A 121,896-nucleotide genomic window follows, 5' to 3' on the forward strand; every position below is an offset into this window, starting at 1 on the left:
ACTTCCCAGAACTTCTGCTGCCAGTGTCCTTGTCCTCACTGTGAGACACAGCCACCCCCAGCCTCTGCAGGAGACCCTCCAACACTAGCAGGTAGGTCTGGTTCAGTCTCCTATGGGGTCACTGCTCCTTCCCCTGGGTCCCGATGAGTACACTACTTTGTGTGTGCCCTCCAAGAGTAGAGTCTCTGTTTCCCCCAGTCCGCTCGAAGTCCTGCAATCAAATCCCGCTAGCCTTCAAAGTCTGATTCTCTAGGAATTCCTCCTCCCATTGCCGGACCCCCAGGTTGGGAAGCCTGACGTGGGGCTCAGAACCTTCACTCCAGTGGGTGGGCTTCTGTGGTATAAATGTTCTCCAGTTTGAGAGTCACCCACTCAGCAGTTATGGGATTTGATTTTATCGTGATTGTGCCCCTCCTACCCTCTCATTGTGGCTTCTCCTTTGTCTTTGGATGTGGGGTATCTTTTTTGGTGAGTTCCAGCGTCTTCCTGTCAATGGTTGTTCAGCAGTTAGTTGTGACTCCGGTGCTCTCGCGAGAGGGAGTGAGAGCACATCCTTCTTCTCCACCATCTTGAACCAATCTCCCCCCATTCTATATATAATATTATAGTTTGCATCTGCTAACCCCAAACTCTCACTCCATCCCTCCCTCAGCCCCCTCCCCTTTGGTAACCACAAATCTGTTCTCTATATCTGTGAGTCTGTTTCTGTTTCATAGATAAGTTCATTTGTGTCATATTTTAGATTCCACATATAAGTGATATCATGGTATTTGTCTTTCTGACTTACTTCACTTAGTATGATAATCTGTAGGTCCATCCATATTGCTGCAAATATCGTTATTTGGTTCTTTTTCATGGCTGAGTAGTGTTCCATTGTATATTTATACCACATCTTCCCTTTTTTAAAAAAATTTATTTATTTTTTTGGCTGTGTTGGGTCTTCGCTGCTGCATGCAGGCTTTCTCTAGTTGTGGCGAGAGGGGGCTACTCTTTATTGCAGTGCGCGGACTTCTCATTGCGATGGCTTCTCTTGTTGCGGAGCATGGGCTCTAGGTGCACGGACTTCAGTAGTTGTGGCACGGGGGCTCAGTAGTTGTGGTTTTCAGGCTCTAGAGCACAGGCTCAGTAGTTGTGGTGCATGAGCTTAGTTGCTCTGCAGCATGTGGGATCTTCCTGGACCAGAGATTGAACCTGTGTCCCCTGCATCGGCAGGCGGATTTTTAATGACTGCACCACCAGGGAAGTCCCCACATCTTCCTTACCCATTCATCTGTTGACGGACACTTAGGTTGCTTCCACGTCTTGGCTATTGTGAATAGAGCTGCTATGAATATAGGGGTGCATATATCTTTTTTTTAAATAAATTTATTTATTTTTACTTATTTATTATTTTTGGCTGTGTTCGGTCTTTGTTGCTGTGCGCAGGCTTTCTCTAGTTGCAGCGAGCGGGGGTTACTCTTCGTTGTGGTGCGCGGGCTTCTCATTGCGGTGGCTTCTCTTGTTGCAGAGCACAGGCTCTAGAGTGCGTGGGCTTCAGTAGATGTGGTGCGTGGGCTCAGTAGTTGTGGCTCGTGGGCTCTAGAGCGCAGGCTCAGTAGTTGTGGCTCACGGGCTTAGTTGCTCCGCGGCATGTGGGATCTTCCCGGACCAGGGCTTGAACCCGTGTCCCCTGCATTGGCAGGCGGATTCTTAACCACTGCGCCACCAGGGAAGCCCTGCATGTATCTTTTTGAATTACAGTTTTATCCAAATATATGCCAGGAGTAGGATTGCTGGATCATATGGCAACTGTATTTTTAGTTTTTTGAGGAACCTCCGTACTGTTTTCCATAGTGGCTGCACAAACTTACATTCCCACCAACAGTGTAGGAGGGTTGGGAGGAATTTCTAAACAAATATTGTATGGTATTTCAGTCTGGTGGTAACTATCTCATGCAGTTTATGAGCCTGAATCATGTAAGTGTTATTCTGTATGTCATGTTTTAATTCAGGGGTGCAACGAGTGGCGTCTATAAATGCACAAAGCCTCTTTGCTGAATGGTGAACAAAATTAGACCTATAAGGTTAGAAGCAGAAAGTTAACTTTTGCCTGTAAATGTTACAAAGCCGTAGGGTTGAGTTTCCATTTCTTCCACCAGAAGTGCTTTCTACTGAACTTATCAGTGTGTTTGCTCTGAGGACAGAAATCAAGCACAATCTAATTCACCTCACCAGGTTTGGTCATCAGTTTCCACATCTCTTCTCCAGCTCCCTGAAGTTTGTGAATGTTTCTGGCCTGTCTAGAAGTGTCAGCCTTTACTACCTGTAAGGTTGTGACTCCATAAGCCATTTCCTTGAAGGGTGTTACAGCATCATTTCCATCTATAAAATGCAGTCCTTGTTTCCTATCCATGGGAAGGTTTAAAACTCATAAAAAGAAATTCATCTCTAAATATGACCCTCCTGGCTGGACTTGGTTACTCATTTGGATTTTCCAGTCATACTTTGGTGGGAAGGAGAACCAATTCTTATTGAACTTATGCCAATAACCTCCCTGGAAAGCAGGGGCCTTCCTGACCTCCATTATGGATAGTGCTACAGAGAAGGACATTTTATACCTCCTGGACTCTCATAGGGTATGACAATGTGGGCAGGTATTCTGAGGCATTTAGTCCCTGGCTTCGAAAAACTGGATGATCTGAAGTACACAATATTATTTCTTTCATGAATCTTGAGGGATCATCTGAAATAAAATACCAGCTAAAGGGAGGATGATTCACAAAGCTAATAATCAAGGAGATTTAGGGTAATAGTTCCTTTAACTATGCCTGTTAAGAGAGAGAGAGTTTCTTTCAGTTTGAAGAGTTAAAGCCTGCTAAACTGAAGGTTAGAGATGCAATAAAAAGGCCCTTAATCAATCATATGCCTAGCAGAATATAGAACAGTAGAAAAGTACCAAAAACATTCCAAGACAACGCAGTCTACATTCTGTCACTGGTTTCATTCAGTCCTACATGATGAATTCTCTGTAGGCAAATATTGGGTCAGCTGTCCGTGTTTAAAAATTTATCTGCTTCTAGATAAAGGAGTTCCAGAAATTCTGGGATTTAAGTGCTCTGGTACAGCCTGCCAGGCAAAGTCAATTCACACCAAAAGGCCAGAACTCATGAGTTAATTCCCTGAAGTATCAGGAAAGATTGCTGGCACGCTGTCATACACTGCTGGTGGGAATATAAAATGGTGCAGCCACTTTGGAAAACACCTTGACAGTTCTTCTAAAAGAAGAATGTGAAGTTACCATTTGACCCGGCAATTCCACTCCTAGGTCTATACCCAAGAAAATTGAAAACATATGTCCACACAAAACCTTGCACATGAATGTTCATAGCAGTATTATTCATAATAATTAACAAGTAGAAACAACCCAATGGCCCTCGACTGATGAATTGAATAAGCAATGGAATATTAATCAGCTATAAAAAGCAATGAAAGGCTTCCCTGGTGTCACAGTGGTTAAGAATCTGCAGTGCAAGGGACACGGGTTCGAGCCCTGGTTGGGGAAGATCCCACATGCCGCGGAGCAGCTAAGCCTGTGCGCCACAACTACTGAGCCTGCGCTCTAGAGCCCTCGAGCCACAACTACTAAGCCCGTGTGCCACAACTACTGAAGCCCTCGCGCCCGGGCCCGTGCTCCACAACAAGAGAAGCCACTGCAATGAGAAGCCCGTGTACAGCAACTAGAGAAAGCCCGCACAGCAACGAAGACCCAATGCAGCCAAAAATAAATAAATAAAAAATAAATTTATTTTTTTAAGTCTTATATAGAAAGATTTCTCAGGGCTAGTCTAATATCTATTTGGATATCTTTCATTTCCTATGTTGTCTTAGTAACCAGACACCTTTTTTTTTAAAATTAATTAATTTATTCATTTTTGGCTGGTTGGGTCTTTGTTGCTGTGCGCGGGCTTTCTCTAGTTGCTGTGAGTGGGGGCTACTTTTCGTTGTGGTGAGCGGGCTTCTCATTGCAGTGGCTTCTCTTGTTGCAGAGCACGGGCTCTAGGCACACGGGCTTCAGTAGTTGTGGTGCGTGGTCTCCGTAGTTGTGGCGCACGGGCTTAGTTGCTCCACGGCAGGTGGGATCTTCCCGGACCAGGGCTCGAACCCGTGTCCCCTGCACTGGCAGGCGGATTTTTAGCCACTACACCACTAGGGAAGTCCCAGACACCTTCTAGTAACTAAAATATATTGTTCTTTTTGGACACTTGTTTCTTTCTTCCTCCTTTTATTTTCCCAAGAGTTCTTGAAACCCTTGTTCTAAATTTATGTAAGTGATAACCAGCCTCTAGACTAGTCAAATTATGAGCTCCATTAAATGTGAGAGGCTTTACTATCTTGTCAATTTCCTTGTGGATAGGCAAAGGTAGTTTATAAAAAGAAATTGTACTCTCCCTTTGTTAATATAGCACAGCTCTTTTGCTTGGGGGGAAGGGGCTGAGAAACAACCGAAGATTTTATGATTTGATCTCTTTAAGCCTATTTTGATATTTCTCTTGCTTTACTAGGTTGACTATGGGCAGCAAAAAGAAACTTTCTTAACCCTTTCTCTTATCCCTAGACTGCTTCTCATTCCTATAATACCACATCTGGCTTCCCTTCCTGCGTCTCTGGCATCCTTCAGCTGTCATGTAACCTCTCCAGTCTCTCTCCTCAAGGACACCCAGTCCTGTGGGCCCACACTGCCTCTTAAGCTCTTCCCTGGGACGGAAAGGCATCCCAGGCCACCCTGGTGGGAGAGAGTCTGTTGCATAGAACTGCCTCTTTAACATTTGTGTATTATCTGTAAGAGCTGAGGCGGGTGTTAAGAGATGGGGGTGGCCAGCATGTCCCGGTCCTTCCCTAGCGGGTGGCCTTGCTGCTTTACAGAGCAGCTGGACAAATTAGGAAGTGATATCTACTGAGACCACAAAGGGCCCTAACAACACAGACAGTCAGACAGACAAACGGGAGTCAGAAGCTCTGAAGCGTGTCCACCACGCTGTGATGGGAAATTAGTGCGCAGCGCCCCCTTGTGGGCTTCTGATGCAACCACAGGCAGTAGATGGCCGTATATGGAACTTCGCACTAAGGGGCCGCATCCCAGAAGGCATCGCTGGCTTGCGTCCCTCCGTTCAGTTCCTGCCGCTGACATTGGCGCGATGCCTGTGTATGGCAACTCTCCCCCTGGTCACATGTGGCATTGCCTCCCAGGGCACATGCAGGAATTCTGTGGACTCAAGCATCAGCCACATACCAACCAGAATCCCCCCTGCCCTTTTTTGGCATCACCGTGCGGCATGTGGCACTTCCCCGACCAGGCATTAAACACTTGCCCCCCGCAGTGGAAGCGCAAGTCTTAAACACTGGACCATGGGGGAAGTCCTTCTGACCATTTTCCTCTCATGCCCCTGCTTCATCTTTCCCAGGGCTCCGGCTGCTCCCCTTTTTGACTCTCAACACCAACGGGCTAATTACACACACACACACACACACACTCTCTCTCTCTCTCTCTCTCTCTGTGGCAGATCTCCCGACTCCTCAGAAATCATACACACATAGGTTTAGGGTGGGATGATGGGGAATAGGGAGAGGGGATGTTTCCTGCTTCCTCACACTCCAGGATCAGCTCTCTCACCCGCCCTAGTCATGGAAGCCAGTCTCACATTCTAGATTTCTACCAAACATCTCCACTTGCTTGTCTCATCACTTCAGTTTCAAAGCAAAGCTGAAAGTCATCATGGTTACCACCAAGCAGTTCTTCCTCTCTGTCAATCTCTTGTCACCCAGACTCAGAAACTGGAGTAATTTCACTGATTCAAATGCACACATACTCCATTCATCAGGGGAGAGAAATTTCTGGAAACTGGAGCACCAGCCAAATTAGCATTATCTGGGTTCTATTATAGCCCAGTCCTCTTGGATGTGCTTTCTGGGCGTCTTAACTTCTTACCTAAAACTCCTTGCCGTTAGGAGCTAACGTCCTCATTTTCTCTGTGTGCTTTATAGTAGCTCCAGACGTGGATTTGTCTGGGCTTGGAAATGGACTCCCCCACCCCCAATACAAACCCAATTTACCACCAAGAGTTTCAGAAAGATTTCCATTTTAGCATCCTGGGAAAACTTAAGCCGTTACAATAAAATCATGTTCAGTTTTAAAAAAATAAGTTTACTAAAAATCAAAAGACCACCCACTAGAAAATTAGATGGCGGTAGGAGCCAACTCTATGGAGGAAAGAAAGCAGACTGGCGTTGGCCCTTCAGACTGAGCCGTCGGTATGTGCTCGGCAGAGGGCGCTGTGAGTGGCTCAAGGCAGCTCTGTGGGGCGGGGCTACCTGTGGAGAATTTGGGCTGCCAAAAATAAATTGTAGCATAATTCAGGCTCTCTAACTCAAGGAGAGAAATTACATAAAGACAAATACGAAGAGTCACTCTTTAGACAGCAGCCAGAGTCTAAGGCGAAAACCTAAATGAGTATTTGGGTTGTATTTATAGATCATGTTGTATGGGAAAAGACCATTTTAAAAATATTAGAATCATATTTCACTTACCCTAAGAGAGGATACTAGAAGAGAACTTGATTGTAGGAATAGAAGGTTGGGATCTCAGTTAGCTCCTCATCTCATATATGATCAGATGAACAGAATCACTGGAAATACACTCCCTCCCTTCCTCTTTGCCTCTCTCTTTTCTATTCAACACACAGGTGAAATTGTCAATGTCTATGCATACATTAGACAACTCCCTCAGTAATTCCAAATTGTGTGAGAAGCAGAGGTCCCCACAGAGCATTAAAAGGGCACATAGAGAAAGACATTAAGTCCATGCAAGCAAGAGCTCAAGTCTTCAGGAAGGATGTCTGACCTTGGCATTGAAGAATGGATAGCATTTAGAGAGGAAGAGAGGTGGGGAGGGCAGTAAAACTAGAAGAGAATCTGGTCTCCACTCAACAGCCAGGATGTGTGACCATCCTCAAGGAGAAGGCCACTGCATAGGCCTCAGGAATACAGAATCTAAGCACTAAAGATCTTTAGAGGTCTTCTGAGGACAGCTTCCCCTGCCCATTTTCCTTAAGAGTCTCTTCTATGATATCCCTCGGTGTGGGAGGGAACCCACGGGGTACGGGCAAGAGCAGGCCTTTGATTCACCAGAGTGACTACGAACAAGAATTAAGCCTCCGTTTCCTCAGGGGCAAAAAGGGGACATTGACTTCCCTAGTACATAGGATTGCTATGAAGGCCAAATGGTTAGGATCACAGAATTTGGAGCTACATGGGGCTAGCTGTGAGGATCCTACATAGGTAATTACCTTAATTTCACGGAGCCTCAGATCCTCTTCAGTAAAATGGTTGTAATAATATCTACCTGGTACAGTTGATATGAGGATTAACTAAACTAACAGATATATAAAATACTTAGCCAAAGCATGGCTTCTAGTAAATATTAGTTATAATGGCTGAGAAAATGATACAGAAATAAATAAATAAATGAGATTTCGTCGTCTGAAAACTCATATGATTTGTTCCAAAAGAGTTGTTTGGGGAGATTGGCTAAATCGTGCAAACAAATGCAACAAAAGTCACGGGGACACTTGAACCGGCAAATTCCTTCATCTGCCGCGCCTGCAATCAGGCAAGCCCCGCCCCAGTCGCTGAAAGACCTCGCCCATCGGGTTTCCTCCCCGGCCCCGCCCCTCCTGCCTAGCTCCTGCTCCGCCCACCACAACGCGCGTGCGCAGGGTCGGCCGCCCGCGGAGTCGATGAGGGTTCTGGTACGCTGCTGCTGGGGGCCCCTGCCAGGCGGCGGCGGCAGCACCGGCGGCGGCGGCGCGGGCAGGAGGCCGAGCCCTCAGTGGCGAACCCTGCTCGGCCTGAGCGGATCCTCTGGCGGGGAGGACGGCCGGGGCGCTCGAGTCCGCGAGAAGCCGCCTTGGCGGGTGCTCTTTTTCGGCACTGACCAGTTCGCCCGCGAAACGCTGCGGGCGCTGCAGGCCGCCAGGTACCGGGGCCAGGGATTGGGAGGCCCGGGGGTCGAGGACGCGGCTGTGGAGCCACTGCGGCCGGCCTCGAGGGTTTGGACTCCTAGTCGGGGAAAGCAGCTGCGCCGGAGGGGTGTGGGCCCAGATCTCGGCGTCTCCGGGCTCCCGGAAGGTGCTCGGTCAGCCCTTGGGCGCCCGCCTGGTCCTGTCCGGTCTACACGCCCGACTCCTTCCGCGCTCTGAGCGCCACCGGGCGCCCCGCGGTGCCAAGGCCGCGCTCGTTGCTTTACCTGCATCATCTCCGTCCAGTCCCACCACCTCCGTGCCCGTTTAGCATGTAAACCGTAGCCCAGAGAGGTTAAGAGATTGCCCAGGGTCATCAGCTGAGCAGGTTGGTACTAAAACGGGCTCTGACTTCAAAGACCTCCCCTTTCCACTTCTTCCTACTCACCTGATTTGTATCATCTAATCCTTTGGGCTTCTTCCCAGGCACAGGCATCCATCCCTCTGCACACGCTTGCCTCACGCCTTCGCTCCCCATCGCCTCCCTGTATACAACCGGATCCAGTTTTCTGAGACTGAAATGAAGACATAGTACAAAAACGAACTGTTTTGCTATGAATAAATTTATAAATCAGAACTCTTAGGTATACATTTAGTATTTCTAAAATTTAACAAATTGTGTTTCCTGGACAAAAATAATTGAGATCCAGCCTGTCCTGAAAGTCCATGGTATGTGGTGGCTATGCCCATATATCCTGCTCTGTCTCCTTTCCCCAGCCTCCATTTTTTATTTCCCCACTCCGTTTTTTCCTGATGCACCCTCACACTCATTTCTGTCATCTCCCTCCATCAAGTCTTCTCTACAAATACTTCCCAGCAGACCCTGATGTTGACTCATTCATGAATCCCCTTGTATTTCCCCCTTCACACACTCCCCTCTGTAACACACCCTGAAACACTTCCTTCACACATGTTCCCTTTGCACACCTCCGTAATACACTCTCTACATGCTACTTTCCGTGTATGGCCTCCTGCATCTCTCACTGCATGTATCCTGACGCTTCTGCTGATGCTTCACTTGGCAGCTCCAGTACTTCTGCACTTTTTCTTTTGGGCCCTCCTGTCTATTCCTTTTCTCATAAATCCTCAACATTTATGATGATGTACCTGCATGATGCAGTATCTGCTAAATAAATAAATAAACAGCCCCAGGCACTGGAATACTTTGCAGCAGGTTAAAAAAATGAGGTAGTGCTACATATAATGTCATGGAATGATGCCCATGGTGTGTGTGTGTATATATATATATATATATATACACACACACACACACATATATATGTATATATATATATTTTTAAGTATTGTTTGAATAACGTCGTTATAGTAAAAAATTCAAAAGATATAAAATGGAAAGTCAGTTCCTTCCATCTCTTTCTCCCAGTCCCCAGTTCTCTTCAAAGATAGCCACTGTTTTCAGTTTCCTGTTCTAGAAATGTTTGATCCATATACAAACAAATGTATATTTAACCCATTTTTTAAAAAGACTCACATAATAGCATACATAGTGTTAAGAGAAAAAAACAAAATGCAGGAGAGTATATATAATATTACAATTGTGTAAAATGTCTGTACTGTATATGTTTCTGCATGCACAGGAAATTTCTACAACCATAACAGTCCAAACAGTAGCCAGTAGCCACTTGTGGCTCTTTAAATTTAAAACAATTAAAATTAAATAAAAATAAAACTTTAGTCTCTCAGTTGCACTAGTTTTAATCATTTACCCTTAAATGCTTTCTTAATTTAATCATAAAAATGCCTTAGAAATGTGTGAAGTAGTTTAGCTTTCCGACATTTTCTTAACACTGTCACATTTTCTTCTAATCTTTCCATTTTAGGGAAAACAAAGGGGAAGAGTTAATTGAAAACTTGGAGGTGGTCACAGTTCCCTCCCCATCACCAAAAAGACTGCCGGTGAAGCAATATGCTATCCAATCTCAGCTTCCAGTGTATGAGTGGCCAGATGTGGGATCTGGAGAATATGATGTTGGAGTGGTAGCTTCATTTGGCCGGCTTTTGAGTGAGGCTCTTATTCTTAAATTTCCCTAGTAAGTTTTATTTGTAAGGAAAAACAGTGTAGAGACCTCGGTCTTTATATATGGATCTGGTATCTATAAAGTGCATTAACTTGAACTTAATTCTGCTTTCTTTAGTATTTTCTCTTAAAATAAAAGGTTTTATTAGTGGCATGAATTGTTAAAATGTGTGATACTCTTTATCACTATCTATGGGCTCTCACCCACCCTCATTTAAATTCCATATGTATGCTAATAACTGCCAGATGTGTCCCTCCAGTTCTCTCTCCCTGAACTCCAGGCCCCTGATACCCCCTGCCTCCTCCGCAGCTCTGCTTGGATGTCTGATAGGCACCTTACATGTAAGATGTCCAAAACAACATTCCTGAACTTTCACCCCAAAACCTGCTCCTTCCCAAAATCTTCATCTCAGTACATGGTAACTCCAGCCTTTAAGTTGCTCGGACCCAAAGCCTTGGCATTATTCTTAATTCCTTATCTCACACCACGCATCCAATCCATCAGGAAATCCTATTGGCTGTGCCTTTGAAATCTCTCTAGAATGTCTGATTCTCATCACTTCCTCTGCCACCACTCTTGGCTGTCATACTGCAGTAGCCTCCTAAGTGGTCTCGACTTTTGTCTTTGGCCCTCTCAGTCTTTTACCACCCAACACCAAAGTGATCCTTTTAAAACATAAGTCAGGTCATGTCACTCTGCTCAAAATTCTCTGGTGGTTTTCCATCTTGCTCAGAATACAAGTCAGGTCCTTATATTGGCCTGTGAGGGCAGAATTTTTTTTTTTTCTGTGTGGTTCACTGTTGCTTATATCCCCAGCACTTAGTGCCAGAACATGGATTGTGCTCAGTAAACATTTGTTGGAGGAATGAGACTGGGCTGAACAGTGGAATTTAGAATATATGTATACACATAGGCACTGTCAAGTGTATACTCATGCTGATGGAGACATTAAACTAATGACAGATGAGTAAATTATTAAAATTGCTCACTAATGGGTAAAAGGTGTATAGGGATAAACAGCAAAGGTGAATAAATCATTAGATGGGGATTTAAGAAGCTTGTCTTAGGAACTCTATATACAAACTAAGTGAAGTGAGGGTAATTATGTAACTAAGCTATACGTATAATTCACATCGTCCATGAGATGCTCGATTGGATTTGAGTGGTTTTTCTCATATAGTAAAAAACACATTTTTTATCTTTAAAAACTCCCAGACATTGCGAGCTATGTCTCAAATTGCGAAGCTGGAACATCTTCAGAACAATGAATAGTTGTTCCTGCTCTTTTTTTAATTGAGTTTCATTGGTCTCTTATGGTAAGAAAGTTGAACTTAGCTCTGACTCCTGCTTCAGTTGGTATGAGACTAGATTTAACTGTTTTTCAACATTTCTGGGCAAGTTTAATGATGAAAAGTGCATATTAGTTTAGGTAGCAGTAAATTAAATGGTAAAAAGCCCACTTGCATACTAATTTCCTGCCTTTTCTAACTCAGTGGCATCTTGAATGTCCATCCCAGTTGCCTCCCGAGGTGGCGTGGTCCAGCCCCTATAATCCATACGGTCTTGCACGGAGACACAGTTGCTGGAGTAACGATTATGCAAATTAGACCTAAAAGGTAGAGCATATTTTCTTGAGACTTTTTGTGATGTTGAATGTTGATGTCAGTCTGCCTGGGGGGAAGTGGAGGTGGATGAGTGGGTACTAATCACTCTAATTTATTACTAATTTCTAACTCCTAATTTCTAATCAGGAGTTAGAAATTAGTAATAAATTAGAGTGTACTAGAGTACTAATTTCTCTAACTCCTGGGTTTCTTCCTGGTTTCTAACATAAACCACATGTGTTTTGGCATTTACACAGTGTCTCTTTAAACTTGTTAATTGAAATAAATTATTAACAACTGGATTTCTATAAACGATGTTGTGTAGATGAGAGATGGATTTTTGTATATTAGTTATGAATCTCTGTTCTGCTGGCTTTGGTTTCTATGGTCAAAAATTTTTTGGAACCTGAAGTAAGAATACGTTGTATACCAATGTGTTATATAATTGTCTTAAATGTTTTTTAAAATTATACCTACAATCTAAGAAACAATTATTTTAAATTGTTTTAGGAGTGTATTATGCCTCTGCCTATTATCACCTAACGTCCCCATAGAGAAGAAAAATTCACAAGTTCACAAGACCAAGTCAATATCTGGGATTTGCTTTAACTTACTTAAAAAAAAAAAGGGGGGGGGCAGATGAAACAAGAGTGGCGAAACTTTGGTAATTCTCAAATCTGGGCGATGTGTATATGGCAATTCCTTAGACTGTTCATTCTGTTTTTGGAATGTTTGTAACTTTTCATAATAAGCATTTTATTAAAGCTCATAGGTTAAAAATAGAGTTAACAGAACACAAAGTTAAGTATTTAAAACAAAATATATTTCTAATAAAAGCTGATGGCCAATATTTGCAGAGCTTGATATAAAATATTGAATATAAGACTTATGGGAATGCAAATACCCTTGCACCTACTTATAATCACTATTGATTATAATTCAGGCAAAACTCTTGTCCTTTGAGAAAGGAAATACAGGAAGGAATGATTGTAAATTCCTAGTTGTACTTCCTTGGAAAACATATTCTTTGCTCTGTACTTTCATTATATAATTAGAGATTTTTTTTGTACTATTTACTACTAATGATAGAATTATTTGTAGTTGCAATTAAATCCCTGATATGCAACCTTTTTCCTTTGTGAAATAATAAACCTAAAATCTAAATATAGGCCAGATTTTGCTCTCCCTTCTTTCTTTTTTTTTAATTTTATGGATTTTAATTTTTAAAATTTTAATGGCTTAGTAAAATGACTGTATTAGAATTTAATTTTGTTAAGCTCAAGTATTGACTCCATAAATGACCAGAAAATGGTACTTGAGAATAAAGCAGATGAAAATGCAGAGAATGGTGAAAAGTTAATGCGCTTAAACTATCTAGTTGATAGACTAAAGTGATATTAGTAACATGCTAATGTTGCTCTCCCTTCTTTCAGACTTACATTTCTCCCTTGCCAATGGCTAATAGTCACATTCATGGCCACCGTTAAACTATCCTTGTGGGGGAATTTCCTGGCCTTCCAGTGGTTAGGACTCTGCACTTCCACTGCAGCGGGCCCGGGTTCGATCCCTGGTCAGGGAACTAAGATCCCATAAGCTGCACTGTGTGGCCTAAAAAAACAAAACAAAACAAAACCCACCTGAACGAACAAAAAAACTATCCTTGTGGTATATAAACATTCATGTAGACAAACATATTGACCTTAAGAAATAGTCAGTAATCATGTTATTATTTGCTTTTGATTTTTTGGTAGGTTTGATGTAGGCCCAATTCTCAAACAGGAAACGGTTCCTGTACCACCCAAGAGCACCACAAAGGATTTGGAAGCAGTGCTGTCAAGACTGGGTGCCAACATGGTACAGTTTTCCAATATCCCCCTGCTTATTTCCTAAGTGGTTATGATGAAAAGAACAATTTTATGATGTGTGATTCTAAGCTTCTCTTTAAAAAGTGGTTTCTATCCCTGGCTTCCTAAAAATTAGCATGGCTTTTGTGATCTTATGTTAGTCTTTGAGAATTTACACAGAGTATATACTTAATCAAAGCTTTTGAATGAAATATGTGATTTTATATGGTCTGTTACATTTCATGGTGAGGCTTTTAGACTATTCTTCCCATTTTCACTCTCCTTAGTCTCATAGACGTACCATTCACCCCTGTCGAACTGAACTAACATCATTTCCTAAGTCTCTGTTTTCCTCCCACTTCTGTCCCTGTGTTCCAGTCATTTGCATCTGTACCATTGGAATTCTGCTGACCCCCTAGCTGTGAATGAACTCTGAGACTTTTTTTTGAGTCTGCATACAATAGGGTGTGAATAAAGGTTTAATGACCCAATTAATGATTTTCATCTGAACTAAATTTTCTGTAGAGGAACCCCCCTCCACCCCACCCCACCCCCCGCTGTATAGATGATGCTTCCCATTCTAGGCACTCACCTCGGAAATTCTGTTATTATAGTGTCTGTCGTTTATTGAGCACTGGCTTGTGTGCCAAGACTGTTTTAGATACTTTCATAGACTTATTTTTTTTTTACCTTCTCAAGAAACCTTTGAGGTAGCTATTGCTTTCACCTGTTTTATAGATAATGACATTGAAGGCCACAGACAAGTAAAATAACTTTTCCACAGTGACACAGCTAGCAGGTGGTAGAACTGGGATTTGAACCCAGAACTATGTGACTCCAGAGTACGAAGTCCCCACTGCCTTCCTTCAGAGTGAGAGTGAGAGTGAGAGTGTGGATGGCCAAGCACCGGCTGTTCTGATAGCCAGTCGAGGCTCAGTATTCTCTGGAAGGAAATCAATGACCTGTACTCTACAGAGAGCAACATCTCCACTGAAACTCCACCAAGTAGATGGATCCTCACAGCTTAAGCCAATTTACTGCTTTACCCTGCCACACAGCTCTTAAAGCTGTAATTTCATGGTACTGAATTGTAACGTATTTCTGCTTTCGTTCTTTTCATCCTGAATATACTCTCTTTTTTTTTAAGCTTATTTCAGTTTTGAAAACTTTGCCTGAAAGTTTGAACAATGGAAGGCAGCAGCCAGCCGAGGGGGTGACACATGGTAAGTGCAGACGGCAGAGACTCTTACATGTTTCCTAAGGTTTTGTTTGTTGTGATGGCATCTGAACACTGTGGCTTCCTCACTTGCAAGTTTCCCTTAATTTTGACTAAAGATTCAATGTCCACTTGCATGTCCTTTTCCAGAGAATGATTGGTAAGGGGTCTCTCTCCCTCTTCACATTTAGCCTTATGAAAGATTAGAACCATTTTCTCTATTCTTTATATTGAAAAGTACCAAACACAAAGGTAAGTTGAAAGAGAGTGAATACCTGTTTAACCCAGAGTCAACAATTATTAATGTTTGGCCATATTTTCTTTATATATGTGTTTATGTAGCATATATATTTTAATTTTTGCTATACCATTTGGAAGTATGCATCATGACCTTTCATCCCTAAATATTTCAACATGCATCTCCTAGGAAAAATGAACAGTTCCCTAATAGCATCGAATAGCCAGTCCATATTTAAATTTTCCTGACACTCTAAAAACATATTGTATAGCTGTATATTTTTTCAAACTAGGATCCAATTATAATTAGTCGTATGTCTCTTTAGTCTCATTAGAGTAATTCCTCCACTATTTTTTTCCCTCCATGTCATTAACTTTTTGAAGAGACCAGGCCAATTGTCTCTTTCCTTCCAGTGTTGTTTAATGTATTTTTCTAGCCCTTAAAGTTCCTGTAAATCAGAAGTTCTAAAGGCTTGATGAGATTCGGGCTTAAAGTTTGTGGAAAGAGTATTTCATAGATGATACTGCGTTCCAGTGATATTTGTTTCAGTTTGTTTTTTAACCTTAAGGGTTGCTTTTTATTTTTATTTATGATGTAATTTTTTTTCTTGACTATGTAAGACATTTACACGACTCGAAAGTTAAAACTGTTTAAAGGATCTACTCGGAGAAGCCCCTGCCTCCGTCCCCTACAGTCTTAGGGAGTCATATCAGTAAGCCATAATACCAGGTTGCATCAAGGCTAGTGAAGCTAAATTTGATCACTTGGTGGAGGTGGTGACCACCAGATCTTTCCAGTGTAAAGATGTGTTTCTCCCTTTGCAAATGGCAGGTAATCCCTGCGGTAATACTTTGGCACCATGCAAATATCCGGTTCCCCACTAGCCTTTCACATAACAATTTTAGCATGGATTGATGCTCCTTCCCTGAATGAATTATTTCAATGAAACTCAAAATGGTGATTTTCCAATTCCTTTTATATTTAATAGTTGGCATTGTTCTGTAAAGAAGAGCTTTTCCTTATTAATTGCGGATGAATTTTAATTCATCCTAAAATGGCAGGATAAATGCTTAATTCTTTCTCTAATTATCAATTTTTAAAATAGGGAGTTGGTGCCATAGTCACCTTCAATTATGGTGGCGAGTGAGTTTTTTTAGTCATTTGACTTGTGGATTTTTATTTACTGTGTTTTATAGTTAATTACATTCATAATGCTTTGTGCTGTTCAAGTTGTCCCAAATTTAGCTAGAGGTAGCCTCTTTAAGTTGGCTTCTGAATCCTTTTGATATCCCTCCACCCCCAGCTAGTTTTTGAGCTCTTCCTTGTTTCTATCGCAAAATGTCCCAGGCTCACCTTGTAAATTCTCTGTCCCATGTTGGAATCAGCCACCTCTCCCTTGTTTATTTTAGTTGAGGGATAGTATTTAGAAACCGTCTAATACAATGATGTGTTCCAAAATGAAGTGTTAGTGGTGAAGGGTAGGCATTATATTTTTAAAAAATGTTTGAGTTCAGGGACTTCCCTGGCTGTCCAGTGGTTAAGACTTCACGTTCCAATGCAGAGGGTGCAGGTTCCATCCCTGGTTGGGGGATCCCACATGCCTCAGGGCCAAAAAAACAAAACATAAAACAGAAGCAGTATTGTAACAAATTCAGTAAAGCCTTTAAAAAAATATATTTGAGCTCATATTGTTTCTGATTCAAATTTTAAAGTACAGGGTTTTTCTGGTATTTTCTCTTACACAGAAAATCTTTTTTAAATCAATGCTGACCTGTTTTTTATTTGCTGTGCATAAAATAATTTTAAGATTACAACACCAATATCACTACAGAAAGTGTAACTACTAAGTGAGAGTTAAGATTTTTCTGCAGTTTTTTTTTTCCTGCAGTTTTTTAAAATATATTCTACGAAGGGTATATAGTCAGAGTACTGTGTTCAAAACTTACTGGAGATAATTATTTTTTCCATGTGGTTTTGTTATCTAGTTTGATATATAGTTAAGTTCCTTTGTTTCAGTTTGTTTTTAATTTTCAGGGTTGCATTTTCCTCTTTACAACTAATTATTATTATTATTATTTGCGGCACGCGGGCCTCTCACTGTTGTGGCCTCTCCCGTTGAGGAGCACAGGCTCAGCAGCCATGGCTCACGGGCGCAGCCACTCCGCAGCATGTGGAATCTTCCCGGACCAGGGCTCGAACCTGTGTCCCCTGCATCAGCAGGCGGACTCTCAACCACTGCGCCACCAGGAAAGCCCTGAAGAGCTTTTCATATGTTTAAGGACTATTTGCATTTCTTTTTTTCTGAGAAGGGTCTGTTATATCTTTTGCCCATTTTTCTATCTGGTTTTTGGTCTTTTCTGTCTCAGTTTTTAGGAGTACTTTGTGTAATAGATATAAATAAACCTATATAATAGATACAAAGTACTCCTAAATATAATATAAATATATATAACACATATATAGTAATTACATATAAATATTTATATTTATTATAGATATATCTCTCATGGAATATATATAAACAGATATAAAGTACTGTGATATAAGTTGCAAATAACTTGTTTGTCATTTGTTTTTTGGCTTGATTTATGACACTTCTTTTTGTCTTACAAAAGTTTAATTTTTTGTAGTCACATTTATCATTCTTTAATTGCTTCTGGATTTTGAGTCATAGAAGAACTTTTTCTATTCCTAGGTTATAAAGAAATTTACCCATGTTTTCTTCTAGTACTTTTATTTACTATGTATGTATGTGTATATCTTATATTATGGAAAATTTAAAACATGCAAAAGTTGAGAAAATAATATAATGAATTCTCTTGTATCTGTCATTCAGTATCAGTAATTACCAATTTATGGTCACTGATCTGATATTCATTCTTGCTATTGGCTTTATCTTATAGCCCCTAAGATTTCTGCTGCTACCAGCTGTATAAAATGGGAGGAACAAACTTCAGAGCAAATATTCAGACTTCATCGTGCCATTGGAAATATAGTAAGTTGGAAGTCAAATTGCAGTTTTACCTAATTGTGTGTGTGAGTGTGTGTGTGTGTGTGTGTGTGTGTGTGTGTAATTTACTTTTGAAATATTTTAATTTAGGAATAAATCTCATAAACAAAACCAAAGGATCCTGAAGTTCATTTATTTTTAAATAACTATTTTTTGGTTCTTTTGAACCTAGGGGCAGGACAGGAATAAAGACACAGTAGAGAATGGACTTGAGGACAAGGGGAGGGGGACAGGTAAGCTGGGATGAAGTGAGAGAGTAGCATTGACATATATACAACACCAAATGTAAAATAGATAGCTAGTGGGAAGCAGCTTCATGGCACAGGGAGATCTGCTCTGTGCTTTGCGACCACTAGGAGGGGTGGGATAAGGAGGGTGGGAGGGAGATGCAAGAGGGAGGTGATATGGGGATATACATGTGCATATAGCTGATTCATTTTGTTATGCAGCAGAAACTAACACAACATTGTAAAGCAATTATACTCCAATAAAGATGTTAAAAAAAGAAACTTTTTTATTGGGATAAAATATATATAACATAAAATTTACCATTTAAACCATTTTTAAGTGTATACTTCAGTGACATTAAGTACATTTACATTGTTATGCAACCATCACCAGTATCCATTTCCAGAACTTTTTCATCATCTCAAACTGAAACTCTATACCCATTAAATAACAACTCCTCATTCCCCCTGCCCCACAGTCCCTGGTAATCACTATTCTACTTCCTGTCTCTATGAATCTGCCTTTTATAGGTACCTCATATAAGTGGAATCATACAATATTTATCCTTCTGTGTCTGGCTTATCTCACCTAGCATAATGTTTTCAAGTTTCATTCATGTTGTACCATGTATCAGAATGTCATTCCTTTTTTAGTCTGAATAATATTCCATTGTATGTATGTAGCACATTTTGTTTATGCATTTGTCTATCAATGGACATTTGGGTTGTTTCTACCTTTTAGCTAATGTGAATAATGCTTCATGAACTTGGGTGTACACATATCTGTTTGAGTCCCTGTTTCAATTCTTTTGAATATATGACATTCATTTTTTAAATATTCTTTAAACTTCAAGTTTTCATAGAGGCCTTAGAATTCACAAGGTACTTTAAACTAGATATTTTGCCATCTCCCATAGCCAAATTTTATTATCCTGTTTCATAGATGAGGAGAATGAAAATGAAGTGACTAACTTCGGGTGCCCAGTCTCTGAATAATGAACCTAAATCTTCTAACTCCTAGTCCAATGCTTTTACTAGTATGTCTTTCTGCCTTTGGCCCATTTTTTACAACTGAATTCTTAAATCCTTGATTTTTACATATGGCATATAAAATCTAGTTGTAATAACTTGTTAAAATATCTGAATTAAATTCTCAGTTCTTTGACAAATTTATTGGGGTTTTTTTCCCTTCATTTTGATAGCATCTTATGTTGTTGGAACTCTGAGTCTACCAAGTGTGGGGTTTTTAATGGACCTCCTCTGTAGGTTAAAATGGAGAACTGCCATTGAATATCTGTAGCACGCCAGGTTCTTCGGTGAGGATTACAGCCTCCTGTTATGGGTATTATCCCATTTTAAGTTGATGAAATTGAGGCTTAAAGAAGATACTCAGTGAATGGCTGTTGAATGTTGCTCAAGGTCACATTGCTAGTTAGTGAGAGTCAGGTTTTGAACCAGATCTGCCTGACGTCAAACCCTGTACTTTTCCCACTGTAAGAGAACGGCATAGGGCAAGGAACATTGACTTTAGAGCCAGACGGAGCAGGGTTCCATCTTCTCTCTGCTACTTCCTAGCTTTGTAGACTTGAGAAGGTTATTTAATCTCTGAGCTTTAGTTAGTTCATTTGAAAATTAGAATGATATAATGTATATAAAGCATCTAGTACAGTATCTGAGTAGGTACTCATTAAATGATATCTACTCTTATTCATTCATTAAACAAAATATTTATTGAAAGCCTATTATATGTCAGGCATTGTTCTAGGTATTAGAGGTGATGTGAGAAGACAGAAACAAATAAATAAATAAGAAAAATATCAGATGGTGTGATAAGCTCTTTGATGAAAATTAAAATAATGTGATAGATTAACTGGTGGCTATTTTAGACTGGGTATCTAAATGGGGACGGCCACTTTGAACTGACGTTTAAGCTGAGGTCTGAAAGACAATAAGGAGCAAGTCATGCCAAGGTCAGGAAAAGACCATTCCAGGCAGAGGGAGCAGCTAGTACAAAAGTCAAGTAAGCTAAACCAGATAAAGATTTTACAAGAAAAGAAAACTACAAATCAATAGCCCTTATTAATATAGAGGCAAAAATCCTTAACAGAATTAGGAAAGTGAATCAAACAATATGTAGAAAAGGATTATACACTATGACCAAGTGGGATGTAGCCCAGGAATGTAAGGCTGGTTCAACATACAAAAATCAATCCACGTAATATACCATATTAATAGAATAAAGGACAAAAGCCACATAATTATCTCAGTAGGTTCAGAAACAGCATTTGAAAAATCCAGTACCTTTTCATGATAAAAATGTTCAACAAACTAAGAATAGATGGGAACTTCCTCAACCTGATGAAGAATATCTACAAAAAAATCCAAATCTAACATCATATTTGATGGCGAAAGATTGAAAGTGTTCCCTCTAAGATCAGGAACAAGACCAAGATGTCCACTCTCACCACTTCTATTCAACATTGTACTGGAGGTTATAGCCGGGGTGATTAGGCAAGAAAAAAGGAACAATGTAAAACTATATTTGCAGATGGTGTAATCTTATATGTAGAAAATTATAAATAATTCCACCCCCCAAAACTAATAGGGCTAATAAACAGTAAAGAAGACCTAAGTAAATGGAAGGGCCTCTGTTTATGGATTAGAAGACTTAATATTGTTAAGATGGCACTACTCCCCAAATTTCTCTACAGACTGAACACAATTCCTATAAAATTCCTAGTTGACTTCTTTGCAGAAATTGACAGGCTTATCCTAAAATTCATATGGAATCCCAAGAGGCCCAGAATAGACAGAAAATCTTGCAAAAGAAGAGTGAAGTTCCAATTTCAAAGTTCCTATGAAATCAGGACGCATAGTTCCTGTAATCAAGGCAGTGTGATACTGACAAAGACACAAAGCTCAATGGGATAGAATTCAGAGTCCAGAAATAAACCCATACATTTATGGTCACTTGATTTTTGATAAGGGTGCCAAGGCAATTTGATGGGGAAAGAATAATCTTTTTACCACATGGTGCTTGGACAACTGGATATCCACAATCAGAAGAAATGGATTTGGATCCCTACCTCATAACACATATAAAAATGAACTCTAAAAAAAAATAAAATTAAATAAAATTAAAAAAAAAAAAAAGAACTCTAAATGGATCAGAAACCTAAATGTAAGAGCTGAAACTATGAAAACTCTTGGAAGAAGATATAGGGGCATATCTTCATGACCTTGAAGTAGGCAGTGGTTCTTAGATATAATGCCTGAAGCATAAGCAACGAACTAAAAATAGAGAAATTGGACTTCAAAATTTAAAACCGTTGGGCTTCAAAGAACACTAACAAGAAAATGAAAAGACAACCTACATAATAAAAGAAGATATTTGCAAATCATATATCTGATGAGGGTCTAGTATCCAGAGTATATAAAGAACTTTTATAGCAAAAAGATAAATAACATGATTAGAAAATCAGCAAAGGATCTACATAGACATTTATCCTAAGAAAATATATAAATGGCCACTACGCATATGGTAAGATAATTTCATTAGTCATTAGGGAAATGCAAATCAAAACTATACTGAGATACCACTTCACACTCACTAGGATTACTGTAATTTTTAAAAACAGACAATAACAAGTGTTGACAGGGATATGGAGAAATTTGGAACCCTCATTCATTGTTGGTAGAAATGTAAAATGGGGCAGCTGCTTTAGAAAACAGTTTGACAGTTCCCCAAAAAGTTAAACACTGCCTAATAATTCTTATCTTCTGCAATTCACCTTTCCTCTCCACTGAGAAATTCTTGTGCTACAACAGAAGGAGTTCCTATCTTGGAGCCAGAAGGTGAAATTTGATTCCTAGAGTTGGCATGTATTAACCAAGAGCAAGATCCTTATCTTCTCTGAGCTTCCGCTTTTCTATCTCTAAAATGGGGTTAATGACCTGGTCCACAACTGTCAAGATCGAAGGAGATGAACTGTGAATTTAAATCCACGCCAACATATGATTTTGACAGTAATGACAGTGGGCACAGAAATGACTGTTTCCTTACCATCACTTTCCTTTCTTCAGTGCTCTGATGATAAGGTGAAGATGAGCTTTACCTCAAGAACAAGAAGGGGATATTCTGATTCTATACCTATCATATTTATAGTTCTCAGTAAATATAAACATTTTTCCAACAGTAATTATGTTTCAGAAGTATTTTGAGTTCTTTGAAAGAAAAAAGTTGCACACATGAAAGTCATTTCATAACTTTTATTAGAAGCAGATGAAAGAAAAACAAGCAAATTATAGAAGAGGGTATTTTACCAAAGTATGACATATATAAGTTGTGAATACTTTTCTTCAAATTTACTTAATTCTGATTTCTTTAATTCTCTGATTAATCGTTCACATCTTTGAAATAACCTAACTGTTCTGAAAGTAAAATGTCCTCTTTAGAGAATGTCATCAAAAGAGCACTGAGCTGAGAATGAGAAAGCATAGCTTCTGATCCTTGGCTCTGCCACTAACTAGCTGTGTCACCTTGGGAAAACAGCTGCATTTCTCTGGGCCTCACTATCCTCGTCTATGAAATAGAGGAGTGAACTGCAGTCTGAAAATCTGTTTCTTTACTTCAGAAATTTGAGAGAACTTATTTCCTGGTGTGTGTTAATTTCTGTTAGCCTATTTAAATCAAAATGTAATAAAGGCAGCATTTCACACTGAGGGGAAGGGTGAGATGGATTATTCAATAAATAGTGTTGGGACAGCTGGTCAGCCTTTAAAAGGGGGAACCCTCAAGTCTCACCTTTTCAAATCAAAATAAAATCTAGATGGATCAAGGATTTAAGTGTTTTCAAAAAATGAAACCACAAAGAACTGGGAAAAAGAACAGTTGAATAATTTTATAATATTTGATAAACGTGGATAGGCCTTTTTAAGCCTATGACATGAACCAATGAAGTCATGAGAGAAAAGAGTGATAAATATTACTCCATAAAATTAAAAAATTATGCATGGAAAAAAATTACCCAATATTTAAAGTCAACAAACTAGAAAAATATTCATAATACATCTGAGAACTAAAGGGCTAATTTCCTAAAAATATAAAAGCCTTTCACAAATTAATAAGAAAGAGATGAATAACTCAGATTTTGTTGTTGTTGTTTTTGTTGTTTTTTTTTTAATGGGCAAAGGGCATAAATAGGCCTAAGAAATAAATAAAATGTGCAGGTAGATATGGACTGCTCCTCAGCCTCACTCATAATAAACAGCAATAGACTGTCATTTTTCTTCTCTTATCAAGGCAGTTTAACAATAAAATGTTGATACTCTTTAACCCTGGTGGTCCACTTAAAAAACAACTATTCTCCAGAAATATAAAAGTCCTCAAAGATATATCTACCAGGCTATTTGTTATCACATTTAAAATTTTTCATAATTTTGTAATGTGTTATGAAATATCCATCATAAAGGCATTTGTTGCATAAATTATGGTACATTTTATAAAATGGAATACTGTGCAGCAGATTAAAGAGTGAAATAGATAAGTGTGTACTGATGAAAATTTGTCCACAGTTTATGGTTAAGTAAAAAAAGTTCCTTGTCAAACAGTATGTTCTAGATTTTTGTGATAATTATATTTGTAGGAAAAATACAAGGATATACACATTGAACTATTAGCAGTGGTTACCTTTGGGGATGGGAGTACAGAATACTTTCACATTCTAATTTTTTTTTAATATAGTTGTTGTAATGCTTGCATTTTTTAAAATGAGCATGATTTTTAACTAGAAGTATTAATGAAGATGTAAACATTGATTTTAAAATAGTGTTTAATTTTAAGATCTAATGAATCCTGGAGACTGATGTAGAGGGTCATGTTATGTTCTATTCTGTAAGGTTTAGAGACTGAGTTCCCAATTCCTCTGTAATTGGGAGAGAAGTCAGACCAGATTAACACAAAATAGTAGTTGAAAAGGGTTTCAGGGTTGAGTGTATTTATTTATCATCCTTCTTTCATTTTGTTTGCAGATTCCGTTGCAGACACTCTGGATGAATAGTACCATTAAACTCCTGGATGTGGTAGAAGTTAATAGTTCAGTCCTCACTGGTACTTATTTTTGAATAGCTGACATGGAAAATGTTTTCAGTATAGTCTATTTGAAAATGTGTCTGTTTTACCATAGGTCCCATTTAGTAAAAATAAGGATTCTTTTAGCTTGTTTCAGTTCAATAATGGTAATACTTTACATTCATTTATAGTCTTATTCTTTACAGTGTCCACTCACGTGTATTTTCTCTTCTGATCATCATAAGAACCTGAGAAGTAGGCAGATCAGTGTTACTATCCCATTTTAAGCTCTGTGATTCCCTATATTAAGGTTTTCAGGGAATGCAGAGTTCCTAGGTTGATTTCATTCTGGTGAATATCATAATGAAAATCTCTGGGCACCCCAGTGAGAATCTTAGGCCAGGGTGTAGCATTTCATGACCCTGGTCCATTCAGAGGCCCATCAGTGCCCTCCCATCCTGGTGGACTGAAGGAATGTGAGCCACAAAGGCAGAGAGTTCCCCAGAAATCTGGGAATTGGGACTTGTTTAGTCATGGATGGAAGGGCCAGCTTAGATCCTAAGTCTCCTGTATGTCTCTCCACTGGTAGCTAGTTATTTCCCCCAAATGCTCAAAACTTCTAGATTCAACATTTTAGCTTGATCTCTGGGACACTGGGTAAAGGACTCATAGCTTCTTGTGTGTATGGAAAGCTTCCCTTTGGGTTCAAGATACACACAGAGCACCACAGCTCTATCGTAAGTTTTAGATTACAAAGTCAGGGCATCAGCAGATGTGTACCCTCCGATATTAGTACCGTCTTGCAGAATGTTTTTTGATTTTTAAGAAGCATCGTGAAGTTGCATAATTATTTATTCTCTCTCTCATATCCCTCTTTTCCCCTCCCCTGTCTTTAGATCCAAAATTAACAGGACAGGCTGTTATTCCAGGATCAGTAATATACCACAGACAGTCACAAATACTGCTGGTTTGTTGCAAGGTACATTTTCCTTTAGTTTCACGTTATCACACTTGTTTTACTGAGTTTATAGTTGGTATCATTTGTCATTTTGAGCTGAGACTTCACTCAACTGCCTGCCCATCAGATTGAGCCAATGGACAGTTTAATTTTCTTAAGAAATAGTAGAATCTCTAGTATAATTTTTTTCAAGAGATGAAGTTTTACCAAGGTGTTATTATTACTCAGACCATGAAAGAAGATTCAGTAACTTTAGTTCTTTCTCAAAAGAAACTTGTATATTCTCAGTAATCCAATTTAATTAACAAGTCATCTTGTTAATAGGACTATCACAAAAATATAGTAATGTCAAAGTATCTCACTGAACTACAACAGTGCCTGTATCCTACTTGCTTCTACTGTTTAATGTGGCTAGAGAGGAGATTTCTTAACTATTTAAAATGACTTTGAAACCATTATCATTTTTAAGACAATGGCATTATCCTGAGAAGTGTTCCATGTTCCTTCCATTTCCTGAGTATTTTCCTTCATGTGGTATTTATGTGCAATGTTCCATGCTCAAGAAAGAGTATTTAAAATGTGTGATAGATTGATCTGACCTACACAAGACTGTAGATACAGAATGCCTACAGCAACCTCTCTTCAACTTATTCTGGAATAGCACTGGGTGCATACGTCTGGGTCTGTATACATCTATACTGCAAATCCATAGTTTGCTCTCATAGAAGAAGTGGGTTGTCTCAACATGTGAGTTTGAGTCCCACCAGTTATGTCACCTTGGACAAATCACTCACACTCTCTGGGCATCAGTTTTCTCTTGTAAAATCAGTTTTCTCTGGGGATAATATTGGATCTGCCTACTTTTTAGAGTGCTTGTATTTTGACAACCAGTAACAATAAGATACATGGACATACTCTGAAAACTGTCAAGCACCACACAAATACAACATACCTTTTTATTCTTCCCTGTCTATGTTTAAATAGATTTAAGTAGGTCTATACGTTTGTTATCACTCCTCGGTAATAAACTTTTAGAGTCAAAGAATCATATATGTTACTTAGTGCTATTTGTAGCCTGGCATTTAGTAAAGATTTGTTGGTTTATTTTTTTCATGATAAAAATTTTATAAACTAAAATTTACCACCAGTTTTGCCAGCACCGTGTATTCACTATTTGTCTTTTGCCCTTTAGGATGGCTGGATTGGTGTTCGATCAGTGATGCTCAAGAAAACACTAACAGCTACTGATTTCTACAATGGATATTTACATCCCTGGTACCAAAAAAATTCCCTGGCTCAACCAAGCCAGTGCAGATTTCAGACTCTCAGACTTCCACTGAAGAAGAAGCAGAAAAAAAAAATTGTTGCTATGCAATAGTGCACCAAGTAGGAAGAAGATGGACAAGTACCTACTACATACTTGTAATTTGTTAAAAGCCTTATTTACAAGGAATTACCTTGACTTTCAGAGAAGATGACACTGTTGGAAGGAAAGGTTATTGTCAAAAAGATGAATTACCTCACTTTCCACTTTTCATTTAACAGTAGTTAAAAACAGCTTTTTCTATTTCAATAACAAAAGAAACTTTAAATTAAATTTTTATTTATAATATCAGATTCATGGAGATTGTATCTTTCCCTAAGAGCAAGTACAACTAACTGTTATGTGTATATACTGAAGAGAGGTTCTTTTAAAAAGTGCATCTATTAAATTTTAAAAATCATGTGTCCCCATTGACTATGTTACCATTTCAGGAGTATTTAATCTGCATTTTGGATTTTCAACAAGGAGTAAAGTCAGCTCTTTAAATTTAGCTACCATCTAGTTCTCACCAAGTCATAAACATTCATAATGTGTAATAATCTGTGTCACATTGATCTGTCCAATAAATTCAGATTTTACATCTAGATTTTCTTAAAGTAGGAATACAGTAACATTCTTCAACATATTTGTGCAGTAAAGGTTATTGAGCATCTGGTCTGTGCAAACTCATCTCCGTCTCCAGGAGAGTCAGGCACTTCTGGAGGAGGAAGGAGGTGCAGTGGCCAGCTGTTGAATTTTTTAATATCTTTACATAATCAGCTTTTCCTGCCTAGATTCTATCAGTTAAAATCTTTCTGCAATCATTAATTCGTCCATTCAACAACATTTATTGATAGCGTGATCAGATAATTGGTCATCTAAATTAGGACATGTTCATGAGTAAAAAGAAGCAGGTTATATTAATTATTTCTGGACAACAGGCATAAACAGGACTCTCCCAGGCAAACCAGGTTGTGTAAACATCCTATTTATTGAACACTTGTAGTGTACCCAGACTTTATGCTGATTGCTGGAGATTCAGAGATTAAATAATATTTGGTGTGTTCAATCTCCTGGGGAGGCAAGCATAAGCAAATAGAATACTGTTATAAATGCCATAATGAAGGTATAGTGGAAGCAGTAAGTCACCCTCAAGGGAGTCATTAGAGGCTTCCCAGAGGAGGCAAAGCTGAATCTGAGGTTCCAAATGATGAGTTCATTATGCAGACTAAGGCCTGGAAGAAGATTCTAGCATGTGCAGAGGAACAGAGGCATACAAGAACACTATCCCGTAGGGGGTTGGTAACGTGGTTCTTAAACTGGGAACATGATTGCCTTTTATTATCATTCTTTAAACCATAAATCTGCTATGCCCTCCTCCGCGTATGAGCTAGTTATACACTTACGTAAGTGTATATGTAGATGGCTTGGAGAACGCTAACAGTGGATCATGGAAGAGAAACAAGTGGCATGTTAAACACAGGAAAAAAGAGCTGTGTTTTAAAGAAACTGGAAGAGTTGATAGAAATGGAGTAGGACGATGGAGATGAGTCTGGAAGACCAGATCATGGAGGGCTTGAAGACCATGAGAATTTGGACCTTTGTCTTGTAGTGCAATAGACAATCAAGGAAGTGACACGACTACAGATTTGCATTTTGGTAAGTTAACTCTGGTGGTGGAGTGGAAGGTAGATTGGAGGTAAAACCTGGGGCAGGAAGAACTGTTGGGAGGTTAGAAACATGAAGATATGAACTATGGCAGCAGTTAATGGGGGTGGGGGAAATGGTTTAAAAGATTTTGCTGTGGAAGTAAGAACTTGAGTTATCAGTTGGTTATTATATTCTTATGGAGAGTTTTGGCTTCACCACTGATTAGCTCTTTGATCTCTAACAAGTTACTAAACATCACTGAACTTTAGTTTCCTCATATGTGAAATGGGGCTGAAGATAAAAAAGAACACTCCCAAAATAGTTTTGAGAATCCATGACTGTGTGAAAGTGCCTTTTTGTTGTTGTTTTTCAGTTGATGTGTATTGAGCACTCGCTCCCCTCTCCAGGCACTAAGCTCACGTTATGGAATTCAGAGAGAACGAGAGTCAGTGTCGCCTGGGAGCTTACTGGTGATTTCTGCAGGGAATCTCGGGAGGTACCCACTCACACATTGCCACGGGGAGTGGGGAACCTTAGTGAGGGCACAGATTTCTGCTATAAGTTCTCATCTCTTACTACATGGTGGTAAATGGTCTCAGGTCTGCCTCCCTGCATTCTTGGTGGAGCCTATCTGATTGTTTAGCCTATTACCATTGCCCTTGCTGGGCAGAATCTTTTTGCCAGACCACCCCTAGCCCTTGGCCAGACAGTGAGTCAAGGCCTACCCCAGTCCAGTGATGCCACCTGCATAAACAATTCAGCCTAACGCCAAGTAGGGGGCTATGGGTGAGGCTGTGTGAGCTGGAAAGGGAAGCTGGTCATCATGATTGACGTGGTTGGTACACTTAGGACAACATGAAATACTGTTTATACGTATGAAATATTGAGTCAGGAGTGCAAGGCCCATCTCATAGAGGGCAGTTTCCCATCCAGGGAGCCTCAAGCCCATCATGGGACTGGAAGACAAACACCAGGTTTAGAATGCCATCTCTATGTTAACAGCCAATTCTTTGAAAAATTAAATGGTGCACATCCCAGATAGGCCTCAGGAAATGAGATGACCCACTCTTTCAGGCCCCCTATAGAGACCACAACCCAGTATGACTGAGCAGTTTCTCATCTGAACCAGAATCACCTGGAGTACTTGTTTAAAATGTAGATTCCTGGGCCCTACTCCAGCGGTTGAATCAGAATCTCTGGATATGGGAATCTGCATTTGATCACACTCAACAAATAATTTGTATGTTAAAGTAGTAACAGCTTTAACTAGCAAGAGGTACACATGGGGCCACATGTTGGGCCTTAGGTCCGGGGTCCTCCCAGAAAGGGTGGAACACAGCCTTTTCTGCACTCTGGCTGAAAGGATGGATTTGCAAACACATTGCTTCCTTGTACAAGATGCTTCTATTTTGATTCTTGTCATTGCTGAAAAAACATCAGACTCAAAACAGTTCAGTTACTCATGGCTAGTTGGGTGACCCAGGACAAATTTTAAAAAATTTAAATTCTGGGAATTCCCTGGTGGTCCAGTGGTTAGGACTCCGTGCTTCCACTGCAGGGGGCACGGGTTCAATCCCTGCTTGGGGAACTAAGATCTGCATGCCGTGTGTGGCACAACCAAAATAAAATTTTTTTAATTCTGATTTCTCAGTTTAAAAACAAGGGTAGAATGTAAAAGCATTCTATCTTGCAGAATAGAAATACATATAGAAGATGCCCAGGGAAGCACGGGGCAAACAGTAGACAATAAATGGTAGCTATTTTTGTCACCACAGTCTAACACTGCTATAATGACTTCTTTGGGCCTGCAACAATATTTTCTCCTCTGGATGGCAGCAGCAACTTGCTGAGATGCCTTTAGACTAACAGGAGGAAAAGAATTTTAGAGCGGGAAAGGCTCAATGATTTAGTACTCAAAATTTCAGTTTGGAGATGATGAAACGGGGGTCCAGCAACAGCTAGCTAGTGACAATGTTAGAACCCAAAGACTACCGTAGATTTTGTTTAAAAAAGATTTTATTCTTGGTTCGATTTGAGGGACAAAAGAAATGTTCCTGAGCATAAAATTGAGCTCTTGAAAAAGCCTGCTGAAAGAATGTTTATTGCTTTTAAACGTTGTGTTAAAGGAAGTACAACCTATTTTCACCATTTTTCTTTATATTTATCAAACAATTTCAAGGTAAAGAGATATGATTTTGAGAGGTAGAGTCTTAGATTCAACAAACATGGCATGAGCCCTGCCACTGACCTTAAGCTGAGGCTGATTACACACCCTCTCTGAATCTATTTCCTTATCTATGAAATGAAAATTGTACCTGCTTTGCAAGGATTCTCATGAGTAATAAAAATAGTATACGTAGTGTACCTAGCACAACGCCTGGAACACAGCAGGCTCTCAATACCATTATTATTAGCCAACATTTATTGATTGCTAGTCTCGTTGATAAGGACTCGACCTGAACTATCTCATTTTATATTTACGGTAACCCTATGAGTCAGGTAATGTTATTGATCCTCATTTTTCCAGACTGTTAGATAGCTAATAAGTGGTAGAGCTAGAATTCACACTCCAGTAGTCTGACACACTCCAGTAGTCTGTGGGCCTAACCACTTTGGTACCCTACCTCTATTGCAAATGTTTTTATCCTTGATCAAGGAATTTAATATATTAGGCTTTTGTGCTCAGAAATGTAGAAGTAGGAGCACATGTTAATTGAGTGCCCGTCATATGCATGCACTAGGCTAGACAATTTCAAAAAGATTTTCCCATTTTAGTTACTATTTAATCACTGTCTTTATTACCTCTAAGAATTCATAAAGTTTTCTAGAGCCCTACGGATAGAAGCTGCTTTATTTTATAGTATAATAGTGCAGCTCTTGTTTCCCAGGATTTTTAAATTGCAGCTCTTTTTCCGGAAGGTTATCGCATTGTTATTTATGGAAGAAACATTAATGAGATGCTGGGTTGGCAGATGGTACAAAAGATGTGGTACCTTTGCTTAGGAACTTTTATTTTACCAAGTTGATAATGGTCAGACATTAACTTATCGAAGAAGTCAAAATACTGTTTCCATAAGCAGGCATTTTTGTGTGCAGGATACTTTTTTTTTGCAGTACGTGGGCCTCTCACTGTTGTGGCCTCTCCCGCTGCAGAGCACAGGCTCCGGAGGTGCAGGCTCAGCAGCCATGGCTCACGGGCCTAGCTGCTCCGCGGCATGTGGGATCTTCCCGGACCAGGGCATGAACCCATGTCCCCTGCATCGGCAGGCAGACTCTCAACCACTGCGCCACCAGGGAAGCCCCAGGATACTTTTTTTTTTTAATATTTGTTTTATTTGTTTATTTATTTGGTTACGCCGGGTCTTAGTTGTGGCAGGCGAGCTCCTTAGTTGCAACTCACTGGCCAGGTTACTTTTTTTTTTTTAAGTTTGATTGGAAGGGAGTGACGGTGGGGGGATTATCAGAGAAGAACAGCTTTGAGGAAAGGCTGTTGTAAAGATTCTGTAATGTAGCTCTCAGAAGTACATAGAATCTAAAATCTTAGAATTGGAAAGAACTTAGAGATCATTTAGTCTAACTTTGGACTCATTTTACAGAAAAGAAAACCACACCTAGAGAGAGGAAATGTCTTGCCCAAGGAGAGAACTCAGGTTTCTTAACTCCCGAATGATAATAAATTATTAATTATAAATAACTGTATATAACTTGTTTGATAGGACCTTTAGGTAGCAAACTATAGAAGAGTCATGTCGGTATCCTTCTTGGGCAGTTTTAGAATCCCCACTCTGTGTCTGATCCCTCTAATCCAGTATAGTACGTGTATGTCACAGACTGGGTCTGGCAATGAGGAAACAGCATTCATTTTCAATCTTGGTTCTTAGCATAATTTGATATATAACACTACAGTCGATTGTACCCTGGAAAGCTTAAAAGGATGGTATTCCAAGAATTGGTATTAGTGTGAAAAACTAAGTGTTTTGCTCCTCTTTTACTTTTTCACACATGGTTCCTGGGAGCAAAATAGGGGATTCACTCTGGTGGAGGGGGGACACTCTGAGTGGAGGGAAGAGCATACACAAATGCCTAGAGGTTTGAGACCTCATAGGGTGTAATGGGCCCTTTGGGAGAGTCAGACCTGCTGTAGCCCATACACTTTGGACTTTAGCTTGAAGGCAATGGGGAGCTATTGAAGGATTTAGAGCAGGTTTACAGCAGCATTTAAAGCATGAATATAGTTGCTTTTAAGTAATTTTTTGTCACACAATAACATATGGATACATGCTTATATAAATTCAAATACTAACTCTAAAGCCAGCTTCTCCTTCAACACCCCTTCTATTCCCACTTTCCCCTCAGAGGTAACCACTACTCTGTTTGGTATGTATATGTGCATAAGAGAGATACCTAGGATTATTTTGCACATGTGTTTTTAAAACAAATATTATCCTGTCAAAAGATAAATTTGAGGAAAAGAGCTTGGGTTTGGGCAATTTTGAGAACCAGCTGGCCACCTGTTTACTTTGCTCGGTGTTCACAGAGTATTTTGTGAACATTCCAGTTTGTAAAGTGAGATTCTCACACAGGGACTGGTGCTGTGGGAACCATCTAGCAGACCCCAACCATGACAGCTGCAAACCCTCCCAGCCATATCCACCAGGTCTGCCTGCACTGTGGCCTGCCCTGGGTTAAAAGTTTGCTTCCTGCAGTTGTGCAATTACAGGACAGCTGGAATTCACAGATACTAAATGTTTCTTGTTCAGATTAGGGAATGGACAATGTGCTTGCTATGTGTTATGGACCAGCTGAAGATCCAAACATGACCATGGGTTCCTTTTCTAAGGGAAACAAAACATTCATTATTTTGGGTTTGATCTTTTAATAAAAGTATACATATAACAAAACATATCTACATAGTGAAATAGTTTTCCATTATCAACAGTCGTTAAAAATTATTATTACCAAACTAACAGAATAAGGACTTCTAATACATTTGGGCACATCCATAGTTCATGTCTCTTCACGGCTGATACTCAAGTGAGGTCTGGAAGTATGGGATATAAGGAATACAAGCAGATAAATTTCTTTATTTGCTAATTAGTTCATTCAGTACACATTTAGTACTTATTATGAACCAGGTCATAATAGCTAAGGCACTGGTTAAATCACTCCGTTCACTTTGCTCTAAATTAAAGCTCCCAGCCCACTGGGGGAGACAGATAAACAATGTAATGAGTACCCATAATGGATTTTACATAAATACAACCAGTGATTTGCCAGGTATTCCATTCATTAAACCTCTCCAAGTTTTTTAGAAAAAGTCCCAAAGTTAAAAATCTTCCACAAAAGCATTCCCTGTATAGCAGCTATGTGGTGCTTATAATAGAAGACCATTTTCTGTCACTGACTCAAAATTCCGAAAAGGTGATTTGGGGGAAAAAAAGGCAGATATGTTACTGTGCTCTTGGGAAATTCGTTTGGGATTTGTCCAAGTTCTAGACTGGGAACCAAGGCTCCTGAGCAGGAGGGCAGATGTCATGATTTAGGATGCAGTTTACTTGGATTCTCCCCTGACCTTAATCCCCAAAACAGTTGCCAGGGTAAAGGCAAAGGCCTTTAATAGGGTACACGTTTTCCCTAACACAGATTAGGTGAGAGGCATTTTCAGCAGGATCTTGTTGAAGGATCATTAAAAAACTTCCAACAAGGAGATTTACATGTTATTCAACCTTTTCATACCTCCAAATATTTTACTGAAAAGGAGAGTCGTGACCTCTGCAACATCTTAAGAAAAATGATTATAAATAGATTAATATTCTCTATTCCTTTAAGGGAAAGTGATGAAGGAGCTGGAGGCTCAGTGGGAGCTGTTCCCGGAAATCCCCAGGACCTCAGCACAAGTCAGGGAAGGGAGGTGGGGGCGTTACAGTGGAGGATTAGGGAGGGCGTCTGTAGCTGTGCCAAAGGAAAAAAATCTTGCCAAGAAAAGAGAGTATACAAAGCCCTGTTCATCAAAGCCTGTAACCCAAAGGGATCCCCTCAAAGCCTTTACACGGCGGAGAGAAAAGGTCGGCATCTGCTTCCTCCAAGAGGGCGCGAACTGCAGGCGGAGGCAGATCTCAAGGGTCAGGCGCCCCTTTCTTCCAGTCCCACGACCTCTCCCTAGGTGCTCACGTCACATGGGTGACCTAGAACTGACCCAGAGGCTCCTCGAACCTCCTCCCTGAGCCCGCCGCCACCGCCAGAGCCGATGCCGACTCCGCACCCGGCAGGATGTACAATAGAGCGCCGGAGTCTCACCCTGTGGTCCAACCCTCCCCGTCGCCATGGTGACCGCCGGAGTCACGCAGCTCCACCCCTTCCTCGCTGCGTGGCCCCGCCCCTCCGAACGCGGAAACGCGAGGCTTGAGCCAGGTGCGCGAATGATTCGGGAGGAGGGAGGGCGGTGGCCGAGGCTCGCTTGGCTGCGCTCCCCGCCCCTCGGAGGCCGGCCCTCCAGCGCGCCCCAAAGGTCCACAGCGCTTGCGGTTACTGAGCGCTCAAGCCGCCGGCCCCGACCCAGGCCCAGCAGCTTCCCAGGCCCGCACCCGTAGTGGAGGGAAGAGCCGCCTTGGGGAGGAGGGAAAGGGACCTGGGGGCGGCCACGGCAGGTGAGGGGTGAGCGAGGCCCTGGGAAGCGGGGGATGTGGGTGTGTGACGCGTTTGTGGCTGCAGGTGAGTATGGTTTGTAGTGTGCGCGGCTGCCTCTGTCGGTGTGACTTTGTGAGTGTGGCCCTGAGTGGGTCGGTTCATGTGACCATGCACGTGATTGCACGTCCCTGTGTGTGTCTGAGGTCGAGTCTGAGTTCATGGGGGTGATTGGTGTGCCTGTGCCCCTGCCTTTGTGTAGCTGTCATCAGTGGGACTGGGAGAAGGTGGAGGTCTGTGTGTGGGTCGCCTGGGGTGGGCAGTGGGGCGCTTGACCTGGGCATACAACTGTAATACCATTTTGGGGCTACAGTGCTGCAGCCCAGGAACATATTTTTCCTGTAAACTTTTAAGAACTCTGAGCAGACTAGTTATTTTGGAGATTGCACCTCAGCCTGAAAGTGATAAATGCCTTTGTCATTGCTGAGTACGGGCCAGGTGTGAGGCTTGTGAAGGAGGCATGAGGAAAGTAGCAGGGCTAGGCTGTCTCACTTTTCCTAGGGAGTCATAAGTTCTGCATTTATGCTGCTTCTTTGTCTCCACCTACAATGTTCCAGCTCCTGTTGGCACAAAGCTTCAAGAGACTGAGGGGTGATAGAATAGCTGTGTGCAAATTTTCAAAAGCTTTTATACTAAGACAGAGTACAAGATGAGGTGTCACCGTCAAAATGTCAAGTAGTCAGCTTTTCCTCCCATGAGGTTTAGAAGATAATGGAATAAGTTTCTGAAGAAAGGAGGGGTAAATCTTCCCCTGAGGAAACTTAAAAAAAGAATAGCTCTGTACTGGTGTGGTGAGGTATGGAGGCTTGCATTAAAAAGCCAATGGCATTGCCCAGAGACTCTCAGGTTCTAATATTTCGTTATTGCTGGTGTTAATAATAATCACAGATTATCCATACGAAGATCATATGATTGAGATAAAGGATAAGAAAACATCTGACTAGTTAAACTGGTTAGATGACTTACACATTTGTAAAGGCAATTTCACTGATTGTAAATTGGCAGGGCCTGTTGAAACCCTGAGGGATAAGTGGACTGTAAACTGGCTGGTTCTGCTGAAACCTTGAGGGATAAGTGCATGTAATTCTTGGTGCACACTCACAACTAGCAGTTTAATTGTCGAGCAGTACAAGGGCCAGAGAGGCCCCGGTGTCCAGAGCACTCCCTGAGGAGGGAGTTTTCTTAGGCAGGATTAAGGCAAAATTCCTGCAGCCCTTTTCCCAGCAACATGAACAGGTGCTTTTGTTTTTGTGAAGAATTGTGAGAGATCAAATCAGCATTGAGTTCGTGGTCCACATTCTTTCTTATTTAATACTGACCAGTTGAGTTACAGTCTCAGTGAACCTTTTTTTTTTTTTTTTTTTTTTGCCCTATGCAGAATGTTCCCCTTGTGACTTGGAAAAGTATTCCCCTGAAGTGGATGAAAGAGAGCTGGGAGAACAAACTTCCTTTTCATACCACTCACAGCTGCTTTCCCTTTGCAGCAGTTTTTTTTTTTTTTTTTTTGACTTAAACGTCAGTTGGTCAGATGCAACATTTGGTATCTATCTTAGCTTTCATGTACTGCCAAACTAGCACAAGTGTTAAAATCACTTGCCTCTACAAAAATTTAGTCACAGTTGGGTGGAATCTCTCCATCCAGCAAGATTAGTTATAAAATAATATTAGGTGGTAGTGGATAATACTGAGGACTGTGGTGAGGAACATCTTTCTACTTAACTGCTGAGGGAAGAAGTGGATGACAGTGAATGTGTGTGCCTGTGAATGATGTGTGTATATGTATTTGTATGGTAGTTTGGTTTGTAGATTGCAACTGATTCAAACTATGAATACTTTATTTTATCCCAAGTTTGGTGAATCTAGAAGCATACTTTCTGGCTTTAATTAGCTAAAGTGTTTTACAAAGCTGTTGAGTAGGTTTTTTTCTAAACGTGTTTTTTATATTTCCTCCTGTCGAATAGTGATTGTTTATAGTATTGCAATACTAGAAAATGTCTCCATTAGGCAATATTTAGATGATATAGAAATATTTCAAGTCTGTCTAGGTAGAAAATATTCTGGAATTAACTATATGGGCTAGTTGCATTCAATTAAAAGCAGTGACCAGCTCAGAGAAAGGCTGTAGTTCAAATGGCTTCAATTTTTAACATGTTAATATTTGTTAAGAGAAAATGAATATGCAAAGAATGATTTTCTTTATTTCAGTATGAATAAGAAATACATCTGTGCACACTGATTTTCAGCATAAGACTGGCTGATAATTTTCTTGATATTTTAGAGCCACTTAAGATTTTAATAAACTTTTCTAAGTACCATCCTAACCTTGAGAGAAGAGACCATTATTACAGTGTCAAGGTTGTAAACCTAGTTTAATATTGGATGTCTACATTTACCATCTCCTTGGGGTTCAGTTTAGTAACCCCCAAGGTTAGAGGTAGCAGTTGAGATTGCTCAGTGCCCTGCATACTTGAGGGAGAAGATTTGGAGGGCCAAGGAGGATTCGTTGGTTTTAGAATCCCCAGCTCCTGACCAGTCCAGAGAAGCAGCCCCTCTAAAATGGCAGTTCAGAGTCATCGCAGGAGTTAAGTCCTAGGGTCTCAAACTCATCCTAGCCCTGCTAGGAAAATCCAGGCTTGTGCTGGGGTAGAGGACATGATGCAAACAAGCATTTGAATCCTTCCAAACTGATGGGTGGAAGTTCTCCATTGGGCAATAAGAATCTGCAACAAGGAACTATAATTTTCAGGTTCCTGTTACAACACAACACAGATCCCTGAGCAAAGAGGGGTAGCCTTTAAGTTGAAGACACCCAGCTAATGGAAAGCTCGTAGGTACCCGGGTTAAAAGGGACTCTAGGATTGCCTAGTTTGGCCTGCTTAGGATGTAGTCATTTATTTAGTCAACAGATAATGCCTGCTGTGTACCAAGCACTGTCCAACGCTTTGGAGAGAGAGTGGTGAAATAGTCACAGATGAGAAAACAGCCCAAAAAGGGTCAGTGACTTTTCCAACGTCACAGAGCAATAAAAGCTGGAAATCACTAATCTCACAACAGAAGACCACACATTTTTTCTAAAGGCACATGTTTTGTTTTGTTGCTAGTTATTGTGCCTTCAGGTCTATTCTGGTATCTTATCATGGATCTTTCAGAGTACATTATATCACTTTTAACCACATCCATATGAACAGCAAGTTTTCCTGTATTTTGCATTAAAAACTATGTGTGAGTTTCTGAAGCTATGTTCCCCTAGAGTGAGATTTACGGCATTTTATGAATTTATGAGGAAGCAGGCTTACATTAACTCCATTTTCTAGTATGGACTGTTCTCTAGAATTTTATCAGACAGGAATATCTTTATTAGCATAGATTCTTAAGATCTTGTCAAAAGATAGGTTATGCTACTGCATTTGGAATCATTTAACTAGGACAGACAGTCAGGTGTCAGAAAAGGCTGTCCTGTGTCTGGTCCTGGTTTTGCAATAGCCGTGGGATCTTGGGTAAGTCATTAAAATTTTCTAGACCAGACTCTTCTTCTGGAGGAACTAAGAGGGTTGGAATAATTCTCTCTTGGGGCCCTTCCTGCTCCATGATTATAGGTTTTCACCAAATTGTTTTCTGTAGTTTAAGTATACGCCGACAAGGTGAAATAGCCCATTTCCTCAGTTTTATCCTTTAAAGTATTGTTGGTAGAGCTAGACCAGACTCTACATTTAGTGCTGATGTAAACATGAATTCTTGACATGAAACATCACATGCTTTTATTTCAGGGTTAACCTCCATTTCAGCTAATCATGGGAGAGATTAAAGTCTCTCCTGATTATAACTGGTTTAGAAGTACAGTCCCCCTTAAAAAGGTATGTATGGTTTTACTACACCTCTTATTTGCAAAATCTTGTAATTGTTTTTATGTGTGATTTAGGTGTTATGTCTTAGTAGTGTTCGAGAGTAAAGGTTATTGCCAAGTATTGTGACTGGGTTGGAGAGCCTAAAGTTCACCCCTTCCCTGTCAAGTACAATCAACTTTTGAGACTCATTCAAGAGTAAAAGTGAGAATAACTGTACTCATTATTTTATAATTGTTTTTACATATTCAAGCAAGCAGGAATATGTGTACCCCTCTGTATAGTTTAGTAGAAAGCTGACAGCAACTGCAACTGTACAGTAAGTGCAGTTAGATTCTATTAGAAAGCATTTTCCTGTTCCTCAGATTTAAGATTTACAGTGAGTCACATTATAGGTCCTCTGTTTGCCATGATATATACTCATTCTGCCATAGTCATCTTTTGGAAACTTTATATGCCTGGGATGTCTAAAAACGCTAAACACTTCTATTGAAGTTTGTTGACTCTGAGTCCCAAGTTAATCCCAAATGTTTGGGGATCACACTAGACAAAAGTTGTGTCAGAATAAAATCTTTGCTTATCCCCTTGCAGAAATATTAGAGTACTATGATCTGAAGAACATCTGTGTCTCTGTTGTAATTATTTTGTCAGGATAGATAGCTGTGGAAGTATCATGCAAGTTTGAATTGATAACAGAATTACACTTCATATAGAAATTTGAGATACAGTCTCCAAGTATAGACAGAATACCTGCTATATACCTGGCACTGTTGTAGGAAGTCCCCAAATATCTTATTTAATTCTTTCAACAGTTTAACAAAGTAGATAGTGGTGTGCCCACTTAGCAGATGGGAAAACTGAGGTTCATGGAGGTTAACATGTTAAAGTCACACAGTCTAGTTGAGTTTAAATTAAAATCAAATTAATCTGGCTTCACAGCCAGAACTGGGCTTCCCTGGTGGCACAGCGGTTAAGAATCCGCCTGCCAGTGCAGGGGACATGGGTTCGATCCCTGGTCCAGGAAGATCCCATGTGCCGCTGAGCAACTAAGCCTGTGCGCCACAACTACTGAGCCTGCGTGCCACAACTACTGAGGCCCGTGTGCCTAGAGCCCATGCTCCGCAACAAGAGTAGCCACGGCAATGAGAAGCCCGCGCACCACAATAAAGAGTAGCCCCTGCTCTCCGCAACTAGAGAAAGCCCGCAGTCAGCAACAAAGACCCAACGCAGCCAAAAAATTAATTAACTTCTTTAAAAAAAAGAAAAAATTCCTTAAAAAAAAGCCAGAACTAATTGGCATCTTAGCAAAGGGAACCCGCCTTTCTTCTTGCTACCCCAGGAACTACTGCCCATGCTAGGAGAATTGCCCCCAGAGTCCCTCTGCCTTGTCCCATCCCCTCAAGTGATTCATGTGAGCTCCTCTTGATGGACTCACTCAGCAAGCTAATCACCAGACCCAAAACAACACAAACTTACCTAAATATTCTTGGAAGTAGTAGTTTCATTGATGTAATTTTCTCCTTTGGTCAGTTTGGCCCACAAGACGTGAAAAGTTTGCTTGAAATTTCATAGTGCTAGATTTTCATTTCAGAGATCTGAATATCTTATCTCATATGAATTTTATTATTATAAGGTTGGAATTTACCGCATACCACTGTCAGAGGTTACTGAGATTTTGTTTACTACAATCATAGCAAAAAGAAACAGGAAAAGCAAAAATGTGAGTGGCAAATACAAAGGGCAAAAACATAATCATGAGATATACTGTCACCCGAGGAAGTCCAGAAGGTGTTGGTTAGGGCCCTTTGGGCTTTGCCCTGCCCTGTTTGTCTGCTCCCAGTGATGCCAGTGACCGCGGTTAGTGTGCCGCCACCCACATTGGCACCATGGGCCCCACAGCACTGCCAGTTAGGAGCTCTCAGAAAATAGAACCTTGAACTTTTTAATGTAAAAAGGATAAGTGTTGATTTGCATTGGCAAAAGTTCAAGCAGTTAATGTACTTTTCCAAATACCAAAAAGTCAGCCAAAGAGAACAAAAATTAAACTATCATGCAGTGCATACTGTAGCTAACACTCTTGACACTGTTGAACACTCAGTATCTGCCAAACTCTGTGCTAAACACCTGATTTGTCTCGGCTCATGTAATGCTCATCTGTTTCCCTTTTTGGGTCAAGAACCACTAAATCAGGAAGGTTTCTGATGACCTTCCTCCTTCTTACCCCCTTTTCCCCCAAAAGCCAGTTTTTCCCTGAGCCCATTCCCCACACTGACTGAATGGTTTGAAACATTCTCTGGGGACAGTGATGCCTATACCTGCCTCGTCCCTCCTCTCTAGCAGAGGTCTCCCCTTCAGAGTCTTGGTCTAGAGCAGGCTCCTGAAGCATCTCTTTGAGAGGTCCCATCTCTACCCAGTTTCTCCCTGGAGGCTGGAGTCGTTTCTTCCCCTCACTTCCCCTGGTCACACACTGACCCTGCTGATCCCAGCCCGCCCTCTGGGCCAGCACCCAAGGATGACTCTGCAAATTGTCCTCCTCGTATGTGCACACACGCGTGCGCACGCGCGCACACACACACACACACAGAGGCAGAAGTATGGGGAAGAAATCAGATGCCATGTACAGAGTTTACTGTTTAATGGTAAATGATAAATTTCATATAATCATGGCTGGGGAGGAAAATTCAAAACTGATAGAGAAAACAGCTCTTGGGAGAAGTATAAAGCAGTTCCATGGACTATGTCAGCACTGAAGAGGGAAGTGGAGACAGCCGTTCTTTATATGTGCTAGTCTGGTGTGATCCCCTCATTAGCTTGTAACAACCAAGGCAGTAATATTAAAATTGTCAGTGAAACTATAGTGCTGAAATAACTATATAAAACCCAATCCATGAGGTTTTTCATTTTGTTTCTTATAATTTTCCCTCCAGATTATTGTGGATGATGACGACAGTAAGATCTGGTCGCTCTACGATGCAGGCCCCAGAAATATCAGGTGTCCTCTCATATTTCTCCCTCCCGTCAGCGGAACTGCTGATGTATTTTTCCGGCAGATTTTGGCTTTGACTGGATGGGGTTACCGGGTTATAGCTGTAAGTATTATTGATTCAGGATTGAAATTAAGTCCACATTTTCTGGTTTTCTGTGTGTGTGTGTGCATGTGCGCTTCTGTTTCTGATTAACTGTAGTAATAGGCGTGTTTTTTATTGAGGTAAGATACTGTTTTCCTTTGTTAAAATGTGAAAGGGAGTTTTTTGAAGGAAGGTGGTGTGGTTCACCAACATACAGAGGCTCAGAGGGGACAAACCTCTATTGGAAGCCTTCTTTACCCTCAGCTTGAACATGCATTTTCTGAATAAGTCTGACCAGCAGGAAGCATTGTCCTTGTTTATAGTTAAGGAGACTGAGGTCCGGACCGTTTTAGTGATCACCGAGGGTCACACAGCCAGTAGGCCATGGAGGGAGAGCCCAGCTCAGTCTTCTGACCCCATTCACCCTCCCCTTTTATTACATCACTGCTTCGGGGGCAGCAGAGGGATCAGCTGACATCCAGGGGACTGAAAGCTTGCTTTAATGTGAGTCTTTGATAGGTGAGGTGAGGCTCATTAATTAGCTCATATCCTTCGCATTTGGTTTTTTGTTTCTAATCTTTATCACTGAGTTCGGTCCAAATCTAGTTTCGCATTGATCATTCTCTAAGCTTCTTCTCTGGGAGGTGGGCGTAGGTAGGAAGGCACTGTTTGTTTTTTTTTTTTTTTTTTTTTTGCGGTACGTGGGCCTCTCACTGTTGTGGCCTCTCCCGTTGCAGAGCACAGGCCCCGGACACGCAGGCTCAACAGCCATGGCCCATGGGCCCAGCCGCTCCGCGGCATGTGGGATCTTCCCGGACCGGGGCACGAACCCATGTCCCCTGCATCGGCAGGTGGATTCCCAACCACTGCGCCACCAGGGAAGCCCTGTTTTTTTGTTTTTGTTTTGGCCACACGGCGTGGCAGCGAGATCTTAGTTCCCTGACCAGGGATTGAACCCATGCCCCGTGCAGTAGAAGCACAGAGTCCTAACCACTGCACTGCCAGGGAATTCCCAGGAAGGCACTGTTGCTCACAGTGAAGTGTTTGGTGTGCCTCGATCGGATCAGGACAATGGATGTTGGTTTCCTAACTTCCCCTGGAAGGAGAGGCTCTGGCTTTGGAGCCAGCAGTTGTTTTTGGGACCTGGAATGTTAACATGTAAACATTACTCCCCTTGGAAGTACTGCTGTTAGTATACATTTTATTTACTGCCTAGAAGAGAGAAAACATGGACCAGATCTCTTCTCTTGGTTGATAACTGAAAATTCCAATGGGGTTACCACTAATTGGGGTCATAAAAGACAAATCCAATTCCTCTTCATCCAGGCAGCCCTTCTCTTTCTTGAAAAAACTAGTTATTATCGGTGGCCTACTGCCTTCCGCCCCCAGGTCTTTTCTTCTCCAGCTAAATTTCTCCAGATTCTTTAACCATTCCTCGTATTGTGTGTTTGAATCCCTGCAACATAATCCTCCCTTGTTCTGGGTTTTCAGTAATCCCTCTCAGTGGACAGCATTGCAGGAGAGCAGAGTGGTAACCGCCCTCATTCCAGTCCACTGCAGCCTAAGTCGTGACACTTTCTGTCCTTGTGGTCCCTGTTGATCAGCCAGGGAGGGGGAACCTGAGCAGCCCCTGGGTGTCTGTCTCACTTTAGAGTGCTGTCCAAAGCGAACAGTGTGGTTATCACTCTAAACTGACAGGGCACATAGCCTTGCCTTCTGGCTGGATGTTTCTTCTTGCTTCTTGATGTAAGCTTTTGCTATTTCTTAGCTAGATAATGAATCAAGAAAAAGGCCAGCAATGTCTTCAAAATTACTTTGTCCTTCTTAAGATTTGATCAGAATGCCCAACCCCAGGAGGTTCTGAAATTTACTAGGTATTTGTTAAATACCTAGCAGTTAAAATGCATGGATCCTCTTTTCATTTACATATTTATTGAGATAATTATAGGTTCACATGCAGTAAGAAATACTAGAGAGATATCCCTTATATACTTTGCCCAGTTTCTCCCAATAGTAACATTTTATAAAACTGTAGTAGGATATCACAACCAAGACATTCATGTTAATGTAATCCACCAGCCTTGTTCAGATTTCCCAGTTTTACTCTTACTCAGTTGTGTGTGTGTGTATCAAGTCATATACAGTTTTATTACCTGTCTAGGGCACAGATTTTTTAAATTTAATTTTTATTTTATATTATAGTTGATTTACAATGTTGTGTTAGTTTCAGGTGTACAGCAAAGTGATTCAGTTATACATATACATATATCCATTCTTTTTCAGATGGTTTTCCCATATAGATTATTAGAGAATATTGAGTAGAGTTTCCTGAGCTATACAGTAGGTTCTTGTTGATTATCTATTTTATATATAGTAACACTACTATATATATATTTTAATCCCAAACTTCTAATTCATCCCTCCCCCTACCATTGCCCTTTGGTAACAGTAAGTTTGTTTTCGAAGTCTGTGAGTCTGTTTCTGTTTTAAGTTCATTTGTATCTTTTTTTTTTTTTTTTTTTTGCGATGCGTGGGCCTCCCACTGTTGTGGCCTCTCCCGTTGCGGAGCACAGGCTCCGGACGCGCAGGCTCAGCAGCCATGGCTCACGGGCCTAGCTGCTCCGCGGCATGTGGGATCTTCCCGGACTGGGGCACGAACCCGTATCCCCTGCATTGGCAGGCGGACTCTCAACCACTGCGCCACCAGGGAAGCCCCTGTATCATTTTTTTAACTTCCACATATAAATGTTATCCTATGATATTTGTCTTTCTGTGTCTGACTTAACTTCACTTAGTATGATAATCTCTAGATCCATCCATGGTGCTGCAAATGGCATTATTTCATTCATTTTTATGGCTGAGTAGTATTCCATTGTATATATGTACCACATCTTCTTTATCCATTCCTCTCGATGGACATTTAGGTTGCTTCCATGTCTTGGCTGTTGTGAACAGTGCTGCACTGAACATTGGAGTGCATGTATCGTTTTGAATTATGATTTTTTCTGGATATATGCCCAGGAGTGAGATTGCTGGATAAAATGGTAGTTCTTAGTTTTTTTTTTTTTTTTTTTTTTTTGCGGTACGCAGGCCTCTCACTGTTCTGGCCTCTCCCGTTACGGAGCACAGGCTCCGGACGCGCAGGCTCAACGGCCATGGCTCACAGGCCCAGCCGCTCTGCGGCATGTGGGATCTTCCCGTACTGGGGCACGAACCCATGTCCCCTGCATCGGCAGGCGGACTCTCAACCACTGTGCCACCAGGGAAGCCTGGTAGTTCTTAGTTTTTTAAAGAACCTCCATACTGTTCTCCACAGTAGTTGTACCAATTTAGATTCCCACCAACAGTGTAGGAGAGTTCTCTTTTCTCCACACCCTCTTTAGCATTTATTGTTTGTAGACTTTTTGATGATGGCCATTCTGACTCATGTGAGGTGATACCTCATTGTAGTTTTGATTTGCATTTCTCTAATAATTAGCAGTGTTGAGCATCTTTTCATGTGCTTTTTGGCTATCTGTATGTCTTCTTTGGAGAAATGTCTACTCAGGTCTTCTGCCCATTTTTCAATCAGGTTGTTTGTTTTTTGATATTGAGCTGCATGAGCTGTTTGTATATTTTGGAGATTAATCCCTTGTCAGTTGCTTCGTTTGCAAATATTTTCTCCCATCCTGTGGATTGTCTTTTCATTTTGTTTATGGTTTCCTTTGCTGTGCAAAGCTTTTAAGGTTAATTAGGTCCCATTTGTTTATTTTTATTTTCATTACTCTAGATGGTGGATCCAAAAAGATATTGCTGTGATTTATGTCAGAGTGTTCTGCCTATGTTTTCCTCTGAGAGTTTTACAGTATCCAGTCTTCATTTAGGTCTTTGATCTATTTTGAGTTTATTTTTGTGTATGGTATTAGAGAATGTTCTAGTTTCATTCTTTTACGTGTAGCTGTCCAGTTTTCCCAGCACCATTTCTCCATTGTATATTCTTGTCTCCTTTGTCATAGATTAATTGACTATAGGCACGTGGGTTTATTTCTGGGCTTTCTATCCTGTTCCACTAATCTATATTTCTGTTTTTGTGCCAGTACCATACTGTTTTGATTACTGTAGCTTTGTAGTATAGTCTGAAATCAGGGAGACCGGATCCTCCAGCTCCATTTTTCTTTCTCAGGATTGCTTTGGCTATTCGGGTCTTTTGTGTTTCCATACAGATTTTTAAATTTTTTGTTCTAGTTCTGTGAAACATGCCATTGGTAATTTAATAGGGATTGCATTGAATCTGTAGATTGCCTAGAGTAGTATAGTCATTTTGACAATATTGATTCTTCCAATCCAAGAACACAGTCTATCTTTCAATTTGTTTGTGTCACCTTCAGTTTCTTTCATCAGCATCTTATAGTTTTCAGAGTATAGGCCTTTTTCCTCTTTAGGCAGGTTTATTCCTAGATATTTTATTCTTTTTGATGCATTGGTAAATGGGATTGTTTCTTTAATTTCTCTTTCTGATCTTTCATTGTTAATGTATAGAAATGCAACAGATTTCTGTGTATTAATTTTGTATCCTGCAACTTTACCGAATTCATTGATGAGCTCTAGTAGTTTTATGATAGCATCTTTAGGATTTTCTCTGAATACTATCGCATCATCTGCAAACAGTGACAGTTTTACTTCTTTTCCAATTTGGATTCCTTTTATTTCTTTTACTTCTCTAATTCCCGTGGCTAGGAATTCCAAAACTATGTTGAAAAAAAGTGGCAAGAGTGGACATCCTCGTTTTGTTTCTGATCCTAGAGAAAATGCTTTCAGCTTTTCACCGTTGAGTCTGATGTTGGTGTGGGTTTGTCATATATGGCCTTTATTATGTTGAGGTAGGTTCTATGCCTACTTTCTGGAGAGTTTTTATAATAAATGGGTGTTGAGTTTTGTCAAGAGCTTTTTCTGCATCTATTAGATGATCATATGGTTTTTCTTCTTCAGTTTGTTAATGTGGTGTATCACACTGATTGATTTGTGGATATTGAAAAATCCTTGCATCCCACTTGATCATGGTGTATTATCCTTTTAATGTATTGTTGGATTCAGTTTGCTATAATTTTTTTGAGGACTTTTGCATCTATGTTAATCAGTGATATTGGTTTCTTTCTATTTTTGTGGTATCTTTGTCTGGTTTTGGTATCAGGGTGATGATGGCCGCATAGAATGAGTTTGGGAGTGTTCCTTTCTCTGCAGTTTTTTGGAATAGTTTCAGAAGGATAGGTGTTAACTCTTGTCTAAATGCTTGATAGAATTCCCCTGTGAAGCCATCTGGTCCTGGACTTTTGTTTGTTGGAAGTTGTTGTTTTTTTTTAACATCTTTATTGGGGTATAATTGCTTTACAATGGTGTGTTAGTTTCTGCTTTATAACAAAGTGAATCAGTTATACATATACATATGTTCCCATATCTCTTCCCTCTTGCATTTCCCTCCCTCCCACCCTCCCTATGCCACCACTGCAGGCGGTCACAAATCACCAAGCTGATATCCCTGTGCCATGCGGCTGCTTCCCACTAGCTATCTACCTTACGTTTGGTAGTGTATATATGTCCATGCCTCTCTCTCACTTTATCACAGCTCACCCTTCCCCCTCCCCATATCTTCAAGTCCGTTCTCCAGTAGGTCTGTGTCTTTCTTTCTGTCTTATCCCTAGGCTCTTCATGACATTTTTTTTTCTTAAATTCCATATATATGTGTTAGCATACGGTATTTGTCTTTCTCTTTCTGACTTACTTCACTCTGTATGACAGACTCTAGGTCTATCCACCTTATTACAAATAGCTCAATTTCGTTTCTTTTTATGGCTGAGTAATATTCCATTGTATATATGTGCCACATCTTCTTTATCCATTCATCCGATGATGGGCACTTAGGTTGTTTCCATCTCCGGGCTATTGTAAATAGAGCTGCAATGAACATTTTGGTACATGACTGTTTTTGAATTATGGTTTTCTCAGGGTATATGCCCAGTAGTAGGATTGCTGGGTCATATGGTAGTTCTATTTGTAGTTTTTCAAGGAACCTCCATACTGTTCTCCACAGTGGCTGTATCAATTTACATTCCCACCAACAGTGTAAGAGGGTTCCCTTTTCTCCACACCCTCTCCAGCATTTATTGTTTCTAGATTTTTTGATGATGGCCATTCTGACTGGTGTGAGATGATATCTCATTGTAGTTTTGATTTGCATTTCTCTAATGATTAGTGATGTTGAGCATTCTTTCATGTGTTTGTTGGCACTCTGTATATCTTCTTTGGAGAAATGTCTATTTAGGTCTTCTGCCCATTTTTGGATTGGGTTGTTTGTTTTTTTGTTATTAAGCTGCATGAGCTGCTTATAAATTTTGGAGATTAATCCTTTGTCAGTTGCTTCATTTGCAAATATTTTCTCCCATTCTGAGGGTTGTCTTCTGGTCTTCTTTATGGTTTCCTTTGCTGTGCAAAAGCTTTGAAGTTTCATTAGGTCCCATTTGTTTACTTTTGTTTTTATTTCCATTTCTCTAGGAGGTGGGTCAAAAAGGACCTTGCTGTGATTTATGTCATAGAGTGTCCTGCCTATGTTTTCCTCTAAGAGTTTGATAGTTTCTGGCCTTACATTTAGGTCTTTAATCCATTTTGAGCTTATTTTTGTGTATGGTGTTAGGGAGTGATCTAATCTCATACTTTTACATGTAGCTGTCCAGTTTTCCCAGCACCACTTATTGAATAGGCTGTCCTTTCTCCACTGTACATTCCTGCCTCCTTTGTCAAAGATAAGGTGACCATATGTGCGTGGGTTTATCTCTGGTCTTTCTATCCTGTTCCATTGATCTATCTTTCTGTTTTTGTGCCAGTACCATACTGTCTTGATTACTGTAGCTTTGTAGTATAGTCTGAAGTCAGGAAGCCTGATTCCTCCAGCTCCGTTTTTCGTTCTCAAGATTGCTTTGGCTATTCGGGGTCTTTTGTGTTTCCATACAAAGTGTGAAATTTTTTGTTGTAGTTCTGTGAAAAATGCCAGTGGTAGTTTGATAGGGATTGCATTGAGTCTGTAGATTGCTTTGGGTAGTAGAGTCATTTTCACAATGTTGATTCTTCCAATCCAAGAACATGGTATATCTCGCCATCTATTTGTATCATCTTTAATTTCTTTCATCAGTGTCTTATAATTTTCTGCATACAGGTCTTTTGTCTCCTTAGGTAGGTTTATTCCTAGATATTTTATTCTTTTTGTTAAAATGGTAAATGGGAGTGTTTTCTTGATTTCACTTTCAGATTTTTCATCCTTAGTGTATAGGAATGCCAGAGATTTCTGTGCATTAATTTTGTATCCTGCTACTTCACCAAATTCATTGATTAGCTCTAGTAGTTTTCTGGTAGCATCTTTAGGATTCTCTATGTATAGTATCATGTCATCTGCAAACAGTGACAGCTTTACTTCTTCTTTTCCGATTTGGATTCCTTTTATTTCCTTTTCTTCTCTGATTGCTGTGGCTAAAACTTCCAAAACTATGTTGAATAAGAGTGGTGAGAGTGGGCAACCTTGTCTTGTTCCTGATCTTAGTGGAAATGCTTTCAGTTTTTCACCATTGAGGACGATGTTGGCTGTGGGTTTGTCATATATGGCCTTTATTATGTTGAGGAAAGTTCCCTCTGTGCCTACTTTGTGCAGGGTTTTTATCATAAATGGGTGTTGAATTTTGTCAAAAGCTTTCTCTGCATCTATTGAGATGATCATATGGTTTTTCTCCTTCAATTTGTTAATATGGTGTGTCACGTTGATTGATTTGCATATATTGAAGAATCCTTGCATTCCTGGAATAAACCCCACTTGATCATGGTGTATGATCCTTTTAATGTGCTGTTGGATTCTGTTTGCTAGTATTTTGTTGAGGATTTTTGCATCTATGTTCATCAGTGATATTGGCCTGTAGTTTTCTTTCTTTGTGACATCCTTGTCTGGTTTTGGTATCAAGGTGATGGTGGCCTCATAGAATGAGTTTGGGAGTGTTCCTCCCTCTGCTATATTTTGGAAGAGTTTGAGAAGGATAGGTGATAGCTCTTCTCTAAATGTTTGATAGAATTCGCCTATGAAGCCATCTGGTCCTGGGCTTTTGCTTGTTGGAAGATTCTTAATCACAGTTTCAATTTCAGTGCTTGTGTTTGGTCTGTTCATATTTTCTATTTCTTCCTGATTCAGTCTTGGCAAGTTGTGCCTTTCTAAGAATGTGTCCATTTCTTCCAGGTTGTCCATTTTATTGGCATAGAGTTGCTTGTAGTAATCTCTCATGATCTTTTGTATTTCTGCAGTGTCAGTTGTTACTTCTCCTTTTTCATTTCTAATTCTATTGATTTGAGTCTTCTCCCTTTTATTCTTGATGAGTCTGGCTAATGGTTATCAATTTTGTTTATCCTTTCAAAGAACCAGCTTTTAGTTTTATTGATCTTTGCTATCGTTTCCTTCATTTCTTTTTCATTTATTTCTGATCTGATTTTTATGATTTCTTTCCTTCTGCTAACTTTGGGGGTTTTTTTGTTCTTCTTTCTCTAATTGCTTTAGGTGCAAGGTTAGGTTGTTTATTCGAGATGTTTCCTGTTTCTTGAGGTAGGATTGTATTGCTATAAACTTCCCTCTTAGAACTGCTTTTGCTGCATCCCATAGATTTTGAGTTGTGTCTCCATTGTCATTTGTTTCTAGGTATTTTTTGATTTCCTCTTTGATTTCTTCAGTGATCACTTCGTTATTAAGTAGTGTGTTGTTTAGCCTCCATGTGTTTGTATTTTTTACAGATCTTTTCCTGTAATTGATATCTAGTCTCATAGCGTTGTGGTTGGAAAAGATACTTGATACAATTTCAATTTTCTTAAATTTACCAAGGCTTGATTTGTGACCCAAGATATGATCTATTCTGGAGAATGTTCCATGAGCACTTGAGAAAAATGTGTATTCTGTTGTTTTTGGATGGAATGTCCTATAAATATCAATTAACTCCATCTCGTTTAATGTACCATTTAAAGCTTGTGCTTCCTTATTTATTTTCATTTTGGATGATCTGTCCATTGGTGAAAGTGGGGTGTTAAAGTCCCCTACTATGAATGTGTTACTGTCGATTTCCCCTTTTATGGCTCTCAGTATTTGCCTTATGTATTGAGGTGCTCCTATGTTGGGTGCATAAATATTTACAATTGTTATATCTTCTTCTTGGATCGATCCCTTGATCATTATGTAGTGTCCTTCTTTGTCTCTTCTAATAGTCTTTGTTTTAAAGTCTATTTTGTCTGATATGAGAATTGCTACTCCAGCTTTCTTTTGGTTTCCATTTGCATGAAATACCTTTTTCCATCCCCTTACTTTCAGTCTGTATGTGTCTCTAGGTCTGAACTGGGTCTCTTGTAGACAGCAAATATATGCATCTTGTTTTTGTATCCATTCAGCCAATCTGTGTCTTTTGGTGGGAGCATTTAGTCCATTTACATTTAAGGTAATTATCGATATGTGTGTTCCCATTCCCATTTTCTTAATTGTTTTGGGTTCGTTATTGTAGGTCTTTTCCTTCTTTTGTGTTTCTTGCCTAGAGAAGTTCCTTTAGCAGTTGTTGTAGAGCTGGTTTGGTGGTGCTGAACTCTCTCAGCTTTTGCTTGTCTGTAAAGGTTTTAATTTCTCCATCAGATCTGAATGAGATCCTTGCTGGGTAGAGTAACCTTGGTTGCAGGTTTTTCTCCTTCAACACTTTCTATATGTCATGCCACTCCCTTCTGGCTTGCAGAGTTTCTGCTGAAAGATCAGCTGTTAACCTTATGGGGATTCCCTTGTGTGTTATTTGTTGTTTTTCCCTTGCTGCTTTTAATATGTTTTCTTTGTATTTAATTTTTGACAGTTTGATTAATATGTGTCTTGGCGTATTTCTCCTTGGATTTATCCTGTATGGGACTCTCTGTGCTTCCTGGACTTGATTAACTATTTCCTTTCCCATATTAGGGAAGTTTTCAACTATAATCTCTTCAAATATTTTCTCAGTCCCTTTCTTTTTCTCTTCTTCTTCTGGAACCCCTATAATTCGAATGTTGGTGCGTTTAATGTTGTCCCAGACGTCTCTGAGACTGTCCTCAGTTCTTTTCATTCTTTTTTCTTTATTCTGCTCTGCAGTAGTTATTTCCACTATTTTATCTTCCAGGTCACTTATCCGTTCTTCTGCCTCAGTTATTCTGCTATTGATCCCATCTAGAGTATTTTTCATTTCATTTATTGTGTTGTTCATCATTGTTTGTTTCATCTTTAGTTCTTCTAGGTCCTTGTTAACTGATTCTTGCATTTTGTCTATTCTATTTCCAAGATTTTGGATCATCTTTACTATCATTATTCTGAATTCTTTTTCAGGTAGACTGCCTATTTCCTCTTCATTTGTTAGGTCTGGTGGGTTTTTATCTTGCTCCTTCATCTGCTGTGTGTTTTTCTGTCTTTTCATTTTGCTTATCTTACTGTGTTTGGGGTCTCCTTTTTGCAGGCTGAAGGTTCGTAGTTCCTGTTGTTTTTGGTGTCTGTCCCCAGTGGCTAAGGTTGGTTCAGTGGGTTGTGTAGGCTTCCTGGTGGAGGGTACTAGTGCCTGTGTTCTGGTGGATGAGGCTGGATCTTGACTTTCTGGTGGGCAGGTCCACGTCTGGTGGTGTGTTTTGGGGTGTCTGTAGACCTATTATGATTGTAGGCAGCCTCTCTGCTAATGGGTGGGGTTGTGTTCCTGTCTTGCTAGTTGTTTGGCATAGGATGTCCAGCACTGTAGCTTGCTGGTCGTTGAGTGAAGCTGGGTGCTGGCGTTGAGATGGAGATCTCTGGGAGATTTTCGCTGTTTGATATTATGTGCAGCTGGGAGGCCTCTTGTGGACCAGTGTCCTGAAGTTGGCTCTCCCACCTCAGAGGCACAGCACTGACTCCTGGCTGCAGCACCAAGAGCCTTTCATCCACAGGGCTCCTTAATTTGGGATGATTTGTTGTCTATTCATGTATTCCACAGATGCAGGGTACATCAAGTTGATTGTGGAGCTTTAATCCGCTGCTTCTGAGGCTGCTGGGAGAGATTTCCCTTTCTCTTCTTTGTTCTCACAGCTCCCAGGGGCTCAGCTTTGGATTTGGCCCCGCCTGTGCGTGTAGGTCGCCGAGGGTGTCTGTTCTTTGCTCAGACAGGACGGGGTTAAAGGAGCCGCTGATTTGGAGGCTCTGGCTCACTCAGGCCGGGGTGGCGGTGGGGGGGTAGGGAGGGTCACGGAGTGTGGGGCGGGCCTGCGGCGGCAGAGGCCGGCATGACGTTGCTAGCCTGAGGTGTGCCGTGCGTTCTCCCGGGGGAGTTGTCCCTGGATCCCGGGACCCTGGCAGTGGCGGGCTGCACAGGCTCCCCAGAAGGGGGTGTGGACACTGACCTGCGTTCGCACACAGGCTTCTTGGTGGCGGCGCAGCGGCCTTAGCGCCTCATGTCTGTCTCTGGGCTCCGCACTTTTAGCCGCGAGCCGCCCGTCTCTGGAGCTCCTTTAAGCAGCGTTCTTAATCCCCTCTCCTCGTGCACCAGGAAACAAAGAGGGAAGAAAAAGTCTCCTGCCTCTTCGGCAGGTCCAGACTTTTCCCCGGACTCCCTCCTGGCTAGCCGCGGTGCACTAACGCCCTGCAGGCTGTGTTCACGCCACCAACCTCAGTCCTTTCCCGGCGCTCCGACAGAAGCCGGAGCCTCAGCTCCCAGCCCCGCCCGCCCCGGCGGGCGAGCAGACAAGCCTCTCGGCTGGTGAGTGCCGGTCGGCCCGATCCTCTGCGCTGGAATCTCTCCGCTTTGCCCTCTGCACCCCTGTTACTGTGCTCTCCTCCGCGGCTCCCAAGCTCCCCCACTCCGCCACCCAAAGTCTCCGCCCGCGAAGGGGCCTCCCAGTGTGCGGACACCTTTCCTCCTTCACAGCTCTCCCGCTGGTGCAGGACCCGTCCCTATCCCTTTGTCTCTGTTTATTTTTTTCTTTTGCCCTAACCACATACGTGGGGGCTTCCTTGCCTTTTGGGAGGTCTGAGGTCTTCTGCCAGCATTCAGTAGGTGCTCCGTGGGAGTTGTTCCACGCGTAGATGTATTTCTGGTGTATCTGTGGGGAGGAAGGTGATCTCCGCGTCTTACTCTTCCGCCATCTTCCCGGAAGTCGCATGACTCTTTTTGAATTATGGTTTTCTCAGGGTATATGCCCAGTAGTGGGATTGCTGGGTCATATGGTAGTTCTATTTTTAGTTTTTTAAGGAACCTCCATACTGTTCTCCATAGTGGCTGTACCAATTCACATTCCCACTAGCAGTGCCAGAGTGTTCCCTTTTCTCCACACCCTCTCCAGCATTTATTGTTTCTAGATTTTTTGATGATGGCCATTCTGACTGGTGTGAGATGATATCTCATTGTAGTTTTGATTTGCATTTCCCTAATGATTAATGATGTTGAGCATTCTTTCATGTGTTTGTTGGCAGTCTGTATATCTTCTTTGGAGAAATGTCTATTTAGGTCTTCTGCCCATTTTTGGATTGGGTTGTTTGTTTTTTTGTTATTGAGCTGCATGAGCTGCTTGTAAATTTTGGAAATTAATCCTTTGTCAGTTGCTTCATTTGCAAATATTTTCTCCCATTCTGAGGGTTGTCTTTTGGTCTTGTTTATGGTTTCCTTTGCTGTGCAAAAGCTTTGAAGTTTCATTAGGTCCCATTTGTTTATTTTTGTTTTTATTTCCATTACTTTAGGAGGTGGGTCAAAAAGGATCTTGCTGTGATTTATGTCATAGAGTGTTCTGCCTATGTTTTCCTCTAAGAGTTTGATAGTTTCTGGCCTTACATTTAGGTCTTTAATCCATTTTGAGCTTATTTTTGTGTATGGTGTTAGGGAGTGATCTAATCTCATACTTTTACATGTACCTGTCCAGTTTTCCCAGCACCCCTTATTGAAGAGGCTGTCCTTTTTCCACTGTACGTTCCTGCCTCCTTTATCAAAGATAAGGTGACCATATGTGCGTGGGTTTATCTCTGGTCTTTCTATCCTGTTCCATTGATCTATCTTTCTGTTTTTGTGCCAGTACCATACTGTCTTGATTACTGTAGCTTTGTAGTATAGTCTGAAGTCAGGGAGCCTGATTTCTCCAGCTCTGTTTTTCGTTCTCAAGATTGCTTTGGTTATTCGGGGTCTTTTGTGTTTCCATACAAATTGTGAAATTTTTTGTTGTAGTTTTGTGAAAATGCCAGTGGTAGTTTGATAGGGATTGCATTGAATCTGCAGATTGCTTTGTGTAGTAGAGTCATTTTCACAATGTTGATTCTTCCAATCCAAGAACATGGTATATCTCTCCCTCTATTTGTATCATCTTTAATTTGTTGGAAGTTTTTAAATCACTGTTTCAATTTCAGTACTTGTGATAGGTCTGTTCTTATTTTCTATTTCTTCCTGGTTCAGTCTTGGAAGATTGTACCTTTCTAAGAATTTGTCCACTTCTTCTAGGTTGTCCATTTTATTGGCATATAGTTGCTTGTAGTAGTGTGTTATTATCCTTAGTATTTCTGTGGTGTCCATTGTAACTTCTTTTTCATTGCTAATTTTATTGATTTGAGCCCTCTCCCTTTTTTTCTTGATGAGTCTGGCTAAAGGTTTATCAAGTTTGTTTATCCTTTCAAAGAACCAGCTTTTAGTTTTATTGATCTTTCCTATTGTTTTCTTCATCTCTATTTCATTTATTTCTGCTCTGATTTTTATGATTTCTTTCCTTCTACTAACTTTGGGTTTTGTTTGTTTTTCATTCTCTAATTGCTTTAGGTGTAAGGTTAGGTTGTTTGAGATTTTTCTTGTTTCCTGAGGTCAGATTGTATTGCTGTGAACTTCCCTCATAGAACTGCTTTTGCTGCATCCCATCAGTTTTGGATTATCGTGTTTTCATTTTCTTTTGTCTCTAGATATTTTTTGATTTTCTCTTTGATTTTTTCAGCAATCCATTGGTTGTTTAGTAACATATTGTTTAGCTTCCATGTGTTTATGTTTTCCAGGTTTTTTTCTTGTAGTTGATTTCTAATCTCATAGCATTGTGGTTGGAGAAGATGCTTGATATGATTTTAGTTTTCTTAAATTTACCAAGGCTTGCATTGTGGCCCAGCATGTAATCTGTCCTGGAGAATGGGACATGTGCACTTGAGAAGAATGTATATTCTGCTTTCAGATGGAATGTTCTATAAATATCAGTTAAGTTCATTTGCTCTAATGTGTCATTTAAGCCTTGTGTTTCCTTATTTGATTTTCTGTCTGGATGTTCTGTCCACTGATGTATGTGGGGTGTTAAAGTCCCCTACTATTATTGTGTTACTGTTAATTTCTCCTTTTATGGCTGTTAGCATTTGCCTATATATTGAGGTGCTCCTATCTTGGGTGCATATACATTTACAATTGTTATATCTTTTTCTTGGATTGATCCCTTGATCATTATGCAGTGTCCTTCTTTGTCTCTTGTAACAGTCTTTATTTTAAAGTCTGTTTTGTCTGATATGAGAATTGCTACTCCAGCTTTCTTTTAATTTCCGTTTGCATGGAATACCTTTTTCCATCCCCTCACTTTCAGTCTGTATGTGTCCCTATGTCTGAAGTGGGTCTCTTGTAGACAGCATATATATGGGTGTTGTTTTTGTATCCATTCAGCCAGTCTGTGTCTTTTGGTGGGAGCATTTAATCCATTTATATTTAAGGTAATTATCGATATGTATGCTCTTATTGCTGTTTTGTTAATTGTTTTGGATTTGTTTTTGTCGATCTTTTTTCTTCCCTTCCTCTTTCATTCTCTTCTCTTGTGATTTGGTGACTATCTTTAGTGTTTTGTTTGGATTGCTGCTGCTTTTTTGTGTGTGTATCTATTGTAGATTTTTGGTTTGCAGTTACCATGAGGTTTTGTTATAGCAGTCTATATATACAAGATTGTTTTAAGTGCTGGTCTCCTAATTTCAAATGCATTTCTAACGTCCTGTATTTGTACTCTCTTCTCATGATTGCTGGTGTTATCTATCTATCTGTTTGTTTATTTATTTATTTTGGCTGTGCTGGGTCTTAGTTGCAGCACACGGGATCTTTGTTGCAGCATGTGAGATCTTTTAGTTGCGGCATGCGGACTTCTTAGTTGCAGCATGTGGACTCTTAGTTGTGGCATGCTTAGTTGTGACATGCATGTGGGATCTAGTTCCCCCACTAAGGATCGAACCCGGGCCTCCTGCATTGGTAGCACAGAGCCTTACCCACTGGACCACCAGGGAAGTCCCATGATTGCTGGTTTTCATATCATATTTGTGTGTGGATGATTTCCTACCTTTACTGTATGTTTGCCTTTACTGGTGAACTTTCCCGTTTGTAATTTTCTTGTTTCTAGTTGTGGCCTTTCTTTTCCATCTAGAGAAGTTCCTTTAGCATTTGTTGTAAAGCAGGTTTGGTGGTGCTGAATTCTCTTAGCTTTTGCTTGTCCATAAAGCTTTTCATTTCTCCGTCGAATCTGAGTGAGAGCCTTGCTGGGTAGAGTATTCTGGGTTGCATCACTTTAAATATTTTGTGCGACTCCCTTCTGGTCTGCAGAGTTTCTGCTGTAAAATCAGCTGATAACCATATGGGGAGTCCTTGTATATGATTTGTTGCTTTTAATATTTTGTCTTTAATTTTTATAAATTTGATTAATACATTTCTTGGTGTGTTCCTCCTTGGGTTTATCCTATATGGAACTCTCTGGATTTGAGTGTTTCCTTTCCCATGTTAGGGAAGTTTTTGGCTATTATCTCTGCAAATATTTTTTCAGGCCCTTTCTCTCCCTCTTCTTCTGGGACCCCTATAATGTGAATGTTGGTGTGTTTAATGTTGTCCCAGAGGTCTCTCAGACTGTCCTCATTTCTTTTCATTCTTTTGTCTTTATTCTGTTCTGCAGCAGTGATTTCCACCAACCTGTCTTACAACTCACTTATTCGTTCTTTTATCTCATTTATTCTGCTATCAATTCCTTCTATTCTATTTTTCATTTCAGTTGTATTGTTCATCTCTGTTTGTTTGTTCTTTAAAGCTTCTAGCTCTTTCTTAAACATTTCTTGTATCTTCTCGATCTGTGCCTCCATTCTTTTACCAAGATCTTAGATCATCTTTACTATCATTACTCTGAATTCTTTTTCAGGTAGCTTGCCTATCTCCACTTCACTTAGTTGTTCTTCTGGGGTTTTGTCTTGTTCTTTCATCTGGAACATATTTCTCTGCATCTCATTTTGTCTAATTTTCTGTGTTTGTGGTCTCTGTTCCTCAGGTGTCTCGTTATGGCTTCTTTGTCTTTGGGTATAGAATATCTTTTTTGGTAGGCTCAAGTTTTTTTTGTCAGCAGTTAGTTGTGATTTTGGTGTTTTCATAAGAGGAGGTGAGCTCAAGTCCTTCTCCACCATCTTGTCTCCAGTTTTTTTTTTTCCCTTTGTGCTTCCAGTCTCACTTGCTCATAGAGTCCTGCATGCAGAGGCCTTCCACCTGGTACTTCAAGCCAGAGTTTCTAGTGTGAAATGGCTGTGCTTGACACCTCAGCTCTGCTACACTCCGTAAGGCACAGACATTTTTAAATTAAAGGATTCAAAAATGTCATCTCCTTTCTTTTAGGCTGTCATCTGACTCAAATTCTCAAATTTGCAGCTAGGAGAGTCTGTTCTCCATCCTGCTTCAGAAAAGTGGAATCCTATCCACAAGTGGAATTTTAATAGTAAAAGTAACATATTACATCATATCTGAAATTATCCCATAATTTACATGGCAGTATCTATCCCAGTGATATGTCAGTGGCAAAATGAATCTAAGTGCTTAAAACAGCAAGCCTTTAAGATGGGTTTTACATGTATTAAAGAGAGGGGAACTCTTAGGTGACAAGCCTGAGTCTCCTAGAAAGGAATTAATGACTTGTGTTTCTTTTTCTTCATTATTGTCAACATTAATAGGCTACTTAGGGTCAAGCATCTGAAATTTTTGGTCACAAACAAAAGTACTACAAGAAATCAGTTAGAATGACTAAGTCATTAAAAGTAGAGGAACAATTTTATTGAATACTGCCTTAAAGAAATGCTACCAGAAAGAGAGGAAACTCTCCTTAGAACAGATTTTATTTCTAGTTCTCCTGAGACATAATTTAGAACGAAATTGGTTTAAAGGGGAAAAAGAATTTCTTTATTTGAATGGGTTCTGCTCTGTTCATCCTTGAACCTCAGAGTTTCTTAGCTATTTGGAAAGGAAATTGATGTGACTTAAAATTGTGTACATAATATCACTAAAGTGTGCTTTTTTATTTTTATTTTTTAAGTTCTATTAGATAAAATGTGAATTTTGACGTTTAGGATAAGATGAGAGCTTATTTTCCACATATTTTGAATGAGGAGCAGAGATTAAGCAAATGAGAAATGCTATTATGAAAGTCCTAAATTTTTCAGATATATATGAGTTGTATTTTATCTCTACAGTTTTTAAAATAAATTTTAAATTTATTGTTATTATCCTAGTTGCAGTATCCAGTTTATTGGGACCATCTTGAATTCTGTGATGGATTCAGAAAACTTTTAGACCATTTACAGTTGGATAAAGTGAGTCCCTTGAAACTAATTACTCACATGTGATTTTAATGCAACATTTATTGATACATTGTTAAGCCTGGTGTTGTCTTTTATTTTTTAATAACAGCTCTTTTGAGATAGAATTCACATACTGTACAGTTTACCCTTTTAAAGTGTATAATTCACCGTTCTTTAATATATTCACAGTATGTACAACCATCACCACAGTCAATTTTTGAACATTTTTCCACCCCTAGAAGAAACCCCATACTTAGCAGTCACTCCCCACCCTTCCTCCCTGGAGCCCTGTTTCTATGGATTTGCCTATTTTGGATATTTTATGTAAATGGAATGATGTAATCTGTGGTCTTTTGTGACTGGCTTTTTTCAGTTAGCATAACACTTTCAGGGTTCATCAGTGTTGCAGATTATATCAATATTTCATTCCTTTTTATTGTCAAATAATATCCCATTGTATGGATATAACACATTTTATTTATCCATTCATCATTTGGTTTGTTTCCATTGGTTAGGTATTATGAGTAATGTTGCTATGAACATTCTTATACAAGTTTTTGTGTAGACAGATGTTTTCAGTTCTCTTGGGTACATGTCTAGGAGTGGAATTACCGAATCATAGTTTTCTTAAACAGAAATGACAAAGTAGTTTAATTTTCTAATGTAATCTATGAATAATGTTTTTTAACTTGTGTAATTTATATGCACAGTTGTATTTTTTCTTGACAGGGTGTAGACATTGCATTTAAATACAGTATTTTCTAAACTTCTAACTGCTGTAAATATTTCAGTCTAATGACTGGTGATGACATTGTATTCTGTGGTTGGTGATAATTAAAAGAATTTTTTTTGATACTTCAAGATCATTGTTTTTAGGATCCTTGTGTTTGTTTCCAATTAGGTTCATCTCTTTGGGGCTTCTTTGGGAGGCTTTTTGGCCCAGAAGTTTGCTGAATACACTCACAAATCTCCCAGAGTCCATTCTCTCATCCTCTGCAATTCCTTCAGTGACACTTCTATCTTTAACCAAACATGGACTGCAAACAGGTAAGAATGTAAACATTCAACCAACATTTTTTTATTTTCAGTGGAATTTTGAAAATGTTGGCTTTTGGTTTTTCAATGCATTAGGGAGGGAGAGGCCATATATACTTGTGTCTTTTGAAACCACCCTGGCTTTTAAAATTAGAAACAATCACCTTTGGAAAAGAAAAGAATAGAAAGAGTTCTAAATTCAGTTGTTTCCACTACTCTAAATCATTGTCTAGCTTTATTTACTATATGTTCACATGCCTTTACAGTTTAGTGCATATGTAACTGATACTGTGTTCTGCTTGCTCCACTTAGTATTTTGTGTACACAGTCCTGTTGTAGTTTTTTAAGGCCTTTGGCTTCTCCCAATTTTTCATCATGTTCTACTGTAAATCTTTGTATAAATTACTTTTGTTCCTTCCCTTTCTGAGTTATTTTCTTGAGACATGTTCCCCAAAAGGGAGAGATTAGAGCATTTAGTCTGTCAGCAGATGTTCTGCACATCTTGACACTTTTACAACGTTAGTCTGCTTTTTAGAAAGATGGAAATGGTGGAATGCTTTGTGGGGCAACTAGTGGGGTACCTGTTTCCTCTGAACCATGCCTTTACTGATTTTATCATTTTAATTAACTTGATAGATGGCTAATGGTACCTTAAAGCTGACTTCATGATATTTCTTTCATTGCTAGCAAGGCTAGGCTCTACCGCAGAAAGCAACCTAGTAACTAAACCTACCTGTGTGATCAGATTGGTTTTCATATAATGTTCTAGGTAAACATTGTTTTCATGGTTTTCACATCTACTCAACATTCACTCTGATTTTTAAAATATTTCTCCTGATATTTTCTCAGTTGTTTACTCAGCATTCGTGCAGCAATTTCTTGTATACATCAGACACAGATACTTCATGTCCAGATAATGCACTAAGTCATTGATTATTTTTGATGATTTTTCATGTTTTAATTGTCAGAAGCCAAGACTTCCCCCACTTCGTTTGTGCTCTTGCATATCAGCTACTTTTTATCAAATGTCTGAGTGCTTACCGTGTGCCACACAGAGGCTGCAGGGGCAAACAGAGCCAAGAGGATGCGCCCTCTACAGAGCACACCTAGGCAGCATCACCTTTAGAAGATAAGGAGCTGTGGGGTAGAGAACTTAGAAAGATCACTGAAGGTGACTGAAAGATGGCTGTCTGGTCCTTGTGAGGGAAGCCCACTGAGAATATGCATCAGAAGGTGGTCTGCACGTGTTTTGTGGGTTTTTGTTTTGTTTTTTGTTTTTTTTTCGGCTGCGGCCTGTGGGATCTTAGTTCCCCAACCAGGGATCGAACCCATGTGCCCTGCATTGGAAGCATGGAGTCTTAACCATTGGACCACCAGGGAAGTCCCTGGTCTACACCTTTTATAAGTCATTTTCAGCATAGGGTAGAGAAATTCATGTTTACCCTGTGTAATGGCTCTCAGTGTAATTAGTGGAGTAAATACTAATGACAGATCACATATAGAAATACAGAAAGACTGAATTGCCTTGAATTAGCCCAATTGAACCCAGTAGTAGCAATAGGAGGTATAATAACTCTGATTTTCCTATTTTGAAATCTATCTTTAATCAAAAGGTGATATAAACCTTAAGGCTGATATGGTAAGTGTTCAGTTTACCGCAAATAGGTTAGCCATTGGAATAAGACCAAATAGAAAATAAAATCTCGGAATCATCAGAATGTCTACCTCTGTAAAGGCATTTTTGAAATATTGCTTATAATTATTCCAAATCCCCAAAAGTTGGATCATATTAAACCATAACTCGGAGCTTGAGAAAATGTATACAAAAACTAGGTGCTTCAAAACTAGCTCTTTAAAGGGAAGGGACTAGGTTTTTTTTAATCTCTAGGTACCAAGTACCTAGCTAATACGAAGCTTCAGTGTTGAATGAATATTTGCCATTTATGTGTAGTCTTGGAAATTTAAATTATCAGGTCTTTTTTTTTTTTTTAACAGCTTTTGGCTAATGCCGTCATTTATGCTCAAAAAAATCGTTCTTGGAAACTTTTCATCTGGCCCAGTGGACCCTATGATGGCTGATGCCATTGATTTCATGGTGGACAGGGTAAGGATCATGGCCTTGGGGTGGGGACACCTTGTACTCGGAATTTTCATGTCTGCTTGGTTCCTGAAGAAATACCTGTCTCACTGTGTACCAGAGGTATTTGTTAAGCGTTCTTCCATATTAACTTTACTACGTCCAGACAGATATTCCTGCTGCTGAGTAATTCATCAGAATCACTTGGGGGAGCTTTTAAAAATACAGATTCTAAGGCCTCACACCAGACCATTGAACTAGAATCCCTGGCCGAGGGCACTGGGAATCTGTGTTTTTACCTCACCCCTCCTCTTCCACCTCCCCAGGTAAGTGTGATGGAGCAGGTCTGTGGACTTGCATTTAGGGACTACTGGGATAGACGTTTTTCTTTGGAGGCCTCTACTTAAATGTCTGCCTGTCCTCTTGGAGCTGCTGGAATTGGCTTGGCGCCCACAGGCACCTGGTGGAAGCGTCGGCTCAGGTTGAGGGCTGTGGAAGGCCAGGTGCCCAGAACAGAAAAATGTCACCACTTGCAAGGCCCAGTTATGGTCTCAAATACACTGTGTTTCCTCAGTGGTGACCATACTGGCCCCACCACACATAATACCATTTCTAAGCACAGACATTATCTGTGGATTTAATGTAAATGTACAAACAAAATTAATTTTTAAAAAATTCACCTTTGTTTGTTTCTTTCTGCAGCTGGAAAGTTTGGGGCAGAGTGAACTGGCTTCAAGACTTACCCTGAATTGTCAAAATTCTTATGTGGAACCTCATAAAATTCGGGACATCCCTGTAACCATCATGGACGTAAGTTTTCTTTTAAGTAAAATAGATGCTTTGCCCTTTCTATATGTATATGTCAAGACCCCCCTGTAATTAGTTTGTGAGTTTTCAGTGTGCCTCTTCAGACACTGCCTTGGGTTTTCTTTATTTTTACCCCCCAGCTTTTTCAAATCCAAAATAATCTTTTATTGCTTATCCTGTATTTTTCCTGGCAGGAATAACACCATTGAAATCAAAGGAAATTTAAACAAACATGGTAGTCCTGACCCATTTTGGTTTGCTTTGCTATTCCCATCAACAGATATTGCTCTTTAGCCGAAAGTACAAATCTGGGCAGTAAAGTGAAGGTGCCTCGTGAGTGCAGAGAATCAAGAATTCCATAAAGTCTAACACAAAAACTTGCTTCTTATATATTTTTTAATTGTAGTGAAATATACATAACAAAATTCACCATTTAAATCACTTTTAAGTGTACAGAGCAGTGACATTAAATACATTTACAGTGTGGTCCAACTGCCACTGTTATCTATCTCCAGAACTTTCCATCATCCCAAACTGAAACTCTGTACCCATTAAACAATAATTCCCCATTCCCCCCCCAAGCCCTGCTACTAACCTTTATCTTACTTCTTTTCTCTAGGACTTTGCCTATTCTAGATGCCTCATACAAGTGGAATCATCTAATTATCTTTTTGTATCTGGCTTGGTTCACTTACTTAGCATAATGTTTTCAAGGTTCATCCATGTCACAGTATCATTCCCTTTTAAGGTTGAATTATACTCCATTGTACGTATATACCACCTTTTGTTTATCTTCTCATCTACTGACACATTTGAGTTGTTTCCACCTTTTGGCTATTGTGAACATTGGTGTACAAATACCCATTTGAGTTCCTGCTTTCAATCCTTTTGGGTAGTGCATACCTAGAAGTAGAATTGCTGAAATGTTTGGTAATTCTATATTTAACTTTTTGAGGAACTGCCTTATTGTCTTCCACAGGGGCTGTACCATTTTACATTCCCACTAGCAATGCATAAGGTTTCCAATTTCTCCATATCCTCTCCAGCACTTGTTATTTTCTGTTTTTCTTGGTAGTAGTAGCCACCCTAATGGATGTGAAGTGGTATCTCACTGTGGCTTTGACTTTTTATTTTAATCACATAACTGTTCTGTCTCATAATGGATTTATTCCTAAGTGCAAGTAACATGGTATGTTTAAGAACTGATTTTTATCAGGAAATTATCCATTACAAACATGTACAAGAACTTATCATTCTCCACTATAATTCCAACATTTACCATGACACAGAGCAGGCTTTTCAGTACTCTCAGTGAAATATATGGTCCTCACAGGGCATTTGCTCTGCCTGCCCTTTCAAAGTTATGTTCACAACTTAGGTACATAGTCACTTAAAACTGTCTACAAGTTTTAGCAAGGTGGAGATGCACCTATTTTTATTTTCATGGGTTCTTTTGTTTCTTTTAAATTACTTTGAATAATTTTTTGCACGTGCATAAACATAAATTTGTATGAATACTGAAAGATTCTAGAGTCATATATTCCAAACTTCTAACAGTGGCTCCCCCAGAAAAGGGTTTGGACTTCTTATCTTATACTATGAAAAATTTTTTTTGAATTCTTTTTCACTGAGTATATGCTACTTATATAACTGTTTTAATTTTTTTAATAAAATTTTCTTTTTTCTCTTTTTTTTATAAATTTATTTATTTATGGCTGCACTGAATCTTCATTGTTGTGCCCGGGCCTAGTTGTGGCAAGCGGGGGCTACTCTTTGTTGCGGTGCGCGGGCTTCTCATCGCGGTGGCTTCTCTTGTTGCGGAGCACAGGCTCAGTTTTTGGCGCATGGGCTTAGTTGCTCTGCGGCATGTGGGATGTTCCCAGGCCAGGGCATGAACCCATGTCCCTGCGTTGGCAGGCGGATTCTTAACCACTGCGCCACCAGGGAAGTCCCTATAACTGTTTTTAAATTAATAAGTTCTTTTGGGGTTTCGTGATCTTTTTGAAATTAGTATTTTCAATGATTGTTCGTGGGACTTCTCTGGTGGCTCAATGGTTAAGAATCCGCCTGCCAATGCAGGGGACATGGGTTGGATCATTGGTCCGGGAAGATCCCAGCCCTGCGCCACAACTCCTGTGCCTGCGCTCTAGAGCCCGTGCTCCACAAGAGAAGCCACTGCAATGAGAAGCCACACACCACATCCCGCTCGCTGCAACTAGAGAAAGCCCACACACAGCAACGAAGACCCAACTCAGCCAGAAAAAAAAAAAGATTGCTATTAATATTCTGTTAATTTACTTATGTTTGAGGACAAAGGAAATTCATGGTAGAATTTTTTCCGCTAAACAGTGCAAGAGACATTTGGCAAAAAAATCTGTATTAATGTTTGACATTGGAGTTAGAGTCTAGAGCAAGAGGGCTCTAGAAGGGTTCAGCCATGTCTGTTGAAAGGAATGCGTGGCGGGTGGGGGGGTAAGTATTAGGGTAAGGGTTACGGAACGGGTACAGTTTAGGGTACAGGTAAGTGTACGAAAACGGGTTAGGGATAGGGTACGTGTTAAGGTACGGCTTAGTGTTAGGTTAAGGGTTAGTGTTAGGGTACAGGTTAGGGTACAACAACGGGTTAGGTTTAGGGTATGTGTTAGGGTATGGGTTGGTGTTAGTGTACGGCTTAGGATTAGGGTATGGGTTAGGGTTAGGGAACGGGTACGGTTTAGGTTACACGTTAGGGTACGACAACGGGTTAGGCTTAGGGTACATGTTAGGGTACCAATGTTAGGGTACCAACTAGTGTTAGGGTACGGGTTAGGATTAGGGTGCGGTTCGGGTAAGGGTTTTGGTTAGGGATAGGGAACGGGTACAGTTTAGGGTACAGGTTATTGCACGACAACAGGTTAGGGCTAGGGTACATGTTAGGGTATGGGTTAGTTTTAGTGTACAGGTTAGAATTAGGGTACAGGTTAGGGTAAGGGTTAGGGTACGACAACAGGTTAGGCGTAGGGTATGTGTTAGGGTATGGATTAGTGTCAGTGTACGGGTTAGGGTAAGGGTGAGGGTTAGGGTTACGGAACGGGCACGGGTTAGGGTACAGGTTAGAGTACGTGTTAAGGTATGGGCGTTAGTGTATGGGTTAGGATTAGGGTATGGGCTAGGATAAGGATTAGGGTAAGGATTAGATTTAGTTTTAGGGTTAGGGAACGGGTACGGTTAAGGTTACAGGTTAGGATACAACAACGGGTTAAGGTATGTGTTAGGGTATGGGTTAGTTTTAGTGTATGGGTTAGGATTGCAGTACTGGTTAAGGTAAAGGGTTAGGGAATGGGTACGGTTTCGGGTACAGGTTAGGGTACGAGAACAGGTTAGGCTTAGGGTATGTGTTAGGGTAAGGATTAATGTTAGTGTACGGGTTAGGATTAGGGTACCATTAAGGTAAGGGTTAGGGTAAGGGTTAGGTACGGTTTAGGGTACAGGTTAGGGTACGACAATGGCTTAGGGTACCCGTTAGGGTACGGACTAGTGTTAGTGTACGGTTTAGGATTAGGGTACGGTTAAGGTAAGGGTTAGTGTACGGGTTATGGTTAGGGCTAGGGAACGGGTACGGTTTCGGTACAGGTAAGGGTACCAAAACGTATTAGGGTTACAGTATGTCTTAGGATTAGGGTAAAGTTAGGGTACGTGTTAGGGTACATGTTAGTGTACGGATTAGGTTTAGGGTATGGGTTAGGTTTAGGTTTAAGGTTAGGGAACCAGTAAGGTTTAGGGTGCAGGTTAGGTTATGACAACAGGTTAGAGTTAGCATACGTGTTAGGGTATGGGTTAGTGTACAAGTTAGGATAGGGGTATGGGTTAGCGTAAGGTTTTGGGTTCGGGTTAGGGTTCAGTTTGGGGTACAACAATGGGTTTGGGTTAGGGTCCGTGTTAGGGTAAGGGTTAGTATTAGTATACGGGTTAGGATTAGGGTACTGTTTAGGGTAAGGGTTAGGGAACAGGTACAGTTTAGGATACAGGTTAGGGTACAACAAAGGATTAGGGTTAGGGTACAGATTAGTGTTAGTGTACGGGTTATAATTAGGGAATGGGTGCGGTTTAGGGTACAGGTTAGTGTATGACAACGGGTAGGGTTAGGGTACGGGTTATTGTTAGTGTACGGATTAGGATTACGGTACAGGTTAGGTTAGGGTTAGGGAACGGTTACAGTTTAGCATGCAGGTTAGGATACGACAACGGGTTAGGGTTACTGTACGTGTTAGGGTATTCGTTAGTGTACGGGTTAGGATTAGGGTATGGGTTAGCGTAAGGTTTAGGGTACAGTTTGGGGTACAATGGGTTTGGGTTAGGGTAAGGATTTGTATTAGCATATGGGTTAGGGTTAGGGTACTGGTTAGGGTAAGGTTAAGGTTAGGGAATGGATTAGTGTTATTGTACGGGTTAGGATTAGGGTACAGATAAGGTAAGGGTTAGGGTTAGGGAACGGGTATGGTTTAGGGTACAGGCTAGGGTACGACAATGGTTTAGGGTTAGGGTACATGTTAGGGTATGGGTTAGTTTTAGTTTACTGTTTAGGATTATGGTGTGGGTTACGGTAAGGGTTAGATTAAGGGTTAGTGTTAGCGTTGGGTACGGTTTAGGGTACTGCAGCGGGTTAGGCTTAGGGTACGTGTTATGGTACGGATTAGTGTTAGTGTACAGGTTAGGATTAGGGTACAGTTAGGGTAAGGATTAGGGTAAGGGTTATGGTTAGGGTTAGGCCTAGGGAACAGGTACGGCTTAGCATATAGATTAGGGTACGACAAAGGGTTAGGCTTAGGGTACATCTTAGGGTACGGGTTAGTGTACTGGCTAGATTAGGGTACGGTTAGGGTAAGAGTTAGGATAAAGGTTAGAGTTAGGGTTAGGGAACGGGTATGGTTTAGGGTACAGGTCAGAGTAGGACAATGGGTTAAGTTTAGGGTACGTGTTAGGGTGCGGGTTAGGATTAGGGTACGACTTAGGGTAAGGGTTAGGGTATGGGGTTAGCATTAGTGTATGGGTTAGGGTAAGGGTGAGGGTTAGGGTTATGGAGCGGGTACGGTTTAGGGTATGGATTAGGATTAGGGTACGAGTTAGCGTAAGGGTTAGGATAAGGGTTAGGGATAGGGAACGGGTACCAGATAAGGTACAGGTTAGGGTACGACAACTGTTTAGGGTACGCGTCAGTGTTAGTGTACTGGTTATGATTAGGATACGAGTTAGGGTTAGGGGAATGAGTACAGGTTAGCATATGATAACTGGTTAGGTTTAGGGTACGTTTTAGGGTATGGATTAGTGTTAGTGTATAGGTTATGATTAGGGTACGAGTTAGGGTAAGGGTTATGGTACGAAAACGGGTTAGGGTACGTGTTAAGCTACGGGTTAGTGGTGTTTTACGGGCTAGGAATAGGGTACCAGTTAGGGTAAGGGTTAGGATAAGGATTAGAGTTAGGGTTAGAGAATGGGTACAGTTTAGGGTACAGGTTAGGGTACAAAAACGGGATAGGATTAGGGTACGTTATAGGGAATGGGTTAATGTTAGTGTATGGGTTAGGGTAAGGGTTAGGGAACGGGTATGGTTTAAGGTACAGCTTAGGGTATGACAACGGGTTAGGGTTAGGGTATGGGTTAGTTTTAGTGTACGGGTTACGATTAGGGTACTGGTTAGGGTAAGGATTACAGTAAGGATTAATTTTAGGGTTAGGGCCAGGGAATGGGTACGGTTTAGGGTACAAGTTAGGGTAGGACAACGGGTGAGGGTTAGGATATGTGTTAGGGTATGGGATAGTTTTAGTGTACGGGTCAGGATTAGGGTAAGGGTTAGGTTGAGGGTTAGGGAATGGGTATGGTTTAGGGTACCATTTATGGTACGACAATGGGTTAGGGTACGTGTTAGTGTATGGGTATTAGTATGTGGGTTACGATTAGGGTACGGGTTAGGATAAGGCTTAGGGTTAGGGTTAACGTTAATGAACGGGTGCGGTTTAGGGTACAGGTTAGTGTATGACAACGTGTTAGGGTTAGGGTACATGTTAGTGTTAGCCTACAGGTTAGGATTAGGGTATGGGTTAGGGTAAGGGTTGGGGTTAGGGAACGTGTACGGTTTAGGGTACAAGTTAAGGTAGTACATCATGTTAGAGTTAGGATATGTGTTAGGATTAGGGTACGCATTAGGGTTAGGGTTAGGGTACGTGTTGGGGTACGGATTTACTGTTAGTGTATGGTTTAGGATTAGGGTATGGTCAGGGTAAGTGTAAGGGTTAGGGTTAGGGTTAGGGAATGGGTAGGGTTTAGGTTACAGGTTAGCGTATGACAACGGGTTAGGGTATGTGTTATAGTACGGGTTAGTTTTACTGTACGGATTAGGATTAGCATACGTGTTAGGGTTACAGAACAGGTACGGTTTAGGGTACAGGTTAGGGTACGACAATGTGTTAGGGTTCAGGTTAGGGTATGGGTTAGGATATCGGTAAGGTTAAGGGTTAGGGTTGGGGAACAGGTATGGTTTAGGGTACAGGATAGGGTATGACAACAATTTACTGTTAGCGTACATGTTAGGGTATGGGTTAGTGTTAGTATACAGGTTAGGATTAGGGTATACGTTAGGGTTAGGGTCTGGGTTCAGATTAGGATTAGTGCACGGGTTAGGGTAAGGGTTAGGGATCAGGTACGGTTTAGGTACAGGTTAGGGTAAGATAACGGGTTAGGCTTAGGGTACTTATTAGGTTACAGATTAGTGTTAGTGTACAGGTTAGTATCAGGGTGTGGTAAGGGTAAGGGTTATAGTTAGGGTTAGGGAACGGGTACAGTTTAGGGTGCAGGTTAGCGTATGACAACAGGTTAGGGTACGTGTTAGGGTACGGGTTGGTGTACAGGTTAGTATTAGGTTACAGGTTAGAGTAATGGTTAGGGATTGGGCTCAGTTTAGGGTACAGGTTAGGGTATGACAACATGTTAGGTTTAGGGTACTGTTAGGGTACGTGTTAGTGTATGAATTAGTATTAGGGTACGGGTTGCAGTAGGATTAGGGTAAGGGTTAGGGTTACGGAACGGGTATGGTTTAGGGTACAGGTAAGGGTACATGTTACAGTATGGGTGTTAGTGTACGGGTTAGGCTAAGGTTAGCGTTAATGTTAGGGAACGGGTACAGCTTAAGTTACAGTTTAGGGTACAACAATGGATTAGGGTTAGGGTAGGTGTTATGGTATGGGTGTTAGTGTACCGGTTAGATTTTGGTACGGCTTAGTGTAAGGGTTAGGGTAACGGTTAGGGTAGGGAACGTGAACGGTTTAGGGTACAGGTTAGGGTATGGGTTAGTGTTAGTGTATGGGTTAGGATTAGGTTACGGGTTAGGGTTAGGGATAGGGTACGTGTTAAGGTACGGCTTAGTTTTAGTGCATGGGTTAGGATTAGGGTACGGGTTAGGGAACGTGTACGGTTTAGGTTACACATTAGGGTACGACAACGGGTTAGGCTTAGGGTACGTGTTAGGGTACTGACTACTGTTAGTGTACGGGTTAGGATTAGGGTACAGTTTAGGGTACAGGTTAGAGTACGTGTTAAGGTATGGGTGTTAGTGTACGGGTTAGGATTAGGGTATGGGCTAGGGTAAGGATTAGGGTAAGGATTAGATTTAGTGTTAGGGTTAGGGAACGGGTACGGTTTCGGGTACAGGTTAGGGTACGAGAACGGGTTAGGCTTAGGGTATGTGTTAGGGTACGGATTAATGTTAGTATACGGGTTAGGATTAGGGTACTGTTAAGGTAAGGGTACGGGTACGGTTTAGGGTACGACAATGGTTTAGGCTTAGGGTACCCGTTAGGGTATGGACTAGTGTTAGTGTACGGTTAGGGTAAGGGTTAGTGTAAGGGTTAGGGCTAGGGCTAGGGAACGGGTACGGTTTCGGTACAGGTAAGGGTACCAAAACGTATTAGGGTTAGGGTACGTCTTAGGATTAGGGTAAAGTTAGGGTACGTGTTAGGGTACATGTTAGTGTACGGATTAGGCTTAGGGTATGGGTTAGGTTTAGGGTGCAGGTTAGGTTATGACAACGGGTTAGAGTTAGCATACATGTTAGGGTATGGGTTAGTGTACAGGTTAGGATAGGGGTACGGGTTAGCGTAAGGTTTTGGGTTCAGGTTAGGGTTCAGTTTGAGGTACAACAGTGGGTTTGGGTTAGGGTCCGTGTTAGAGTAAGGGTTAGTATTAGTATATGGGTTAGGATTAGGGTACTGTTTAAGGTAAGGGTTAGGGAATGGGTATGATTTAGGGTACAGGTTAGGGTACTACACTGGGTTAGGCTTAGGGTACTTGTTAGGGTATGGGTTAGTGTTAGTGCATGGGGTAGGATTAGGGTACCGTTAAGGTAAGGGTTAGGATTATGGTTAGGGAATGGTTTAGGGTACAGGTTAGGGTACGACAACGTGTTAGGATTAGGGTACTGGTTAGTGTTTGGGTTAGGATTAGGTTACGGGTTAGGGTAAGCTTTAGGGTAAGGGTTAGGGAATGACAAGGGGTTAGGGATAGGGTACGTGTTAGGGTACGGGTTAGTGTATGGGTTAGGATATTGGTGCAGGTAACGGTAAGTTTAAGGGTAAGAGTAAGGGTTAGGGTTGGGGAACGGCTACGGTTTAGGGTACAGATTATGGTAGAACAACAGGTTAGGTCTAGGGTATGTGTTAGGGTACGGGTTAGGATTAGGGCACCATTTAGGGTCAGGTTAGGGTGAGGGTTAGGGTTAGGGAACGGGTACACTTTAGGGTACAGGTTAGGGCACAACAGTTTAGGGTTAGGGTACATGTTAGGGTACATGTTAATCATAGTGCTTCAGTTACGATTAGGTTAGGGAACGGGTACAGTTTAGGCTACAGGTTAGGGCACGACAACAGTTTAGGGTTAGGGTACATGTTAGGGTACTGATTAGTGTTACTGTATGGGTTAGGATTAGGGTATGGTTAAGAAAGGGTTAGGGCTAGGGTACGCAAATGGTGTAGGGTACAGGTTAGGGTATGACAACGGGTTTGGGTTAGGGCACGTGTTAGGGTACGGATTAGTATTAGTGTACGCATTAGGATAGGAGTAAGGTTAGGGTAAGGGTTATTGTTAGAGTTACGGTTAGGGAACGGGTATGGTTTAGAGTACAGGTAAGGTTATGACAACAGGTTAGGGTACAGATTAGTGTTAGGGTACGGGTTGGGGTAAGGGTTAGGTTTATGGGTAGGCAATGGTACAGTTTCGGGTACAGGTTAGGGTACGAAAACGGTTTAGGGTTAGGGTACGTGCTAAGGTAAGGCTTAGCGTTAGTGTACGGGTTAGGGAATGGGTACGGTTTAGGGTGCAGGTTAGGGTATGACAACGGATTAGGGTTAGGGTACGTGTTAGGGTAAGAGTTAGTGTTAGTGTTTGGGTTAGGATTTGGGTACGGGTTAGGGAACGTGTACGGTTAAGGGTACAGGTTAGGGTATGACAACCTGTTAGGGTTAGGGTACAGGTTAGTGTTAGTGTACGGTTTAGGATTAGGGTAGGGGTTAGGGTAAGGGTTAGGGTTATAGATAGGGAAAGGGTATGGTTTAGTGTACAGGTTAGGGTACAAAAACGGGTTTGAGTTAGGGTACGTGTTAAGGTACGGTTTAGGTTAGGGTACCGGTTAGGGTAGTTGTTAGAGTAAGGATTAGATTTAGGGTTAAGGTTCGGTTTAGGGAACGGAAACGGTTTAGAGTGCAGTTTACGGTATAACAAGGGAGTAGGGTTAGGGTATGTGTTAGGGTAAGTGTTAGTGTACGGTTAGGATTAGGGTACGGGTTAGGGTACGACAAAGGGTTACGCTTAGGGTACATGTTAGGGTACGGATTAGCGTTAGTGTACAGGTTAGGTTAGGGTACAGTTAGGGTAAGGGATAGGGTAATGGTTAAGTTTAGGGAATGGGTATGGTTTAGGGTAAAGTTTAGGTTATGACAATGGGTTAGGGTACGTCTTAGGATATGGGTTAGTTTTAGTTTATGAGCTAGGATTAGAGTATGGGTTAGAGTTAGTGTTAGGGTTAGGGTATGGGTACAGTTAGGGTGTGACAATGGGTTAGGCTTAGGGTACATGTTAGGGTACAGATTAGTGTTAGTGTACGGGTTAGGATTATGGTACAGTTTAGTGTACAACTGGTTAGGTTTAGGGTACGTGTTAAGGTTAGGGTAAGGGTTAGGATTAGGGTTAGGGCTAGGGAATGGGTAGAGTTTGGATACAGGTAAGGGTACGACAATGTGTTAGGGTTAGGGTACGCCTTAGGATTAGGGTAAAGTTAAGGTAAGGCTTAGGGTAAGGGTTAGAGTTAGGGTTAGTTTTAGGGAATAGGTACGGTTTAGGGTACGACAATGGGTTAGGGTTAGCGTACATGTTAGGGTATGGGTTAGTGTTAGTGTACAGTTTAGGGTGAGGATACGGGTTAGCATAAGGTTTAGGGTTCAGGTTAGGGTTAGGGAATGGGTACGGTTTAGGGTACAGTTTGGGGTACAACAATGGGTTTGGGTTAGGGTACTGGTTAGGGTAAGGGTATTACCATATGGATTAGGAGTAGGGTACGGTTTAGGGTACAGGTTAGTGTACGACGGTGGGTTAGGCTTAGGGTATATGTTATGGTATAGGTTAGTGTTAGTGTACGGTTTAGGGTAAGGGTTAGGTTAAGGGTGAGGGTTAGGGTTTGGGTTATGGAACGGTTTAGGGTACAGGTTAGGGTATGACAGCAGGTTAGGGTTAGCGTTAGGGTTAGCAAACGGGTACGCTTTAGGGTACAGGTTAGGGCACGACAGGTTAAGGTTAGGTTACGTGTTAGTGTACGGTTTAGGATTAGTGTACGGTTAGAGTAAGGGTTAGGGATCGAGTACTGTTTAGGGTACAGTTGAGGGTACGACAACGGGTTAGGGTACATTTTAGGGTATGGGTTAGTGTTAGCGTATGGGTTAGGATTAGGGTACAAGTTAGTGTAAGGGTTATGTTTAGAGTAAGGATTAGGGAACAAGTACGGCTTAGGGTACAGGTTAGGGTATGACAACGGGATAGGGTTAGGGTACGTGTTAGGGTACAGGTTAGGATTAGGGTATATGTTAGAATAAGAGTAAGGGTTAGAGTTAGGTTTAGGGAACGGGTGTGGTTTAGCGTACCGGTTAGGGTATGACAAAGGGTTAGGTTTTGGGTACGTGTTAGGGTACACAGTAGTGTTAGTGTATGGGTTAGGATTAGCATATGAGTTAGGGTAAGGGTTTGGGTTAGGGTATGGTTTAGACTATGGGTTAGTTTTGGTGTACAGGTTAGGAATAGTGTATGGGTTAGGGTAAGGATTAGGGTAAGGGTAAGGGTTAGGGATTGGGTATGGTTTAGGTACAGGTTAGGGTACGGTAATGGGTTAGCCTTAGGATATTTATTGGGGTACGGATTAGCGTTAGTGTACGGGTTCGGATTAGGGTACGGTTCGGGTAAGGGTAAGGGTTATTGTTAGGTATAGGGAACTGATACGGTTTAGGGTACAGGTTAGGGTACGTGTTGTGGTATGGGTTAGTGTATGGGTTATTGTTAGTGTATGGGTTAGGATTAGGGTATGGGTTAGGATGACGGTTAGGGTAAGAGTGAGTGTTAGGGTTACAGAACAGGTACAGTTTAGGGTACAGGTTAGGGTATGACAACGTGTTACGGTACGGTTATGTACGGGTTAGGATATTGGAATGGGTAACGGTAGGGTCAAGGGTAAGGGTAAGGGTTGGGGAACGGGTATGTTTTAGGGTACAAGATAGGGTATGACAACAGGTTAGGGTACGTGTTAGGGTATGGATTCGTGTTAGTGTATGGGTTAGGATTGGGGTATACGTTAGGGTAAGGTTTAGGGTCCGGGTTTGGGTTAGTGTTAGGGAATGGGTATGGATTAGGGTACAGATTAGGGTACCACAATGGGTTAGGATTAGGGTACGTGTTAGGGTATGGGTTAGTGTTAGTGTATGGGTTAGGATTACAGTACAGATTAGGGTAAGGGTTCGGGTTAGGGAACGGGTACAGTTTAGGGTACGACAACGGGTTAGGTTTAGGGTACGTGTTAGGGTACGGATCAGTGTTAGTGTATGGGTTAGGGTTAAGGTTAGGGTTAGGGAACGGGTAAGGTTTAGGTTACCGGTTAGGGTATGAAAACGGGTTAGAGTTAGGGTACGTGTTAAGTTACAGGTTAGTGTTAGTGTACGGGTTAGGATTACTGTACGGGTTAGGGTAAGGGTTAGGGTATTAGGACTAGGGAATGTATACGTTTTAGGCTACAGAATAGGATATGACAATGGGTTATAGTCATGGTATGTGTTAGGGTACGGGTCATTGTTAGTATACGGTTTAGGATTAGGGTACACGTTAGGGCACGGGTGCGATTTAGGGTACAGTTTAGTGTATGACAGCAGGTTAGTGTTAGGATATGGGTTAGGGAATGGACAGTTTAGGTTACAGGTTAGGGTACTACAACGAGTTAGGTTTAGGGTATGTGTTAGGGTACGTGTTAGTGTACGGATTAGTATTAGGGTAAGGTTTAGGGTAAGGTTACGGTTAGCATTAGGGAACGGGTACGGTTTAGGGTACAGGTTAGGGTACGACAGCGGGTTAGGATTACGGTACGTGTTAGGGAACGGGTTAGTGTTAGTGTATGGGTTAGGATTAGGGTATGGGTTAAGGAACGAGTAGTTTAGAGAAAAGGTTAGGGAATGACAATGTGTTATGGTTAGGGTACGTGTTAGGGTATGGGTTAGTGTTAAGGTACGGGTTAGGATTAGGGTATGGGTTAGGGTTAGTGTTAGGATTAGGGTATGGGTATGGTTTAGGATACAGGATAGGGTATGACAACGGGTTAGGGTATGTATTAGGGTATGGGTTAGTGTCAGGGTACGGGTTAGGGTAAGGCTTCTGGTAAGGGTTAGGTTAAGGGTTAGGATTAGGGAAAGGGTAGAGTGTAGGGTACAAGTTAGGGTACAACAACAGGTTAGGCTTAGGGTATGTTATGGGTACCGATTAGTATAGTGTACGGGTTAGGATTAGGGTACGTATCAGGTAAGGGTTTGGGTTAGGTTTAGGGTTAGAGAACTGGTACGGTTTACAGTACAGGTTAGGGTACGACAACGGGTTAGGTTACGTGGTAGTGTAAGGGTTAGTATTAGTGTATGAGTTAGGATTAGGATAAGCGTTAGGGTAAGGATTAGGGTTAGGGAACCAGTAAGGTTTAGGGTACTGGTTAGGGTATGAAAACAGGTTAGAGTTAGGGTACTTGTTAAGTTATGGGTTAGTGTTACAGATTAGGATTAGGGTAAGGGTTAGAGTAAGGAATAGGAATAGGATTAGTGTTAGGGAACGAGTATGGTTTAAGGTACAGGTTAGGCTACGACAACGAATTAGGGTTAGGGTACTTGTTAGGGTACAGGTTAGTGTTAGTGTATGGGTTATGATTAGGGTACGGATTAGGGTTACGGTTAGGGAATGGGTGCGGTTTAGGGTACAGGTTAGTGTAGGGTTATGGTATGTGTTGGGTATGGGTTATTGTTAGTGTACGGATTAGGGTACGGGTTAGGGTACGGGTTAGGGTAAGGTTTAGGGTTAGGGTTACGGAATGGGTACTGTTTAGGGTGCAGGTTAGGGTATGACAACGGGTTAGCGTATGTGTTAGGGTATTCATTAGTGTACAGGTTACGATGAGGGTACGGGTTAGAGTAAGGTGTAGGGTTCAGGTTAGGGAATGGGTACGGTTTAGGCTACAGGTTATGTACGACAATGGGTTAGGGTCAGGGTATGTGTTAGTGTATGGGTTTGGATTAGGGTACAGGTTAGCGTAAGGTTTAGGGTTAGGGATAGAGTTAGGAGACGGGTACAGTTTAGGGTATACTTTAGGATACAACAAGGAGTTTGGGTTAGGGCACGTGTTAGGGTATGGGTTAGTATTAGTATATGGGTTAGGATTAGGGTATGGAATAGCGTAAGGTTTGGGGTAAGGCTTAGGTTTAGGATTAGCATTAGGGAACAGGTACGTCTTAGGGTACAGGTTAGGGTACGACAATGGGTTAGGATTAGGGTACGTGTTAGGGAACGGGTTAGTGTATGGGTTAGGGTAAGGGTTAGGGTTAGGGAACGAGTATAGTTTAGAAAAAAGGTTAGAGAATGACAATGTGTTATGGTTAGGGTATGGGTTAGTGTTAAGGTATGGGTTAGGGTAAGGGTTATGGTAGGATTAGGGTTAGAGATCAGGTACTGTTTAGGGTACAACAGCAGGTTAGGGTACGTTTTAGGGTATGGGTTACTGTTAGTGTTCAGGTTAGTATTAGGGTACGGATAAGGTTTAAGGTACAGATAAGGTACGTCAATGGTTTAGAGTTAGGGTATGTGTTAGGATTAGGGTACGGGTTAGGGTTAGGATTAGGGTACGGGTTAGGGTAAGGGTTAGTGTTATGGGATTGCTGCTGTTGAGGGTACGGGTTAGGGTATGTGTTAGGGTACATGTTAGTGTTGGTGTAAGGGTTAGGATAAGAGTATGAGCTAAGGTTAGGGTTAGGGAACGGGTATGGTTTAGGGCATAAGTTAGGGTATGGCAATGAGTTAGGGTATGTATTGGGGTATGGGTTAGTTTATGGTTAGGATTAGGGTACGGATTAGGGTTAGTGTTAGGATTAGAGTACAGGTTAGGGAACGTGTACGGTTTAGGGTACACGTTAGGGTATGACAATGGGTTAGGTTGTGTGTTAGAGTACGCGTTAGTGTATGGTTAGGATTAGGGTATGGGTTAGGGAATGGGTACGGTTTAGGGTACAGGTTAGGGCACCACAACGGGTTAGGCTTAGGGTACGTTATGGGTACCGATTAGTGTACGGGTTAGGATTAGGGAACAGGTTAGTGTGTTAGGGTTAGGATTAGGATAAGCGTTAGGGTAAGGGTTAAGGTTAGGGTTAGGGAATGGGTGCGGTTTAGGGTACAGGTTAGTGTATGACAACGGGTAGGGTATGGGTTATTGTTAGTGTACGGATTAGGATTACAGTACAGGTTAGGTTAGGAAACGGTTACAGTTTAGCATGCAGGTTAGGGTTACCGTACGTGTTAGGGTATTCGTTAGTGTTAGCGTATGGGTTAGGATGAGGATACAGGTTAGCGTAAGGTTTAGGGTTCAGGTTAGGGTTAAGGAACGGGTACGGTTTAGGGTACAGTTTGGGGTACAATGGGTTTGGGTTAGGGTACGTGTTAGGGTAAGGATTTGTATTAGTATATGGGTTAGGATTAGGGTAATGGTTAGGGTAAGGTTAAGGTTAGGGAATGGATTAGTGTTATTGTATGGGTTAGGATTAGGGTACACATAAGGTAAGAGTTAGGGAACGGATATGGTTTAGGGTACAGGTTAGGGTACGACAACGGTTTAGGGTTAGGGTACGTGTTAGGGTAAGGGTTAGTTTAGGATTATGGTGTGGGTTATGGTAAGGGTTAGATTAAGGGTTAGGCTTAGGGTACGTGTTACGGTACGGATTAGTGTTAGTGTACAGGTTAGGATTAGGGTACGGTTAGGGTAAGGATTAGGGTAAGGGTTATGGTTAGGGCTAGGGAACGGGTACGGCTTAGCGTATAGGTTAGGGTATGACAAAGCATTAGGCTTAGGGAATGGATTAGTGTTAGTGTACTGGTTAGATTAGAGTACAGTTAGGGTAAGAGTTAGGATTAAGGTTAGAATTAGGGAACAGGTATGGTTTAGGGTACAGGTCAGAGTAGGACAATGGGTTAAGTTTAGGGTACGTGTTAGTGTACGGGTTAGGATTAGGGTATGACTTAGGGTAAGGGTTAGGGTATGGGGTTAGCATTAGTGTATGGGTTAGGATTAGGGTACAGGTTAGGGGAAGGGTTAGGGTAAGGGTGAGGGTTAGAGTTAGGGTTATGGAGCGGGTACGGTTTAGGGTACAGGTTAGAGTAGGACAACGGGTTAAGTTTAGGGTATGTGTTAGGGTGCAGGTTAGTGTTGGCGTATGGGTTAAGATTAGGGTACGAGTTAGCGTAAGGGTTAGGATAAGGGTTAGGGATAGAGATAGGGACCGGGTACCATATAAGGTACAGGTTAGGGTACGACAACGGTTTAGGGTACATGTCAGTGTTAGTGTACTGGTTACGATTAGGATATGAGTTAGGGTTAGGGTTAGTGTTAGGGAACGGGTACAGTTTAGGGTACAGGTTAGCATATGATAACTGGTTAGGTTTAGGGTACGTTTTAGGATATGGATTAGTGTTAGTGTACAGGTTATGATTAGGGTACGAGTTAGGGTAAGGGTTATGGTTAGGGAACTGCTATGGTTTAGGGTACAGGTTAGTGTACGTGTTAAGCTACGGGTTAGTGTTGTTTTACGGGCTAGGATTAGGGTACCAGTTAGGGTAAGGGTTAGGATAAGGATTAGATTTAGAGTTAGGATTAGAGAATGGGTATAGTTTAGGGTACAGTTTAGGGTACGTGTTAAGCTACGGGTTAGTGTTGTTTTACGGGCTAGGATTAGGGTACCAGTTAGGGTAAGGGTTAGGATAACGATTAGATTTAGAGTTAGAATTAGAGAATGGGTATAGTTTAGGGTGCAGGTTAGGGTACGAAAACGGGATAGGATTAGGGTACGTGGGTTAGGATTAGGGTACGTTTTAGGATACGGGTTAGTGTTAGGGTTAGGATTAGGTTTAGTGTAGGGAATGGGTACGGTTTAGGGTACGTTAGGGTATGGGTTAGTGTTAGCATACGCGTTAGGATTAGGATACAGGTTAGGGTACGTGTTAGGGTTAGTGTTAGTGTACGGGTTAGGATTAGGGTACAGTTTGGGTAAGGGTTATGGTTAGGATTAGGGAACGGGTAGACTTTAGGGTACAGGTTAGTTTTGGTGTACAGATTAGGATTAGTGCATGGGTTACGGTAAGGGTTAGGGATCGGGTATGGTTTAGGTACAGGTTAGGGTAAGATAACGGGTTAGGCTTAGGGTACTTATTAGGTTACGGATTAGTGTTAGTATACAGGTTAGTATTAGGGTATGGTAAGGGTAAGGGTTGTAGTTAGGGAACGGGTACAGTTTAGGATATGGATTAGTGTTAGTGTACCGGTTAGTATTAGGGTATGGTAAGGGTAAGGGTTATAGTTAGGGAACAGGTACAGTTTAGGGTGCAGGTTAGCGTACGACAACAGGGTAGGGTTAGGGTATGTGTTAGGGTATGGGTTATTATTAGGTTACGGGTTAGAGTAACGGTTAGGGTTAGGGATCGGGCTCAGTTTAGGGTACAGGTTAGGGTACGACAACGGGTTAGGTTTAGGGTACTGTTAGGGTACGTGTTAGTGTATGAATTAGTAATAGGGTATGAGTTGCGGTAAGGATTAGGGTAAGGCTTATGGTTAGGGTTACGGAACAGGTATGGTTTAGGATACAGGTTAGGGTACAACTGTTTAGGGTTAGGGTACGGGTTAGTGTTAGTGTATGGGTTAGGGTAAGGGTTAGAGTTAAGATTAGGCTTAGGGAATGGGCATGGTGTAGGGTACCATTTAGGGTACGACAATGGGTTAGGGTTACAGTACATTTTAGGTTACGGGTTAGTGTTAGGGTATGGGTTAAGGTGAGGGTTAGGGAACGGGTATGGTTTAAGGTACAGGTTACCATACGACAACAGTTTAGGGTTAGGGTACGTGTTACAGTATGGGTTAGTGTTAGTGTACTGGTTACGATTAGGATACAAGTTAGGGTAAGGGTTAGCGTTAGGATTAGTGTTAGAGAACGGGTATGGTTTAGGGTCCAGGTTAGGGTATGACAACGGGTTACACTTAGAGTACGGGTTAGGGAATGGGTACAGTTTAGGGTACTGGTTAGGGTACCACAATGAGTTAGGGCTAGGGTACGTGTTAGAGTACAGGTTAGTGTTAGTGTATGGGTTAGGATTAGGGTATGGGTTAGGGTAAGGGTTAGGGTTAGGATTGGGGATGGGTACGCTTTAGGGCACAGGTTAGGGTACAACGACGGGTTAGGGTACATGTTAGGGTACGGGTTAGTGTTAGTGTACGGGTTAGGTTAAGGTTAGGGTTAGCGTCAGTGTTAGGGAACGGGTATGGCTTTGGTTACAGTTTAGGGTACAACAATGGGTTAGGGTAGGGAACGGGAATGGTTTAGGGTACAGGTTAGAGTACAACAGGTTAGTGTTAGGGTACGTTAGGGTATGGTTTACTGTTAGGGTACTGGTTAGGGTTGGTGAATGGGTACGGTTTAGGTTACAGATTAGGGTATGACAACAGGTTAGGGTATGTGTTAGGGTATGGGTTAGTGTATGGGTTAGGATTAGGTTACGGGTTAGGGTAAGCTTAGGGTGAGGGTTAGGGTTAGGGAACGGGTATGGTTTAGGGTACAGGTTAGGCTAGTGTTAGTGTACAGGTTAGGATTAGGGTATGGATTAGGTTAGGATACAACAGGTTACCGTTAGGGTACAGGTTAGGGAAAGGGTATGGTTTAGGGTACAGCAGGTTAGGATACAACGGTTTAGAGTTAGCATACATGTTAGGGTATGGGATAGTGTTGGTTAGGATTAGGGTAAGGTTAGTGTAAGGGTTAGGGCAAGGATAGGGTTAGGGTTAAGGTTACAAAACAGGTACAGTTTAGGGTACAGGTTAGGGTACCACAATGAGTTAGGCTTAGGGTATGTGTTAGGGTACGGGTTAGGATTAGGGTATGGTTAGGGTAAGGGTTACAGTTAGGGAACGGATATGGTTTAGGGTAAGGGTACGACAATGTTTTAGGGTTAGGGTACGTGTTACGGTATGGGTTAGGATTAGGTTAAGGTTAGGGTAAGGGTGAGGGTTAGGTTTAGGAAATGGGTACGCTTTAGGGTATAGGTTGGGGTATGACAACGGGTTAGGGTACGTGTTAAGTTACGGGTTAGTGTTAGTGTATGGGTTAGGATGAGAGTACGGGTTAGCATAATGTTTGGGGTTTGGGTTAGGGAACGGGTATGGTTTAGGGTACAGTTTAGGGTACAATGGGTTTGGGTTAGGGTATGTGTTAGGGTAAGGGTTAGTATTAGTATATGGGATAGCATTAGGGTACGGGTTAGGGTTTCGGTTAGGGAATGGGTATGGTTTAGGGTGCAGATTAGGGTACAACGTGTTAGTGCTAGGATATGTGTTAGGGTACAGGTTAGTGATAGTGTACTGGTTAGGATTACGGTATGGGTTAGGGTAACCATTAGATTTAGGATTAGGATTAGGTTTAGACGGGTTATTTTTAGTGTACGGGTTCAGATTAGGGTACTGGTTAGGGTTAGGTTTAGTGTTAGGGAACGGGTACAGTTTAGGGTACGAAAACGGGTTAGGGTACGTGTTAAGGTATGGCTTAGCATTAGTGTATGGGTTAGGATTAGGGTTAGGAACATGTACGGTTTAGGGTACAGATTAGGGTATGACAACAGGTTAGGTTTAGGGTGTTAGGATATGGGTTAATGTTAGTGTATGGGTAAGGGTTAGGGAATGGGTACAGTTTAGATTACACATTAGGGTACGACAACAGGTTAGGCTTAGGGTACGTGTTAGGGTACCGACTAGTGTTAGTGTATGGGTTAGGATTATGGTACGGTTCGGGTAAGGGTTAGGGTAAGGGTTTTGGTTAGGGAACGGGTACGGTTTAGGGTACAGGTTATGGCACGACAGCAGGTTAGGGTTAGGGTACATGTTAGAGTATGGGTTAGTTTTAGTGTATAGGTTAGGGTTAGGGTAAGGTTTAGGGTTAGGGTACATGTTAAGGTATGGGTGTTAGTGTACGGGGTAGGATTACGGTACGGGTTAGGGTAAGAATTAGGGTAAGGATTAGTTTTAGGGTTAGGTAATGGGTAGGGTTAAGGTTACAGGTTAGGATATGACAAGAGGTTAGGGTATGTGTTAGGGTATGGGTTAGTTTTAGTGTATGGGTTAGAATTGCAGTACTGGTTAAGGTAAAGGGTTAGGGAACGGGTACGGTTTCGGGTACAGGTTACGGTACGAGAACGGGTTAGGCTTAGGGTATGTGTTAGGGTACGAATTGTTAGTGTACGGGTTAGGATTAGGGTACCGTTAAGGTAAGGGTTAGGGTTAGGGAATGTTTTAGGGTACGGGTTAGTTTTAGTTTACAAGTTAGGATCAGGGTATGGGTTAGGGTAAGGGTTAGGTTAAGGGTTAGGGTTAGGTGCAGGTACGGGTTAGGGTACGACAATGCCTTAGGCTTAGGGTACCCGTTAGGGTATGGACTAGTGTTAGTGTACGGTTTAGGATTAGGGTATGGTTAGGGCTAGGAAACGGGTTAGGGTACGTGTTAGTGTATGGGTTAGGTTTAGGGTATGGGTTAGGTTTAGGTTTAAGGTTAGGGAACCGGTAAGGTTTAGGGTGCAGGTTAGGTTACGACAACAGGTTAGGGTTAGCGTACGTGTTAGGGTATGGGTTAGTGTTAGTGTACAGGTTAGGACAGGGGTTCGGGTTAGGGTACGGTTTAGGGTTCAGTTTGGGGTACAACAATGGGTTTGGGTTAGGGTCCGTGTTAGGGTAAGGGTTAGTATATGGGTTAGAATTAGGGTACGGTTTAGGATACAGGTAAAGGTACTACAATGGGTTAGGTTTAGGGTACTTGTTAAGGTATGGATTAGTGTTTGTATACGGGGTAGGATTAGGGTACTGTTAAGGTTAAGGTTAGGATTATGGTTAGGGAGTGGGAATGGTTTAGGGTATATGTTAGGGTATGACAACGTGTTAGGATTAGGGTACTGGTTAGTGTTCGGGTTAGGGTTAGGTTACGGGTAAGGGTTAGGGCTAGGGTTAGGGAATGATAAGGGGTTAGGTATAGGGTACGTGTTAGGGTATGGGTTAGTTCTAGTTTACGGTTTATTATTAGGGTATGGGTTAGTGTAAGGGTTAGGTTAAGGATTAGGGTTAGTGTTAGGATTAGATATGGTTTAGGGTGTAGGTTAGGGTAGGACAACGGGTTAGGCTTAGGGTACGTGTTAGGGTACGGATTAGTGTACGGATTAGAATTAGGGTAAAGTTAGGGTAAGGGTTAGGTTTAGGAAACGGGTACAGGTAAGTATACGACAATGGGTTAGGGTATGTGTTATGGTATAGGTGAGTGTTTGTTAGTGTATGGGTTAGGATTAGGGTAAGGGTTAGTGTTAGGGTTCGGGAATGGGTACGGTTTACGGTACAGGTTAGGGTACAACAACGGGTTAGGGTACCCGTTAGTTTTAGTGTATGGGTTAGGATTAGGGTAAGGGTTAGGGAACAGGTGCAGTTTAGGGTACGACAACGGGTTAGGCTTAGGGTAAGTGTTAGAGTATGGGTTAGTGTTAGTTTTTGGGTTAGGATTAGGATACGTGTTAGTGTAAGGGTTATGGTGAGGGTTACGGAACAGGTATGGTTTAGGGTACAGGTTAGGGTACGACAGTGTGTTACGACTAGCGTACTGGTTAGTGTTAGTGTTCAGGTTAGGATTAGGTTACGGGTTAGGGTAAGCTTCAGGGTTAGGGAATGACAAGGGGTTAGGGATAGGGTACGTGTTAGGGTATGGGTTAGTGTTAGTGTATGGGTTAGGATATTGGTGCGGGTAATGGTAAGTTTAAGAGTAAGAGTAAGGGTTAGGGTTGGGGAACGGCTACGGTTTAGGGTACAGATTATGGTAGAACAACAGGTTAGGTTTAGGGTATGTGTTAGGGTACGGGTTAGGAATAGGGCACCATTTAGGGTCAGGTTAGGGTGAGGGTGAGGGTTAGGGAACGGGTACACTTTAGGGTACAGGTTAGGGGACGACAGCAGTTTAGGGTTAAGATGCGTGTTAGGGTACATGTTAGTCTTAGTGTTTCGGTTACGATTAGGGTTTGGGTTAGGGTACGTGTTAGGGTACCGGTTAGTGTTACTGTACGGGTTAGGTTTAGGGTACGGTTAAGGTAAGGGTTAGGATTAAGGTTAGGGCTAGGGTACGCGAATGGTTTAGGGTAAAGGGTATGACAACGGGTTTGGGTTAGGGCACGTGTTAGAGTATGGATTAGTGTTAGTGTACGTGTTAAGATAGGAGTAAGTTTAGGGTAAGGGTTATTGTTAGAGTTATGGTTAGGGAACAGGTACGGTTTAGGGTACAGGTAAGGTTCTGACAACGGTTATGGTACGTATTAGTGTTACTGTATGGTTTAGGGTACGGGTTGGGGTAAGGGTTAGATTTATGGGTAGGCAACAGTACGGTTTCGGGTACAGGTTAGGGTACGAAAACGGTTTAGGGTTAGGGTACATGCTAAGGTAAGGCTTAGGGTTAGTGTACGGGTTAAGATTAGGGTACGGGTTAGGGTAAGGATTAGGGTTAGTGTTCGGGTTAGGGAACGGGTACGCTTTAGGGTACAGGTTAGGGTATGACAACGGATTAGGGTTAGGGTATGTGTTAGGGTAAGAGTTAGTTTTAGCGTACAGGTTAGGATTAGGGTACAGGTTAGGGTAAGGGTCAGGGATAGGAAATGGGTATGGTTTAAAATACAGGTTAGGGTACGACAATGGTTTAGGGTTAGGGTACATGTTAGGTAATGTGTTAGTGTTAAGGTACAGGTTAGGATTAGGGTACGGGTTAGGGAACGGGTATGGTTCAGGGTACAGGTTAGGGTATGACAACGTGTTAGGGTTAGGGTACGGGTTAGTGTTAGTGTACGATTCAGGATTAGGTTATGGGATAGAGTAAGGGTTAGGGTTATGGATAGGGAACGGGTACGGTTTAGTGTACAGGTTAGGGTATGAAAACGGGTTTGAGTTAGGGTACGTGTTAAGGTATGGGTTAATGTACAGTTTAGGTTAGAGTACCAGTTAGGGTAAGTGTTAGAGTAAGGATTAGTTTTAGGATTAAGGTTCAGGTTAGGGAGCAGATACGGTTTAGAGTGCAGTTTACGGTATAACAAGGGAGTAGGGTTAGGGTACGTGTTAGGGAAAGGGTTAGTGTACGGCTAGGATTAGAATACTGGTTAGGGTAAGGGTTAGGGTTAGGGAATGGGTATGGTTTAGGGTACGGGTTAGGGTATGACAAAGGGTTAGGCTTAGGGTACATGTTAGGGTACGGATTAGTGTTAGTGCACAGTTTAGGTTAGGGTACAGTTAGGGCAAGGGATAGGGTAATGGTTAAGTTTAGGGAATGGGTATGGTTTAGGGTAAAGGTTAGGTTATGACAATGGGTTAGGATATGGGTTCTAGTTTATGAACTAGGATTAGAGTATGGGTTAGGGTAAGGTTTAGGTTAAGGATTAGTGTTAGGGTTAGGGTATGGTTAGGGTACGACAATGGGTTAGGCTTAGGGTACGTGTTAAGGTACAGATTAGTGTTAGTGTACGGGTTAGTATTACGGTACGGTTTGGGTAAGGGTTAGGGAACGGGTACGGTTTAGGGTACGGGTTAGGGTTAGGGCTAGGGAATGGGTATGGTTTGGATACACGTAAGGGTATGACAACGTGTTAGGGTTAGGGTACGTGTTAGGGTACAGATTAGTCTTAGTGTACAGTTTAGTATTAGGGAAATGGTTAGTGTAAGGATTAGGGCTAGGGAACAGGTACAGTTTGGGTACAGGTAAGGGTACAACAATGTGTTAGAGTTAGGGTACGTCTTAAGATTAGGGTAAAGTTAGGGTAAGGTTTAGGGTAAGGGTTACAGTTAGGGTTAGTTTTAGGGAACGGGTACGGTTTAGGGTACAGGTTAGGGTACAATGGATTAGGCTTAGGGTATGTGTTAGGGTACGGGTTAGTGTTAGTGTATGGAGTAGGATTAGGGTACTGATTAGGTTAAGGATTAACTTTAGGATTAGGGAATGGTACAGTTTAGGGTGCAGGTTAGGGTACGACAACGGGTTAGTGTACATGTTAGGGTATGGGTTAGTGTTAGTGTACAGTTTGGGATACAACAATGGGTTATGGTACATGTTAGGGTAAGAGGGAACAGGCACGGTTTAAGGTACAGATTAGGATATGAAAACGGGTTAGGCTTACGGTACGTGTTAGGGTAAGGGAAAGGGTTAGGGAACAGGTACAGTTTAGGGTACAGGTTAGTGTACTGACAGCGGGTTAGGCTTAGGGTGTGTGTTATGGTACAGGGTAGTGTTAGTGCATGGTTTAGGATTAGGGCACGGGTTAGGGTCAGGGTTAGGTTAAGGGTGAGGGTTAGGGTTTGGGTTACGGAATGGGTACGGTTTAGGGTACAGGATAGGGTATGACAGCAGGTTAGGGTTAGCGAACAGGTATGCTTTAGGGTACAGGTTAGGGCACGACAACAGGTTAAGGTTAGGTTACGTGTTAGTGTATGGTTTAGAATTAGTGTACGGTTAGGGTAAGGGTTAGGGTGAGGAATCGGGTGCTGTTTAGGTTACAGTTTAGGGTACGACAACGGGTTAGGGTACATTTTAGGGTATCGGTTAGTGTTAGCGTATGGGTTAGGATTAGGGTACGAGTTAGGGTAATGGTTAGGGATAGGGAACGGGTACGGTTTAAGGTACAGGTTAGGGTATGACAACAGGTTAGGGTTATGGCACGTGTTAGGGTATGGGTGTTTAGTTTATGGATTAGGATAGGGGTTAGGGTAAGGGTTATGTTTAGATTAAGGGTTAGGATTAGGGTTAGAAAACGAGTATGGCTTAGGGTACAGATTAGGGTATGACAAAGGATTAGGTTTTGGGTACATGTTAGGGTATGTGGTAGTGTATGGGTTAGGATTAGCGTACAAGTTAGGGTAAGGGTACGGTTTAGGGTACAGGTTAGGGTACGATAATGGGTTAGGGTACGGGTTAGTTTTGGTGTACAGGTTAGGGTAAGACTTAGGGTAAGGATTAGGGTTAGGGTTAGGGATTGGGTACGGATTCGCGTTAGTGTACAGCTTCGGATTAGGGTACGGTTCGGGTAAGGGTTATTGTTAGGATTAGGGAACTGATACTGTTTAGGGTACAGGTTAGTGTATGACAACAGGTTAGGGTTAGGGTACATGTTGTGGTACGGGTTAGTGTTAGTGTACGGCTTAGGGTACAGGTTATTGTTAGTGTATGGGTTAGGATTAGGGTACGGGTTAGGGTGATGGTTGGGGTAAGGGTGAGTGTTAGGGTTAGGGTTACAGAACAGGTACAGTTTAGGGTACAGGTTAGGGTATGACAACATGTTAGGGTACAGTTATGGTATGGGTTAGGATATTGGTACGGGTAATGGTAAGGGTTAGGGTTGGGGAACAGGTGTGTTTTAGGGTACAGGATAGGGATGATGACAGGTTAGGGTTAGGGTACGTGTTAGGGTATGGGTTCGTATTAGTGTATGGGTTAGAATTGGGGTATACATTAGGGAAAGGGTTAGAGTAAGGTTTAGGGTTTGGGTCCGGGTTAGTGTTAGGGAACGGGTATGGATTAGGGTACAGGTTAGGGTACCACAATGGGTTAGGATTAGGGCACGTGTTAGGGTATGGATTAGTGTTAGTGTATAGCTTAGGATTACGGTACAGATTAGGGTAAGAGTAAGGGTTCGGGTTAGGGAACAGGTACAGTTTACGGTACGACAATGGGTTAGGTTTAGGGTATGTGTTAGGGTACAGATCAGTGTTAGTGTACGGGTTAGGATTAGGCTTAGGGTTAGGGTTAGGGAACAGGTAAGGTTTCCGTTACCGGTTAGGGTATGAAAACGGGTTAGAGTTAGGGTACGTGTTAAGTTACAGGTTAGTGTTAGTGTACGGGTTAGGGTAAGGGTTAGGGTATTAGGGTTAGGGAATGTATACGTTTTAGGGTACAGGATAGGATATGACAATGGGTTATAGTTATGGTACATGTTAGGGTACACGTTAGGGTAAGGGTTAGGGCACAGGTACAGTTCAGTGTATGACAGTGGGTTAGTGTTAGGGTACGTGTTAGGGTATGGGTGTTAGTGTACGGGTTAGGGAATGGGCACGGTAGGGTACTACAACGAGCTAGGTTTACGGTATGTGTTAGGGTACGTGTTAGTGTACGGATTAGTATTAAGGTACGGTTTGGGGTAAGGTTTAGCATAAGGCTAGAGTTAGGGTTAGCGTTAGGGAACAGGTACTGTTTAGGGTACAGGTTAGGGTACGACAATGGGTTTGGATTACGGTACGTGTTAGGGAATGGGTTAGTGTTAGCGTATGGGTTAGGATTAGGGTACGGCTTAGGGAACGAGTACAGTTTAGAGAAAAGATTAGGGAACGACAACATGTTATAGTTAGGGTACGAGTTAGTGTTAAGGTATGGGTTAGGGTTAGGGTACGGGTTAGGGTAAGGCTTCTGGTAAGGGTTAGGTTAAGGGTTAGGGTTAGGATTAGGGAAAGGATAGGGTTTAGGGTACAAGTTAGGATACGACAACAGGTTAGGCTTAGGGTATGTTATGGGTACCAATTAGTATAGTGTACAGGTTAGGATTAGGGTATGGATCAGGTAAGGGTTAGGGTAAGGGTTTTGGTTAGGTTTAGGGTTAGAGAACTGGTATGGTTTACAGTATAGGTTAGGGTACAACAACGGGTTAGGGTACATGTTAGTGTAAGGGTTAGTGTTAGTGTACGGGTTAGGATTAAGATAAGCGTTAGGGTAAGGGTTAGGGTTAAGGTTAGGGAACCAAAAGGTTTAGGGTACTGATTAGGCTACGAAAACGGGTTAGAGTTAGGGTATGTGTTAAGTTACGGGTTAGTGTTAGTGTACAGATTAGGATTAGGGTGTGGATTAGAGTAAGGGTTGGAGTAAGGATTAGGAATAGGGTTAGTGTTAGGGAACGAGAACGGTTTAAGGTACATGTTAGGCTACGACAACGGATTAGGGTTAGGGTACTTGTTAGGGTACAGGTTAGTGTTAGCGTATGGGTTATGATTAGGATACGGGTTAGGGAACGGGTGTGGTTTAGAGTACAGGTTAGTGTATGAGAACGGGTTAGGGTTATGATATGTTTTAGGGTATGGGTTAGGTTAGGGTAAGGTTTAGGGTTAGGGTTAGCATACATGTTAGGGTGTTTGTTAGTATTAGTGTACAGGTTAGGATGAGGATACGGGTTAGTGTAAGGTTTAGGGTTCAGTTTAGGGTTAGGAAACGGTTTAGGGTACAGTTTGGGGTACAATGGGTTTTGGTTAGGGTACGTGTTAGGGTAAGGGTTTGTATTAGCATATGTGTTAGGATCAGGGTACTGGTTAGGGTAAGGGTTAGCGTTAGGGTTAGGGAACGGGTATGGTTTAGGCTACAGGTTATGTACAACAACGGGTTAGGCTTAGGGTATGGATTAGTGTTATCGTATGGGTTAGGATTAGGATACAGATAAGGTAAGGGTACAGGTTAGGGTACAACAACGGTTTAGGGTTAGGGTATGTTAGGGTATGGGTTAGTTTTAGTTTACGGTTTAGGATTATGGTGTGGGTTACGGTAAGGGTTAGATTAAGGGTTAGGGTTAGCATTGGGTACGGTTACGGCTTAGGGTACTGCAGCAGGTTAGGCTTAGGGTACATGTTACGGTACAGATTAGTGTCAGTGTATGGGTTAGGATTAGGGTACGGTTAGGGTAAAGATTAGGGTTAGGGCTAGGGAATGGGTATGGCTTAGCGTATAGGTTAGGGTATGACAAAAGGTTAGGCTTAGAGTGCGTCTTAGGGTACGGATTAGTGTTAGTGTACTGGTTAGGTTAGGGTACGGTTAGGGTAAGAGTTAGGGTTAAGGTTAGGGCTAGGAAATGGGTATGGTTTAGGGTACAGGTCAGAGTAGGACAACAGGTTAAGTTTAGGGTACGTGTTAGGGTGCGGGTTAGTGTACGGGTTAGGATTAGGGTATGGATTAGCGTAAGGGTTAGTGTTAGGGTTAGGGAACAGGTACGGTTTAGGGTACAGGTTAGGGTATGACAACAGGACAGGCTTACGGTATGGGTTAGGATAAGGGTTAGTGTAAGGGTGAGGATTAGTGTTAGTGTACGGGTTAGGATTAGGGTACGGTAGGTTAAGAGTTATGGTTAGGGAATGGATGTGGTTTAGGGTACAGGTAAGGGTACGACAATGGGTTAAGGTTAGGGTACATGTTAGGGTATGGGTTAGTGTTAGTGTACAGGTTAGGATTAGTTTATGGATCAGGGCAAGGGTTAGGTTTAGGGTTACAGTTAGGGAACAGATATGGGTTACAGTTAGGGTATGTGTTAGGGTATGGGTTAGTGTACAGATTAGGATTAGGGTATGGTTTGGGTAAGAGTTAGGGTAAGGGTTTTTGGTTAGGTTTAGGGTACAGGTTAGGGTACGACAAAGAGTTAGGCTTAGAGTACTTGTTAGGGTATGGGTTAGTGTTAAGGATTAGGATTAGGGTACCAGTTAGGGTAAGGGTTAGAATTAGGGTATGGGTAAGCTTTAGGGTACAGTTTAGGGTACAACAGGTCAGGCTTAGGGTACGTGTTAGGGTACAGATTAGTGTTAGTGTATGGGTTAGCGTAAGGTTTAGGGTTATGGTTAGGATTAGGGAACAGGTATGGTTTAGTGTACAGTTTAGGGTACAACAAGGGATTTGAGCTAGGGTACGTGTTAGGGTATGGGGTAGTATTAGTATATTGGTTAGGATTAGGATACAGGTTAGGGTATGGGTTAGGGTTTGGGTTAGTCTACGGGTTAGAATTACGGTACGGGTTAGTGAATGTGTTACGCTAAAGGTTAGGATTAGGGTAGGGAACGGATACGGTTTAGGGTACGACAAGGGGTTAGATTAGGGTACATGTTAGGGTATGGGTTAGTGTACAGGTTACGATTAGGGTACGGATTAGGGCAAGGGTTAGGGTAAGGGTTAGGGAACGGGTACGGTTTACGGTACAGTTTAGGGTACGACAACGGGTTAGTGTTGGGGTATGTGTTAGGTACAGGTTAGTGTTAGTGTATGGGTTAGTTTTAGGGCACGAGTAAGGGTTAGGATAACGTTTAGGGTTAGGGAATGGGTACGGTTTAGGGTACGGGTTAGGGTTAAGGTTAGGGTTAGGGAACTTGTCAGGTTTATTTAGAGTACCGGTTAGGGTACAAAAACGGGTTAGAGTTAGGGTACATGTTAACTTACGTGTTAGTGTACGGATTAGGGTAAAGGTTAGAGTTAGGATTAGGTATAAGATTAGGGAACGAGTACAGTTTAGGGTATGAAAATGGATTAGGGTAGGAGTTAGGGTACGGGTAAGTGTTAGTGTATGGCTTAGGATTAGGATACGGGTTAGGATGAGGATTAGGGTTAGGGTACTGTTAGACTACGGGTTACTGTTAGTGTATGAATTAGTATTAGGGTACGGGTTGGGGTAAGGGTTAGGGGTACGAGAACGGGTTAGGGTACGTGTTAGTATATGGGTTAGATTATGTTACATGTTAGGGTAAGGGTTAGAATTAGGGTTAGGGAACAGGTAATGGTGTAGGGTACAGTTTAGGGTACGACAATGGGTTAGGATTAGGGTACGTTTTAGGGTATGGGTTAGGGTTAAGGTAAGGGTTAGAGTTAGGGTTACAGTTAAGGAATGGGTATGGCTTAAGGTACAGATTAGGGTACAACTGTTTAGGGTATGGGTTAGTGTTAGTGTACTGGTTACGACTAGGATACAAGTTAGGGTAAGGGTTAGGGTTAGTGTTAGGGAATGGGTATCGTTTAGGGTACAGGTTAGGGTATGACAACAGGTTAGGGTTAGGATAGGGTTAGGGTATGGGTATGGTTTAGGGTACAGGTTAGGGTACGAAAATGGGTTAGGTTTAGGGTACGTATTAGAGTATGAGTTAGTGTTAGTGTACGGGTTAGGATTAGGGTACAGTTTGGATAAGGGTAAGGGTTATGGTTAGGATTAGGAAATGGGTAGAGTTTAGGATACAGGTTAGTGTAGGACATGGGTTAGGGTTAGGGTATGTGTTAGGGGTATGGGTTAGTTTTGGTGTACAGATTAGGATTAGTGCATGGGTAAGGGTTAGGGATCGGGTACGGGTTAGGGTAAGAGAACGGGTTAGGCTTAGGGTACTTATTAGGGTACAGATTAGTGTTTGTGTATGGGTTAGGATTAGGGTATGGTTCGGGTAAGGGTACGGGTTAGTGTTAGGGTACGTATTAGGGTACGGGTTAGTGTTAGTGCACAGGTTAGTATTAGGTTACGGGTTAGAGTAAGGGTTAGGGAACTGGTGAGGTTTTGGGTACAGGTTAGTGTACGACATCAGGTTGGGGTTAGTGTACATGTTATGGCATGGGGTTCGGGTTAGGGTAAGGGTTAGTGTTAGGGTTAGGGAACAGGTATGGTTTAGGGTACAGGTAAGGGTACGACAATGGGTTAGGGTACGTGTTAGTTTTAGTGTAGGGTTTAGGATTAGGTTACAGCTTAGAGTAAGGGTTAGGGTATGGGTATGGTTTAGGGTACAGGTTAGGTTATGACAACGGGTTAGACTTAGGATATGTGTTAGGGTACAGGTTTGTGTTAGTGTAAGGGTTAGGATTCGGGTACGAGTTAGGGTTGGGTTAGGGAACGGGTACAGGTTAGGGTTCAACAACAGGTTAAGCTTAGGGTACGTGTTAGGGTATGGATTAGTGTTAGTGTACGGGTTAGGATGAGGGTACGGTTTGGCGTAAGGTTTAGGGTTATAGTTAGGATTAGGGAAGAGGTGCGGTTTAGTGTACAGTTTAGAGTACAACAAGGGATTTGGTTTACGATATGTGTTAGGGTATGGGTTAGTATTAGTATATTGGTTAGGATTAGGGTACGGGTTAGGGTAAGGATTAGGGTTAGCGTTAGGGAACGGGTATGGTTTAGGGTACCGGTTAGGCTATGAGAATGGAATAGAGATAGGGTATGTGTTAGTGTTTGTGTACAGGTTAGGATATTGGTGTGGTTAACAGTATGGTCAAGGGTTAGGGAACGGGTACAGTTTAGGGTACAGGATAGGACATGATGATGGGTTAGGGTTAGGGTACGTGTTAGGGTACGGGTTAGGGTAAGGGTTAGGTTTAGGGTAGGGAACGGATACGGTTTAGGGTACAGGTTAGCGTACGATAAGGAGTTAGGGTACGTGTTAGTGTACAGGTTAGGATTAAGGTACGTGTTAGGGTAAGGGTTATGGTAAGGCTTAGGGTTAGGTTTAGGGTTAGCGAATGGGTACGGCTTAGGGTACAGGTTAGGGTATGACAGCGGGTTAGGGTATATGTTAATGTACAGGTTAGTGTTAGTGTATGGCTTAGGATTGGGGTATACGTTAGGATAAGAGTTAGGGTAAGGCTTCGGGTTAGGGTTAGGGTCATGGTTAGGTTTAGTGTTAGGGAACGGGTATGGATTAGGGTACAGGTTAGGGTACGAGAACGGGTTAGGATTAGGGTACATGTTAGGGTATGAGTTAGTGTTAGTGTATGGGTTAAGATTAGGACACAGGTTAGCGTAAGGGTTAGGGTTAGGGAACATGTACGGTTTAGATCACAGTTTAAAGTACAACAACGGATTAGAGTATGTGTCTGGGTACAGGTTAGTGTTAGTGTACGGGTTAGGATTAGGGTATGTTTAGAGTAAGGATTAGGATTATAATTAGGGTTAGGGTATCGGTACAGTTTAGGGTACCAGTTAGTGTATGACAACAGGTTAGGATTAGGATACGTGATATGGTACGGGTTACTGTTAGTGTATGGGTTAGCATTAGGGTACAGGTTAGGATAAGGGTTAGGGAATGGGTACGGATTAGGGTACAGGTTAGGGTATGACAATGGGTTAGGGATCGGGTACGTGTTAGGGTATGGGTTAGTGTTGCTGTACAGGTTAGGATTAAGGTACAGATAAGGGTAAGGGTTAGGGTAAGGGTTAGGGTTAGGTTTGGTGAACAGGTGCAGTTAAGGTACAGGTTAGGGTATGACAACGGATTAGGATATGGGTTAGTATTAGTGTACAGGTTAGGATTAGGGTACGGGTTAGGTCAAGTTTAGGTTAGTGTTAGGGTACGGTTTAGGGTACAGGTTAGCGTCCGACCACGGGTTAGGTTTAGGATACGTATTAGGGTACCGGTTAGGATTAGGGAGCGGGTACTGTTTAGGGTACAGTTTAGGGTATGATGACGGTTTAGAGTTAGGGTATGTTTTAGGGTACGGGTTAGTGTACAGGTTAGTATTAGGATACAGGTTAGGGTAAGGGTTAGGGAATGGGTAGAGTGTAGGGTACAGGTTAGGGTATGACAGCAGGTTAGGGTTAGCGAACAGGTACGCTTTAGGGTACAGGTTAGGGCACGACAACAGGTTAAGGTTAGATTACATGTTAGTGTACGGTTTAGGATTAGTGTACAGTTAGGGTAAGGGTTAGGGATCGGGTACTGTTTAGGGTACAGTTGAGGGTACGACAACAGGTTAGGGTACGTTTTAGGGTATGGGTTAAGATTAGGGTACGAGTTAGTGTAAGGGTTATGTTTGGAGTAAGGGTTAGGGAACAAGTATGGCTTAGGGTACAGATTAGGGTATGACAACGGGATAGGGTTAGGGTACGTGTTAGGGTACAGGTTAGTGTACGGGTTAGGGTTAGGGTATATGTTAGAATAAGAGTAAGGGTTAGAGTTAGGTTTAGGGAACGGGTATGGTTTAGCGTACCGGTTAGGGTATGACAAAGGGTTAGGTTTTGGGTACGTGTTAGGGTACACAGTAGTGTTAGTGTATGGGTTAGGATTAGCATATGAGTTAGGGTAAGGGTTTGGGTTAGGGTACGGTTTAGACTATGGGTTAGTTTTGGTGTACAGGTTAGGAATAGTGTATGGGTTAGGGTAAGGATTAGGGTAAGGGTAAAGGTTAGGGATTGGGTATGGTTTAGGTACAGGTTAGGGTACAGTAATGGGTTTGCCTTAGGGTACTTATCGGGGTACAGATTAGCGTTAGTGTACGGGTTTGGATTAGGGTACGGTTCGGGTAAGGGTAAGGGTTATTGTTAGGGTTAGGGAACTGATAGTTTAGGGTACAGGTTAGGGTACGTGTTGTGGTATGGGTTAGTGTATGGGTTAGGATTAGGGTATGGGTTAGGGTGACGGTAAGGGTGAGTGTTAGGCTTAGGGTTACAGAACAGGTACAGTTTAGGGTACAGGTTAGGGTATGACAACATGTTAGGGTATGGTTATGGTACAGGTTAGGATATTGGAATGGGTAAGGGTAAGGGTTAGGGTTGGGGAACGGGTATGTTTTAGGGTACAGGATAGGGTATGACAACAGGTTAGGGTACGTGTTAGGGTATGGATTCATGTTAGTGTATGGGTTAGGATTGGGGTATACGTTAGGGTAAGGTTTAGGGTCCGGGTTCGGGTTAGCATTAGGGAACGGGTATGAATTAGGGTACCACAATGGGTTAGGATTAGGGTACGTGTTAGGGTATGGGTTAGTGTTAGTGTATGGGTTAGGATTATGGTACGGATTAGGGTAAGCGTTCAGATTAGGGAACGGGTACAGTTTAGAATACGACAACAGGTTAGGTTTAGGGTACATGTTAGGGTACGGATCAGTGTTAGTATATGGGTTAGGGTTAAGGTTAGGGAATGGCTAAGGTTTAGGTTACCGGTTAGGGTATGAAAGCGGGTTAGAGTTAGGGTATGTGTTAAGTTACGGGTTAGTGTTAGTGTACGGGTTAGGATTACTGTACGGGTTAGGGTAAGGGTTAGGTTGTTAGGATTAGGGAATGTATACGTTTTAGGGTACAGGATAGGATATGACAATGGGTTATAGTTATGGTATGTGTTAGGGTACGGGTCATTGTTAGTATACGGTTTAGGATTAGGGTACGCGTTAGGGCACGGGTGCAATTTAGGGTACAGTTTAGTGTATGACAGCAGGTTAGTGTTAGGGTACGGGTTCTGGTACGGGTTAGGGGATGGGCATGGTTTAGGTTACAGGTTAGGGTACTACAACGAGCTAGGTTTAGGGTATGTGTTAGGGTACGTGTTAGTGTACAGATTAATGTTAGGGTAAGGTTTAGCGTAAGTTTAGGGTTAGCATTAGGGAACAGGTACGGTTTAGGATACCAGTTAGGGTACGACAATGGGTTAGGATTATGGTACGTGTTAGGGAACAGGTTAGTGTTAGTGTATGGGTTAGGATTAGGGTATGGGTTAGGGAACGAGTACAGTTTAGAGGAAAGGTTACGGAACGACAACATGTTATGGTTAGGGTACAGGTTAGTGTTAAGGTACGAGTTAGGATTAGGGTATGGGTACGGTTTAGGGTACAGGTACGGTTTAGGGTACAGGATAGGGTATGACAAGGGTTAGGGTATGTGTTAGGGTATGGGTTAGTGTTAGTGTACGGGTTAGGATTAGGGTACGGGTTAGGGTAAGGCTTCTGGTAAGGGTTAGGTTAAGTGTTAGGATTAGGGAAAGGGTAGAGTTTAGGGTACAAGTTAGGGTACAACAGGTTAGGCTTAGGGTATGTTATGGGTACCGATTAGTATAGTGTATGGGTTAGGGTTAGGGTACAACAACGGGTTAGGGTACATGGTAGTGTAAGGGTTAGTATTAGTGTATGGGTTAGAATTAGGATAAGCGTTAGGGTAAGGATTAGGGTTAGGGAACCAGTAAGGTTTAGGGTACTGGTTAGGGTACGAAAACAGGTTAGAGTTAGGGTACTTGTTAAGTTATGGGTTAGTGTTACAGATTAGGATTAGGGTAAGGGTTAGAGTAAGGAATAGGGATAGGATTAGTGTTAGGGAATGAGTATGGTTTAAGGTACAGGTTAGGCTATGACAACGGATTAGGATTAGGGTACTTGTTAGGGTACAGGTTAGTGTTAGTGTATGGGTTATGATTAGGGTATGGATTAGGGTTAGGGAACGGGTGCAGATTACGATACAGGTTAGTGTATGAGAATGGGTTAGGGTTAGGGTACGTGTTGGGTGTGGGTTATTGTTAGTGTACGGATTAGGGTACGGGTTAGGTTAGGGTACGGGTTACTATTAGTGTTCAGGTTAGTATTAGGGTACAGGTTAGGGTTAGGGACAGGGAACGGGTGAGGTTTAAGGTACAGGTAAGGGTACGTCAATGGTTTAGAGTTAGGGTATGTGTTAGAATTAGGGTATGGGTTAGGGTAAGGGTTAGTGTTATGGGATCGCTACGGTTGAGGGTATGGGTTAGGGTTAGACAACGGGTTAGGCTTAGGGTATGTGTTAGGGTACGTGTTAGTGTTGGTGTAAGGGTTAGGATAAGAGTATGAGTTAAGGTTAGGGAACGGGCATAGTTTAGGGCATGAGTTAGGGTATGGCAATGAGTTAGGGTTAGGGTACGTATAGAGGTATGGGTTAGTTTTAGTTTATGGTTAGGATTAGGGTACGGGTTAGGGTTAGTGTTAGGATTAGGGATAGGGTTAGGGAATGTGTACGGTTTAGGGTACACGTTAGGGTACGACAATGGGTTAGGTTGTGTGTTAGAGTACGTGTTAGTGTATGGTTAGGATTAGGGTACGGGTTAGGGCACCACAATGGGTTAGGCTTAGGGTACGTTATAGGTAACGATTAGTGTAGTGTACGGGTTAGGATTAGGGAACGGGTTAATGTAAGTGTTAGTGTCAGGGTTAGGATTAGAATAAGCGTTAGAATAAGGGTTAGGGTTAAGGTTAGGGTTAGGGAATGGGTGCAGTTTAGGGTACAGGTTAGTGTATGACAACAGGTAGGGTTAGGGTACGGGTTATTGTAAGTGTACGGATTAGGATTACGGTAGAGGTTAGGTTAGGGTTACCGTACGTGTTAGGGTATTCGTTAGTGTTAGTGTATGGGTTAGGATGAGGGTACAGGTTAGCGTAAGGTTTAGGGTTCAGGTTAGGGTTAAGGAACGGGTACGGTTTAGGGTACAGTTTGGGGTACAATGGGTTTGGGTTAGGGTACGTGTTAGGGTAAGGATTTGTATTAGCATATGGGTTAGGATTAGAGTACTGGTTAGGGTAAGGTTAGGGAATGGATTAGTGTTATTGTATGGATTAGGATTAGGGTACAGATAAGGTAAGGGTTAGGGAACAGATATGGTTTAGGGTACAGGTTAGGGTACGACAACGGTTTAGGGTTAGGGTACGTGTTAGGGTAAGGGTTAGCTTACTGTTTAGGATTATGGTGTGGGTTATGGTAAGGGTTAGATTAAGGGTTAGCGTTAGCGTTGGGTACGGTTTAGGGTACTGCAGCGGGTTAGGCTTAGGGAATGTGTTACGGTACGGATTAGTGTTAGTGTACGGGTTAGGATTAGGATACGGTTAGGGTAAGGGTTATGGTTAGGGCTAGGGAACGGGTACGGCTTAGCGTATAGGTTAGGGTATGACAAAGGGTTAGGCTTAGGGTACGGATTAGTGTTAGTGTATTGATTAGAGTACGGTTAGGGTAACAGTTAGGATAAAGGTTAAGGTTAGAGTTAGGGAACGGGTATGGTTTAGGGTACAGGTCAGAGTAGGACAACGGGTTAAGTTTAGGGTACGTGTTAGGGTGCGGGTTAGTGTTAGTGTACGGGTTAGGATTAGGGTATGGTATGTTAAGGATTATGGTTAGGGAACGGGTATGGTTTAGGGTACAGGTCAGAGTAGGACAATGGGTTAAGTTTAGGGTACATGTTAGGGTGCGGGTTAGTGTTAGTGTATGGGTTAGGATTAAGGTACGACTTAGGATAAGGGTTAGGGTATGGGGTTAGCATTAGTGTATGGGTTAGGATTAGGGTACAGGTTAGGAGAAGGGTTAGGGTAAGGGTTAGGGTTATGGAGCGGGTACGGTTTAGGGTACAGGTTAGAGTAGGACAACAGGTTAAGTTTAGGGTATGTGTTAGGGTGCAGATTAGTGTTGGTGTACAGGTTAAGATTAAGGTATGAGTTAGGGTAAGGGTTAAGATAAGGGTTAGGGATAGGGATAGGGATCGGGTACTATATAAGGTACAGGTTAGGGTATGACAGCAGTTTAGGGTATGTGTTAGAGTACGTGTCAGTGTTAGTGTACTGGTTATGATTAGGATACGAGTTAGGGTAAGGGGTTAGTGTTAGGGAACGGGTACAGGTTAGCATATGATAACTGGTTAGGTTTAGGGTACGTCTTAGGGTATGGATTAGTGTTAGTGTACAGGTTATGATTAGGGTAAGGGTTACGATTAGGGAACTGCTATGGTTTAGGGTACGTGTTAAGCTACAGGTTAGTGGTGTTTTACGGGCTAGGATTAGGGTACGAGTTAGGGTAAGGGTTAGGATAAGGATTAGATTTAGAGTTAGAGGTAGGGTTAGAGAATGGGTACAGTTTAGTGTGCAGGTTAGGGTACGAAAACGGGATAGGATTAGGGTACGTTTTAGGAAATGGGTTAATGTTAGTGTATGGGTTAGGATTAGGGTACGGGATAGGTTAAGGGTCATTGTACGGGTTAGGGCTAGTATTAGGGATCAGGTACTGTTTAGGGTACAGTTTAGGTTATGACAACGTGTTAGGGTTAGGGTACTGGTTAGTGTTTGGGTTAGGGTTAGGTTACGGGTTAGGGTAAGCTTTAGGGTAAGGGTTAGGGTTAGGGAATGACAAGGGGTTAGGTATAGGGTACGTGTTAGGGTATGGGTTAGTTCTAGTTTACGGCTTATTATTAGGGTATGGGTTAGTGTAAGGGTTAGGTTAAGGATTAGGGTTAGTGTTAGGGTTAGGTACAGTTTAGGGTGTAGGTTAGGGTAGGACAACGGGTTAGGCTTAGGGTACGGATTAGTGTTAGTGTACGGGTTAGAATTAGGGTAAAGTTAGGGTAAGGGTTAGGGTTAGGTTTACGGAATGGGTACAGGTAAGTGTAGGACAATGGGTTAGGGTGTGTGTTATGGTATAGGTGAGTGTTTATTAGTGTATGGGTTAGGTTTAGGGTACGGGTTAGGGTAAGTGTTAGGGTAAGGGTTAGTGTTAGGGTTCGGGAACGGGTACGGTTTACGGTACAGGTTAGGGTACAACGGATTAGGGTACGCGTTAGTTTTAGTGTATGGGTTAGGATTAGGGTACGGGTTAAGATAAGGGTTAGGGTTAGGGAACAGGTGCAGTTTAGGGTACGACAATGGGTTAGGCTTAGGGTAAGTGTTAGAGTACAGGTTAGTGTTAGTTTGTGGATTAGGATTAGGATACATGTTAGCGTAAGGGTTATGGTAAGGGTGAGGGTTACGGAACAGGTATGGTTTAGGGTACAGGTTAGGGTATGACAGTGTGTTAGGATTAGGGTACTGGTTAGTGTTAGTGTTCAGGTTAGGATTAGGTTATGGGTTAGGGTAAGCTTTAGGGTTAGGGAATGACAAGGGGTTAGGGATAGGGTACGTGTTAGGGTACAGGTTAGGATATTGCTGCAGGTAACAGTAAGTTTAAGAGTAAGAGTAAGGGTTAGAGTTGGGGAACAGGTACAGTTTAGAGTACAGATTATGGTAGAACAACAGGTTAGGTTTAGGGTATGTGTTAGGGTACAGGTTAGTGTAAGTGTACGGGTTAGGGTGAGGGTTAGGGAATGGGTACACTTTAGGGTACAGGTTAGGGCACGACAGCAGTTTAGGGTTAAGATACGTGTTAGGGTACATGTTAGTCTTAGTGTTTCGGTTACGATTAGGGTTCGGGTTAGGGTACGTGTTAGGGTACCGGTTAGTGTTACTGTACGGGTTAGGCTTAGGGTACAGTTAAGGATTAAGGTTAGGGCTAGGGTACACGAATGGTTTAGGGTAAAGGGTATGACAATGGGTTTGGGTTAGGGTATGGATTAGTGTTAGTGTATGTGTTAAGATAGGAGTAAGTTTAGGGTAAGGGTTATTGTTAGAGTTATGGCTAGGGAACGGGTACGGTTTAGGGTACAGGTAAGGTTCTGACAACGGTTAGGGTACGTATTAGTGTTACTGTACAGTTTAGGGTACGGGTTGGGGTAAGGGTTAGATTTATGGGTAGGCAACAGTACGGTTTCGGGTACAGGTTAGGGTACGAAAACGGTTTAGGGTTAGGGTACGTGCTAAGGTAAGGATTAGGGTTAGTGTTCGGGTTAGGGAACGGGTATGCTTTAGGGTGCAGGTTAGGGTATGACAACGGATTAGGGTTAGGGTATGTATTAGGGTAAGAGTTAGTTTTAGCGTACAGGTTAGGATTAGGGTACAGGTTAGGGTAAGGGTTAGGGATAGGAAACAGGTATGCTTTAAAGTACAGATTAGGGTATGACAATGGTTTAGGGTTAGGGTACGTGTTAGGTAATGTGTTAGTGTTAAGGTACAGGTTAGGATTAGGGTACGGGTTAGGGAACGGGTATGGTTCAGGGTACAGGCTAGGGTATGACAACGTGTTAGGGTTAGGGTACAGGTTAGTGTTAGTGTACGATTTAGGATTAGGTTATGGGATAGGGTAAGGGTTAGGATTATGGATAGGGAACGGGTACGGTTTAGTGTACAGGTTAGGGTATGAAAATGGGTTTGAGTTAGGGTACGTGTTAAGATATGGGTTAATGTACAGTTTAGGTTAGAGTACCAGTTAGGGTAAGTGTTAGAGTAAGGATTAGTTTTAGGATTAAGGTTCAGGCTAGGGAGCAGATACGGTTTAGAGTGCAGTTTACGGTATAACAAGGGAGTAGGGTTAGGGTATGTGTTAGGGAAAGGGTTACTGTTAGTGTACGGCTAGGATTAGGGTACGGGTTAGGGTTAGGGAATGGATACGGGTTAGGGTACGACAAAGGGTTAGGCTTAGGGTACATGTTAGGGTACGGATTAGTGTTAGTGCACAGGTTAGGTTAGGGTACAGTTAGGGCAAGAGATAGGGTAATGGTTAAGTTTAGGGAATGGGTATGGTTTAGGGTAAAGGTTAAGTTATAACAATGGGTTAGGGTATGGGTTAGTTTTAGTTTATGAACTAGGATTAGAGTATGGGTTAGGATAAGGTTTAGGTTAAGGGCTAGGGTATGGGTACGGTTAAGGTACAGGTTAGGGTGCGACAATGGGTTAGGCTTAGGGTACGTGTTAGGGTACAGATTAGTGTTAGTGTACGGGTTAGGATTAGTGTACGGTTCGGGTAAGGGTTAGGGAATGGCTACCGTTTAGGGTACAGGTTAGTGTACGACAACTGGTTAGGTTTAGGGTACAGGTTAGGGTAAGGATTAGTGTTAGGGTTCGGGTTAGGGCTAGGGAATGGGTACGGTTTGGATACAGGTAAGGGTATGACAACGTGTTAGGGTTAGGGTACGTGTTAGGGTACAGATTAGTCTTAGTGTACAGTTTAGTATTAGGGAAATGGTTAGTGTAAGGGTTAGGGCTAGGGAATGGGTACAGTTTGGGTACAGGTAAGGGTACAACAACGTGTTAGGGTTAGGGTACGTCTTAAGATTAGGGTAAAGTTAGGGTAAGGGTTAGAGTTAGGGCTAGTTTTAGGGAACGGGTACTGTTTAGGATACAGGTTAGGGTACAATGGATTAGGCTTAGGGTATGTGTTAGGGTTAGGGTTAGTGTATGGAGTAGGATTAGGGTACTGATTAGGTTAAGGATTAGCTTTAGGGTTAGGGTTAGGGAATGGTACAGTTTAGGGTGCAGGTTAGGATATGACAACGGGTTAGTGTACATGTTAGGGTATGGGTTACTGTTAGTGTACAGTTTGGGGTACAATGGGTTATGGTACATGTTAGGGTAAGGGTTAGAGAACAGGTACAGTTTAGGGTACAGGTTAGCGTATTGACAGCGGGTTAGGCTTAGGGTGTGTGTTATGGTACAAGGTAGTGTTAGTGTACGGTTTAGGATTAGGGCATGGGTTAGGGTAAGGGTTAGGTTAAGGGTGAGGGTTAGGGTTTGGGTTACGGAATGGGTACGGTTTAGGGTACAGGTTAGGGCACGACAACAGGTTAAGGTTAGGTTACGTGTTAGTGTACGGTTTAGGATTAGTGTACAGTTAGGGTAAGGGTTAGGGTGAGGAATCGGGTACTGTTTAGGTTACAGTTTAGGGTATGACAACAGGTTAGGGTACATTTTAGGGTACGGATTAGTGTTAGCGTATGGGTTAGGATTAGGGTACGAGTTAGGGTAACGGTTAGGGATAGGGAACGGGTATGGTTTCAGGTACAGGTTAGGGTATGACAACGGGTTAGGGTTACAGTATGTGTTAGGGTATGGGTTTTTAGTTTACGGATTAGGATACGGGTTAGGGTAAGGGTTATGTTTAGATTAACAGTTAGGATTAGGGTTAGAGAATGAGTACGGCTTAGGATACAGGTTAGGGTATGACAAAGGATTAGATTTTGGGTACATGTTAGGGTATGTGGTAGTGTATGGGTTAGGATTAGCGTACAAGTTAGGGTAAGGGTTTGGATTAGGCTTAGGGAACGGGTACGGTTTAGGGTACAGGTTAGGGTACGATAACGGGTTAGGGTACGGGTTAGTTTTGGTGTACAAGTTAGGGTAAGACTTAGGGTAAGGATTAGGGTTAGGGTTAGGGATTGGGTACGGATTAGCGTTAGGGTACAGCTTCGGATTAGGGTACGGTTCGGGTAAGGGTTATTGTTAGGGTTAGGGAACTGATACGGTTTATGGTACAGTTTAGTGTACGACAACAGGTTAGGGTACATGTTGTGGTACAGGTTAGTGTTAGCGTACGGCTTAGGGTACAGGTTATTGTTAGTGTATGGGTTAGGATTAGGGTATGGGTTAGGGTGACGGTTGGGGTAAGGGTGAGTGTTAGGGTTAGAGTTACAGAACAGGTACAGTTTAGGGTACAGGTTAGGGTGTGACAACATGTTAGGGTACAGTTATGGTACAGGTTAGGATATTGGTATGGGTAATGGTAAGGGTTAGGGTTGGGGAACGGGTATGTTTTAGGGTACAGGATAGAGTATGACAACAGGTTAGGGTTAGGGTACATGTTAGGGTATGGGTTCATGTTAGTGTATGGGTTAGAATTGGGGTATACATTAGGGAAAGGGTTAGAGTAAGGTTTAGGGTTTGGGTCCGGGTTAGTGTTAGGGAATGGGTATGAATTAGGGTACAGGTTAGGGTACCACAATGGGTTAGGATTAGGGTACGTGTTAGGGTATGGGTTAGTGTTAGTGTATAGCTTAGGATTACGGTACAGATTAGGGTAAGAGTAAGGGTTCGGGTTAGGGAACAGGTACAATTTAGGGTACAACAGGTTAGGTTTAGGGTACGTGTTAGGGTACAGATCAGTGTTAGTGTACAGGTGAGGATTAGGGTCTGGTTAGGGTAAGGGTTAGGATTAGGGTTAAGGTTAGGGAACGGGTAAGGTTTATGTTACCGGTTAGGGTATGAAAACGGGTTAGAGTTAGGATACGTGTTAAGTTACAGGTTAGTATTAGTGTACGGGTTAGGATTATTGTATGGGTTAGGGTAAGGGTTAGGGTATTAGGGTTAGAGAATGTATACGTTTTAGGGTACAGGATAGGATATGACAATGGGTTATAGTTATGGTACGTGTTAGGGTACGTGTTAGGGTAAGGGTTAGGGCACAGGTACAGTTCAGTGTATGACAGCGGGTTAGTGTTAGGGTACGTGCTAGGGTATGGGTGTTAGTGTACGGGTTAGCATTAGGGTATGGGTTAGGGTAAGGGTTCGGGTACGGGTTAGGGAATGGGCACGGTTTAGGGTACAGGTTAGGGTACTACAACAAGAGGTTTAGGGTATGTGTTAGGGTACGTGTTAGTGTATGAATTAGTATTAAGGTACGGTTTGGGGTAAGGTTTAGGATAAGGCTAGGGTTAGGGTTAGCGTTAGGGAACAGGTACTGTTTAGGGTACAGGTTAGGGTACGACAACGGGTTAGGATTACGGTACGTGTTAGGGAATGGGTTAGTGTTAGCATATGGGTTACGATTAGGGTACGGCTTAGGGAACGAGTACAGTTTAGAGAAAAGATTAGGGAACAACAACGTGTTATGGTTAGGATACATGTTAGGGTACGAGTTAGTGTTAAGGTACGGGTTAGGGTTAGCGTACGGGTTAGGGTAAGGCTTCTGGTAAGGGTTAGGTTAAGGGTTAGGGTTAGGATTAGGGAAAGGCTAGGGTTTAGGGTACAAGCTAGGGTACAACAGGTTAGGCTTAGGGTATGTTATGGGTACCGATTAGTATAGTGTATGTGTTAGGATTAGGGTACGGATTGGGTAAGGGTTAGGGTAAGAGTTTTGGTTAGGTTTAGGGTTAGAGAACTGGTATGGTTTACAGTATAGGTTAGGGTACAACAACGGGTTAGGGTACATGTTAGTGTAAGGGTTAGTGTTAGGGTACGGGTTAGGATTAGGATAAGTGTTAGGGTAAGCGTTAGGGTTAAGGTTAGGATTAGGGAACTGGTAAGATTTAGGGTACTGGTTAGGGTACAAAAACGGGTTAGAGTTAGGGTACGTGTTAAGTTACGGGTGTTAGTGTACAGATTGGGATTAGGGTGCTGATTAGGGTAAGGGTTAGAGTAAGGATTAGGAATAGGGTTAGTGTTAGGGAACGAGTATGGTTTAAGGTACACGTTAGGCTACGACAATGGATTAGGGTTAGGGTACGGGTTATTGTTAGTGTATGGATTGGGATTAGGGTACGGGTTAGGTTAGGGTAAGGTTTAGGGTTAGGGTTACGGAACGGGTACAGTTTAGGGTGCAGGTTAGGGTATGACAATGGGTTAGGGTTAGCGTACGTGTTAGGGTGTTCGTTAGTGTTAGTGTACAGGTTAGGATGACGATACGGGTTACCGTAAGGTTTAATGTACGGTTTAGGGTACAGTTTGGGGTACAATGGGTTTTGGTTAGGGCACGTGTTAGGGTAAGGGTTTGTATTAGCATATGCATTAGGATTAGGGTACTGGTTAGGGTAAGGGTTAGCGTTAGGGTTAGGGAATGGGTATGGTTTAGGCTACAGGTTATGTACGACAACAGGTTAGGCTTAGGGTATGGATTAGTGTTACTGTATGGGTTAGGATTAGGGTACAGATAGGGTTAGGGTTAGGGAACGGGTATGGTTTAGGGTACAGGTTAGGGTACAACGGTTTAGGGTTAGGGTACATGTTAGGGTATGGGTTAGTTTTAGTTTACGGTTTAGGATTATGGTGTGGGTTACGGTAAGGGTTAGGGTTAGCGTTGGGTACGGTTACAGTTTAGGGTACTGCAGCAGGTTAGGCTTAGGGTATGTGTCACAGTATGGATTAGTGTTAGTGTACGGGTTAGGGTACGGTTAGGGTAAGGATTAGGGTAAGGGTTAGGGCTAGGGAATGGGTATGGCTTAGCGTATAGGTTAGGGTATAACAAAAGGTTAGGCTTAGAGTACGTCTTAGGGTATGGATTAGTGTTAGTGTACTGGTTAGGTTAGGGTACAGTTAGGGTAAGAGTTAGGATAAAAGTTAAGGTTAGAGTTAGGGTTAGGAAACAGGTGTGGTTTAGGGTACAGGTCAGAGTAGGACAACAGGTTAAGTTTAGGGTACGTGTTAGTGTACGGGTTAGGATTAGGGTATGGTAGGTTAAGGATTATGGTTAGGGAACGGATATGGTTTAGTGTACAGGTAAGGGTATGACAATGGGTTAAGGTTAGGGTACATGTTAGGGTATGGGATACTGTTAGTGTACAGGTTAGGATTAGTTTATGGATCAGGGTAAGGGTTAGGTTTAGGGTTACAGTTAGGGAACGGGTATGGATTAGGGTACAGGTTAGGGTATGATGACGGGTTAGGGTTAAAGTACGGGTTAGTGTACAGATTAGAATTAGGGTATGGTTTGGGTAAGAGGGTAAAGGTTTTTGGTTAGGTTTAGGGTTAAGGAACAGGTAAGGTTTAGGGTACAGGTTAGGGTATGACAACGAGTTAGGCTTAGAGTACTTGTTAGGGTATGGGTTAGTGTAAGGATTAGGGTACCAGTTAGGGTAAGGGTTAGAGTTAGGGTATGGGTAAGCTTTAGGGTACAGTTTAGGGTACGACAACAGGTCAGGCTTAGGGTACGTGTTAGGGTACAGATTAGTGTTAGTGTATGGGTTAGCGTAAGGTTTAGGGTTATGGTTAGGATTAGGGAACAGGTACGGTTTAGTGTACAGTTTAGGGTACAACAAGGGATTTGGGCTAGGGTACGTGTTAGGGTATGGGGTAGTATTAGTATATTGGTTAGGATTAGGATACAGGTTAGGGTATGGGTTAGGGTATGGGTTAGTTTGCGGGTTAGAATTAGGGTACGGGTTAGTGTATGGGTTACAGTAAAGGTTAGGTTTAGGGTAGGGAACAGATATGGTTTAGGGTACGACAACGGGTTAGGATTAGGGTACATGTTAGGGTATGGGTTAGTGTACAGATTAGGATTAGGGTACGGATTAGGGCAAGGGTTAGGGAACGGGTATGGTTTACGGTACACTTTAGGGTACGACAACGTGTTAGTGTTAGGGTATGTGTTAGGTACAGGTTAGTGTTAGTGTATGGGTTAGATTTAGGGTACGAGTAAGGGTTAGGATAACGTTTAGGGTTAGGGAATGGGTACGGTTTAGGGTATGGGTTAGGGTTAAGGTTAGGGTTAGGGAACTTGTCAGGTTTATTTAGAGTACCGGTTAGGGTACAAAAACGGGTTAGAGTTAGGGTACGGGTTAACTTACGTGTTAGTGTATGGATTAGGGTAAGGGTTAGAGTTAGGATTAGGTATAAGATTAGGAAACGAGTACAGTTTAGGGTATGAAAACGGATTAGAGTTAGGGTATGAGTTAGAGTACGGGTAAGTGTTAGTGTACAGTTTAGGATTAGGGTACGGGTTAGGATGAGGATTAGGGTTAGGGTAGTGTTAGGTTACGGGTTACTGTTAGTGTACGAATTAGTATTAGGGTACGGGTTGGGGTAAGGATTAGGGTTAGGGGTACGAGAATGGGTTAGGGTACGTGTTAGTGTACGGGTTAGGATTATGTTACATGTTAGGGTAAGAGTTAGAATTAGGGTTAGGGAACGGGTAATGGTGTAGGGTACAGTTTAGGGTACGACAATGGGTTAGGATTAGGGTACGTTTTAGGGTATGGGTTAGGGTTAAGGTAAGGGTTAGAGTTAGGGTTACGGTTAGGGAATGGGTATGGTTTAAGGTACAGATTAGGGTACAACAGTTTAGGGTATGGGTTAGTGTTAGTGTACTGGTTACGACTAGGATACAAGTTAGGATAAGAGTTAGGGTTAGTGTTAGGGAATGGGTATTGTTCAGGGTACAGGTTATGGTACGACAACAGGTTAGGGTTAGGATAGGCTTAGGGTACAAAAATGGGTTAGGGTACGTATTAGGATATGGGTTAGTGTTAGTGTACGGGTTAGGATTAGGGTACAGTTTGGGTAAGGGTAAGGGTAAGGGTTATGGTTAGGATTAAGAAATGGGTAGAGTTTAGGATACAGATTAGTGTAGGACATGGGTTAGGATTAGGGTATGTGTTAGAGGTACGGGTTAGTTTTGGTGTACAGATTAGGATTAGTGCATGGATAAGGGTTAGGGATCGGGTACGGTTTAGGTACGGGTTAGGGTAAGAGAACGGGTTAAGCTTAGGGTACTTATTAGGTACAGATTAGTGTTAGTGTATGGGTTAGGATTAGGGTATGGTTCGGGTAAGGATATGGGTGTTAGTGCACAGGTTAGTATTAGGTTATGGGTTAGAGTAAGGGTTAGGGAACGGGTGAGGTTTAGGTACAGGTTAGTGTACGACAACAGCTTAGGGTTAGGGTATGTGTTAGGGTACGGGTTACTGTTAGTGTACAGGTTAGTATTAGGTTACGAATTAGAGTAACAGCTAGGGTTAGGGATCAGGCTTGGTTTAGGGTACAGGTTAGGGTACAACAACGTGTTAGGTTTAGGGTACTATTAGGGTACATGTTAGTGTATGAATTAGTATTAGGGTACAGGTTGCGGTAAGGATTAGAGTAAGGGTTATGGTTAGGGTTACGGAACGGGTACGGTTTAGGTTACAGGTTAGGTTACGACAGCTGTTTAGGGTTAGGGTATGGGTTAGGGTACGGGTTAGTGTACAGGTTAGGTTTATGTTACAGGTTAGGGTAAGGGTTAGAGTTAGGATTAGGCTTAGGGAATGGGTATGGTTTAGGGTACAGTTTAGGGTACGACAATGGGTTAGGGTTACGTTGCATTTTAGGTTACGGGTTAGTGTTAGTGTACGGGTTAGGGCAAGGGTTAGGGTTAAGTGTTACGGTTAAGGGTCAGGATTAGGGTTACAGTTAGGGAACGGGTATGGTTTAAGGTACAGGTTAGCATACGACAACAGTTTAAGGTTAGGGTATGTATTATGGTATGGGTTAGTGTTAGTGTACTAGTTACGATTAGGATACGAGTTAGGGTAAGGGTTAACATTAGGGTTAGTGTTAGAGAACGGGTATGATTTAGGGTACAGGTTAGGGTATGACAACGGGTTAGGCTTAGGGTGTTAGGGTACCGGTTAGTATTAGTGTATGGGTTAGGATTAGGGTACGTGTTACGATAAGGGTTACAGGAAGGGTTAGGGTTATGGTTACGGAACGGGTACAGTTTAGGGTACAGGTTAGGATATGACAACGGGTTAGGTTTAGGGTATGTGTTAGGGTACGTGTTAGTGTACCAGTTAGGATTAGCGTACGAGTTAGGGTAAGGGTTAGGGTAAGAGATTTAGGGTTAGGGCTAGGGAATGGGTATGGTTTAGGGTACAGGTTAGGGTACGAAAACGGGTTAGGGTATGTGTTAGGGTACAGGTTAGGATTAGTGTATGGGTTAGGGTAAGGGTTATGGTTAGGTTTAGGGTACGGGTACGGTTTAGGGTATAGGCTAGGGTACGACAATGTATTAGGAGAGGGGTTAGTGTTAGTGTATGGATTAGGATATCGGTATGGTTAACGGTAAGGGTTAGGGAACGGGTACGGTTTAGGGTACAGGATAGGGTATGACAACAGATTAGGGTTAGGGTATGTGTTAGGATATGGATTAGTGTTAGTGTACATGTTAGGATTAGGGTATACGTTAGGGTAAGGATTAGGGTAAGGTTTAGCGTTAGGGTTAGAGTCTGGGTTCGGGTTAGTGTTAGGGAACGGGTATGGATTAGGATACAGGTTAGGGTACGACAACAGGTTCGGATTAGGGTACGTTTTAGGTACGGGTTAGTGTTAGTGTACGGGTTAGATTCAGGGTACAAGTAACAGAGTAAGGGTTAGGGTTAGAGAACGGGTATGGTTTAGGGTACAGGTTAGTGTACAACAATGGGTTAAATTTAGAGTATGGGTTAGTGTTAGTGTATGGGTTAGGATTAGGGTCCAGCTTAGGATAAGGGTTAGGATTAGGTTTAAGGTTAAGGTTAGGGAACGGGTAAGGTTTAGGTTACCGGTTAGAGTACAAAAACGGGTTAGAGTTAGGGTATGTGTTAAGTTACGGGCTAGTGTTAGTGTGCGGGTTAGGATTATGGTAAGGATTAGGGTAAGTGTTAGGGTTAGGGAACATACATTTTAGGGTACATGTTAGGATATGACAACGGGTTAGGGTACATGTTGGGGTATGGGTTAGTGTTAGTGTACGGGTTAGGATGAGGGTACGGGTTAGGGTAAGGGTTAGGGCACGGGTGCGGTTTAGGGTACAGGTTAGTGTATGACATCAGGTTGGGGTTAGCATACGTGTTATGGTACGGGGTTAGTGTTAGTGTACGGGTTAGGATTAGGGTACAGGTAAGGGTACGACAACGGGTTAGGGTATGTGTTAGTTTTAGTGTATGGTTTAGGATTAGGTTACAGTTTAGAGTAAGGGTTAGGGTACGGGTACGATTTAGGGTACAGGTTAGGTTATGACAACGGGTTAGGCTTAGGGTACGTGTTAGGGTACGGGTTAGTGTAAGGGTTAGGATTCGGGTACGAGTTAGGGTATGGGTTAGGGAACATGTACAGTTTAGGGTACAGGTTAGGGTACGACAACAGGTTAAGCTTAGGGTACGTGTTAGGGTACGGATTAGTGTTAGTGTATGGGTTAGGATGAGGGTACGGTTTGGCGTAAGGTTTAGGATTATAGTTAGGATTAGGAAACAGGTGAGGTTTAGTGTACAGTTTAGGGTACAACAAGGGATTTGGTTTACGGTATGTGTTAGGATATGGGTTAGTATTAGTATATTGGTTAGGATTAGGGTACGGGTTAGGGTAGGTTTAGGGTAAGGATTAGGGTTAGCGTTAGGGAACGGGTACGGTTTAGGGTACCGGTTAGGCTATGAGAATGAGATAGAGATAGGGTATGTGTTAGGGTGTGGGTTAGTGTTTGTGTACGGGTTAGGATATTGGTGTGGTTAACAGTAAGGTCAAGGGTTAGGGAACGGGTACGGTTTAGGGTACAGGATAGGGCATGACAATGGGTTAGGGTATGTGTTAGGGTACGGGCTAGTGTATGGGTTAAGGTAAGGGTTAGGTTTAGGGTAGGGAACGGATACGGTTTAGGGTACAGGTTAGCATACGATAACGGGTTAGGGTACGTGTTAGTGTACAGGTTAGGATTAAGGTACGTGTTAGGGTAAGGTTATGGTAAGGGTTAGGGTTAGGTTTAGGGTTAGCGAACGGGTACGGTTTAGGGTACGACAGCGGGTTAGGGTATGTGTTAATGTACAGGTTAGTGTTAGTGTATGGTTTAGGATTAGGGTATACGTTAGGACAAGAGTTAGGTTAAGGGTTAGGGTTAGGGTCATGGTTAGGTTTAGTGTTAGGGAATGGGTATGGATTAGGGTACAGGTTAGGGTACGAGAACGGGTTAGGATTAGGGTATGTGTTAGGGTATGAGTTAGTGTTAGTGTATGGGTTAAGATTAGGGCATGGGTTAGCGTAAGGGTTAGGGAACGTGTACAGTTTAGATCACAGTTTAAAGTACAACAACGGATTAGGGTATGTGTCTGGGTACAGGTTAGTGTTAGTGTACGGGTTAGGATTAGGGTATGTTTAGGGTAAGGATTAGGGTTATAGTTAGGGTTAGGGTATGGGTACGGCTTAGGATACCAGTTAGTGTATGACAACAGGTTAGGATTAGGATACGTGATATGGTACGGGTTACAGTTAGTGTATGGGTTAGGATTAGGGTACAGGTTAGGGTATGACAATGGGTTAGGGATCGGGTACGTGTTAGGGTATGGGTTAGTGTTGCTGTACAGGTTAGGATTAAGGTACAGATAAGGGTAAGGATTAGGGTAAGGGTTAGGGTTAGGTTTGGTGAACAGGTGCGGTTAAGGTACAGGTTAGGGTATGACAACGGGTTAGGGTATGGGTTAGTATTAGTGTGCAGGTTAGGATTAGGGTATGGGTTAGGTTAAGTTTAGGTTAGTATTAGGAAGCAGGTATAGTTTAGGGTACAGGTTAGGGTCCAACCACAGGTTAGGTTTAGGATACGTATTAGGGTACCGGTTAGTGTTAGTGTACGGGTTAGGATTAGGGTACGGTTAGGGTAAGGGTTAGGGAGCGGGTACAGTTTAGGGTATGACAACAGTTTAGAGTTAGGGTATGTTTTAGGGAATGGGTAAGGTTTAGGGTACAGGTTAGGGTATGACAACGGCTTAGGGTTAGGGTACGTGTTAGGGTATGGGTTAGTGTACGGATTAGTATTAGTGTATGGGTTAGGGTAAGGGTTAGGGAACGGGTAGGGTTTACGGTACAGGTTAGGGTATGACAATGGATTAGGGTACATGTTAGGGTACAGGTTAGTGTTCGTGTACGGGTTAGGATTAGGGTACAGGTTAGGATAAGTTTAGGGTTAGGGAACGGGTATGGTTTAGGGTACAGGTAAGGGTACGACAACGGGTTAGGGTACGGGTTAGTGTTAGTGTACAGGTTAGGGTAAGGGTTAGTGTTAGGGTACGGGTACGGTTTAGGGTACAGGTTAGGGTATGACAACGGGTTAGGGTACGGGTTAGTGTTAGTGTACAGGTTAGGGTTAAGGTACGGGTACGTGTTAGGGTACGGGTACGGTTTAGGGTACAGGTTAGGGTATGACAACGGGTTAGTGTTAGTGTATGGGTTAGGATGAGAGTAGGGGTTAGCGTAAGGTTTGGGCGGGGGGGCGGCACTTTGCTGAACATGCAAAGAACACATTGAAATAACAGTTTGGGCCTCATGTTCTGTTAAAGGTGTTTGACCAGAGTGCACTTTCAACTGAAGCTAAAGAAGAAATGTACAAACTGTATCCTAATGCCCGGAGGGCTCACCTGAAAACAGGAGGCAATTTCCCTTACCTGTGCAGAAGTGCAGAGGTGAATCTCTATGTACAGGTAGGTCCTAGGTTGGATCCCAGAGCACTTTGAACACAGAATCTGGTTTGAAACATAAAGTTTCTTTTATTTTTTGGTCGTCGAGTAAGAGAACTACAGAATTCTCTGTAGGAATGAAGCATTGACTTGATACATTGCTCCACATTAGTAACTTACAGGAGAATTCAAGCATATTAGAGCCACCTGAGGGACTCTATGCCCACTCTCCCTTTTCTAAGAACCACAGGCCTGAACTCACACACTGAAGCAGTCGTTTGGTACAATGGGACCTTGGCTCCTGGATGTAATGAATTCAGCCAGAGCAGGACACCAGACTTAAATGGAGTCAATCTGAATCCCACGAAGTGACTTCTTGGTCTAATTTTAATGCATTAAAACACACGCACACAGGGGCTTCCCTGGTGGCTCAGTGGTTGAGAGTCCGCCTGCCGATGCAGGGGACACGGGTTCGTGTCCCGGTCCGGGAAGATCCCACATGCCGCGGAGCGGCTGGGCCCGTGAGCCATGGCCGCTGAGCCTGCGCGTCCGGAGTCTGCGCTCTGCAACGGGAGAGGCCACAGCAGTGAGAGGCCCGTATACCGCAAAAAAAAAAAAAAAAAAAAAAAAACACACGCACACAAACAAACACTACTTCTTCTAATACCTGCTTAAATGGATATTAGAATAGTGGTGAGAAATGGTTGCTTTGCAATTTGGCAAGTACTATCAAGAGGCTTAAAAAACCAGTCATGTTCTTTGATCCTGTTTTCCACATGTGGCAACAGATCCTGAGGAGAGGATCATAAATACAAAAAAACTTGATTCCCAGAGATAGTGATTACGGTGTTAGAACAGCTAGAGGATGGGAAGGACCTGATTCGTAGCAGCAGAGGGGAAGGATTAACACCTACTGGTGAAGCAGCATGTGGCAATTTAAGATGTTAATAACAATTTGTAGTTACCTGGAAAGACTGGTTACATATTAAGTGAGGAACAAAGATCCCAAATAGTGGTTTTGTGGTTTTGGTTTGTTTTTGTGTTTTTTTGTTTTTTGCCTGCATTGAGTCTTCGTTGCTGCATGTGGGCTTTCTCTGGTTGCAGCAAGCAGGGGCTACTCTTCATCATAGTGTGCGGGCTTCTCATTGCGGTGGCTTCTCTTGTTGCAGAGCACAGGCTCTAGGCATGCAGGCTTCAGTATTTGTGGCGCACGGGCTCAGTAGTTGTAGCTTGCGGGCTCTAGAGCACAGGCACAGCAGTTGTGGCACACGGGCTTAGTTGCTCCACAGCATGTGGGATCTTCTCAGACCAGGGCTTGAACCCATGTCCCCTGCATTGGCAGGCGGATTCTCAACCACTGCACTGCCAGGGAAGTCCCCAAATTGTGGTTTTTAAAATTTTTTTGACTTTTCTGTTTTCTAGTTTTTCTAATTAGTATGTATTACTCTAATGTTTTACTGTATATATTTTTATTGAGGTATAGTTAACTTATAATATTAGTTTCAGGTGTTCTATATAGTGATTCAACAATTTTATAGATTATACTACATTTAAAGTTACTATAAAATATTGGCTGTATTTCCTGTGCTGTACAATATATTCTTGTAGCTTATTTTATACATGGTAGTTTTGTACCTTTTAACCCCCTGACCTTATCTTGCCCATTCCCCCAGGACTCTGTAATTTTAGAACTAGAAACCATTAATACACAACAGTGATGTTTGTTTAAAATAATTATTCTGCATTTCTGCAGATACATTTGCTGCAATTCCACGGAACCAAATATGCGGCCATTGACCCATCAATGGTCAGTGCTGAGGAGCTCGAGGTGCAGAAAGGCAACCTTGGCATCAGTCAGGAGGAGCAGTAGCTGTTAGAGTTGGCTCTTAGTGATGAGTGATCCAGTGTGTCCGTACAATCAGTGACATCAGTGCCCACCAGTCGGCCTCTCTCTTCGGTTTGTCAGGTTCACCGGTTATCACTGTGTTTGGAACTAGGACTGATTGATTGTCATCTTCGTGACAGGCGGCAGCTCTTCTAAGCCAGTGTAACTATTCCCTCTTCAGTTTTTTTAGCTTTTGAACTTAACGAAGTACTTTTGAAGATTCCCATTTTAAGAATTGTGAAAATTTTGCTACCAAAAGTCTTCACCACTGTGTTGTTAAGTGAATATTAATTTCTGAATTGGGGGATTCTGTGGATTTTTTTCCTTTCCTTTCTGTTATTTGCTGTAAATGCTACACATCCACATTGTGTATCAGAAGGACATTGGTTATTTTTATGCTTTCTTGGTTATAACTTATCAGAGTGCCAAGGCTGTCACCCACTGTTTGCTCTCCTGCAAATGAACTACTTCTAATTTCCAGTTAAGCAGATTGTTTTCAGTTTGGGCTGTTGTCTTTATACCCATTACAGTCTTTGGAATAAAAATTCAATTTGAGTGAGTGGCTTTTGTGATTATCATAGCTGCCAACTGGGCTACCTACACATAGGACTCTCTGAGAATCAGACTGATGTTTGCCAAGCCCGTGTGTCTTTAGGTTAAGTTACTTAACCTCTCTAAAGTGCAGTTTGCTCATTGTTAGATTACAGAAACAATCCTTTATTGAGCTGCTGCTATGTGCAAGGTACTTTTCATACCTGCTTTTTTTTCCCCCTCAGTGGAAGATTTTAAACACACATAAAGTAGAGAAAATAGTATAATGAACTACATCCACATTACCCAGTTTCAAAAATTATCAACTCATGGACTGTGTTGTATCATCTCTTATCCAACCCTCACTTTTTCCACACATACTCCTATGAATGAATTATTTTAAGGCAATTTCTGATACCTTACTTCATCTGTACATTTCTATATGTACCTTCAAGAGATAAAATAATGCCATTATCACACTAAAAAATTCACCAATAATTCCTTCATACTAACATCCAGTCAGTGTTCTCATTTGTGATTATCTCATAAATGTCTTTTTACAGTTGACTTGTTCTAATCAGCTTCCAAAGTTGACACTTTGGAAAGACCAGAACCTACCAAAAAGGTCTTCTACAACTAAAGATAATATAAAGAAGGAACCACAACAAGATGGGCAGGAGGGGCGGAGTCACAATACAGCCAAGTCCCATACCCCCAGGTGGGGGACCGACATACGGGAGAATTGCAACTGCAGAGGTTCTCCCAAAAGAGGGTTCCAAGCCCCAAGTCAGGCTCCCCAGCCCAAGAGTCCTGCACTAGCAAGATGAGCACCCAGAGCATTTGGCTTTAAAAGGCAAGAGGGGCTTACTTTCAGGAGTACCAGAGGGCTGGTGGAAACAGAGACTTCACTCTCAAAGGGCTCACAGAAAATCTCACATGCTCCAGGACCCAGGGCAGGAACAGTGATTATATAGGAGCCTGGGCCAGACCTACCTGCTGCTCTTAGAGAATCTCCTGGAGAGGCAGGAGGCAACTGCAGCTCACCCTAGGGATATAGTCACTGGCAGCAGCCATTCTTGGGAGCTCATTCTACCATGTGGACACTGGTGCTGGCAAGTCATTGTGGAATCCTCCCTCTGGCTTATTAGCCCCAGCACCCAGCCTGGCCCTGGCCCAACAGCCTATAGGCACCACTGCTGGGATACCTTAGGCCAAGCAACTAACTGGGTGGGGACACAGCTCCACCCACCATCAGATAGGCTGCCTTGAGACCCCCTGAGCCCCCAGCCACCTCTGGACATGGCCTTGCCCACCATAGGGCCCAGCTCCACCCACTCAAGGGCAGGCACCAGTGCCTGGGCCACAGTCCCACATTCCAAGGAGTCTGCTCTAGCCTCCAGACCAGTCTCACCCACCAGGGAGCAGACACCAACAGCAAGAAAACCACAGCTTCACAGCCGATGGACCCGGACACTCCACCAGCAGGCCAGATCCTGCACTAGGACCAGCTGGGCCTGGCCTCACCCACTAGCAGGCCATCACAAACTTCAGGATGCTCTGGACTCTGCACTCAACCATGTCAGGAATGGGCCTCACCCACCAGCGACCTAACACCAGCTCAGGGACCCCTGGTCACTGGGACTAGATTCCAGGATCTGGCTCTGCCTACCAGTAGGCTGGCACTAGCCCCAGGACCTGGGTTCCCCCACCAATGGGTGGGCAACAGCCCCAGAGTCTCCTTGACCTTGACTCTGCCCACCAGTGCCTAGCACTAGTCCCGGGCCTCCTGGGTTCCACAGTCAGCCACCACGTGACCTGGTCCCACCAACCAGAGGTTAGCACCCCCCACACAAGGCAAGGCCTGGCAATCAACTGAACCCGGGGCCAATCAAGCCTACCAAACTACCCACACAGCCTGCCACAACAGAGGGACCCATGCACCCCTCATAGGGTGAACCCCTAGAGGACATACACAACTACTGAGCCCATGTGCCACAACTACTGAAGCCCTCGTGCCTAGAGCCCGTGCTCTGCAACAAGAGAAGCCATCGCAATGAGAAGCCCGTGCGCCACAACGAAGAGCAGCCCACACTCGCTACAACTAGAGAAAGCCCACGTGCAGCAACAAAGACCCAACGCAACCAAAAATAAGTAAATTAGTAATTAAAAAAAGAATATCTATGATTTACATGGATAACAGAGTCACAGGTTCTGCTAATACTATTGTGGTTTGCTGCCTACATTCATAATAGAAGGAAATGCTAATTTGACCAGTATACATTTTTTTCCCACTCAAGTTCATGGACCTACTGCATTACACCATGGACTCAAGTTCAAGAACTCCTTTTCTAACGAAGCCTTCTCCTGCCAGCACCAGATCGGATGAACCACTCTGGGCCCCAGCCACACTCTGTTTAAAATGCTGGCTTAGCACCTTTCACACAGCCTGCCTTGTTAACATCTCTAAATCACTGAGGGACTCCAGTCTTCTTCCTTTATTTATCTTCGCTATCTTAGACAGGTATGGCCCCTTTGATGCACTTAGCAAATCCCCATCAGCAGTCTGTGATGCACACAGGCGAACAGAGCTCTCAAAATCAGCCTGGAGCTAGTGAATAGGTAATGCAAAGACACTGACCAGGAGGCTTCTGCCTTCCCTTACTTGTTTTCCCCTTAGATCCAAGCCCCAGGGCAAATTCAGACAAACAGATACACCTGCTTGGGATGTCCACTCTAAGATGCTCCCTGGACTGTGGCACTTCAGGAGCTCAGGTGTCCACCTTTCCTCTAACCACCTATCCTGGATCTTTGCACAGCCTGCTCTGCCAGGCACCTGTCTCACACCATGTGTGCCCTGCCCTGCACTAGGATCGCTCTCTCTGAAGCAAGTGTGGAAGACTGGGTCACCTGCTGACCTCCTATATGGAGGATAAAGGGCAAAGGAAAGCAGAGGCCAGATCTGTAACAAGTGCTCCACAACAATGCCTTTCAAACTCAACTCTTCACGATCCTCCAGGACTGCGCTTTGCAAACTTTAGTTTTTAAAAATCACCACAAGAGATTGCTAAAACAGACCGCTGGATGCCACCTCCAAAGATTCTGATGCAACAGCTCTGCAGTGGAGCCCAGGGATCTGTATTTCTAACAAGTTTCCAGGTGATGCTGATACACCTGCCCCAAGGACCACCCTTTAAGCAGCAAGTGCTAAGATACTCTTTGCTGATTTCCAAGGTTTCCAGGGGCTTCTAGTTTGTACAGAATTTCCTTCTGGTTCCTCCTCATGTCCCTGACCTCCAAGAGTTAGGGCTGCCTCAAGATTCAGTCCAGAAAGTTCTTCTCTATCTCGACTCATCACTCTCTTGGTGAACACATTCAACTTCATGACTTCAAAGTGCATCCATATGCTGACGACTCAATGCCAACTTGACGGCTCCAGTTGGGTGTCTAAAAGGTGTCTCAAACATGCCCCAAACTAAACTCCACATTTGCCTCTACAGGTCCCTCTACCCTTTCAATTGAGCAGGCGATATATTCTGGAGCAATCCTTGATTTCTCTCTTTTTCATACTCCACATACAATCAGCAGCAAGAACCTGCAAATTATAGCCAGACTCGGACCAATTCTTCTATGCTGTCACCATCCAAACCACCATCTTCTCTGCCTGAAATACTCCAGTAGCCTCCTAACTGGTCTCTCTGATTCTATTCCAGTCCCGCCTGCAAGTTTATTTCCTACAAAACAGCCAGAGTGGTCTCTCTCTTTTTCTTTTAGTTAAAAAATACTTGATTGTTAAAAAGTGCTAGCCATCATTAAAAAAAAAAAAAAGAAAATCTACCAACGAAAAATGCTGGGGAGGGTATGGAGAAAAGGGAACTCTCTTGCACTGTTGGTGGGAATGTAAATGGATACAGCCACTATGGAGAACAGTATGGAGATTCCTTAAAAAACTAAAAATAGAATTACCATATGACCCAGCAATCCCACTACTGGGCATATACCCTAAGAAAACCATAATTCAAAAAGACATATGCACCCCAATGTTCATTGCAGCACTATTTACAATAGCCAGGTTATGGAAGCAACCTAAATGCCCATCAACAGACAAATAGATAAAGACATGTGGTACATATATACAATGGAATATTACTCAGCCATGAAAAGGAATGAAATTGGGTCATTTGTAGAGACGTGGATAGAGCTAGAGATTGTTATACAGAGTGAAGTAAGTCAGAAAGAGAAAAACAAATAACGTATATTAATGCATATATGTGGAATCTAGAAAAATGGTACAGATGAACCGGTTTGCAAGGCAGAAATAGACACAGATGTAGAGAACAAACGTATGGACACCAAGTGGGTAAAGCTGGGGGGTGATGGGATGCATTGGGAGATGGGGATTGACATATATACACTAATATGTATAAAATAGATAACTAATAAGAACCTGCTATATAAAAAAAATAAAATAAAATTCAAAAGAAAAAAAAAAGAACAGGGCAACGTGAAAAAATAAAAATAAATGGTCCTGGGAAAACCAGGCAGCTTCATGTAAAAGAATGAAATTAGAACAGTGTCTAACACCATATACAAAAATACACTCAAAATGGATTAAAGACCTAAATGTAAGGCAGGAGGCTATAAAACTCCTAGAAGAAAACATAGGCAGAACACTCTTTGACATAAACCGTAGCAATATTTTTTTGGATCTGTCCCCTACAGCAAAGGGAAAAAAAGCAAAAACGGGGCTTCCCTGGTGGCACAGTGGTTGAGAGTCCGCCTGCCGATGCAGGGGACACGGGTTCGTGCCCCGGTCCGGGAGGATCCCACATGCTGCAGAGCAGCTAGGCCCGTGAGCCATGGCTGCTGAGCTTGCGCGTCCGGAGCCTGTGCTCTGCAATGGGAGAGGCCACAACAGTAAGAGGCCCCCGTACCACAAAAAAAAAAAAAAAAAAGCATCTTGATTAGTTGCCAATAAAAAAGAAAAAAGAAACAAATGGGACTTAAATAAACTTAAAAGCTTTTGCACAGCAAAGGAAACCATCGACA

The 121,896-nt window shown here is 42.2% G+C and overlaps 2 protein-coding genes and 1 long non-coding RNA gene across 6 annotated transcripts; all 3 read left to right on the top strand.

Annotated features, from left to right (window-relative positions):
- The first annotated feature begins 7,721 nt into the window (after positions 1–7,721).
- Positions 7,722–26,984, top strand: MTFMT (mitochondrial methionyl-tRNA formyltransferase). Its single transcript, XM_004274749.3, has 9 exons — positions 7,722–8,011; positions 9,896–10,105; positions 11,587–11,709; positions 13,449–13,551; positions 14,689–14,764; positions 17,899–17,990; positions 24,263–24,341; positions 25,199–25,281; positions 26,453–26,984. Exons 1-9 carry the CDS (start codon positions 7,773–7,775, stop codon positions 26,636–26,638), a joined length of 1,191 nt encoding a protein of 396 aa, XP_004274797.1. The 5' UTR covers positions 7,722–7,772; the 3' UTR covers positions 26,639–26,984.
- A 7,632-nt stretch (positions 26,985–34,616) lies between these two features.
- SPG21 (SPG21 abhydrolase domain containing, maspardin) lies at positions 34,617–116,874 on the top strand. 4 transcript variants are annotated; one of them, XM_012534802.3, is made up of 9 exons: positions 34,619–34,924; positions 38,665–38,751; positions 41,667–41,828; positions 59,338–59,418; positions 60,308–60,453; positions 62,437–62,545; positions 63,221–63,328; positions 114,318–114,458; positions 116,188–116,874. In XM_012534802.3, exons 2-9 carry the CDS (start codon positions 38,689–38,691, stop codon positions 116,302–116,304), a joined length of 927 nt encoding a protein of 308 aa, XP_012390256.1. In that variant the 5' UTR covers positions 34,619–34,924; positions 38,665–38,688; the 3' UTR covers positions 116,305–116,874. The 4 variants fall into 4 exon arrangements, with proteins under 4 accessions (XP_049561873.1, XP_033293034.2, XP_033293033.2 ...); XM_049705916.1 differs by lacking the exons at positions 114,318–114,458; positions 116,188–116,874 and adding an exon at positions 40,373–40,459 and having other exon boundaries at positions 34,617–34,924; positions 63,221–63,412; XM_033437143.2 differs by lacking the exons at positions 114,318–114,458; positions 116,188–116,874 and adding an exon at positions 40,373–40,459 and having other exon boundaries at positions 34,617–34,867; positions 63,221–63,412.
- LOC117203168 (uncharacterized) lies at positions 66,672–110,953 on the top strand. The gene is made up of 14 exons (XR_007475508.1): positions 66,672–67,380; positions 67,776–68,151; positions 70,067–70,429; positions 75,533–77,067; positions 77,875–78,305; positions 79,934–80,331; positions 81,363–81,589; positions 82,854–83,099; positions 83,185–83,233; positions 85,018–85,949; positions 97,678–98,235; positions 107,575–107,823; positions 109,958–110,582; positions 110,735–110,953. It is a non-coding gene; the product is annotated as an uncharacterized LOC117203168 (long non-coding RNA).
- Positions 116,875–121,896: the final 5,022 nt, after the last annotated feature.

Source organism: Orcinus orca, chromosome 2 (genome assembly GCF_937001465.1).
Source record: "Orcinus orca chromosome 2, mOrcOrc1.1, whole genome shotgun sequence".
NCBI lineage: Eukaryota > Metazoa > Chordata > Mammalia > Artiodactyla > Delphinidae > Orcinus > Orcinus orca.

Coding starts and splice junctions, on each gene's coding strand:
- MTFMT (XM_004274749.3), top strand. CDS start 7,773: ATGAGGGTTCTGGTACGCTGCTGCTGGGGGCCCCTGCCAGGCGGCGGC. Junction 8,012..9,895: donor CGGGCGCTGCAGGCCGCCAG/GTACCGGGGCCA, acceptor TTTCCATTTTAG/GGAAAACAAAGGGGAAGAGT. Junction 10,106..11,586: donor CTTATTCTTAAATTTCCCTA/GTAAGTTTTATT, acceptor TTTCTAACTCAG/TGGCATCTTGAATGTCCATC.
- SPG21 (XM_012534802.3), top strand. CDS start 38,689: ATGGGAGAGATTAAAGTCTCTCCTGATTATAACTGGTTTAGAAGTACA. Junction 62,546..63,220: donor TTGATTTCATGGTGGACAGG/GTAAGGATCATG, acceptor TTCTTTCTGCAG/CTGGAAAGTTTGGGGCAGAG. Junction 63,329..114,317: donor TCCCTGTAACCATCATGGAC/GTAAGTTTTCTT, acceptor GTTCTGTTAAAG/GTGTTTGACCAGAGTGCACT.